Raw genomic sequence first — 119,123 nt, forward strand, 5'->3', positions numbered from 1 at the left:
GGGTAGGTCTGAGGGAAATAGGCTGGCCTCAGTTTATCTTTCCCACCCGACAGCCTGGCACTCCACCAAACTCACTTGAGGAGAGGCTGTTCTGGCCAGCGACACAATCTGGCCAAGGAAGGCCACCAGCAGTAAGCTTCTCTGTGGGAGTGGGGCCTAGTGAGGGTCCCCCAAGAACCTTGGGGGTACCTGCAAGACTCTGAGGAGACCCCAGCCAGGGTGTCCACAGCCCCACCTGGCGTGGATTTCACGGTTCAGTCGGAACTCGAGTGCGTGTTCCCATGTGTCCTGGCCACCACAACCCTTTTAGCTGTTACCCAGGCCCAGCAGGCTGTTTTAGGGAGGTAGGATGGACCATAACGTGCTACATCCTGGCTTATTTCTGTTCTGTGCTCAGGGATCACTCCTGGAGGGGCTGAGGACCATATGAGATGCCAGGGATCTAAACCAGGTCAATTGTGCAGACAACTGCCCTGCCCACTGTACTATCCAGTGCCCCAGCCAACACTTTTGTCGTCATTGTTAGGTGTTTCTGTGGGGGGTTTTGTTGCTTCTTTTTTTTTGTCTGGGTGGCAGCAGAAGGAGGTCTACAAGCAGAGGCCAGGGGATGCCATTTCTGGCAATTCTTGGCTCACCCGAGGGCCACCCAGGCTGATTTCCAAGATCGTACCCAGCCCAGGGGACTGTGGAATGCTGGGCTTGAGACTGCTGGAGGCATGCCCACCTGTTCTTCCTTTGTTAATGGACCTGTGTAGAACAAGTCCTTTAACTTTTTTTTTTCCTGTTTTGGATCACATCCAATGATGCTCAGGGGTTAAGGGGTTACTCCTGGCTCTATACTCAGGAATTACTCCTGGCATTGCTTGGGGTACCATATGGGGATGCTGGGATTGAACCTTGTCGGCCACATGCAAGGCAAATGCCCTACCCTCTGTACTATCGCTCCTGCCCCAGGGCCTTTAACCTTTACCTGTGGATACACACTGGTCTGTGAACTGGTTGTTGAAGATCACTGTATAGGCTGTGGACGCCATGTGAATGCAGCATACCCTTCAAGGGTAACTTCTGGTCTCATTTAGTTTTCATTACAGTTTTTTCATCTCCAGGGGCCTCCCAAGCCTCCACTCTTGGGCCAGCTCCCCGTAGTAGTCACCTCAGGCCTGGGCAGCACCCCTACCACTTCCCAGAGCTACCCCTTCCTCCAGCCCATGTCAGTACACTGACTGGGGGTACAGAGGGGAGGGCACTTGCCTTGAATGCAGCCCGGCACCACATACGACACACACCCCCCCCAGCCCCACCAGGAGTGATCCCTGAGCACAGAGCCAAGAGTAAGCTCTGAGCACTGCTGGGTATGTCTGTCCCCCCCCCCCCCCCAAAAAAAAAGAAACCTGAAGGTCACAGATTTTGGAAGCCATTTGTCAATTACCCAGACTTATGTGAACTTCACTTAGCTGGGTATGGGGGGTGGTTCAGGAAAAAAGCCCTGTGAGAGCTGACCCCCTCGGTGGCTGCCACAGCAGTCGGAATAGAAAGCTTGAAGCTCCTAGGTCTCCACAGGATATTCTGGAAGCACCTGTTTGCACTGGGCATGGGGCAAGGTGGGTCCAGAGGCCATTTTGCTACCTTTATTATTTATTTATTTTTAAGAAGCAAATGGGCTGGAGCGATAGCACAGTGGACGGGGCATTTGCCTTGCATGCAGCCGACCTAGCTGGCCCAAGTTCGATTCCTCCGCCCCTCTCGGAGAGCCTGGCAAGCTACCAAGAGTATCTCGCCTGCACGGCAAAGCCTGGCAAGCTCCCCGTGACATATCAATATGCCAAACACAATTAACAACAAAGGCTCACAATGGAGAGAGACGTTACTGGGCCCGCTCGAGCAAATCGATGAACAACGGGAGGACAGTGCTAAGAATCAAATAGGAGCTATTAGGGTGTTGCAAGCCCTACTCACGCAGGGATGTTAATCACAAATCATGCAACTCCAGTCATCGTGCTCTCTCTGCCATCTGGTTAGAGGAAGAGCCATGGATTATCCTACCTGACGATCACCCCCTTTATTCTTACTCAGCCTGTTCTCACCCACCCCAGCTGAGCTAACCCCAGAAGGGTTATTTAAGGATCTTGCATTACACACAGCCAACCCAGTTCTATCCTCAGCACCACCAGGGGTCAGTCCTGAGTACAGAGCCTAGAGTAATACTGGATGTGGCCCAACCCCACCCTCAAAAAAGGGAGGTGGGGAGAGAATATTTGGGATTTCGGTGAACAAGAGCTTCACATTTGATCCAACCTGTTCAATCCCATCTGTATTACCATAGTGGAAACAGCATTGCCAAATACTCTGCACCGCCACAGCTGCCCACACCTGTGTTCCAAACCCTGACACAACCCCCAGTGCTTCCAGCTGAGTTGGCCCCTGGCCTGATGAATCTGGCCACAAAGCACATGGATTTTCTCTCTAATCCAGTCTTCGCTGAAAGGCTGGTGTGTCTGGCTATCAGCTCTGCGAACGCGGCAGCGGAGGTCCACCAGATCATCTTCGTAAACGCAATCCCACTTGGCAGGGAGAGATCGTACAGCTGGGAGGGCGCTTGCCTTCCACGCTGCCGAACTGGGTTCAACCAGAGCCCTTCCAGGAGTGATCCCTGAGCACAGAGCCAGGAGTCAGCTCTGAACACAATGAGGGTTGCTCCCCAAATACAAAAAAAAAAAAATCAGCTGGTACCAGGACTTGAGCTCTTTAGAATCCTGAACTTCCTACATTTCTCAGATGCCCTCTGTGTATTCATTCATTTATCAGGACTCTGCCTGCTGGCCTCTTAGTGGACGGCCCTGGCAATAGAGTGAGACATGGCCTGGAGCGTTCATGGCAGCTTCCGCATCACGGCCAGTGTTTGCTCTGATTGCCCTCACTCCTAGTAAGTTCGAACTCAATGCACTCTTTGCCAGTAGCAGAGATTAGGTTTCTGAAAAGTGCAATGGGTAGTATTTGTTCGGTACCCTTGGATCTGGAGGTGGACAGGAAAGGAGTTGGGGCCACACCTAGTGGTACTCAGGACCTATTCCTGGCTCTGTGCTTGGAAGTGACCCCTGGCGGGGCTGCAGCAATAATAGAGGGTGGTGTATTTGCCTAGCCAGGAAGCGGGCACAGGTTCAATCCCCGGTACCCCATGGGATCCCCCAAGCCCTCTAGTAGTGATGCCTGAGTGTAGAGCCAGGAGTCAGCCCTGAGCACCGGCCAGCTGTGGCCAAAAACAAAAAATAAAGAAGCGACTCCCGATAGGACCATTGGTACCTCTGGTCACCTGTGTGCAAAGCAAGCACCCTCATTACCATCTCTGCCCTGTCCCCTGTACTGTCATCCAGATCCTAGACAGGTTTCTTTATCAGAGCCTTGTCTAGTTGGACATAGCACCCCTTCCTTACAAGGCTTTTTCAATTTCTTTGATTTTAGTGTGTGGAGGCCACACCCAGCCGTATGCTAATGCTGCTTCTGGCTTGGTGGGTGCTGGGGGTTCTCAGTGAGTGATGCTGGGAGCACCACACCATGCTGGGGGTTGAACCCGGGCCTCCCATAGCATGCAAGGCCTACACTGAGACCTCTATGAGTCACCTCCCTGGGCTGGAATGGGTGCTGTGCGTGGGCAAGGCCCAGGTTCAATCCCTGGCATCCCACAGTCCCCTGAGCCTTTGCCAGCATGACCTCCGTAGGCACTGAGCCCAGAATAGCTCTGAGCATTGCCAGGTAGGGCCTCCAAAAATAAACAAACACATGAAAAGAGAACAGATAAGTACCCAACACATCAGAGGCATTTCAGTGCCTATAAGCATAATTGCTAATGCCATCTAATAAATCCTGGTTCCACTTCTATGCACGCAAGGAAGGGGATCAGGAGGGGCAGGATGGCGAGGGAAGCAAAGTCCAACTGAAGCGAAACGATCATTCTATCTGGGGATTTCCCAGGTAAATTTCTCCTAGACAGGCCATTTCCCTACCTGGGTGGCTCCTAAGACTGCCCTAGGGGCGTGGGGGGCAGCAGTGGAAACCCTCGTGCGGGCATCAAGGAGGGACCTGGAGAAGCTAAGCCTGGCAGGAGAGGAAATAAGATTAAAGGTCTGAGAGAAGGCAGGAAGCGGAGCAGGGAGGGAGGCGGGAGGGCACTCTTGGCACTGCCATTCATTCCCTCTCATCTCGGCCTGCAGAGCCTCACTCCAAGCAGCAGTTCCTTCTGAGGCCCAGCCCCAGGCCCAAAGGGTTCTGGGAGCTCATGAGGGTTCACGCCACGCTGTGTCCTGAGGAGCACTCAAAGCCACCATCATTTTTGTGTTTCTCTAGGAGTCTGTCTCTGACCCACAGCCCTCACTGGAAACGCTCAGGGGCAGCCTTGCAGCAAAACCGTCAGTCTCAGGACCATGCTCGGCAGACTCAGAAGTGCTGCAAGCTTGGGGAGGCCAAGTAAGACCCTCCCGCACCCAGCACGCTCTTAGCACCCCGACCTCCACAGCCAGTTGCACACCCCAAGGACCAGGAGAAAAGTCCAGTTCCCTCTCCTGGCAAAGGGAATGGAGGAAGATAGTCCCAGGGGCCACGGGGTCTCAGATTGGAGGCAAGGGTGCATCCTCAAAGCATCATCTGAGGACGGCCGGCCCCAGAGCCCCGGGAACCCGGGCAGCAGGGGGTGCGCTGGGGGGTGAGGGCTGGCAGAGCCATGAGAGGGTCCAACAAGCAGCCACAGGGCCTAGTCGGGGACAGAGTCCAGGCTTCTGGGCTCCTGCTGGAGTTGTCACCCCCCAACATACTGTTTAGACAGAGCGGCAGAGAAGACGCAGACATCCTGCAGGAGGAGGCCTGTTTATTTCTGGCAGCCCCAGGCCCCACACACCACACCCCAACTCTGCACAGCATGAGGGCTGAACTCTCCCAGAGCCTCTGACTCCAGCCGGACTGGCCAGCGGCGGGGGTGGAAGGACACAGGAGGGGGGCCTGCGGGATCCTTGCCCCCCCCCCTCCCCGCCAGCTCCCTGGAGGATGGGGGAGAAGTTGCAGGCCACTCCCTGCCTTCCCAAGTCTGGTCCTCAAAGAAGCCCTGCCTGCCTCTTGAGGCCTGCTGACCGCTGGGCAAGGCAGGGAACCAGGAGACACCTCGGGGCCGCCACCTCCTTTAGCACACAGTTCCCCAAGCCCCACAGCTCCTGAGCTCTCCCATTGCCCGACCCGCACCCCAGTTTTCTAACCTCCCTCTAGACCCTGCTACCCGCAGCAGCCATGCTAACAAACCTGAGTTTTCAGTCCAGGAGGCGGCTCAGCGGGCACTTCCTTGCCGTGATCTTGCCCTTCCTCTCACTGGATGCAGTTTCCTGTTTTCCTCCTGGAGCAAGTGTCTCTCTTGCTTTTCCAGAGCTCGGCCTTTCTGAGCAGAATTCCTTTTTTTTTTTTTCTTTATGGGAGAGTTTTATAAAGAACGGTGCACGGAGGACCTCGCATGGTGCCAGAGACCAAAAGTGGCTGGCTGCAGGCAGAGCCATGATCCCCTGTCCTATCTTTCCATCCCTCAGACCCCTCTTTTTAGAGGGGTCAGTTGGCTGGAGGTAAGCCTCAGGAGTTTATCAGCGAGCTATTCAGCAAGAGCACAAGAGTTGCTTGAAACACAGAAGTTCATTTGGTCCCTTCATACGGGGTTGAGATAGCCCATCACACAGACGAGGAAACCAAGGCAAGACCACTTTATCAATTTGCCCAAGTTCACATAGCTTTAAAAAAAGGGGGGGGGGCTGGAGCGATAGCACAGCAGGTAGGGCATTTGCCTTGCATGTGGCCGACCTGGGTTTGATTCCCAGCATGCCATATGGTCCCTCGAGCACCGCCAGGAGTAATTTCTGAATGCAGAGCCAGGAGTAACCCCTGAGCATCGCCGGGTGTGACCCAAAAAGCAAAGACAAAAAAAAAAAAAGAAAAAAAGAAAAAACGGGCTGGAGTGATAGCATAGTGGGTAGGGCGTTTGCCTTGCATGTGGCCGACCTGGGTTCGATCCCCAGCATCCCATATGGTTCCCCAAGCACCGCCAGGAGTAATTCCTTAATTCCTGTAATTCCGCCAGGGAGGCAGGAATAACCCCTGAGCATCACTGGGTGTAACCCCAAAAGCAAAAAAAAAAAAAAAAAAACAGGGGCTGGAGACATAGAACAGCAGGAAGCACTCTTGCCTTGCATGTGGTCGGCCCAGGTTCGATCCCCAGCATCTCATAGAGTCCCCTGAGCCTGCCAGGAGTGGCCCCTGAGTGCAGAGCCAGGAGTAAGCCCTGAGCACCACCAGCTGTGGCCCAAAATAAAAAATAAAATAAAATAGAAACCAAAGGTCAGGGTAATGAGGGCTCAAGGAGTTGAGCACAGACTTGGTATGTGGGAACCCCAAGGTCTGATCCCCAGCACTGACTGCATGTGACCCCCAAAACAAGACAACAAACAGAAATAAAGGAGCCAAAGTGAAAGTACAGCAGGTAGGGAATAAGGTAAGACCATGTACATGACAGACCCGGGTTTGAGTGCCGGCATCCCACACGGTCCCCCGAGCCCCACCAGGAGTAACTTCTGCACATTGCTGGGTGTTGCCCCCCAAAAGACGAAGAGCACTGCCTTGGTTCTCAGAGTCAGACACCAGTTCTTCATCCTTCTTCATCCTCATGGAGGAGGGTGGAGGAGAATGTGTGCAGATGCCCGCCTTTCAGGGTAGTCCTGGGGTAGACCCCGGTAGCCCATAAATGGCTCCCCTGAGAGGTGGGTTCGCTGCTTCCCATTTTTCAGGCTGGAAAGTTGAGGCCGGGCGGTAACTTCCCCAAAGTCCCACACCCCGCTAGGGCCATCTGTAGCATCTCAACCAGAATATTGGCAATGGCATTAAGTGGAGAATGACTCGTCTTCCCAGATTCTGGGTTCCCGGAGAGCAACCCGGGCCTGCCCAGCCGTCATGTGATAGGATGGGGGTACGATGAAGATTCCCAGAGCATCCCTGGCCATGCAAGCCAACATCCCACGCACACACACACACAGAGCCGCTAGAGCAGGCTCTCAGGTGCTGGCCAGCCACCACTCTGGGGGATAAGGCGCCTAAACAGATTAGCCAGGCAGGCGGGGAGACCCGGGGAGGGGAGCTCATTACTATTCATGAGCTGCCTCCCCGCGGAGCCCAGGTCAGAGGGCTCCATCCTGGAGTGACCTCGGCTGGGAGCGCCCCCACCCCCGCCCCCATCCACTGGGCAAGGGGGCACGTGGGGAGAGAGTGTGGGCACAGGACTGTGGGGACCGAGCCCCCACCACCTCCAGGCTACCGCTCTGCCGGGGCCAGGTCCCACCCCCGGAGGCGGGGCTGGCCGGGAGGCTCCCAGCCTCATCCCTCCGGAACCGGCGGGCGGGCGAGCCGCCCCACGGCCGCCCCGCTGCGCTCACACCATGCCCTCAGCCGCCAGCACCCCAGGCATCATCACCCCACGGCCCTTGGGGGCGGCGGGGGCAACTCCCTGACACTCGGGAAGGCCCAGGCTGGGCACACCACACCTGTTCCTGACTGCCATGTGAGTTGCACCCCTGGGGCACCCTGCTCACTGCACTCTGCAATCTGACAGCACCCGTTGCTGGGGGTATCTCGGGGGGGGGGGGGGAGGAGGAGGAGGAGGAGGAGGAGGAGGAGGAGGAGGAGGAGGAAGAAGAGGAGGAGGAAGAGGAGGAGGTGAAGGAGGAGGGCAACCCTGGAATTAGAAGGGGAAGGGGCTGAACCTCACTTCAGAGGAGGGAGGGAGGGAGGGCAGGCAGCTGCCCAGGGATGCTGAGGTCCCTGTCTAAACTGGGGGCCCGGGAGTGTTCGGCTGGAGATGCAGCAGGTGGGGGCTGGACACAGGAATTGAAACAAGGACGGCTGCAGAGGACAAGACTTGGGGAGTAGAAGACACGGAGGGCGATTGAGGAAGAGGAAATGGTCGGAGGGGCGGAGAAAGAGGGTTAGCAGCTCAGGAGGGGTGGGGGAGGGCGTGGGTATTGAGGGGGCGACATCCTTACACTCAGGGCAGTGGGGAGGACTGCCGGACCCTCTAAAGGACTCCCTCATTCACGCCTCAGAGTCACACAGATGATCCCTGGGCTGGCTCCGCCCTGCACCCCCACCCCAGGGCCCTGTCCCCTCTGGTGTGTGTGTGTGTGTGTGTGTGTGTGTGTGTGTAGGGCAGGGGGACTGGAGAGCTGAGGACAGGGAAGGACAGTGACAGATCAGATGGCCACAGGCCCTGCCAGCATCTTCCCCCTTGCTCTCTGCTGCAGCCCCCAGGGTTGGGGTGCCCTTTCCTCCCCTCCAGGGCACACCCTGTCCCCCGCCCTCCCCCCCAGCTCCCAGGAAGGGCGCTGTTGCTAGGGGGTGTGCACGGCTGGAGTTTATGGGCTGGAAGTCCTACCCGGAGGTGGCTTACTGGGCGGAACTGGCCTCAAGGGCGGATGGAGCAGGGGATGTGGAGAGAGAGCACCCCACTTGCTCCAGTGCCGGACCAGGACTCTTCCACACCCCCACAAACCCCCCCCCACACACACACATACACACCTCCAATTCCGAGCAGCCGTCTGGCTCTAACCACTGGGCTAACCTGGGGCCCCTCACCTCGCGCCGGGCCCGGCATAGACTCACCAGCCCGCCCTCGCCTCCCTCCTGGCTAATTTCAAGGCTTGGCCAGATGGAGGCAGGGATGGCCAAAGGCTTGGGCGCTGGGTGGGTCTCCGCCTGCTGTCCAAACAGAGGCTTAAACACAGCTGCCCGGGCCAGCCCGGCAGATAAGGGAAAGGGGCGAAGGGGCCGCCATCCCCGCTGCAGCTGCCCCAATAATGCGTGTGCGCTGCCATTGTGAGGGACAGTTCATGAAAGGAAACCTGGGCATGAACGGAAAGACAGGGCAGAGGGGGATGGGACTCGCGCACACACACCCACACTCACACCAAACACACACAAACACACACACACACACACACACACACACACACACACCTCGTACCTGGGCCTGAAAGGAAACGCAGGGGGACGGGGGACGGGACCCCAGTGCGTGCACACACACACAGACACACAAACACAGACACACACACACACACACACCTCCTACCTGGGCATGAATGGAAACGCAGGGCAGAGGGGGATGGGACCCCCCCCCCACACACACACACACACCTCTCGTATGCAGGGCAGAGGGAGATAGGGGACGGGACCCCCGCGTGTGCGCGCGCGCACACACACACACACCCTCGTGCTCAGCAACCTGCAGGTGGGGGGCAAGGCCCCACCAGGACCCCCACTCTCACCCTGGCCACCCTGTTTCTCTCCCCAGGCCAGCCAGCAGCTGCTCCATCCCTCCCCCGGCCCAAGGCCCACGATGACGACACCCAACGGCACCCGGGAGATCCCCGGCCCCATTCCCGCAGGGGTCTTGGGGCTCTCCCTCGCCCTGGCCATCCTCATCGTCTCTGCCAACCTGCTGCTGGCCCTGGGCATCGCCAGGGACCGCCACCTGCGCAGCCCGCCTGCCGGCTGCTTCTTCCTGAGTCTGCTGCTGGCCGGGCTGCTCACGGGGCTGGCGCTGCCCACGCTGCCGGGCCTGTGGAGCCAGAGCCCGCGCGGCTACTGGTCCTGCCTCCTGCTCTACCTGGCTCCCAACTTCTCCTTCCTGTCCCTGCTGGCCAACCTCCTGCTGGTGCATGGCGAGCGCTACGTGGCGGTGTTGTGGCCCCTGCGGCCGAGGGGCAGCACGCGGTTGGCCTTGCTCCTGGCCTGGGCCAGTCCCCTGCTCTTCGCCAGCCTGCCCGCCCTGGGCTGGAACCGCTGGGCCCCCGGGGCCAACTGCAGCTCCCAGGCCGTCTTCCCCGCGCCCTACCTCTACCTGGAGGTCTACGGGCTGCTGCTGCCCGCCGTGGGGGCCGCCGCCCTGCTCTCGGCCCGCGTGCTGGCCACCGCCCGCCGCCAGCTGCGGGACATCCGGCGGCTGGAGCAGGCCGTGTGCCGCGGGACACCCTCGGCCCTGGCCAGGGCCCTGACCTGGCGCCAGGCGCGGGCGCAGGCCGGGGCCACGCTGCTCTTTGGGCTCTGCTGGGGCCCCTACGTGGCCGCCCTGCTGCTGTCCATCCAGGCCTACGAGCAGCGGCCCCCGCTGGGCCCGGGCACCCTGCTGGCCTTCGTCTCGCTGGGCAGTGCCAGTGCGGCCGTGGTGCCCGTGGCCATGGGGCTGGGCGATCACCGCTATACGGCTCCCTGGAGGGCGGCCGCCGGCCGCTGTATCCGGGGTCTGCGGGGAAGGGCCCCCCGGGCCAGCCCCGAGCCCGGTCCAGCTGACCACACGGGCAGCCTGAGTAGCGCCGACCTGACGTGAGCCGTGAGACAGGGCAGGGCCCCCCTCATCCCCCCCCCGCTCTTCCCAGGAGTCTCCAGGGACCAGCCTCCCCCTCTGCCTGCTGGACACCCCTCCCCCACCCCTACACTCCCAGAATAAAGCACCTCTGGCCGCTGGGTCCTTTTTGGTTCCTTATCTCAGACATGGGAAGTGGCGGGGCAAGGCCTCCCCCCGCCCAGGAACCAAGCTGGCACAGAGCTGGAGAACGGGTACGTGTCTAGGCGGGGAGCCCGGCCCACCACGAGCCCCACACCCGTCTGCTCCTCCCCGTGTTCCCAGCCACCACCACACAAGTCACACGGCCGTCTCTCTGGGAAGTATATTTTATTTACATCTTTTAAAATCTGTCACTAGTATTTCTTCCTCCTTTCCGCGCCCCCCAGATCTGGGAAGGGAAAGGAAGGTAACCACCAAGAACTACTCCCCACATACAAATTGCCCCCCACCCCCCCATGGCTCACACCAGCAAAGAAAAGCGAAAGAGAAAGAGGCCTCGGAGGGCCCCGCTGGGCTGGGTCAGGGGCCAGGGAAGGGGGACAGGCCCGAACAGGGTCTCTGGGTGGGGATGGGAGTGGGGGGGGGGGGGGGCGGGAGGGACCGAGAGGGGCCAGGCATCTGAAGGGGGGAGAGTAGTCCGAGCCCCGCCCTCCGCTTCCCTTCTGCGGGCACAGGCGGGGTGCCCCCCGCCCCAGGCACAGAGCCCAGGCGCAGCCCTTAGCGGTCAGGCCTCTGGACACAGAAGACTTTTGCTTTGTGGTCCCCCGACGTGGTCACCACCAGTGAGGCATCTCTGCGGGCAGAATGGCACGGGTGGGCGGGGCTGGGGACCCGGGGACCCAAAGAGGCCACCTCCACTGCACCCCAGGACCCCCGAAGCCTGGCAAGCCAGTGAAGGGAGCCTGGGGCTCGTAGGAGCCCCCCTCCGCCCCCGTCCCCGCGCCTTACTTGCTGAGGGCAAAGTCCAGGATCTCGGCAGTGTGGCCGCGGTAGTCGGTGAGCAGGCGGCCAGCACGCGTGTCCCAGAGGCGCACCACACCGTCCAGGCTGCACGTGTACACCACGGCTGTGCCCGCCTCCCACAACAGCTGCACGATGCCCGACTGCACAGGCAGAGAGGCGGCCATCAGGAGGGGCTCCCCGCGCTCCGGGAGGGTGGGGGCGGGAGGGAATAAGGCCGGGAGTTGCGCTCAGGTACCTGGTGCTGGCACTGATGCCGGAGCGTCTGTGTGGACAGGTCATAGATGGCCAAGGTCCCGTCCAGGTAGCCAACAGCGGCCAGAGGCATCCTGGACAGAGGAGGGGGGGCGCAGATTAGAGGAGAGATGGTGGGGGTGGGGGCAGGGCCTCCTGCCCCCTCCCCCCCCGCCCCCCGCCACTGCCCTGCAGCACTCACACGCTGCAGAAGCCCAGGGACTCCACCGAGTTCGACTCGCTCTCCTCGCCTTCACCCAGGCTGGGCTGGGGGGCCACCGTCTCAGGCCTGAAGACGCCCACCACCTAGGGGGCAGGAGCCTCAGAGGAGGGGTCTAGGGGGTGAAGAGGAAGGGAGGGAAGGAGAGAGGGAGGGAGGGGCCGAGGGGCCTCACCTTGCCAGTGGTGGCACTGACTAGCTTGGCCTGGCAGTCCACGGAGCCGGTCAGGACCAGGCTGCCATCCTGGTTGGTGGCCACGCAGGTTAGTGGGCCCTGGTGACCCTCGGTCCCTGGGAGGCGAGGGAGCGGGGATTCTTCCATCAGGCTCTTCCTCCTGCCTGAGGGCATCCCTCCCGCCCCCCCCCCCCCATGCTGTACCTTTCAGGACATGGATGGGGCTTCCCTGCTTCAGGTCCCAGATCCTGATGGTGCCGTCTTCATAGCCCACCACAGCACGCTTCCCTAAGGGACCAGAGGCTGCAGGTGACTCGGGAGGCGATGGGCATGAGCCCAGCGGGGGGGGGGAGGGGGGGGGTGCGGCAGAGGCGTGGTTCCGGGCAGGGGTGCGGGCTGTGCTGCCAGCTCCTGGCCCAGCCCAGAAGGAGCGGTGGGCACTGCACTCACCGTCAGGGAGGACGCGGCCACAAGTGGCGGGGCAGCTGGGGCCCTGGAAGGTCTTGCAGTCGCCATTTGGGACCTTCCACATCCAGGTGTTCCCGTCAGCCGTGCCCGCCAGCAGCACAGGGGCCCGGGGATGCCACTCCATCCACTGGGCAGAGGAAGGGGGGAGTGTAAACCCTGGCAGGGGCCTCTCTCTGTGCCACACCAGCACCCACCTGGGGCTGTGTGGCCCAGGGTCACCTGTTACCTTCCGGGAGGGCAAAGCTCCCGCTCACACCCCCCGGGAGCCAGGGGGCTCTTTCCTCTCCTTCTCCTCTTCTTCCTTTCTCGTCCTGAGCTGCCGCTCTCTCAGCATCCCCACTCCAAGCCGAAATGATTTTTTTTGGGGGGGGGGGGGGGTTCTCTTGGTGCTGGGATCAAACCCAGGGTCTTGTAAATGCCAAGTACACGCTCCACCACCAAGCTACACTCTGGTCCCCGAGCCTGACACATATACGTGTTTTCTTTTTCTCTTTTTGGCTTTTTTGGGTCACACCTGGCGATGCTCACAGCATATTCCTGGCAGTGCTCGGGGAACCACATGGGATGCCGGGGATCCAACCCAGATCGGCCATGTGCCAGGCAGAAGCTCTCCCCACTGTACTATCGCTCCGGCCCCGACATGTGTATCATAAACCCACCAGCAACGAGCCCTCCCCGGGTCAGAAGCAGGACACCAGGCCTTCTGTGTGTGCATGTCAGTTCATGCTCTCCTACCTTCATCCCCACATTCCACCCCGGAGGTCCCAGATGTGTGGTAATTCCCAGATGTTTTAAGTAATAGATCTTTTTGTTTTGTTCGGGTGCCACACCTGGCAGCGCTCAGGGATCACTCTTGGAAGGGCTCCGGGGACTATATAGGGTGCCAGAGATTGAACCCAGGGAAGTCGCGTGCCAGGCAAGTGCCTTGTCCTCTGTTGTACAGTAACAAAGCCATTTTCTCCCAAGCCTCCTGACGTGTGTTTCAAGGGCATCTGGCCACCAGTGAGGACTCCGGGGGCTGCACCTTGGTTAACTGACAGGCCGGAGCCAGCCCAGCACAGGGTTTGCAGGTGGCCTGTGTCCCATTCCCCTCCCCTACGGCAGGAGCTGCTCCCCTGAGCCCTGCCCAAGCTCTCCCTGCTTCTGAGGTCAGAGGCGATTCCAGGGAACAGACATCCTAGCCATTCCCTGGGGCTGCGCTGGTCGGGGTGGAAGCAGAACCCCCACACCATGCTGACCGCCCCCCCCCAACCCCCTTCCGATGAGCTCACCTCCAGGTCTCCAGCTTCAAAGGACCAGACCTCCTCCTTGGTGTCCACCTGCCACACTTTCAGGAGGCCACTCATGTCCCCCGTGGCCACTAAGGTCGAATCATGGCTGAACCCGGCACAGGTCACAGAGTCTTTGTGGCCTGCAAAGACATGCACCCGGAGGAGCCTCAGATCCCAGTGCTGGGAGCGTAAGACACCGGGAGAAGTAAGACACTGAGAGACGTAGGACACTGGGAAACATAGGACACCGGGAGACACAGCCACAGCCGGGCAAGAGCAGCCAGAGAGGAGGAAGCAGGGTGAGAGCCAGCAGGCAGGGTGGCAACTGCATTGCTGCTCCAAGCTGGGGGGTGGGGATGCCCCCAGCCGCCTCCTCTCAGGCACACAGGCAGCTGCTTCTCTGCCCCCCATGCCACCCCCCGAGGCTGGCCGCCCCCTCACCTGCACACTCAAAGAGCAGCTCCCCATCGCTGAGCCTCCACACAAAGGCCTTGTCGTCCTCACCGCCCGTCACGGCCATCGTGTTGGTCTTGGGGTCCAGGCTCACACAGAACACAGATGCTGTCCCAGGAGACATGACAGGCGTCAGGGACTTCTAGCCGCACCACCCCCCTTGCCCCCCACAGCATGGCTGGAACAGGGCAGACCCCCACCAGACGGTTCCCTGGCTAGCCCCCAAACGAGGGTGAAACAGGAGGGTCTTGTTGCAGGGCTAGGAGGGGTCTCCAGAGTGGGGGGGGGGGGCAAAGAACAACCCAAAGTCTGACCTTTCACCTATTAAGAGCTAAGTGTCGGGGCCGGAGCGATAGCAAGGAGGGTAGGGAGTTTGCTTTGCACCCGGGTTCCCAGCATCCCGCATGGTCCCTCCAGCACCACCAGGAGTAATTCCTGAGTGCAGAGCCAGGAGTAACCCCTGAGCATCACTGGGTGTGATCCAAAAAGAAAACAAACAAACAACCAGGGGCTGGAGAGATAGCACAGTAGGTAGGGCGTTTGCCTTGCATGAGGCCAGAGGTCAACCTCGGTTCGATTCCCAGCATCCCATTTGGTCCTCTGAGCGCCACTAGGAGTAACACCTGTGCATCACTGGATGTCAAAAAGCAAAAAAAAAAAAAAAAAAACCCAAAAAAACAAAACAAAAAAAAACAACCACCAAAGAGCTGGATGTCAAAGACTTCTCCCAAACATGCTCAAAAGGGAACACTCCTCTCTAACTTCCAACCATCCCATATCATTTACTAACTGTTCTTGGGGCTGGAGAGAGAGTACGGTAGGTAGGGGGGTCTGCCTTGCATGCTGCTTGCTTGAGTTTGATACCCATCACCCTAGATGGTCCCCTAAGCCCACTAGGTGTGATGATCCCTCAGGGTAGAGCCAGGAGTAGGCCCTGAGCAGGGCATGCACCCCCTCCCCCCCAAAAAAAGAACCAGTTTTGCCAAAGGCAGTCCCTGGAACAAATCTAAGCTGCTGGGGCTTCGGGGCTGGCTCAAAGGGACGGAGCATATGCGCTGCTTACAGGGGGGCTGGGTATGTGCCCTGCCAGGTGAGGCTCCCCCAAAACAAATAACCGAAATCATGAGAGATGATAAAAGCTCAAAAACTCCGAAACTGGAAAGTGCCAGCCAGGGAGATATGACTTAAGAGGCTGGAGCGCAGGCTTTGCAGGCAGCGGGACTGGGTGTCAGGTCCAGCACCACTGGGGTCTCTGGAGAGCCATAAGGAGCACCTCCCCCCAGCCCTCAACCCCCCCCCCAAAAAAAACACGGGAGCCTGGAGTAGCCCCTGGGCAACCCTAGGTGTGGACTCAAAACAAACAACCCCCAATGAGCCAGGGAAGTTGGAGGAGGAGGAGCCGATGGGGGGGGGACCAACCCTGCCACCAGCCCATCCCACCGGGGGCGGGGCTCTGCACCCCCCCCCCCCCTTCACACCAGCCCCTGTCCCGGCTCGCAGCGCAAACAGCTCAGCCCCCGGACGGACGGGAAGAGAGCAGCCCCTCGCAGCTCCTGCAAACACCCACCTGAGTGCAGAGCAAAGGTGACCTCGCTGTCATCCGGGCCCTCCATGCTGCCCACCACCCCCTCCTGGGGTTCCAGCACCCAGCCCTCCTCGTGTCCCTCCTCCTCCTCCTCCTCCTCCTCCTCTTCCTCTTCCTCGAAGTCGACATCTTCCATCTCCTGGGCCAGATCATCTGCTTGGGAAGAGGCGGGGGGTAGCGGGCAGAGTCTGCAACCGGACGGGGGCTCCGCTGGGCAGCGGGGCAGGGGAGGGGGGTGGGCGCGGGGCAGGGCGAGGTCAGAGAGCCGTGGGGGCGTTGGCGGCAGGCAGGCAGGCGGGGCGCCGGGAGGGGGGTGTGGGGGGCGCGGGGCCGGAGGGGTGCGAGCAGGAGCCGGGCCGGGGCCGGGGCCGGGGTGGGGGTATGGGGGGAGGGCCGAGGGGATGACGGGAAGGGGGTGTGTGAGGGGAAGGGCCAGCGGCGGCCGCGGGGGAGCCCCCACCGGGCCCGGGCCCGAGAACTAAGTGGGGCGGGGGATGCGGAGGGCGAGGGAGGTCGGCAGGAATGCCCGGTGGGGGGCGAGGGGGGAGCGGGGGTCAGAGGCCAGGGGCTGAGAGCGCCTTCCCGTCCCCCGGCCCGAGGAACGGCGGTTCTCACCCGGGTCCGGCGGGCCGGGATCCAGTTCTACCACCTCGATGATCTCTTCATCGCCGTGGAAACTTAGGGTCTCCAGTGGGGGGGTGTCAGCGGCGGCCCCGCTCTCCGATTCGGACTCCATGCGGCACCGGCGGCCGAGACACTTCTCTGGGCCCAAACGCCTCCCAGAGTCAGCCCTGCGCGACGACGCGGAACTCGAGCCCCGCCTCCCGGGAGGAAGTGGGCGGAGGCGACTCTGCCGGGGCGGGAAGAGCGACGGCCGCGGGACCAATGGGCAAAGAGGGCGACGGGCGGCCCCGCCAATCACCGGGCGGGACGGGGAGACGGGGCTTGGGGAGGGCGTGGTTTCGAGCACCCTTAACTCCGCCCCATCTGGCTCCACCCCCTCCCCCCCCAACCAGAGGGAAACAAGCGAGCGTGCGCGCCTGCTGGGTCTCCTGGGAAGAGTAGTTCTCCCGGGGTTTTCCGCTCGCCCGTGGGCTTCTGGGAGTTGTAGTTTCTGGCCGGTAGGCAGGCGGGGGAGGCCCCTTACGCAAACTACAATTCCCGGCGGGGAGCGCGGCGAAGCGGGGGGTGGGATCTGAACATGGCGGCGGTGGTAGCTGCTACGGCGCTCAAGGGCCGGGGGGCCAGAAATGCCCGCGTCCTCCGGGGTAAGGAGAGGGGACCGAGGGGTGGGCAAAGGCTGCCGAAACGCGCCCCCTCTGCGTTCCGTCCCCGCGGAACGGTCTTAGCGAGCGCAGGTCAGGGCTGCCGATGGCTGCGTGCACCCCCTGCAGGATGGTGAAGAAGGTGGGGGGCTCTGGGATGCTCTCTAGAGGTCACCGCCTCCCTGCCTTAAGGGCTCCGAGGAGGTTTGCCTGAGGGGGGTCTGGCTGCAAGAGGGAGCTCCGAGAAGGGTTTTTTATTTTTATTTATTTTTTATTATTATTATTAATTTTGGACTCCTGCGCTCCAGGTGGTTCCCACGCACCGCAGTGCAGAGGGACAGCCCCGGGCTGCTGGAGGCGCGGGATCCAGCCCGGGTAATTAGCAGTTTGACCTTGGGCGAAGCTCGGGCTTCAGGCTCCCGCTTTCTCTCCGAGACGGGAGGCGGGTGGCCAGGTGGAGAAGTGCAACGCGCTGCAGTTGGGAAACCTTGGCTCGGGTGTGCCTGCGTCTCCTTGTGGGTCCGTTCCCACTGCAGCCCTTCCCGCCCAGCTGTCCGGGGAGAGGACTAGGCGCCCCCCGCGAGCTCGCCCCCCCCCTCCGCGGCCCCAGGGTGCTGAGCCCGCAGTGACGTGGAAGTGGCTTCCCAATGTGCCACCTCGCCTGGCGATTTTCCCATTTGCTTTGGATTCTCCCTGGCACTTGTTACTCCCAACGGCTGTCGTCACTCTCCTCCCGCAGAATCCGACTCTCCTAGTCCTCCTCCTCCTCCTGGTTTTCCTCCTCCTCCTCCTCCGGGCTTTGTGCTCGTCCTTTCTTCCTGACCTTGCCTCCCTCCATCCACAGGGATTCTCTCCGGAGCCACCACGAACAAGGCTTCCCAGAACCGGACCCGCGGGCTGCAAAGCCACAGCAACCCGGAATGCAAGGAGGAGGAGCCGGAGCCCCTGTCCCCTGAGCTGGAATACATTCCCAGAAAGAGGGGCAAGAACCCCATGAAAGCCGTGGGACTCGCCTGGTGAGTTTTGACCGACCTTTGCCCACCGCTGTAGGGGGGGGTCAGGGTGGTAGTGGTGGTGTGGGGGGGGGGCTGGTAGCATCCATCAGGGGCCGGTGCGAGCAGGAAACACAGAAGCTGTAGGTGGTAAAATTCAGTCAAGGTGTTGGGGATGGGGATTGCTTGCGGAGCGCCAAGGACAGGCTGGGAGGTTGTGGGGGGTGTGGAGTGGCTTAGCTGTGGAGCGAGCTCTGCTCGTCTGATTGAAATTGAACTTATCTTCTTTGGGGGAGCAAGTCCCAAGGGAGCGCGCTCATAGAAACTGAGACTGGGAGGGGTCAGTTAGCGGCACAGGGGCTCCTAGGATTGCACTGACATAAGGAACTATCATTGAGGGGTGTTTAAAGGGAAATTTAGGGGCCGATCGACATGTGTTCTCTGTATTTGGGGCGTGTCTGTACCTCTCAGTGTCTCGTTTCGGTCTTTCGGAGAGGAATGTCACCTCTCCACCTTACAGAATAGGGATCCGAGGCTCAAGGCTCGGACCTGAGTTTTGTGTCTTTGGTTTTTTTTTTTTTTTTCTGTTTGGGGTGTGTGCGGGGGGTGGGGTGGGGGGGTCACGGTCACACCCGGCAGTGCTCAGGACTTACTTCTGGCTCTGCGCTCAGGGATCACTCCAAGGCAGGACTCAGGGGACCATAGCAGGTGCTGGGGGTTGAACCTGGGTCAGCTGCATGCAGGGCACGTTCCCTACTTGCCGTCCTATTATTCTGGCCCCAGACCTGGGAGTTTTGACCAAGTCTTAAACCCCCCCATGTGCTCCCCCACCCTCAAAGTGTCCTCCAAGGAGCAGATAAGAAGATTGAAAGGAGAGGGATTTGGGGAGGAGGGTAGGTTTAGGCGAGAGGAACCGGGTTGGGCTGTCTGGAGAATCCTGGGTCTGGCAATGGTGCAGGAATGTGTGTGTGTGTGTGTGTATGTATGTTTGTGTCTGTGTGTGTGTGTTGTGTGTGTGTGTGTGTGTGTGTGTAGGAGAGGGAATTCAGGCTATAGGGAAAAAGGAAGAGAAAAAGCGCGCAGAGACCTCCCCACATGGGGCCTTTTGTGCCATGCTTAGGAGCTGGGACTTGGCCGGGAAATGATGGCTCTTAGCTGCAGCAGGATCTGATGTGAGCAGCCAGCACAGGGGCCGACTCTACCCACGAGGTACCGCTCGGGTTGAGAGGGGGTGAAGCTAGCATGAGCTCCTCGCCGCCCCACCCTGCTGCCCCCAGCTCCTCCCAGCCCCGGCCAGGCCCCCAGCCCCATGCACGTTTCCCCACCCCTAGGGCCATCGGCTTCCCCTGTGGGATCCTCCTCTTCATCCTCACCAAGCGGGAAGTGGACAAGGACCGTGTGAAGCAGATGAAGGCTCGGCACAACATGCGGGCATCCAATACGGGCGAGTATGAGAGACAGAGGTTCAGGGCCTCCCTGCAGCCAGCCCGGGCGCCCGAAGGCGACTCGAGGGTGCAGACTTGAGACCCCCGCCCCGCCAGGTCAGCCGGACTGTGGCCTCCGCATCACCACCGCCCCCACCTCTGCCCGCCACCTCCTCCTCCCGCTTGCTTGGCCTCTTGCGGTCCTTGCCCCCCCAAAGGCCACCAGAGGGCGCGTGAAGCACAGCGGCCACTGCTGCCCGCCCCTGCCCTGCCCGGCCCCGCCCCACCATCAAGGCCACCCAAGGCAAATAAAAGCCCAGTGTGTGAGTGGAAAGAACCCGGCCTGGCTCTGTGCGTCCCCGGGAGCGGAGCGGGGCAGGGCCGAGTCTCACGAGGGCACACCCTGGCACAGAAACTCCCCGCGCAGGCGACTTGGAGGGACCCCAGAGAGACTTGAGGCCCTGGGACCAAGCCCACAAGCTACAGGCCAGGAGGGTGGGGTCCCACGCAGGCTTGATGGAGAATGAAGTGATACAGAGAGGGCCTTTCGGGGTGTGGAGGTGCACAGGCGCTCCCCATGGCGGGGCCCATGAATCAGCCCTGCTGGGTTCCTTTCCGTTTGTAGTAGAGGCGGCGATGATTGGCCTCTGGTGCCCGTGACATTGCCCATGCGTGGCTTTATCCTACGCCACTGAGCCGTGTCCCCCTCCCCTCCCCCCCCCAGCAGAACTGTGTGTGAACCTGCTCTCACTCGGGGGCTCTGGCCTCTGCCTGAGCCACCGTCCCGGACCACCAGCAGCCCCCGAGTGGCACTCGCCTCCCACCTCCGTGTGGCTGGCCCCTGGTGCTGAGAGCTGGCTTAGGAAAGCCAGACAGTGTGGCCCAACAGGTGGAACCGGGTGTTCAGGCCTTGCTTATGGCTGACCCAGGTGTGATCCACAGAGGGTCTCCCCGAGCCCCGTTGGGTCACACCCCGGAGCACAGAGCCAAGGGTAAGCCGAGACACCCCCCTCCCCCAAAACGAAAGGAAAAATGGGAGCTAAAAGCCAGAGTATAGAGGTTGGTGTGAGAGCACGCAGGAACCCCCCCCCCTCCCCCAAGCACTACTGGGTGTCACCCCAGCCCTGAATGCAGGGGTCAGAAGCCGATGTTCCAGGCAGAGCGAGGCCTTGTCTTCCCAGAGCCGCATCTTCCGATAAAGAAAATCGGAGGCAAGGAGCTGGGGACAGGTTCGATCCCCGGGTTTGATTCCCCAGCGCTTCCCCGGGGCGGGCCCCCCCAAAACCCAGAGCCGTCCAAAGTTGAATTCTAACACAAAACTTTATTATACTTCTAGATAGGTCCTGGTACGGGATGACCTTAGAACCAAGCACTTAATAGAGAAGCCCCAGTCACACGGCAGGCCGCTCTGCTTCCACCTGCCGTGCCCGGCATCGGCGGCAGGCCCCGCGTCTCATCCCCGAGGCACTTGGTGTCACAGAGAAAGCAGTGGCTGGCTGGGGGGGCAGGCGAGGCGGGGTGCTCCTGAAACTGAAAGGACCCTTCCCGGGCCAGCAGAAACTCCCATGGCCCCTCAGGAGCTCAGCCCAGAGGGGGCACCCCGATCCCCGCCCCCCAGTCCTCTTCCCTGCCGCCTCCCCTGTCTCTTGCTCTGCATCACTTCCTGTCCCTACCTGGGAGCCAGCCTGTGGCCCCTGAGCACAGGAAGTCAGCGGGTTTCTTGCACCAGAGACCCCAGGGGCGCCCAGGGAGGCCCCAGGCAGCTCGGGATCACGGGGACCACCGGGGAAAGTGCCGCTGTGCTCTTGCCCCCCCCCCCCCCCCCCCCCCCCGCCCAGAGTAGAAAGGACTGAAGCAGGGAGCAGGGGAGACCGGGCTATGGCCAGGGTCCATCCAAGTGCTCCAGCCCTGGCCTCAGCGGGAGTGTGTGTGGAGGGGGGGGGGGGTTGTGGCACCACCCCAAGTCACTTCTCCACCCTTTCGACTCCAGCACAATAGGCGCCCCCCATCACCTCAGCCGTGCCCGCGTGCCCCAGAGGCTATATAGCCCACAGTGAGCTGGAGAGCAGGGGGAGGGGGAGGGGCAGAGTCACTGTGGGGCGGGACAGAGAGGTCAAGGGTGGCAGGTCCCCCTCTCCCCATCCAAGAAGAGCCCGAGCAGGGGATGCGGCAGCCCAGGTCGCGGGGTGCTGGCTAGTTCCGGTCCCCCACCAGCTGCAGCACGAAGGTGAAGATGTAGATGATGTCGGTGTAGATCTGCAGGGCGCCCGTGATGTAGTCCTCGGGGCTGATGGTGTGCTTCCGGTTGCCCAGCACCAGCTGCGTGTCGTACGCCAGGAACTGGGAGCACAGGGTGGGTGGGTAGAGGGGGTGTGTGAGGGGAACGTGGGGCTCGGTGGAGCTGGAGACTCCCCACCCACCCACCCACTTCCCCACAGCACCCAGAGGGCCCCACTCACCAGCGTGAAACAGATGGCGCCCAGAGCCGCGTAGAGCATGTGCAGCCAGTAAACCTGGGGTGGGGTGGGACAGACAGCAGGCCTGGGTGACCCCGCCAAGCAGGGGGACCCCCTCTGGCGCCTCAGAAACAGACAGGCCACATCTGGCCAGTCGCGCCGGCGAAGGAGCAGAGCAGAGCAGGGCGCCTACACGCGGTCCTTACCTCTTCTGGGAACGGACCCAGCCCCGCCCCCTCCCAACCCAGGTGTTTCAACTCAGGCGTCCCCCCGGGTCCTGCCCTAGGGCAGGGCCAGCCCAAGGCCCAGGGGTTTCCTGGTCCTCCGGTCCACTTCTCCCTCCCTGCTTCAAGGCTGCCCGCAGCCCTGGGGCCTCCTGGCGATGGGAATGAAAGGGGCGTTGGGGGCCCGAGAGATCAGGACTGCAAGTCTTGCGTGTGGCCAGCCCTTGGTTTGACCCCTCCCCCACCTCATGGTCTCCCAGGTGGCCCGGAGAGCAACCCCTGAGCACTTCTGGGCACAGACCAAACTGACCCCTGAGCACTGCTGGGCACAAACCAAACTCCTCCACCACCACCACCACCTCATGGTCTCCCAGGTGGCCCAGAGAGTGACCCCTGAGCACTGCTGGGCACATACCAAACTCCCCCTGCCCACCAGCGCAAAGGGGAAATGAGACACTGATCCCCAGCGTAGCCCAAACCCCGCCTAGCAGAGGGCGGTGGGACTCAGTGACCCCCAGAGTGCCTGCCACCCCAGCCCATCTATCTTGCTGGTCCTCTCACTGGCCTGGGGCTCCAGCTGTCGGGGTGCCCGGCTCCCTCCCCAGGGAATGCCACGGAGTGACAGGCCCAGCTTTCAGCCCCCAGCACCCCTGGGCACGGGCTAGAGTGGCAGGGACCCTGGGGGGGGGCACCAACCCCCTTTTCAGCACCCCAGGGAACACTCACATATTTGAAGGCCAGGACAATGGCAGTGACGATGCCCGTCACCATCATCACAATGCCCAGGACACAGAAAAGACCTGTGCACGAGGTGAAGTCCACCTGCAAGAAGGGAGGGACAGGTCAGGGGCCCAGCCCTGGAAGTTAGCCCTGAGGTGGCACCAGAGGGTCAGGCCGGGAAAGCCCTCCCAGCGGAGAGGGAGGGACAGACAGACAGAGTGTGTGTGTGTGTGTGTGTGTGTGTGTGTATACCTATGTGTGTGGTTTGTGTGTATGTAGTAAGTGTGTGTCTTTGTCTCTGACTCTGTGTGTATGTCTTGTGTGTGCTTGTCTGTATGTGTGTGGTGTTTATGACTGTACACACCTATGTGTGTGTCTTTGTGTGTGGTGTGTGTCTATGTGCTTGTCAGTGTATGTGTGTGTGTGTGTATGCGCCTGTCTGTGTAGGTGTGTGTGTGGTATCTGGGGGGGGATCTGTGCATTGTGTGTATGTGTCTGGTGTGTGTCTGTGTGCTTGTTGGGGTGTGTGTGTGTGTGCGTGTATGTGCCTCTCTGTGTAGGTGTGTCTGTGTGGTGGGTGTCTAAGTTTGGTGTGTGCTGTGTCTTTCTGTCTCTTTTTTTTTTTTACTGACTCACCGTGAGATACAGTTACAAGCTTTCATGTTTGAATTTCAGTCATACAGTGATCAGTCTCTGTGTCTCTATGCTTGTCATATGTGGTGTCTGTTTCTGTGCTTTTCTGTGTGTGTGTGTGCATGCCTGTCTCTGTGTGTGCTCGTATGTGGTGTTTCTGTGTCTCCGTGCTTATCTGTGTGTGTGTGTGTGTGTGTGCCTGTCTGTGTGTGTCTGTGTGTTCTTATATGTGGTATTTCTGTGTCTCCCTGCTTCTGTGTGTCGTCTATGTAGATGTGTCTATGGTGTGTCCATGTCTCGCCGCTTGTGTGTGCTTTGTGTGTGTGTGCGCGCATGCGCCTATCTGTGTAGGTGTGTCTGTGTATGCTTGTGTGTGGTGTGTCCATGGGGGTCTGGGGGGGTCCGGGGAGGGGCGCCCTCACCTTGGTCTGGAAGCAGAAGATGGTGACTGAAATGGACACGACGGCAGTGATGATCATGGCGATGATGACAGCCTTGGTGTTGTGCATGCTGGGGGTGGGGGATGCAGGCAGAGGCATTAGTGCCCTGAGACCTCCCCAGGCCCCCCCTACCCCCCCACCCCCGCCTCTCCACACAGGCTGGTACCTGGATATGGTGCCCGTCATGAAGCCCATGGCAAGCGTCTGCAGGGGGGACAGACTCGAGTGAGCCGTGGGACAGGGTGGGGCCACACCCAGCTGTGGGGGTTCCCCCCCCTAGGGCCCCCAGCCCCCCACCCCCATGCCTCGGCTCCCCAGGACTCACAAAGATTGCCAGCAGGATGATGTTCCAGGGGAAACGGCGTCTGAGGAGAGAGACGGCACTCAGGGCAGAAGCTCTGGCCCTGGGCCTGGACCCAGTGGCAGGGGAGAGGGCAGCCTCTGCTGTCCCCCTCCAGGGTTCAGTGCAGGCTGTGGGCAGCTCCGCCCTGGGCTCCTGTGTGACCCCCAGGAGGCCACTCACCCTCTCTGAACCTCGACCAGGCCCTTTGCTCAGTGCTGCAGGAACTGCATCTGTCTTGGGCCAGAGCATCACTCCAGCGGGGTTGGGGTGGGGGGGGAAACCTGCCTTGCACACAGTGAGCTGGGGCTCGATCCCCGTATCCCAGAGGACCCCTGAACCCCCCTGAGTGCAGAGCCAGGAGTAACACCCCTGAGCACTGTCGGGGTGGCCCAAAAGCAAAACGAAAAAGCACTGCCGAACCCAAGTGCAGGGTACTTGTGTGGGGGGCCTTGCCTGCCTTGTCCCCATCTCCTTCTGGGCAGCTGCCCCTGGGAATCCCGTGGGGTGTCACGCGCCCCACACCCACCCCTGCCACTGTCGCGAAGACTCACCTGGGCCCCTGGCAGCAGGCGAGGGTCAGGTAGGTGGCCATGAAGACAGCGCTGGGGGGGAGGGGGAGAGAGAGAGAAAAAGGGGCTGTGGGGAGGTGGGAAAGGACAGTGCCCTGCAGACACACTGACCACCGGAGCATGGAGCCATTGTTCCCCACCCGCCCCCGCCCCTCTCACGGGATCACAGCAGCTCAGGACCTGGGGCCTGTGGGGCTGCACCCCCTCCCGCCAGCCAGGTGCACTCACTAGGACGCGTAGTACACGGCCACGTTGCGTCTCACGAACTCGCTGACCGGCCTCCTGGGGAGGGACGGGGGGACAGGAGAGGGGTCACACCAGGGCCTGCACCCCAGCTGTCCCGTCTCCCTTAGAGGACAAGCTCCCCCCACAACCCCCTACCCCCCAGCCGGGGACTCACACAAAGGTGAAGATGGCAATGATGCCCACGGTCACCAGGAGCTGCACCGAGATGATGGTGTAGACCTGGAACACAGGCGCAGGGACGCGGGTCACACCCGCTGCCTCCCCCACCCCAGTTAGCCCCCCACCCCCACCTCAAGGCCTGGGCTCACCTTGCGGATGAAGGTGTGTCTGACCTTCCGGTCGTCCCACTCGCCAGGCCCGAAGCTGTCACTCACGGCTCGCTCCCCATCATAGCCAGGGCCTGGGGACACACAGCAGGGGGCCCTGCTCAGGGCTGCAGCTGGCTCCCTCCGGCCACCAGCTGGCTCCCTCCGGCCACCCTGGGCCTCACGCTGCCTCCGCAGGAAGTGGGGGCCCAGCCCTGTTCCGAGTGTGAGTTGCCAATGCTGGCCCCCTGCCGGGGGTCCCAGCCAGAGAGGAAGCCGTAAGCCAGGTAATCAGAGTAGGCCCCCCCCAAGCAGTCTCAGTCTCAGGCCTCGGGCTGGGTGGGGGGGGAGGTGACCAGTGACCAGTGTCCACATGGCAGGACTCAGGGTTCCCCAAAGCTGCCTAAACCCACATGTATCCCCTCCCCTCCATCTCATCTTTTTCTTCTTCTTTTTTTTTTTTTTTTTTTTTTGCTTTTTGGGTCACACCGGGCAGTGCTCAGGGGTTCCTCCTGGCTCTGCACTCAGGAATCACTCCTGGTGGTGTTCAGGGGGACCATATGGGATGCTGGGAATCGAACCCGGGTCAGCCACGTGCAAGGCAAACGCCCTCCCCGCTGTGCTATGCTATAGCCCTCTCTCTGTTTGCTTTTGTTTGGGGCCATACCCAGTGGTGCTCAGGGGACCCTAAGGGGGGGCTGTCCTGTGGCTCAGACCCCCCATCCCCTTTCTTGACGCCCAGGGCCAGCGTCTGGCTCAGGTAAGGCTTCTCTCTGCCACGTAGACCCAGGCCCTCACAGCCACACCGAGGACCACGGGGCACTTGCGGAAAGCAGCGACCCCACCCCCAGAGGAGCTGCCCTGCACCCACTTCTCAGTGCTCGCTGTCCAAGGCCACGCTAAGGGGGCGGGAGAGGGGGGGTGCAGCAGCTCCTGAGTTAGGTCAGAGGCATCTGAGCTGGCTTAGTCACCCTCTCATCTGCCCGATGGGGGGAAGGGAGCTTGGGGGGCGGGGAGACAGGAGGGGGCGTGGCCTTGCCGGATACAGGAAGGCTGGCACATGATTTGGCGGTGGGCAGCAGGAAGGAAGGGAGCCAGAGAGACACGACAGGGGTGAAGGCACTGACCACTGGCCGTGCATGCGGCCAACCCCTGGCTCAATCCCCAGCACCACGAGGGGCCACTCCGAGGAACAGAGCCCGGCGGAGGAGGTCAGAGAGACAGGACAGTGGGTGGAGCATAAGTGCCTTGCGGGCGGCCAGCCCGGCTTCAGGCCCCGGCGTCCCCTGGGCACCGCCAGCGCTGATTCTTGAGCCGCAGAGCCAGGAGTCAGCCCTGAACGCCGCCAGGTGTGGCCCAAAAGCAAAACCCACAGAGCCAGGAAGTCCCTGGCCCTGCCCCACCCCCAAAGGTGTGGTTCAAACTCCCCACCCCCCCCCCCAAAAAAAAGGAAGGTAATAAAGATAAGGAACTAGAAGGTGAGATTCAGAGAGATGACAAGGACCGTGAGAAGGGAAGAGAGAGAGAGAAGCCCAGGGGTCAACCTTGGTTCCCCCACCCACCCCACCTCGCCCCTCCCCTCCCTCTCCCTTCCCACCCCGGACTCACCGAAGTTCATGGGCATCGGGTGGATGGGGGGCATCGGCTGCGGGTAGCCCGCGGGGTGGCCATAGCCAGGCTGTGGGTAGGCGGGGTAAGCCGGGTAGCCGGCTGGGGGCGCCGACGGCTGCCCGTAGCCCCCCGGGGGTGGGGCGCCGGGGTACAGGGGGTTCCGGTCCTCATACGGAGGCGGGGCGCTGGGCTTGGACATGGTCGCTCAGGAGTCGAGGGACGTCCCCAGCTGCTGGGACCTGGAACGGGAGTCGAGAAGAGAGGGTGAGAGTGGCCGGTGCTGTGTGGAGAGGGGACCCCGCCCTTCTCTGCCCATCCCCGCCCCCAGGACCCCAGGCCCTGCAGCGTCACACTGCAGGCTATTGGAAGATCACCTGGGGGGACTTCCCCTGCCCACTTGGGCCCTGGCACAGACCAAAGCACTCCTTGGTACTCGCCCCCACCCTACGAAAGTCAGCGCCTCCAGCGAGCCAGGGGAAGGCCCGGTGACCTCACAGACGCCCCCGTGACTCATGGGGCCACACGGGGCCAGCCCTGCCCTGACCCAACGGCAGCCACGGCAGCCACGGGCCCAGGCAGGCAGCACCGCGGAGGCTGGGGCAGGGCGTGCCTAGAGGCCGGGCCAGTGGGTGACAGCCACCGACACAGGCCGGCTGGAGACAGGACTTTCCGGTTCCTTCCACAGAGCCCAGCCAGAGAGGCGGGTGACTGCGAGTGGCCAAGACTGCTCGCTCACTCCTTGGAAGGGAGGCCTGTCAGGACAGGAGCAGCCCCTGGGAGGGGCGAGGCAAGCCTCAGGCCCCAGGTATCTGCTCTGCCGCTCCTCAGCGGCAGGGGAGTCCCCCCCGCCCCACAGGATCTGGGCAGTAAGGAGGGCTGAGGGGCCGGAGGAAACCCAGTGAGAGCTGGAGGGGACCTCGGGGTGATAGGGCCCGATTGAGATGTTGGGAGGAACCAGGAGGCATGAGCCCCGGGTGGCAGGAGGCCTGGGGCGCCGGCTGGGCTGGTGCCCACCCTACCAGGTCACGTCCCTTTATTTTTTATTAATTTAATTATTATTATTATTTGCTTTTTGGGTCACACCCAACAATGCACAGGGTTCCTCCTGGCTCTGCACTCAGGAATTACCCCTGGCAGTGCTCGGGGACCATATGGGATGCTGGGAATCAAACCCGGGTCAGCCGCGTGCAAGGCAAACGTTCTACACACTGTGCTATCTCTCCAGCCCCAGTTTTCTTTTTTTTTTTTTTTTTTGCTTTTTGGGTCATACCCGGCAATGCACAGGGTTCCTCCTGGCTCTGCATTCAGGAATTACCCCTGGCGGTGCTCAGGGAACCATATGGGATGCTGGGAATCGAACCTGGGTCAGCCGTGTGCAAAGCAAAAACGCCCTCCCCCCTGTACTACTGCTCCAGCCCTCAGGTCACAACCCTTTAGCCCTTTCCGCCAAACCAGTGTCCTCTGGGCCTGTTGTACCCCCTAGCCCCAAGTGGCCAGAGCCAAGTTCCCCAAGGGGCCCTGATCAGACGAGGCCTTGAGGGGCCAGAGCCATAGCACGTGCGGTTCCACAGCACTGACTGCGGTTCCATCCCTGAGCACTGCCCGGTGTACCCCCCCCCAAACCAAAAAGATGAAATTGAAAAACCCCGAGAGTCCGGGTCCCCCCCCTCTAATCCAGGTCAGTGGACACCTCGAGCCTTTGCTGGGAGAGACGCGGGCAGCAGAGGGATCAGATACAAGCTGGCCGCGGTCCTGCTGGCTGGGTCGGAGGGGACGCGGGCGGGCTCAGGTGACCCACAGGCTCCAGGCAGGGCGGTCCGACAAAGCCCATCCCCCTCCCCCCTTGTCCGTGTGGGCCAGGACATGAGCAAAGACTTGGCCGTGGGCAGCCAGCGCTGGGGAAGGGGGCGGTGATGGTCCCCCACAGGACACCCCTCCACCCCCGCGAGGTGAGAGGGAGACGGTTTGGGACTTGGGGCCTGGACCACAGTTCAGGGGTCGAGCATTTGCCTCAGGCGTGTGGGGGTCGCAGGCTCACAGCCCCACATTCGAGCCCCCGTGTCTCCACCCCAAAAATAAAAGTTTTGGGCTGATGTCATGAAAAACTGGGGCTGGAGTGATAGTACAGTGGGTAGGGCGCTAGCCTTGCACACGGCCAACCCAGTTTGATCTCCCGCATCCTATAGGGTCCCCTGAGCCACATCAGGAGTGATCCCTGAGTGCCGAGTTTGGAGTAACCCCCAAGCATCGCTGGGTGTGCCCCCCCCCCCACCAAATTAACATAATATGAGACCAGAGAGATAGTACAGAAGATAGGGCTCTTGCCTGGCACGTGACTGACCCAAATTCCATCCCTGAGGCCCCATGTGTTCCCCAAAGTAAAATAAAATGGGTGCATATCCTTAGGAGACTGTGAGAAGAGGCCAGAGAGAAAACACAGTGGTTAGGTGCCTGTCTGCATGTGGCTGGCTCTGGCTCAATCCCCCAGCCCTGCAGAGGGTCTATAAGCACTTTCAGAGTAATAACCCTGAGCACTGCTGGGTGTGCCCCCCTCCAAACACACAACACACACACACACACACACACACACACGTGAGAAAAACACATCAGAAGCTGCTGTTTTTCTCTCTAGGACCCAAGTCCCCTCCCAACAGCCCTCTTTTAGGTCTCTTAGGGAGTGACTCTGGCTTTCAGGAAAGGGCACATGGCCCCTTTAAGGGTTCCTGGCAGAGGACTGGCCCACAGCCTGCCTGTAGGAGCCCCAGGTTTCTAGCACCCCAAAGAGAAATTCAGGGGATGCTCACGGATGCCATCTCAGCCACCCGCTGGGGGCCTCCCTCCCCCCCCCCAGGCCCACGCCAGGCCACCGAACAGGAGTGTCCTGCGGGCGGCTCCAGGGTGGAGCGGTCAGCTGAGCTCTGAGCTCATGTCCGGCTGGAGGTGGCCGGCCCGCCCTCCTTCCAACAGGTCCTTCCAACAGGTCCCCCGCAGACCCCCGCTGCAGACAGGGTGCTGACTCACAGGCGCCCTCTGCCCCTCTTTGGCTGGGTTTCCTCAGGAGTCAGCCCAGCACAACGCCGGGTCACAGTCCAGTTCCGGGGACTGTGCTAGTCTCAGTGCTGGGCACTGGGGTGCTGGGTCCCCAGGGGCGTGGTATTCATGTCATCCCTGTGGCATATGGAGAAATCCCGGGGCTGGCAGGAGAGTACGGGGATCTGGGGCCTTGGCACTGAACCCTCAGCCCTGCTGGGTGGAGTGCCTCCCCCCAGAGTCCCCTGAGTATGGCTTGGAGAACAACCGCCCCCCCCAAAAAAAATTTTTTTAAAGAAGAAGCAGAGACAGATATCACTGTCACTATCCTCCCGTTGTTCATCGATTTGCTCGTGTGGGCCCAGTAACGTCTCCATCGTAAGACTTGTTGTTACTGTGTTTGGCATATTGAATATGTCACGGGTAGCTTGCCGGGGTCTCCGAGAGGGGCAGAGGAATCGAACCCGGCTCGGCCGGGCCAGCTGTGCGCAAGGCAAACACCCTACCACTGTGCTATCGCTCCAGCCCAGAGACAGATATAAAGATGCTTAATTATCCCGAGTGCAGCGGGGTCAGGCCAGCCTGCAAACCTGCTTCCTCTAGTCTCCGCTGACCCCTCGTCAGGACACTCCCACCGCTCAGCTTCTCATCACCCCGACTTCCCTCCTAAGGTCCTCTGGCAAAGGAAGGACCCGTGAACAAAGGCTGGGGGGTCATCAGGCACCCCATTCTCCAGCCCAGGGTCACGCCCAGGAGGAGAGGGCAGTAGGCACAGCTGTCAGGACCAAGAGAGAGCACAGAGGGAAGGGCACTTGCCTGGCATGGAGCCAACCTGTGTTCGATCCCCGACACCCGCTATGGTCCCCTGAGCCCCGCCAGGAGCTAGCCCTGAGAACTTATCCGGTACGCCCCCCCCCAAAAAAAATTTTTTTTTAAATCAGGTGAAGGGGGCTGGAGTGATAGTACAGTGGGTAGGGCATTTGCGGCCAACCCCGGTTCAATCCCGGGCACCCCCATATGGTCCCCCAAGCCCCGCCAAGGAGTGATTCCTGAGTTGAGTGCAGAGCCAGGAGGAACCCCATGAGCATCGCCAGGTAGACCCAAAAAAAGCAAATAAGTAAAAATCAGTTGAGGGCTTCCCGGGGGATGCGGAGGCTGTCGCGCAGGGAGGAGGGGTGGCTGTCCTGGGGCTGGGGGCCAGGGACCCTGCCCCAACTGTCAGTGCAGAGGTTGAGGGGAGCCACGGCTGGGCTCAGCCGCTGTCTGGGAGCCTGGGGGAAGGCCGTGCGCCCTGGCAGTTCAGAGCTGCTCTCTGGCCACTGCCCAGGCCACAGGAGTGCCCTGGCCAGGCGCAGCGGGGATGGATAAAAGGTGGGAGTGGAGAGAGCAGAGCAGGACAGGAAGGAGGGGAGCCGGCGCGAGTGGACCAGGAACTGGGGCATCGGGCTTCACTGGGAGCTCTGGGGGCTGACCATCGCCAGGGGACCCAAGGGCCTCCAAGCCTCACTGCCGGAAACTGGGAGGTCAGGGGACACTGGAGGCATTCATGAGGCGTTCATTCAGAGACAAGCCGTCCCCTGCAGACAGCCCCAAGCTTTTCTGTTTCGGTTTGGTTTTGGTTTGGAGGCCACACCCAGAGATGCTCAGGGGTTACTCAGCCTGGCTCTACACGCATGAATTAGTCCTGGCGATGCTCTGTGTGGGGGAACCCTGGCCTTACCTGCTGCGTTACCGCTGCAGCCCCCAGGCAGCCCAGATCTGGACAGCCAGCTTGGCTTCTCCCTGCTGCCGACATGTGCCTCGGAGCACTGGAGCACAGGCTTTGCATGTGGGGGCCCCAGGTCTGGTCCCCGGCACCGCCTGGTTCCCCTAAACCCTCCCCGAATGATGCCCCCAGATGCACCACTTGGAGATTAGCCACTCAACCACACCTGGGTGTGGCCAAAAGAAAATCCATTAAAAAAAAAAAACACCGCAAGCCCCACCCGAGTTTGATCCCAAGCAGCCCTTATGGTTTCCCAAGCCCTGCCAGGGATAATCCCCCTGCTCAGAGCCAGGAATATAGCGAGCACTGCCAGGTGTGGCCTCAAAACAAAAACGCCTCCAGGGCCTGAGAGATAGTGCAGCACAGAGAGGCACTTGCCTGGTACAAATCCACCACACTGAGTTTCCCTAAGCCGCGCCCACCAGGAGGGACCCCTGATCCCTCCCAGTGGGGCGTCCTGGCCCTGCCAGGGACTGAAGTTCACTTCTCCCCCCTCCCCGTGCCCCCCTCCTTCAATAAGGGCCCCAGCCCATCACGGTCATGGCGTGGGGTTTCCAGAGGCAGTGTGGGGGAAGCCCCGTGGGGGGCACGCGAGGGTTAAGGCTCTGGAATCCGCCCTTCAGCGGGGGCGGGGCGGGAAGGAGCCACTGCTGACTGGCCGGGCGGGCGCAGCCTGTCCTCCTGCCTGCCCTCCTCCCTGCCAGGAACCCGTGCCCAGATACGCAGGGCCAGAATGGAAAGAATCGCTCAGAGGGCGCATCCAGGAAACCCCACCCCGCCAGCCAGACGCAAGAGGCTCCTCCCTGCACCCTCCACCCCCACCCTGCTTCCGCACACCCTCAAAAACACTTAAGCAGTCCGCCCGCCCCCCCACCCTTTTCTCCCTCCCCACTCTCTGAGACAGCAGACAGAGCGGCAGAGATCTGCCGCCCGACAGCGCCTGGGCAAGGGCCCCGTCCACTGTGGCACCCACAGCAGCACCCAGGGGCACTTCCCCACACACACACATACACAACACACACAACACACACCCTTCTCCAGTCCCAGCCTCAAGGCTCAGAGCACTTTGCTATGGGCCCAAAATGCTGGACACATCCTCTGGCCACCCACAGATAAGAAACCCAGAGCAGGGCCACACACACACACACACACACACACACACACACACACACACACCCTTCAGATAAAACCCGGAGCAGGGCAACACACACACACACACACACACATCCTTCTCCAGTCCCTGCCTCAAGGCTCAGAGCACTTCTTTGCTATGGACCCTACATGCCGGACACATCCTCTGGCCACCCACAGATAAGAAACTGGGAGCAGGGCGAGAGTTCCGGCCCAGGCTGGGCCAGCCCTGGGGTCACTCAGCTCAGGCCCTGCCAACAGTTCAGGGCCTGCGGCTCCCTGCAGCCTGCTCAGGAAGAGAAGCTTCTGGCAACCCCTAGAAACGCCCCTTCTCCCCCCCCCGCCCCCGCTCCCCACTCTTCCTCAGACCCTTGGGTCCCCCAGGGCAGCACAGCCACAGCACCCCTGCACCCTCCTCTGTGGGCCCATCCCCCGCTCCTCCCTCCTGCCTCTCCAGCAGAGCTCAGGGTGGAGACCTTGGAACAGGGGCCAGAGAGATAGCACGGCAGGTGGCACGCTGGCCCTGGCATGGGGCCCAGATGGTGCCCCTGTGCCATGCCGGGAGTGATCCCTGAGCACTGCTGGGTGTGCCTCCCCCCCCAAACAAACAAAAGATTAAAAAACTGGTGGAGGGGCCAGAGGGATAGTACAGTGGGTAGGGCGCCTTCCCAGGTTTGATCTCCGGCATCCGATATGGTCCCCCAAAATGTGAAAAACTGCTGGACAAGGCCCCTGGCCGTCCCCGCAGTGGACAGGAGGCCAGGAAGGGCCTGTGGATAGAGCAGTGAGGACCGTCCCGACCACCGGCCATCAGGGCCCCTCTGACCCTCCCAGCCCCACCACCCAGGTGCCGGTACTCCCCACCCTACTGACCAGAAACCCAGACCTAGCCCCCGCCCCAGCAGGAGCTGTGGCTGGAACACGTGGTTATGGGAGAAACCCCTGAGCGCTGCCCCCACCCCCAGGTCAGCCACCCTGCAGAGCGGTCCACACCACCCCACGCTCGGGCCAGAGCCCAAGGTCAGCAGGCAGGAGGGTAGGCTCGGCCCCCCACCTCGCTTCTCTAGATGGATTCAGTTCTCTCATCTGTGAAATGGGTACCCAGGACCAAGCGGTCCGAACCCACTCCAGCTGGCCCGGGAGTGGAGCAACCGCCGACTAGAAGTCTCCAGTGACCTGCCTCCGCCAGGAACTGACGCAGCCCCAGGACTGTTGTGAAACTGGTCAGAGGACGTGGGCAGGGCCACGGGCAAGACGGCCTGTGACTCCGCTCTCCCCACACAGCCAAGTTCTGTCACTAGGAGGAAGGACTGTTCCCAGAAACCGGGGGAGACAGCTGGAACCAGGCAGCCTGGCATCCCCAGGACAAAGCACACAGCCTCGGGCGGGGGAGTCCGTCCCCCAGCTCGTCCTGAGCTCCGCCAGGAGTGGCCCAAAGCAGCAGCAACAATTTTTTTTTTAACCTAAATTTGAGGGCTGGCACGATAGCACAGCGGGTAGGGTGTTAGTCTTGCACACGGCCGACCTGGGTTCGATTCTTCCACCCCTCTTGGAGAGCCCGGCAAGCTACCAAAAGTATCTGGCCCGCACAGCAAAGCCTGGCAAGCTCCCCGTGACGTATTCAATATGCCAAACACAGTAACAACAAGTCTCACAATTTGTTGGGAGATGTTACTGGTGCCTGTTCGAGCGAATCGAACGACGGGAGGACAGTGCTACAGTGCTACCTATATTTGAGCTGGAGGGCTGGAGCCATAGAGCAGCAGGAAAAGAGCCTTTTCGCCTTGCACACGGCCAACCTGAATTCGATCCCCGGCATCCCATATGGTCCCCCGAGCAGTGCCAGGAGTAATTCCTGAGTGCAGAGTCAGGAGTAACTCCTGAGCATCGCCGGATGTGACCCAAAAAGCAACCAATCAATCAGTTTGGGCTGGAGAGATAGTACAGCTAGTATTTGCCTTGCACGACCCAGGGTCTATCCCCGGCATCCCACGTGGTCCCCCAGGCCCACCAAGAGTGACTCCTGAAGGAAGAACCAGAGGTAACTCCTGAGCATTGCCAGGTGTGGCCCCAAAACTTTAAAAATAAAATTATTTGGGGGCTGGAGCGATAACACAGCGGGTAGGGCATTTGCCTTGCACGCGGCCGACCCGGGTTCGATTCCCAGCATCCCATATGGTCCCCCGAGCACCGCCAGGAATAATTCCTGAGTGCAGAGCCAGGTGTAACCCCTGTGCATCGCCGGGTGTGACCCAAAAAGCAAAAAAGTAAATAAAAGTTAAATTCAAAACCAATCTTGGGGCCAGGGGGGATGGCTCTAAGGGCCAGAATGCACACTTTGCATGTAGAAAGTTCCACATGCCCCTCCCCACTCAAGAAACTCCGGGATAACCCTGGGGACCTCCAGGCACCTTTGGGGTGTCTCTGGTGAGCCCCAGCACCCCTGGGGTATGCGGTGTGGATCTGAGCACAGCCCTCCAGCTGAGTGGCTGCATAGGACAAGACGGGCGCCCTGGCCCCCTAAGCATTGCCTGGAAGATGCCCCCAAAAGAACAGCTCCAGGGGCCAGAGAGAAAGCACAGAGGTGCGTCGCTCACCTTACACACAGCAGACCCAGCACCCCATATGGTCCCCAGCACCGCGGATGGTCCCCTGAACCCGCAGGACTGATCCCTGAGTGCAGAGCCAGGAGCAAGCCCTGGGCACCACTGGGTGTGGCCCAGACACAAACAAACAAAAGCACTAACACCAAATCACAGAGCACAGCTTCAGGAAGTGTTGAAAGAGAAACTCTGGACATGGGTAGATCTGGAGAAGAATCCATCCCCCCTTTCTCTGGGTAAGTCTAGAGAACAACAATCCCTCGCCCCTTTCTCTAACTCGAGAACAATCCATGCCCCCTTTCGGAAATCCACGAGGCACAGAGTCCCGCAGCGAGCAAACACGCCCAAGACTTGAATCCGGGTATCCCGTCATCGTCACACTTCCTTAACCTGAAACATTTTTATCAGGACACACCTCATAAATATCAAGGCTGGGCATTAAAACTAATCCAGGCCACAGTGCCTCAGCCAGACCCAACCCTGGGAGTGACTCATGGCCTCAGCGCCCCGTATCCGAAACCCCTCACCTGGCCCCCAGAGCATGGTGGGACAGACCGACGTCGGCCACTAACCAAGCTGAATCCCTGCCCCGTGCCCCCGCCCCCCCCCCCACCGTGAGGGTCCTTTCTCGCCTCAGCCAGCCTCAGTTATATCCTCTCCCTTGGGACTTCTGGCCAAGGGCTAGGGGACGGCTCCGGCTAGCACAGGACCCGGAAGCCGGCATGCCCTGACATCATCATCTCTCGTGGGAGAAACACGAAGCATGATTGATGCTGGGAGGAAAGGTCTGTCCCTTCTTCCTCTCAGAGAAGGGGTGGCCAGCACCCTCCAGGCTCCTGCTGGGCAGTGCCAGGATCACTGGGGGGTGGGGGTGGGGGGCTGGTTTCTACTTCAAAACGAAACACAGATGTTTTGTTGGCAATGGGAGGCTGGCTACTCTTAGCTCTGTGCTCTGTTTTGGTTCTGGTTTATTTTGTTTTTTTGGGGGGGCCACACCCAGCAGTGCTGGGGGGTTACTCCTGGCTCTGTGCCCACTCTCCAGGCAGTGCCCAGGATCCTACAGGGGTGCAAGGCCAGCCCTGGACCCCTGTACTATCCCTCGGACCCCTCTTGGGTTCCTGTGTTTGACTTCCTAAGCAGAGCCGGGGGTCCTTCCTCGTGGACTCAGGCAGCTGGGCTGGGGTGTTCAGCGTAAGTTCCAAGGATGCTCAGGGCTCACCTGGGATACCCCAACAGTGCTCTGGGTGGGAGGGAGGCTCCAGGGTCATACCCGGCAGTGCTCAGGGCTACCCCCAGCAGTGCTCCAGGAACCAGGCAGTGTCCGGGGCAGAACTGGGGTTGGCATACCCTAAACCCCTGTACTATCTCTTGCCATCCCCACCCCACAGGTTTTGATCTAGCATCCTGCGGCCAGGGCCCGGAGGCTTTCTGTCAAGGTCACCCACTGCATAGTGTCGCCTACAGAATATTCCAGAAAGCCCACTTCAGAGTTAGTTGGCTGTGCTGGCCATCCACCCAGTTTGCTGGACACGCGTCCCCCGCTGCCTGAGGGACGGCAGGGAGAGGTGGGGGGTGTGCATAGAGCTGAGAGGGCCGGTTTCAGGTGAAGGCCAGGGGAAGCAGGCTGGTCAGAGGCGGCTATTATCCCCGCGGCGGCCTGCCCACAACGCAGGTGGACCCCATCATTACCCCCCTCCCCCCACTCTCTGTATCTCAGTCTTTTACAAGCGAAGCGCTGAGCTCACAGCCTGGCCCCAGACAGTGAGAACAGTCTCGGCCCCCCCCCCCCCCCATCCCTGGACACACTTCTGAGCTGGCACACGAGGGAGAGGTGGGGAGGAGGCCCCTGGCCCTGAGTTGATGGGGGGTGGGGGGGGTCTCCCTCCCCACTGGCCACCGGACAAACCAGCCAGGCCAAAGGCGCGGCCGCCGGCAGCTCTGAAACCAAAGCTCACTCGCGGGGCAGATGAATATTTCAGAGCCGCCGAGAACTGGACACCCCGGGACCTTCCGTGACATCTGGTGCGGCCCAGGCCCCAGGCCGGCCCGGGAGAGCGTCAGGGAACCCCCCCCCCAGCCCCCGCGGTGGGGCGTGGGCCCACCCCCACCAAGTGGAGGCAGGAGGGGGTTCCTCCAATCCCATGCACCTGTCTACACCCGCCCGGGACACCCTCCCCGCCCCCACCCCCGCCCCCGGCGCCCGCGCCCCGGGCACCGCCGCGCCGAGCCTGGCACCGGGGACACGCCCGGCGCCGATCCCCGAGACCCCCCCAGCCCCACTCCGGGGGTGTTAAGGGGTGGGTTGGGGAGGGGGAGTCGGCTCCCGAGGCCCAGCCGGGCGCCGCTCGCTCGCCCCGTCCGGGAAAGGCCGACAGAAGGACACCAGGTCCCCGCGCTGGGACACGGCCCCCCCCCCCCCAGCCGCGCGCCCCCCGCTGCCCCCCGCGGGCCGCGCTGTCCCGTCCCCCTCCACCCCCCCACCCCCCACCCCGTGGCTTGCCTGGCCGCTGCGAGGTCGCGCGCGCGCTCCGGGGTCGGGGCTGGGCGAGTCCGCACGCCGCGCCTGGCCAGTCTGAGCTGAGCGTCCGCGCCCCGCCCCGGCCCGGCCCGGCCGCCGCCTGCCGGGGGCGGGGCCTCGGACGGCCGCCAGGGGGCGCTGCGGGGAGGGAGGGCGCCCGGCCGGGCCCACCCAGGTTCGATCCCCGGCCCCGCCGGCCGGGTGTGGCTCCTACCCCTCCACACCCCACCTTCCCCCACGAAAGAAAAACGAAAAAGAGAGAGAGAAGCACCAAAATGCCGAAATCACTGCTTTCTAAACCCCACCACCACCACCAGGCGCCAGGAAGGAATCGCTTCCTTTGGGTGTGTCCTGGGAGGGTGATGTTGGAAGAGGATTTTTTTTTTTAAGCTGGTTTTTGTTGGGGGCCACAGGAGGCAATGCTCAGGGCTCTGTGCTCCTGAGCACAGATCGCCCTGGCGGTGGTGTTGGGGATGTGGGGGGGGGGGGGCAGGGGACCCTGTCGGATGCAGGGCGCAAGGCAAACGCCCTACCTGCTGTACTGTCCATCCCTGGAAGATGATTTTGGCTTGCAGCTTTTTTGTTTAGCATTTTACCAGGAACTTTTTTTTTCCCTTATCACCAAATATTCCTCAAAAGCATATTTATTTTCCTTTGAGGCTTTCTAGGATTTTATGTGTGTGTGTGTAATGTATGTATAGATGTGTGTATATAAAAATACATTTTCAAATGTAAATATCACAAATCCACAAATCATCCTGTTAATCGTCGATTGCCTCGAGCAGGCCCCAGTAACGTCTCCTTCATCCTAGCCCTGAGATTATATTCAAGGCTCTATAGAAGAATGAAACCCATCATTGTTACTGGTATTTGGCATATTGGGTATGCCACGGGGAGTTTGCCAGACTCTGCCGTGTGGGCAGGCTACATTCGGTAGCCTGCCAGTTTGTCCAAAGTAGGAATGAGATATATATAAATGTAAATATATATTAATATATTTATGAGAGATATATAAATGTAAACATATATTAATATAATTATTATACATTGAAATAATTATAGAGTTAATAAAAAGTTAATAAGTTTCAGGCAGAGGCCCAACAGATAGGACAATGGGGAGGGTGTTTGCCTTGCACAAAGCCCACCTGGGTTAGATCCCGGCATCCCATCTGGCCCCCAACCCAGCACTGCCAGGAGTGGTTTCTGAGCCCAGAACCAGGAGTCAGTCCTGACACTGCCCCAGGTGTGGCCTCAAAGCCTAAATAAATAAAAACAAGTTTCAGGCATACAGTGTTCCAACACCAGTCCCTTCACCACTTCCACCAATATCCCCAGGTCCCCTCTGTCCCCCAGCCGGCCTCTGTGGCAAGCATTTCTCCCCTCTCAGATTGTCCAACTGAGCCTGAGCTATGGTCCAGCAGGGAGGATGTTTGCCTTGCATGCTTCGGACCCAGGTTCGATTCCCGGCATCCCATATGGTCCCCCAGCACTGCCAGGAGTGATTCCTGAGTGCATGAGCCAGGAGGAACCCCTGAGCATCGCCGGGTGTGACCCAGAAAGCAAAAAAAAAAAAAAAAAGAAGACGAAGAAGAAGTACACAGGAGCTTTCTAGGTTTTATTCTGTGGCTTGGCTGGTCTTTGGGTTTGGTTTCCTTGGAAGGAACCCACCCCCACCCCCTGGTCTTCTCCTCCCTGCTAAGCCCTCAGCTCCCCTCCCCTCTTCCCTCCCTCCTCCCCCTTCCCTCCCTCCTCCCCCTTCCCTCCCTCCTCCCCCTTCCCTCCCTCCTCCCCTCTTCCCAGAGCTTTGTTCCGACTCTGTGGCCTTAAAAGGTCATCTCCAGACCTTAAATCACTATCACATAACTAGGCTGATTAATTCAATCAGTTTCCTACCAGAGGAATTTTAGATTGTTTCCCTTGTGTGACTTAGACAGAAACCTGGGCCAGAGCGATAGTGCCAGTGGGTGGGGAACGTGCCCTGCAGACCTAGGGTCTGTCGCGGACACCCACGTGGTTCCCCTGCCCCCCAAGCCCTGCCACAGTTGATCCCCCTTCTGGCACAGAGCCAGAAGGAAGCCCTAAGTATCACTGGGTATGGCTTCAAAGGAAAAAACAAAAAAAAATTTTTTTTTTAATTTTAATTAGACATATTAGGGCCACAGCACAGCAAGGAAGGTGCTTGCTTTGCACCTAGGTTCAATTCCTAGAACCCCATATGGTCGGTCCCCTAAGTCCCGCCAGACTTGATCCCTGAGCATAGAGCCTGGAGTTAAGTTCTGAGCACCTCCAGGTGTGGCCCAAAAATAAAATTAGAAAAAAAAAAGAGAGGGGGATCAGAGAGATAGTACAACGGGTAGGGCTTGCACACAGCCCAGGCATCTTATAGTCCCCCGTGCACTGCCAGGCGTAATTCCTGAGTGCAGAGCCAGGAATCCCCGAGCACAGCCAGGAGTAATTCCTGAGCATTGCTAGGTGTGCCCCCAAAAACAATAAATAAAAATTTTAAATGAGCAAATAAAATTAGACCTAAACCCATGGAGCATCCTCGTGCACTTGATGTCTCTTTGTTCAAGGACCCAGGAGCTACTCCCAGCCTGGTGCTCACAGGCAATCACTCTGCCCCAGGGGCTCAAACCTGGGGCTGGAGCAACAGCACAGCAGGTAGGACGTTTGCCTTGCACGTGGCCAACCCGGGTTTGATTCCCAGCATCCCACATGGTCCCCTGAGCACCGCCAGAGGTAATTCCTGAGTGCAGAGCCAGGAGTGGCATCCTGTGCATCACTGGGTGTGACCCAAAAAGCAAAAAAAAAAAAAAATTCCTGAGTGCAGAACCAGAAGTAACTCCTGTGTATCGCCAGGTGTGACCCCCCCCCCCAAAAAAAAAGCAAAAAAAAAAAAACAAACAAACCCTGGGCCTTCCAGCTTTCAAAGCACGCTCCAGGTCCCCAGCACCGCAGAGGGTCCCTTGAGCCCTGGCAGGAAGGAGCAAGCCCTGAGCACCACACTCCTCCTCCAGGTGTAGACATGGAATCTAGATCTTGTGTCTTCAGGAGCAAAGGCCTTCATTCTATCTGAAGTCAAGTCAACCAGAAAGGCAGGAGAAGATGCTTGGCACTGGGAGAGATGCTCACTGTTTCAGCGCACCTTTGGGGCTCCGCCCACCGGGACCCTCACACTCGGCGCGCACACCTCCCCGGCTCTTCCTCTGCGCAGGCTCACGGAGAAGCGTTCTCCAAGCCCGGTTCACCAACCAGGAAGTGGGCATCCTGGCCAGAGCTCGCAAAGTCGCTGTTCTTTCTGTCCCTCACACCAGGAGGGGAGGGAAGAGGTGTGTGTCAGGGCCTGGATGAATGGTTGCTGGCTGGCGGTGCTTATCTTGTGTTAATAGCTCTGACCCTGCACCAGCTTTCACCACGGCCTGTTGACTTTCCCGGTCCCAGTTTGAAGGGAGAGGTGGGAGGAGGGGGCGGTGGACTTGACAAAACACAGCTCAAAAGGAATGCAGCCTGACCGGCCTGCTTCACTCTTACACCTGCACACCCACACATGTCCTGCTTGCATGGATGGACAGTTACAACCGAGGTCTATCGGTGCTTTTTTTTTTTCTTTTTGGGTCACACCTGGCGATGCTCAGGGGTTACTCCTGGCTCTGCACTCAGGAGAGTTACTCCTCGCGGTGCTCAGGGGACCATATGGGATGCTGGGAATTGAACCCGGGTCGGTCGCGTGCAAGGCAAACGCCCTACCCGCTGTGCTATCTCTCCAGCCCCTATCGTTGCTTTTTTTTTTCTTTTTGGGGTCACACCCAGCGATGCTCAGGGGTTTCTCCTGGCTCTGCACTCAGGAATCACTTGGCGGTGCTTGGGGGACCACATGGGATGCCGGGGATCGAACCCAGGTCGGCACGTGCAAGGCAAGTGCCCTACCCGCGGTGCTATCACTCCGGCCCTATTGGTGCTTTTTGACCTTTCCAGCCCTGGGGACTGGCACCAATGGGGGAAGAAACCCCGGGCTAGACAACAAAGCCGGCCAGAACGCAGCCTTGCCCCGACTCAGCACTTTCCATTGCTGTCTCCAGGGCCCATCTAGATCTTTCCCTGAGCAAGACTGGAAAGAGAGTTCCCCGACGGAGCCAGAAGCTTCTTGGCACGTGGGGTATAAGTGAAAGCAGAGTGCCAGCCAGGGAGACTGGGGTGCCACTTAGCCTAGTGTGTATTTCAGGCCTGTTAAAATTAGGTGGTGTCTGTGTGTTTGTTTGGATGTTAACCCAGCAGCGCGAGGTGGCTAGTTCTAACCCCAGATGCACGGGGATCAAACTCTGGATCTCTCTCTCTCTCTGTGACCCATAAATAAAAATGCTTTTTACATTGCTTCCTCCCCACAACCCCCCCCCCACGCCACCGAGCTGGAGAAGCAGGACAGGGGGTAGGGTCCTTGTGGTCCACCTGGGTTCGATTCCCAGCACCACATTTGACCACCCACCAGGAGGGATCCCTAAGCACAGCCAGGTGGGTCCCAAGAAATGAAAACCATTTTCTAAATAAAATCCCTCGGACTTCACACTATGGATGTTGATTTGCATAGATAACACAGTATTTATGGGTTTATGGGTTGGTGGTCGGTCACACCCAGCTGTACCCAGGGCTTCCTTTTGGCTCCTTGCTCAAGGGTCACTTCTAGTGGGGCTCAGGGGACAGACTGTGCATGCTGCCAGGAATTGAACCCGAGTCGGCCGTGTGCAAGGCAAGTGCCTTCCCTTCTGTCCTGTCTCTCCTGTCCCAAGACAGATTGCACTTATTGATTTATGGATTTATGTTGGCTTTTTGGGTCACTCCCGGAGATGCTCAGGGGTTATTCCTGGTTCTCCACTCAGGAGTCACTCCTGGAGGTGGTGGGGAGACCATATGAGATCAAATGGCTTTTTTTTTCTCTTTTTGGATCACACCGGGCAATGCACAGGGATTACTCCTGGCTCTTGCACTCAGGAATTACTCCTGGCGGTGCTCAGGGGACCATATGGGATGCTGGGAATTGAACCGGGTCAGCCGCGTGCAAGGCAAATGCCCTACCCGCTGTGCTATGGCTCCAGCCCCATAGTTCAGTTCTTAAGGACCCCGACAGACCTCACTGCAGTGAGCTGCCCCCTTTCCCCTCCCAGGAGAGCTTGCTGGAGAATGAATTGCTCTACCCAAGGCATGGAATGGTTCTCAGAGGTTGAGCATGGACCTCGCCTGTATGGGACCCTGGATTCTATCCCAGCGGTTCAAAGGGCTGGAGCATAGACAAAGCAAGGTGCAAGGGGGAGCCCTAGGTTTGACCTGGCTCCACAGGGTCCCCTGAGCCCCTTCCCCCAAACAAAGCTCCTCTCAGTGCCAGCCACGGCCCAGCCAGAAGACAAACTGCCGAGCCCTGCCAGGGCTTTTCATGCTTGTGATGGTTCTTCCCCAAGTGTCCTGCATGTTCTAGAAGTGACCGAAGGGTGCGGTTCATGCCTAATTCAATCAGCTTAATTAATGACTGGATAAAGAGCAGGACTCCTATATTATAGTCACTGTCACTGTCACTGTCCTCCCGTTCATTATTCATCGATTTGCTCGAGCGGGCCCAGTAACATTGTGAGATTTGTTACTGTGTTTGGCTTATCAAATACATCACGGGGAGCTTGCCAGGCTTTGCCGTGTGGGCGAGATACTCTCAGGAGCTTGCCGGGCTCTCTGAGAGGGGCAGAGGAAAAAAAAAATAGAAGTGACAGAAAGGTGTCCACAAAGGTTGGTTGGTTGGTTGGTTTGGGGGCCACACACCCACTTATGCTCAGGGATTACTTCTGATTCTATGCTCACAGGTCCTTTTGGTGGGGCTCAGGGTACCAGGAATTGAACTCAAGTCATCTACGTGCAAGGCAAGCGCCCTACCTGTGGTACTATCTCTCCAGCCCCTCTGCAGAGATGGTTTTTTGCCACCAGCCATTCCCGAGGCTTCACATCTGCTCCCCAGTGACTGGGGGATGTGGGGGGCCCCCACATTCAAACCCCCCCCCCCCCCCGTTCAGACTCACTTCTGATGGCAGAGGTGTGGCATGGGAAGAGACTTTATCCCTGTCAGTCTGTCCTAATCTCCACCCTTCACCCACTGGGTTTCAGGCCCTTGTCTTCAAGGCACAGAATAAACAGAATTTCCGGAGAAGACAGATAATGAAACCAAAGGGTACTTCTTCAGGAACTAGGAGAGGGTGGGGCCAGAGCGCTCACTTAGCCTGGGGGTGCTCTGACACTGGAGAACCCCACAAAATTAAAGGAAGGAGTGTCACGAACACAGTTGAGATGGGGGGGGGGGGGCGTCCCAGGTTGGAGCACTCTTTGGGAGCTGCTTTGGGAGGCTGGTTTTATACTTGGGTTGTGTTTTACCCAAGCTGCCTGAACTTGGGCTGAGGAGTCATTGCTAGGGAAATGTCCCCGGAGGACTGTTAGTGGAGGAGGGGTGGTGTCCCCTCAGTGTTTATTTCTCCTGGTGGGGTTTGGGGGACCATGAGGTGAACTGGGATCAAATCTGGGCCCCTGGGGCCCGAGTAGTAGTAGGTAGTGTGCTTGATTTGCGCACAGCTGACCTGGGTTTGATTCCCAGCATACCATATGGTCCCCTGAGCACTGCCAGGAGTACTTTCTGAGCACAGAGCCAGGAGTAATCCTTAAACATTGCTGAATGCCTCAAAACAGGCAAACACACCAGATAAAACGTGAGCTTCTGGGGCTGGAGCCATAGTACAGCGGGTAGGGTGTTTGCCTTGCACGTGGTGAACCCCAGCATCCCATATGGTCCCCTGAGTAATGCCAGGAGTAATTCCTGAGTGTAAAACCAGTGTGACCCCGCCCCCCGCCCCCCCCCCCCAAAAACCGTGGGCTTCTACATGCAAAGCCTATGTCCATCCCATCGAACCATCTCCCTGGCCTCCCTTTGTCTTACCCAGGCATCTGTCATTCCTGCCACCAAGGATCCCCACCCAGGGGCGGATTCAGTCCTGAGCCAGAGGCAGAGCAACCCTTTCCACACTAGAGCCCTATCACGCTAGATACTATAATCAAATCAGTGTACACTTGAAGCAGATGGGCCCGTCGCCAGTGTCTGGGCCGCGCCTTGGACCCTTGTACATCATTCGTCATATCACCCCAGTGCCCGGTCCAGACTGACGTCCTGGTCCTGTGCCGGTGACGCGCTGTGTCCGGCAGAAGTGCTTCTAGCCCTAGAGCTGCGGCTGGAACCATCCTCCGAGTCCCCCAGCAGGGTCTGCAGGGCTCTGTGGCCTGGCACCCTCTGAGGTGCAGTGTCCCAGCAGCTTCCTGCCCCCCTCAGCTTCTGTTAATCTCAGGCCAGTGCACCAGGCAACATCCCAGCTGTCCTTGCCATCTCTCCGGGCCTTGTTGAGAGGGCGGAGAGACTGTCCAGCTGGGGGCTTCCTCTTATCTCTCCCATCCCCAGCCGTCCCATTTACCTATTTTTTGTTTGTTTGGGGGCCCCTGGCTCTGCACTCAAGAATCACTCCGGGTGGTGCTGGGAGATTATAGGATGCTTTTAGAGATCGAACCTGGGGCAGCCGTGTGCAAGTCATGCGCCCTAGCCACTGTACTATCCCTCCAGTCCCCATTCCCTATTTTGATTGGCTGGCTTTTCGATGGGCGAGATCTGAGTAACCAATGAATGAACAAGCTCACCAGGTGCCCCGCCCCTCTCCTCCCCTCTGTCATTGGGATAAAAAAAAAGGTTCTTTGTATCTGTGGGGTCCTAGCTGAGGGGTGTGAGGTCAGGAAGACTGTTCTGAGGACCCTGATTTGGTTGAGGGGACAGAAGGAAGGTGATCTGGGTGGAGGAAAGTGCCCCCGGCCCTCTGTCCAGTCCCCTCAAACAGCAGGTATGAGGGGGAGGGTAGGAAGTGGGGTGAGCAGGGCCAGGAGTGGAGCCTTCACCCCCCGGGTGATGGGGGGGCCCACACAGAGCCCACGGGATGGAGCAGAAGGGGTGAGAGGCTTGGCCGGGCCCAGGGCAAAGGCTGAGAGTTTCAGCCAAAAAGCCTGCTTCAAAATTCCAATTTGAACTTGAGACAAACAAACAAATAGTATGGGTGTGTTTTGTTTTGTTTTGTTGTTTTGATTTTAGAGGGCCACACCAGCAGTGCTCAGAGGTCACTTCTGCTAGGATTCGAGGCATCCTGCAAGGTGCCAGGGGGTCAGACCAGAGTCGTCCTGGAGCAAGGCAAGCGCCTTCTCTGCTGGGGGGTGGGGGAGGCGGGTCACCCCACCCAAAGGTGAGAGGAGAGGGGGCTGACTCCTGGCTCTGCACTCAGTAATTACTCCTAGAGTTGCTCGGGGGACCCTCTGGGATGCTGGCGATCGAACCCAGGTCTCCGGGGACAAGGCAGAAGCCCTACCGGATGTACTGGCACTTCAGCCCGTCCTTTGCATTAATAATCCTTGTTGTCCCATTCCATGTTTGGAAACACACAGACTAAAAAAAGCACCCCTGGCTTATCAGAGGCTGGAATTTCAGGAGCATTGTGTTTTTCCCACAGCCCAGCCTGGGAGGAAGTGGGTGGGGGAATGAAAGGCATCAGGCTGGGCTATTTTAGGAATGAAGTAGGAGAGGGCGCCTGGGAGGGCATTCGGGGTCTCCAGGTAGAGTGTGAAGGGAGAGGGGGAGGAGGGGTTGCAGAACTGGAATGGAGAACTTTAATTTTTTTCTTTTTTTTTTTGTCTGTAATTTGGGGCGCCCCACCCAGAGGTGCTCAGGGCTGACTCCTGGCTCTATACTCAGGAATCACACCAGACAGTGCTCGGGGAACCCTGAGCACTGGGATGCCGGGCATCCAACCTGGGCATCGAACACGGGCATCGAACATAGGTGGCTGCGGGCTCCAGCGCTCTACCTGTTGTACTATGGCTCTGTTCCCTGGCATGGAGAATTTTCTTTACTGCCCAGGGGACCTGCCCAGGGCCTGAGAGTTTCCAATCTTTGCTTTTCTCCCCGCCTCACCCCTCCTCCCCTCCCTTCCTCTCCTCCTCTCTCCCCTCCTCTCCTCCCCACCCCTGCTTCTCTCTCCTCCTCCTTTCGGCTCCCTCCCTTGCCCTCCTCCCCACGCGTCCCTTCTCCCCACCCCGCCCCCGCCACACCCACCAGCTCTCAGTGACTACTCCCAGCTTGGTGCTCTGTCTCGTAGTGCCCCCAGGTGCTGGGAAACGGGCGGTGCTGGGGACCGAACCTGTTTCCTGCCTGCAGACGTGCTCAGCTGAGCACTCTCCCGCCTGAGCAGTCTTGGCTTCTAACATTCGCCTTCCCCTGAGGGCTTTGTTTTCACTGAATTGAGGCATTTTCCCCAGCCCTGGAGGGGAGGGCGAGGACAGAGTCTCCTTCCTAGAGGCTCAGCATCAGCTGAATAAGCGTTCCCCTCTCGGGTCCTCCCAGAGAGATGTGGCTCCCGCTACAAAGTATCTTATTATCCCAAACCAGGATAATAAAAGTGCAAGCACTTTCCCAAAGACCTGGGTACTACTGGCAGTGGTGGTGGGAGAGTGCTGGGTGCCCCAGCCTTACCCTTGCAACCTCTGACCCTGTGAACAGCTGGTAAACCTCCCCCCACTTCCCCCCTCCCCGCCCCAGGGCTTCATTTGTTTATGGCTTTGGGGGCTTTTGGGGGCTACTTCTCCATGCTGTGATGCACCCAGTGCCCCAGGGTGGGTCGAAGGACCGCAACATCCCAGGGCTTCCTGCATGCAAAGCTCAAGCCCTTTGAACTCTGGTTCCCAGCAAACTTTATTTTTATATATTAATTTATTTTACTGTAGGAGTACTGCTATTTATTCAGCCACTGATTAAGCCAGACTTTTTTTTTTTTTTTTTTTTTTGCTTTTTTTGGTCACACCCGGCGATGCTCAGGGGTTACTCCTGGCTCTGCACTCAGGAATTACTCCAGGTGGTGCTCGGGGGTCTATATGGGATGCTGGGAATGGAACCCAGATCGGCTGCATGCAAGGCAAATGCCCTACCCGCTGTGTTATTGCTCCAGCCCTCAGGCTTTATTTTATTTTTATTTATTTATTCTTTTTGCTTTTTAGGTCACATCTGGCAATGCACAGGAGTTACTCCTGGCTCATGCACTCAGGAATTACTCCTGGCGGTGCTCGGGGGACTGTATGGGATGCTGGGAATCGAACCTGGGTCAGCCGTGTGCAAGGCAAACGTCCTACCTGCTGTGCTTTCGCTCCAGCCCCCCTGACTTTATTTTAAATTTCCCTTTTGCTACTGTTATTACAGTATGTGTGTGGGTGGGTGGTGGTGGTGGTGGTTAGCGGGTATAACATTTCCTCGGCTGTGGTGCTTTAAGTGCCATGGCTAACCACGCGGCTGTCTGACGTGTCACCCTTGGTTGTGGCACCCAGGGCCCCACTCAGCTATATGTGGGTGTGGTGGGGGCAGAAGGTCAACTCAAGGTCTCACTTTGAAGGCAGGTGTTTTGCCCGAGTCATTTCCTGGGCACCCCATCCCCACCCCCTGATATCTAAAGGCTGTAGAGATAGTACAGGGGACTTACCTTGCATGTTGGCAGGCCGGGGTTCAATCCCTGACACCATCTGTTGTCCCCCCCACCGAAGCCGAGCCAGGTATAGCCCAACAACCCCCCCGCCCCCAAAGATAGTGTCTGATGAAATCACCTATGTGGAAGGGATTGATTTGGGGGTGTGGTTAGGTTGGAGGGATGTTTCTCCATGTGCCCTCCTAAGCTGGAACAGCGTGTAGTAGCCTCTGGTGCATTCCGGAGGCAGGGGGGAGGGGGCTACTTTCTGTTCGTTCCCTTAGAGAAGGTAGATTTCCAGGGGAGTCTGGTAATTTTTCTTTTTCCTGTAAAGGGAATAGCATCCAAAAGTACCCGGGGATGACTGACTGGAAAAGACGGGCTTTATTAGCATTTAAGGCAGCCGAGGGACCAGAGCAATAGAACAGCAGGATGGGAGGCTTGCCAGGTAGGAGACCAATCTGGGTTCGATCCCCGGAACCCCATAGGGTTCCGCGAGCACCGCCAAGAATAATTCCTGAGTTGCAGAGCCACGAGTCAGCCCTGAGTATCACTTGGTGTGACCCATTCTCCCCACCACCAAAAATAGAAAAAAGAAAGCAGACTAATTTGGGAAGGATGACCCCCGCCTCCACCCAAGGGCCAGAGACCAACCTGGAATAGGGGGCCAGTTTTAAGCCCAGATGAGACAATGACGTCATAGCGCCTATCTAGTGGCTTTCCAGGAAACTCATACATATTCATGAGGGAGAGCAGGGAGCATGCGCACTGGTCCACCTAAGGTGGCAGGTCAGAAAAGGGCAAGAACCGTCACGTGGTGTGATTTCTAGGTGGGTGAGGACCGCGTTTGGGGCCACACTCGGTGGTGCTCAGGGTTTATTCCTGGCCGGGCAGGGGCACAGGGCCCTATGCCTGCTGGGATTGAAACTGGGTCAACTGCATGCAAGTGCCTTACCCCTTTGGAGGGGCTCCTTCCCTGACTGGTGGGAACTGTGCCAACTGATTTATTTATTATTTTTGGCTTTGGGGTCACACCCGGCGATGCTCAGGGGTGACTCCTGGCTCTGCACTCAGGAATCACTCCTGGAGGTGTTCAGGAGACCATATGGGATAATGGGGATCGAACCCTGGTCGACTGCATGCAAGACAAACGCCCTCCCTGCTGTCCTATCGCTCTGCCCCGCCAGCTAATCTTACCCAGCCTCAGTTTGTCCCCAAAGGGGCTTCAGCTGTCTTGCCTCTGGGCGGCTTTAGGGCTCTAGGACTTCCCGGGAACCCACTTCAGTGACCGAGTGAAGGAGGGGACCACTGCGCCTTAGCATCATCCAAGAATGACAGTGTTTCACCGAGGAAGGGGAAGAAAGAAAAAAGAGGGATGGGGAAGGTTTGTTTGCTTTGGTTTTGAGGCCACCCCCCCCCACCCCCCAGTGCTGGGAACTAGATCAGTCCTGGGTGCAGGAATCCTGAGGTGTGGGAGATCAAACCCAGACTCCATGCATGCAGGACGGGTGCTCCATCACCGGTCCCCGTCTGCACCTGGTGCCTCCCTTCCCTCCCCACCGGCCTCACTGCCCGCCATGCCCATGGTGAGAATCGCCCTTCAGTTCCTTCCTCCAACTCCTTTCCCTTCCTCTGCCGCCAGCCTTCTCCAAGCAGGGGAGCGAAAGGGCCCAGATGCCCACCGCTGGCCTCCAAGCTCTTGACCAGCCGGACTTGAGCTTCATTCATGGCCACCTTCCCAGCCTAGGGACAATGCGTTCTCCAGTCTCACCTACAGCTGTGCCCCGCACCTCATTTCCATGCCACTGAGCTGCACACATTGGCCACCCGTTTCTTCCCCTGGCAAAGAGGGGCCTGCCACCATTGCTATCTCAGGGACCAGGAGATGGTCAGCGGAGAGAGTGCCTGCCTTGCACAAGGCGGACTCGGGTTCAATCCCTGGCACCCTGATCCCGACTAGGAATGATCCCAATGCACAGACCTAGGAGTAAGCCCTGAGCACCCCTGGGTGTGGTTTCACACCCTAACACACACACACACACACACACACACACACACACACACACACACACAGGCTCGGGCCAGGGAATTGGCTGTAAGGGCTGAATTGTCTCAATTAGTCTTATCTGCTTTGTTGCTACACTTCCAAAAGGATTGGCTTCTATGCCTTGAGGCTACTTTATTTATTGATTTATGTTTGCTTTTTGTAAAACCCACACACAGTGATGCACAGGGGTTACTTCTGGCTCATGCATTCAGGAATTACTCCTGGTGGTGCTCAGGGGACCATATGGGATACTGGGAATCGAACCCGGGTCAGCCGTGTGCAAGGCAAACGCCCTACCTGCTGTGCTGTTGCTCCAGGCCCCTTGAGGCTACTTTAGAGCTAGTGACTAGGAAGGTCTTTATTTGTGTGTGTGTGGGTGTGTGTGAGTGGGGCGGGGGGGGGGGGGGGGGGGGGGGGGGGGGGAGTTAGAGCCATACCTAGAGGTACTCAGGGCTTACTCCTGACTGCACTCCAGGATCACTCCTGGAGGGCTCAGGGGACCAGCTGGGGTGCGCCAGGCTTCAAGCCAGGCTTTAGCGGCTTACAGAGTGTCCCACCCTGTGTACTATCTCTCCAGTCTGCCAAGAAAGCTTCTTTAAATAAATGGTTTCATCCCCTCCCAAACCTCCTGGCCTCTCTGCCTGCCAGCAATACAGGCAAGGTTGCATTTCCCCTTCTTTCGTTTAAGGCGCCACTCAGCAGTGTTTAGGATTGAACCTGGAACTCCTGTGCATTAAACCAATGCTCTAGCCTCTAGACCTCCAACCCCAGGACAGGCGTTTTTAGTTAAGTCGGTGGGCGCCTACAGGTGACGGGGAGGAGAGAGACGGTCACTTTCTCCAGATCTGCCTCTGCCACCCAAGATCCAGGGTTACCCGGGGTTTTTTCTGGGGGGGAGGGGTCACACCCCACACTGCACAGGGGTTACTCCTGGCTCTGCACTCAGGAATTCCCCCTGGCGGTGCTCAGGGGATCATATGGGATGCTGGGAATCGAACCCGGGTCAGCCGTGTGCAAGGCAAACACCCTCCCCGCTGTACTATCACTCCAGCCCTGTTACCTACCTGGCTCTTATCTCGCCTTGCAGAAAAGAATTTTGTAGATGAGCAGTGAAGTACAACAGATTTTATTTGAAGTTTTTTAGGAAGGGGAAGGAGGGAAGAGAAAAGGAGAGGAACAGGCTCAAGAGAGAACATGAGCTTCTCCAAAGGCGGAGAGAGCCCCCACACACACCCCAGCATGAGATTGGAAGCACAAAAGTACAGTTCTCAAGAGGGGAGATGCATGGGCCACACATGTGCTGAGGTACCACATGTGCTCGGCCATGTGGGTACAAGCAGCACATGGGCTCAGGCAGTATATGCGCGCTTCCTTTGTTCAAGGTGGCTTTTATAGGGTTTTCCCAAGACTCTTTCTAGCTAAGAGTCTGTTGCTAGGGTTGTTTCCAAGGGGTTAAGCTGGGAGAGGTCTTCTTTGAAATGTCTTTTATTTTTTTCCTTTTGTTTATTCATTATTATTATTATTATTATTATTATTGCTTTTTGGGTCACACCCAGCGATGCTCAGGGGTTACTCCTGGCTCTGCACTCAGGAATTAGTCCTGGCAGTGCTTAGGAGACCCTATGGGATGTTGGGATTGAACCCAGATCAGCCGTGTGCAAGGTAAATGCCCTACCTGCTGTACTGTCACTCAGGCCCCCAAACTCATTTTTTTTTTTGGTCTTTTGGGTCACACCCGAAGGCTGGAGCCATAGCACAGCGGGTAGGGCGTTTGCCTTGCACACAGCCAACATGGCCGACCCATGTTCAATTCCTCCTCTCGGAGAGCCCGGCAAGCTACCAAGAGTATCTCGCCCGCACGGCAAAGCCTGGCAAGCTACCCGTGAAATATTCGATAAGCCAAACACAGTAACAAGTCTCAAAAAAAGAAAAAATGGAGACGTTACTGGGGCCCCTCGAGCAAAATTGATGACAATGGGAGGACAGTGTTTGTTTGTTTGGGTCACACCCAGCAATGCTCAGGGGTTACTCCTGGCTCTGCACTCAGGTGCACTCAGGAATTAGTCCTAGCAGTGCTTAGGGGACCCTATGGGATGTCGGGATTGAATCCAGATCAGCAGTGTGCAAGGTAAATGACCGACCTGCTGTACTATCACTCAGGCCCCCAAACTCATATTTTATTTTTTGGCTTTTTGGGTCACACCCAGCGGTGCTCAGGGGTTACTCCTGGCTCAGCACTCAGCAATTAGCCCTGGCGGTGCTCAGGGGACCCTATCGGATACTGGGGATGGAACCCAGATCGACAGCATGCAAGGCAAACAAACGCCCTACCCTCTGTGCCGAAACTCATTTTCTTGACCTTTGTTCCTGCTGAATCTTTCTCTCAGAGGGTGGGTCCAGGCTTCTCTGCTCTGGGCTAGCTGAGGGTTAGTCATGATTAAAGGATTAATGATTAAAGGATAAATGATTAAAGGAAGGAATTGAGGGGTTTCCAGTAATTTCCTTCAGGCCTTTTCTGTGGGGAGGGGTCCAGTCTCCTCAGGGTCTGCTGCTGGAGAAGGTCTTATCAGGTCTCACTTTCTGTATCCACAAGATGGATCAATTTTAGAACTGGTGGCTTTATTACTTCCCAGGAATTTCTTGGCCATGATGTGCGTGGGGGGGGGGGCACTTCCCTAATCTACCTGCCTACATAATCATGATTGGGGAGTTGCTGGGGGCCTTCCCCACCCAAGTCTGGATTCTAGCTGCTTTCTCCAGCTGCTTCTGGGAAGCATGCACAGGAGAGAAGGAAAATCCCTGGGCTTGTAAGCACTGTCCCGTAGAAATTCCATGTGAGTCCCTGCTGTCCTTTTAGGTTCTCCTGTGACTGCATTTATTTATTTATTTATTTTAAATAAACTTTATTGCTTTTATTTATTTATTTTTAAATTTTTATTAGTGAAACACCATGAGGTACAGTTGTGGCCTTACAAGTTTTTGTGCTTGGGTTTCAGTTATACAATGATCGAGTACCCAGCCCTCCACCAGTGCCCATTCTCCACCTCCAATGCTCCCAGTATCCCTCCCACCCCCTAATCCCCCATCCCATCCCGCCTCTGTGGCAGGGCATTCCCTTTTGTTCTCTCTCTCATTTTGGGTGCTGTGGTTTGCAAAAGAGTCACTGAGTGGCAATCATGTTTGGTCTGTAGTCTACTTTCAGCACGCATCTCCCATCCTGGGAGGATCCTCCCAACACCCTTTACTTGGTGCTCTCTTCTCTATCTGGGCTACCTTTTCCCCTAGCATGTGGGCCTGGCCTCCAAGCCATGGAGTGAATCTCCTGTTATAACCTGGTATAACCTCTCGGCTATTCTTGGGTTTTAGTCTCCCATTCCGTTACTTTATACTCCCCAGATGAATGCAGTCTTTCTATGTTTGTCCCTCTCTTTATGAGTCATTTCACTTAGCATGATACTTTCTATGTAGTATGTGGCTGCATTTAAAAGGCGAGCAGGGCCATTGCTCAGACCGAAACCCAAACCCAGCAAACAAGTGAAAGGGAATTTTAAAAAAGTAATACGAGGGGCTGGAATGATAGCACAGAGGGTAGGGCATTTGCCTTGCACGCGGCCAACCCGGGTTCGATTCCCAGCATCCCATATGGTCCCCTGAGCAACACCAGGAGTAATTCCTGAGTGCATGAGCCAGGAGTAACCCCTGTGCATTGCCGGGTGTGACCCAAAAAGAAAACAAAAAAAAAAGTAATATGATGATCGGGGTGGCTATTGTGTATGCTTTCACGCCAACACTGCCTGGTCCTCCTCTGCCACCTGGAGCCACCAGCCAGCAACTCAGATCCTGAGCATCACTGGGTGTGACCCCAAACCAAAACCAAATCCAGGAGGTCAGAGAGTTAGTACAGCTGGCAGTGCGCTTGTCTTGCATGGTGGTGCTGACCTGGGTTCAATTCCCAGCATCCCATATGGTTCCCTGAGCACTGCCAGGAGTGATCCCTGAGCACTACTCTCGCCCCCCCCAATTTTTAAAATTTTGTTCCCTGCTATACCTGGTGATGCTAGATCCTCTTCCTGGCTCTGGGCTCAGGGCTCACTCCTGAGCAGCACTCTCAGGGATCTTAAAAAAAAACAAAACCTTTTATTTGGGGTGGGGCGGGGGTGGGGGCATTCCAGAGATGGAAGTCATGACTCCACATGCAAGGCTGGTGCTCTTTTTCTGAGCTAGTCAACATTTCCGGCCCCTGCACAGGCCATATTTCAAGGACTCTCAGTTATCGTGCTGGACCACAGGTAGCAACACAGGACCACAACGGTTCTGCTTTGCGTCATTCATTTTCGTTCATTTCCCTTCCCCTCCCCTCCCTGTAGAAACCTCAGCCCTTTAACTGAAACGTACCTCTAGAAAGATGCAGTCATTTCCCAACTATGACCACTAGAGGGCAGGCACTGACCGCCTGACTCGGCAAGAAAGCGGGCACGTAACAATTTTCTACATCACGCAAAGACCGTTCTACAGTGCTTGGACATGATCCTCTAGGGAACTCGATCAAATGGACCATTCAAGCTTAAAAAAAAAAAAAGAAAATTATAAAGCATGAGACTATATGCACTATTATTAGGTAACTTTGTTTTATTTAGTTTTTTTGTTTTTGATTTTGTTTTGATTTTTGTTTTGGGGGGCGAGAGTAGTGCTCAGCACCCAGAGGTGCTCAGGACTTATTCCTGGCTCTGCAAACAGGGGGCACTTCCAGTGGGCTCAGGGAACCCTAGGGGGTGCTGGGGATCAAGCCCAGGTTGGCCATGTTCAAGGCAAATGCCCTACCTGCTATACTATTGCTCTAGTTCTTAGTTGTGTGTGTGTGTGTGTGTGTGTGTGTGTGTTTGATCTTTTGTTTTGTTTTGGTTTGGTTTGGTTTGGGAGCCCACACCCAGCAATGCTCAGGGATTACTCCTGACTATCTGTTCAAAAATTACTCCTGGCGGGGTGATAGCACAGTGGGTAGAACACTTGCCTTGCACGCAGCTGAGCTGGGTTCAATCCCCAGCATCCCATATGGTCCCCCGAGCACTGCGAGGAGTGATTCCTGAGTGTAAAGCCAGGAGTAACCCCTGAGCATCACCAGGTGTAATCCAAAAAGCAAAAAAAAAAAAAAAATACTCCTGGTGGGCTCCATAGACCATACAGCGTGCTGGCAATCGAATCCGGGTTAACCACAAGCAAGGCAAGTGCCCTACCCACTGTACTACCTCTCTGGCCCTCATTCTTCACTTAGTCACATTTGCCCCTTTCCTGCACCCATCCCTTCCTGGATGGTGTTGCTGCTGCTGCTGAACAGAATTGTGGCCTCCTTGGCACACGCGTGCAGGGTGGCCCACGCTTGGTCGTAGTGTCCCTCGTGGTGATGGTGGGGACTCGGCACACAGGTTGTGAGGTCTGGGATTGAACTCACGGCTTCACCAGCCTCACGCAAGGTAGACTTGGCTCCACCGCTGCGTGCTGCGGGCGCCTTTTTGGGGTAAAGTAGTGAGGGGAGCCGCTCTGAGAAGGTGGCACGCAGCCATGCCCGAGCCAATGTGTGTGCGCCGTGTGTAATGCGTACAAGACGTGCATGTCCGTGTGTTGACTGGATGTGGGAGGTGTGCATGGGTGGGGTGTACATCTGCATCTATAACATGAGCTGCATGGGCTTCGTATGAATGCAGTATGTGTAGATAGCTGTGCATGGTGTGTGTGTGTGTGTGTGTGTGTGTTGTGTGCATGTGACTTGTGGAGGGGGTTTATGTGTGCGTACATGGTACCTGTGCCTGGTATGTTTCTGTGTGTGGCATACGGCATGCTAACTTGTGGCGTGCATATGTCTAGTGTGTGGGGGGGTCTGTGTGTAAATGTGGAGTATGTGGCACATACTTGTTCTAGAAACTTCCAGGAGGTGACTGGGGAGTGAGCAAGGAGGGAGGCTGAGAGGCAGGGGAGGGGAGGGAACAGACACCAGATCTGCAGAAGCTCTTGGGCCTTGTTCAGGATTTCTGCATTTGGAGGCCAGTGGGCTCAAAAGGACTTCCTGCGGGCTTAGATCCTGGTGCCAGTGGCCCCCTATGGACCCCAGGAATAGCCCCCCAAGCACCATCAAGTGTGACCCAAATCCCTTCCCCTGCAAAAAAATGTAATAAAGAAATTTTGGATTTTACCCTGAAGAGAAGCAGCAGCCTGGCTGAGCTGGGAAGGGCCATAGTCTGGGCTGTATTTGGAGGAATCCCCAGTGTGATGGAGAATGGGGTGGGAGGGACCATAATCTGGGGGACACTTGGAGGAGTCAGCAGGTGCGATGGAGAATGGGTTGAGGTGGAGGACCATCATCTAGGCTGTATTTGGAGGTATCCTCTTATCCTCTTCGTGGTGGAGAACAGGGCAGATGGGTGGGGGAGGGGAGGCATAATCTGGGTTGTATTTATGGGTTTGTTTGTTTGTTTGCTTGCTTGCTTTTTTGGTCACACCCAGCGATGCACAGGGATTACTCCTGCCTCATGCACTCAGGAATTATTCCTGGTGGTGCTCGGGGGACCATATGGGACACTGGGAATCGAACCCGGATCAACCGCGTGCAAGGCAAATGCCGTACCCGCTGTGCTATCGCTCCAGCCCCTGACTTGTATTTAGAGGAATCCCGGAGTGTAATAGAGAACAGGGTGGATGGAAGGACCCTAATCCGGGGTGTATGGAGGGAATCTGTGGGTGTGATGGAGAATGGCGTGAGGAGGCCATAATCTGGGCCGTATTGGGAGGAGTCGGCAGGTGTGCCGGAGAATGGGCGGGACTGTGGAGGCCAGCACCAGCTCTGTGAACCTCTCTGTCTCTGTCTATGAACTTCCTCCACCGTCTCAGCAACCTTGTCTTCGTCAGCCCTTTTCCTTCTTTATTTGGGGGGTTGGGGTGTGCCGCACAGTGCTCAGGAGCCCAGGGACCCCTCCAGTGATACCCAAGCCTGGCGGGGCGAGCTGATGATGTTCCAGTGGGCAGTACTCAGGGTCCACAAGGGCCACACCTGGTGATGCTTGGGCGGAGGCAGGGCGCACCTCGCTGGGGATCAAACTCTGGTTCTCCCGTTCCAGGCATGCATCCCTGAGCTGTTCCCCAGCCCTATTCATTCACCAGACCTGGCAGGAAGTCTCGGAGTTTTCCCAGCCTGAGCTCCAGCTGGTTGCCTCCCACAGAGCCAGCCCTAGAGAATCCTGCCCTTAATTAGCTTCAGTGACTCCCAGGAGCACACACGGGTGTGCTGAGGGGACTGTAAGAAGTGTGTCCCTTAGGATTTTTCCAGAAGTGTGTGTGGGGGGGGGGGAGGGGAGTGATTTGGGAGTGGGGGGGTGGTCACCCAGGTCAGAGTTCAGGGCAGCAACAAGGCACGTGGGGGTACAGGGGTTACAAACAGTAGGAAAGTGGGTTGATGGCCAGGGAACCTGTTTGTGTCGGTTTTGGTTTTGGTTTTGGCTTGGGGGCCACGCCCAGCAGTGCTCAGGCTAACTCCTGGCTCTGTGCTCAGGGTTACTCCCGGTGTGGATTGGGGGGGTCATACGGGGTGCCGGGGATAGAATCCAGGTCAGCCGTGCACAAGACAAGTACCCTAGCTCCTGTACTATCCCTTCAGCCCAATAAGGACAGAGAGAGAGTGAGAGAGTGAGTGTGTGTGTGCCTTCAACCCATTAAGGACAAAGTATGTGTGTGTGTGTGTGTGTGTGTGTGTGTGTGTGTCCAGGACCCAAGTAGGTCAGACTGCCTCATTCAGAGACTCAGCCATTGTCTCCAGGACTCTGGTTCCAGCTCACTTTCATGCTGCTGGAATATCCTCCTAGTCCTAAACTGGCTGCAGTGGTTCCAGCCCTCATAGGCGGGTGACAGGCAAGGAACTGAGACCTTCCAGCATCTCCTTTTATGACTAGGAAAACCTTTCTCACCCTCCCTCACTGCCCTGTCACCTGACAGCCCCACTGTTCCTCAGGATTCCTGTCTGTGCAGGGGGTTCTAACCACATTCAATTCACTGAGCGGTTCGGAGTTGTCAGGGTGAGACACTCCCCCAAAGTACCTGGCACCTGATTGCAGCCGTGTCAATATTTGCTGCTGTTATCTGAGGGCAAGAATGACCTTCATTGCCGGGGTCTAGGCAGGCTCTCCCTTGGGACAGAGTGTACCACCAGTTGGTTGGGGCCAGCCTGGATCCACCCAGCAAGGCTGGGGTGAGGCTCAGTTAGCAGCTAGTGCCACAGGAGAGTGTGGGCGGTGAAGGGCAGTTAGGATAGAGAAGGGACCGACATGACAACGGCAGTTGGAAATAATCATTCGGGACAGGAACTGAATGTTCAAAGTAGATACAAAGTAGATAAAGGGATAGATCAGATGATCTTTCAGTATCTGTATTGCAAACCATAAGGCCCCAGAGGGGGAGGGGAGTGGAGAGAGGGAGGGAGGGGGAGAGAGAGAGAGAGAGAGAGAGAGAGAGAGAGAGAGAGAAGAATGAAGGGTGCTGGTGGTGGCAGAAGGGAAATTGGGGATATTGGGACATTGGTCATTGGTGATGGGAAATGTCCACTGGTGAATAGATGATGATATGACTGAAGTAAAAGTAAAGTAAAGGCCCTCCCGTTGATCATCGATTTGCTCGAGCAGGCCCAATAACGTCTCCATTGGAGACTTTGTTGTTACTGTGTCTGGCATATCGAATACTCTCGGTAGCTTGCCGGGCTCAGGAATCGAACTCGGGTCGGCCATGTTGGCCGCATGCAAGGCAAACACCCTACCCGCTGTGCTATCGCTCCAGCCCCCATCCTGGGAGGATCCTCGAAACACGCTTTATTTGGTGCTCCCTTCTCTATCTGAGCTGCTTGTGTGGCTGGCCTCCAAGCCATGGATATGACTGAAATCCAATCATAAACAACTTTGTAAATGTGTATATCACTGTGATTCAACTGAAAAAATAAAAGAAGAAGCCAGTGATAGGAAAGCTGGAAAATAATGGTGAACCAGGCAAAATTGAGCTCAGAGGCTGGATTTTGGTTGGCTACCAGGATTGGCCTGGTATGGCATTGTTGTATTGGCCTGTATGGCATCGTTGGTCAAAGCCAGCCTTAACAGCACTTGAAAACACAGTTGTACTAGTGTGTGTGTAATCTTTTTCTTTTCTTTAAAAAAAAAATTGATTTGAGGGATGGAACGACAGTGTAGCACATAGGGTGCTGGCCTTGCATGCGGCCAATCCAGGTTTGATCCCCAGCATCCCATGTGGTCCTCTCAGCGCAGTGGGGTGATCCCTGAGGGCAGAGCCAGGAGTAAGCCCTGAGCATCGCAGGGTGGGGCCCCCAAATAAACAAAAAATTGTTTTGATTAAAAAATAAAACTTTTGGGGGGGGGCTGGAGTGATAGCACACTGAGTAGGGCATTTGCCTTGCATGCAGCCTGACCCGGGTTCAATTCCCAGCATCCCATATGGTCCCCTGAGCATAGCCAGGAGTAATTCCTGAGTGCATGAACTAGGAGTAACCCCTGTGCATCACTAGGTGTGACCCAAAAAGCAAAAAAATAAAATTAAAAAATAAAACTTTTTTGTTTGTTTTTGGGATACATCCAGAAGTACTCATAACTTATTTCTGGCCGGACTTGGGGGGACCTATGGAGTGTTGGGAATCAGCCCTAGGTCCGTGAGATGCAAGGCAAGAGCTTGAACCCTGTATTATCTCTTTGACCCCTAGTTTTGTTTTGTTTTTTTTTAACCACATCCAGCTGAGCTCAGGAACTGCTCCCAGTTCTGTTTGGGGGGTGTGGGGTCCCTCCTCGTGGTGCCTGGAGACCCTTACTCTCACCTGCCTCCCTCTGCCTTTGGTCGTCCAGCCTTCCCATCCTCCCCTCCCTCCTCCCCCTCCCAACCTTCCTCATTCTTTCTGTTTCAATCAACAGTGCTCAGGGCTCACACTTGCTTCTGCACAAGGGACCATCTGCAGTGCTGGGAATGACCAGATGGGGGCCAATCTCTTAACCCCTGTACTATCTTTCTAGTTCCGTACCCTTTTCTTTTGACATTCATATTTATAAAATATTTATTTACTGAAAAAAAAAAGCACAAAAATGGTAGATGAGGCTGGCCACTCTAGTTACTCCAAATGCCCACCTCTCTCTTAACTACACCCTCGATATCAGGTCCAGGAAATTAATATGAATCCAATTGTTTGTTTGTCCTTTGGGGCCACACCCGGCGGTGCCCAGGGCTTCCTCCTGCCTCTGTGCTCAGGATCACTCCTGGCGGGGCTCTGGAACCATAAAGGGGTCCCAGGGATGGAACCCGGGTCAGTCACACACAGGACTAGAGCCTTCCTCGCTGTGACATCTCTCCAGGCCCATAGTTCTACTAACCTCTCCACAGTCTCCGTGCCCACATTGTCCTTGTCTTCCTCGTGTCCTTTTTCTGGTCAGGGGGATCAGCTAGGATTAGCTGTTGCAGGTGATTCTAATTATAAGCCCGGTTTGAAAACAGCCCAGAGCGTCATGGAACCCAGCTGGGCTTTTACTGCAGGAGCTCAGGGCCATTCGGTCTCACCATCATGTGTATTTCAAAGGGTTTCTTCCAGGGCCTGGGAGCTGGTTCCAAGGGCCCTGTGTGTGCAGGGGATGGCCGGGATCCGATCCCAGGCACTGCATGGTCTCCAAGCTGTAGCAGGAGCCGCCCTGAGCACCAGCATCCCCGGCAAGCGGGTGACTCGAAAACAAAAACTAGAGGCCGGAGTGATAGTACAGCAAGGAGGGCACTTGCCTTGCACATGGATTTGATTGGATTTTTCAGGATTTGATCCCCAGGATCCCATATGGTCCCCGAAGCACTGCCAGGTGTAATCACTGAGTGCAGAGCCAGGAGTAACCCCTGAGCATCGCCAGGTGTGACCCAAAACCAAACCAAACAAAAACAAAAACTAGGGGCTGGAGTGATAGCACAGAGGGTAGGGCTTTTGCCTTGCATGCAGCCGACCCTGGTTTGATTCCCAGCATCCCATATGGTCCCCTGAGCACCGCCAGGAGTAATTCCTGAGTGCAGAACCAGGAGTAATCCCTGAGCATCACCGGGTGTGATCCAAAAAGCAAAATAAATAAATAAATAAATAAATAAAAAACACTAAGTCCAATTAAAATCAAAGAGAATCAAAGGATTTCTTTCAGGAGGTTATTTTTTTTTTTTTACCCTTTCTTCAGGGAGTGGGGGAGGCACATCTTAAAGCAAACGTATTATTGACTCAAAGTATACGAACATTTTGGGGGGTGGAGGGGGCATTCCTTGGTGCTTAGGGAACCACGTGGTGCCAGTGACCACACCCTGGACCCCAAGGGCCTCAGTGATGGTACGGGGAGGGCGTTTGCCTTGTCCACAGCCTTGCTGGGTTCGATCCCCAGCATCCCATATGGTCCCCTGAGCACCACCAGGAGTGATTCCTAAGCCAGAGCCTGGAGTAACCCCTGAGCACTGCTGGTTTTGTGGCCCCCAAAACAAAAACTACAACAGAACAACACCCACCCACCGCCCGCCCCGGGTCTCCGGGTATGCAGAGTATGTACTCAGTTCTTCAAGCCATCGTTTTGGTACCTGGGAGCACCCCCAGTTTTGGTGGTGGTTGTTGTTGTCGTCATTTTCTGTTTCTGTTTTGGACCTAAGCCTGACTCTGTACTCAGGACTCACTCCTGGAGCTGCTCAGGGGACCGTATGGGGGACCAGAAATCCAGCCCAGACTGTCCCCCCGCAGAGGAAGAGCCCTCCCCAGGGGACTCTCGCTCCGGCCCCTCTGCGAACGTGTCGAAGGCCTTGAAGCACACGGGGAATTGCTTTCTAACAAACCACACCAGTTGCACCACCGCGAGGCAATACACGAGCACCCGTCACCCATCTTCCCGTGCTGAGACGCCGTCAGGATTTTATGGCTGTGCTTCAAAGTGCCATTCCCACCGCGCTATCTCTCTGACTGCTGTTACTGATCTTGTCTGTTTGTTTTGGGGCCACACCTGGCAATACTTAGAGTTTACACCTGGTTCTGCACTCAGGATTTACTCCTTGGCCATGCCTGGGGAGCCCTAGGGGGTGCCGGGGTTTGAACCCAGGTCAGCTGCATCTGTACTATTGCTCTGCCCCCCCTTATTATGATTTTTTTCTTAAATGAATCATCGTGAGGTACAGTTACAGACTTACAAACTTTTGTGTTTGAGTACCCATCCCTCCACTAGTGCCCATTCTCCCCCCACCAATGTTCCCAGTATCCCTCCCACCACCATCCCCATCCCCCCCACCCCACCCCCGCCTTTGTGGCAGGGCATTCCCTTTTGCTCTCTCTCTCTCTCTCTCCTTATGGGTGTTGTGGTTTGCAATTCAAGTATTGAGTGGCCATCATTCGGTCTATAGTCTACTTTCAGCACTCCGGCCCCCTTTTATGTGCTTTATTTAAAAAGCTCGTGGTAGGGCTGGAGTGATAGCACAGCGGGTAGGGCGTCTGCTTTGCACACAGCCGACCCAGGTTCGATCCCCGACATTCCATATGGTCCCCCGAGCACCGCCAGGAGTAATTCCTGAGTGCAGAGCCAGGAGGAACCCCTGAGCATCGCCAGGTGTGACCCAGAAAGCAAAATAAATAAAAATAAAAAGTTTGTGGTGGTGGAGGCAGACCCAGCAGTGTTCAGGAGCTAATCCTCATTGGTTACTCGGGGGTCTTCCCAGCAGTGATTGGGGGACCATCAGGTCCAAGAACTGACCTTCGTCTCCCACATGCAAACGTGCCCTCCAGTCCTTTGGGCCAGCTCCCCAGGACACACTTTAATTTTAATTAATTAACATTTTGGGTTGGGGGGGGGTCATACCTGGCAGTGGTCAGGGCTTACTCCTGACTCTGTGCTCAGGGATCACTCCTGGTGAGACTTAGAAGGCCATATGGTTTCCCCAACCCCTACAATTTCTTTTCTTTCCCCTTTATAGGTTCTGTTATTTATTTTGGATTTGGGGGCCAGACCTACCAATGCTCAGGGACCATTCCTGGCTCTCTGCAATAGAGGTCACTCCCGGTAGTGCTCGGAGACCAAACTGGAGTCAGCACGTGCAAGGCCAGTGCCTTACTCCCTGAATTATCTCTCCAGCCCCTGTTTTATTTATTTATTTATTTATTTATTTATTTTTGTGACAGCTACTAGAAGGTGTAGACCTTTTTAAGCAGCCAGAAGAGTAACAATCCTCTTCTGCCAGGCCCTGAAGGGCTTTTATCTGGGAGTAATTCATGCCCATTAAAGAAAATGAGAAAAAACTCTTTCACTGCTATTAGCCTCTGAACAGTTTCCACTCTCCAGAGATTGGACGTCGTTTCATTTTCCTCGAATTCGGTCTGAATTTTAAGTTTTAAGGCTGACACATTAATTCACTTAGAATTTTGTCTTGTTTTGTTTTGGGGTTACACCCAGTGGTGCTCAGGACTTACTCCTGTCTCTGTGCTCAGGGATCACTCCGGGCAGGGCTCTGGGGAACCCTATGGGGAGTCGGGGATAGAACTCGGGTTGGCTGCGTGCAAGGTGGCCTCTCAGGCTCTCACTTGGAATTATTTTTGGTGTTCTCTGCAAGGCACAGACTTCCATACTCTGTCCTCAGATTGCCTAGGAGCTAAGCCCTGTGTCTTCCCAGGACCACTAACACTGAATTGAACTTTCTGCTTCCTGCCATCGCTGTCAGCCCCACAGCAACAAAGCAGCAATGACGAGCAAACCCCAAAGAGAGGCAGACAGCGGGGGGTCCTGTGTTCAGTGGAGCTGGCTGGGAATAGGTCACACCCAGCGATGCTCAGGAATTACCCCTGGTGGTGCTTGGGGGACCATATGGGATGCCAGGGATTGAACCCGGGTCGGACACGTGCAAGGCAAATGCCCTACCGGCTGTACTATCGCTCTGGCCGCTATATATATTTTTTGGGGGGGCCACACCCAGCTATGTTCAGGGGTAACTCCTGACTGCATTTAGGAATCTCTGCTGGTGGTGCTTGGAGGACCATATGGGATGCCAGAGATTGAACCCTGGTTAGTCACGTGCAAGGCAATTCATGATCATGATCATCCTGTTGTTCGTTGATTGCCTCGAGCAGGCACCAGTAACGTCTCCTTCGTCCTACCCCTGAGATTTTAAAAAGTGCCATATTCAAGGCTCTTTCAGGGTTAGGAGAATGAGACCCATCATTGTTACTGGTATTTGACATATTGGGTACACCACAGGGAGTTTGCCAGACTCTGCCTTGTGGGCAGGTTACATTTGGTAGCCTGCCAGGTTGTCCAAAGTAAGAATGAAATAATAAGATGTTGCATTGCTGCGGATGCGGCCACGTGCTTCCAGGAGCTGGATTTTATAGTCTCTGGGTCTTGGCCTTTGATGGGATTACACAGCGCCAGGGGGCCAGTTGGTGGGTGTGACCCCTGCATACTGGAAGATGGAGGATCTGGGTGGAGGATGCTCAGCCCCATCCGAGCAGTCTTGGAGATCTCAGCCCCAGGACCCACATGCCTTTGTTCCTCTGCTGGTACCTTCATGCGTGTGGACGGTGGTCTCAGCATGGTTGTGGCTGGTTCTGGAGGTCTTCGGCTGTCAGGGCTCTGCTCGGGGCAGGGAGGGAAACTCAGCCTCCTCCTCCTCCTCCTTCTCTTCCTCCTCCTCCTCCCCTACACCTCCATCCCCTCCCCCTTCTCTCCTCCCTCCTCCTTCTCCTTCCCCCTCCTCCTCCTCCTCCTCCTTGCTGAGGGAGGTTCCCATGGCCAGACATGAATACCGAGATCAAGTTCACCCACTAGCGCCTTCCAACTCCTGCCTGGATCACCTCTGCTACCTCCCATTGGCCAAAGCAAGTTCTAAGCCCAAGCTCCAGTCAGGGGCTCTGGGAAATAGATGTGGCCTCTTGTCAGGTGCCAGGTTGCATGCTAAAGGGCATGTTGACTGGGAGAGAGGAAGAGCTTTGAAAACTGAGACGCAATCTATTCCACACCCACACACACAGCCTTTCAGGAAACTGGGCTGTGGAGAGATAAAGGGCTCCCCAGAATCCAGACCAGAAAGGGAGTTATGGTTTTTCTTTCCTTTTTTTCTTTTTTTCTTTTAGGGCCACGCCCAGCAGTGCTCTGGGCGTCCTCCTGACTCTGTGCTCAGGGATCACTCCTGGTGGTGCTCAGCGGACCATATGGGGTCCCAAACCCAAGTCTCAAACCTGGGTCAGCTGTGCAAATACCCCACATACTGTCTTATCTTTGCAGCAAAGGCATTTTTTTTTCTAAGGCAGGGAAAGACTCAAGTTTGCTCTTAAGGGTGAGGACAAGTTGTGGCCAGAAAAAAAATACCTTTTTGTTTGTTTGTGGGCTACATCCAGCAGTGCTTGGGGCTATCTCCTGGCCCCTGCATACCTGACAGGCTCAGGGCACCATATGTGGTGCTCGGGGAATCAAACCCAGGTTGGCTTCATGCAAGGCCAGTCCTTGACCCACTATACTATTTCTCTGGCCCCCAAATACTTCTTGGCGTTGGGAGCAAGAGAGCCTGAAATTAATCCCTCTGAAAATCCATGTGTGGGGGACAGAACTTGAGTAGTGGGGTAGGTCCCCAAGCAATGGTCTGGGCTGAAAGTACAGGCGTCAGAGGTTACCAGGAACAACTGCAGGTGCCGAGAGGAAACCTCAGTAATACGGGGCAGCGATCTGGGGGGCCCGTGAGGGGGCCTGCAGACCCTCACTTTCTCCCCCGCTGGCCCTGAGGATCGAACCACAGATTTGGGGGGCGGAGCAATAGTACAGCGGGGAAGGCATTTGCCTTGCATGGCTGGCCTGGGTTTGATCTTCGGCATCCCGTGTGGTCCCCCAAGCACCACCAGGAGGAATTTCTGAATGCAGAGCCAGGAGTAAACCCTGAAAGGAAAAAAAAAAAAAGGGAACATCTTGCGAGGTGGACTGGCAGGCAGGCCAGTGTGGTAGTTGGTTGGCTCAAGTAGGAAAACCAAGGAGCAGAAGAAGTTGGAACAATCGAACCCTGACTGGGAGGGAGGGACGGAGGGGCAGGCCAGAGGAGCTGAAGGGCTGGAAGCTCAGTGTTTGAGGGGCTGAAGAGGGGGCTTGTGGGTGGTAGGATGAGGGGGTCAAAGCAATGGATGTGGGAACCCACAGTAGCCAAGGAGCATCTTTGGGGAAGCAAAGGTGTGGCGTTGTGAGTGGGTTGGGGAACTGCACTCAAGGTTTTGGAATTGAGGTCAGGAGCTAAGGCTGGGGCAGACTCATCTCTGTACAATGCAGGGCCCTGGGCTCCCGCAGGAACTGCCCAGTCTGGATGAGGAGGGCACCAATAGGCCTCTATTTTATTTTATGCTTTTCCATTTGTTTGGTTGGTTGGTTTTTGCCTTTGTTTTTTTGCATTTACCAGTGGGGCTGGAGCCATAGCACAGTGGTAGGGCGTTTGCCTTGCACGCAGCCAACATGGCCGACCCGAGTTTGATTCCTCTGCCCCTCTCGGAGAGCCTGGCAAGCTACCGAGAGTATCTCGCCCGCACGGCAGAGCCTGGCAAGCTCCCCGTGACGTATTCGATATGCCAAACACAGTAACAACAAAGTCTCCAATGGAGACGTTACTGGGCCCACTCGAGCAAATCGATGAACAATGGGAGGGCCTTTACCTTTACAGTGGTACTTGGGCTGGAGCGATAGCACAGTGAGTAGGGTGTTTGCCTTGCACGCAGCCAACCCTGGTTTGATTCCTCCGTCCCTCTCAGAGAGCCCGGCAAGCTACTGAGAGTATTCTGCCTGCATGGCAGAGCCTGGCAGGCTCCCTATGGCGTATTTGATCTGCCTAAAACAGTAGAAACAAGTCTCACAATGGAGACGTTACTGGTGCCCGCTCGAGCAAATTGATGGACAACAGGAGGACAGTGCTACAGTGCTACAGCACTCAGGGCTTATTCCTGGCTCTACGTTCATGGGTCACTCCTGCTGGTGCTCCTGGGATGCCCAGGATGGAACCTGGGTTGCCCACACGCAAGGCAAGCACCCCCCCCCCCACTGTCTTATCAGGGTTCTCTGTTTCAACAAGTTCCCTCAAGGCTTCTTAGGCTCCCAGGAGTTAAGAATGATGGAACTACCATGCTGTATGGGCCATGCATATGGTCCCAAAGTCAGCAGTGGGGCAGGAAAACTAAAGACGTGTGTCCCTGGTTGGGGCAGTCGCCAATGGTTTGGGGCGTGGGGGGTGGGGTAGAAAATTTCCTCTTGGCAGTGCTCCGGGGAGTTATGCAGCCCTCCTGCATACAAAGTTCATTGTCCAGTGAGATAGCCAACTGTGGAGATAAGTTGTTTAACGAGAGCCAAGGAGCAGTGAAGGGCCAGAGAGAGAGTACAGAGAAGTTAAGGCGCTTGCCTTGCCCAGGGCCAATCCTCGTTTTACCCCAGCACCGCCTATGGTCCCTCTGAGCCCTTCCAGGGCTCCCTCCTGAGCACAAAGCCAGGAATAGCCCCTGAGCACTGCCGGGTGGAGCCCCCAAAGAAAATTAAACTAAACAAAAAAAAAAAAAAACAGCAGTGAGTGGGCCTGGCCTAGAAGAGCTGCTGACAAGGTAAGTAAGAGGCAGAAGGCAGAAGGCGGGAGGTTATTTCTTTCCAAGGCTCCAGGGTTCAAGGACGCCCTGGGAAGGGGAGAAAAGGATGGAGAGCTTGGGGGCGGGACGACGGGAGGCGTGGGCTGCTGTGATTGGGCCGGGCCGGGCAGGTGGGCGGAACCGCCACATCTGGGCGGGGCTGTCTTCTCCAGACTGGTCCAACACCATCTCTTCTGTTCTTTGCCATTCAAACAGCTCCAACCATCCGAGCTCCTTCCTGCGCGGGTCATCGCCATCGTGGTCGCCACCATCCTCATCCTCACCACCACCATCACCAATGCGCGCGACCACCGCTGGCAGCGAGCCGAGCTGTGCTGCGAAGACCGAGGCAGAACCCTCCCTCCAAGGGCGGATCCCAGACACCAGGGACAGACAGACACCAGAGGGCGGGGTGGGGGTAGGGGTGGGGAGAGGCCTGGGAACGGACACCTGAGAGCCCCCAGCCGGGCCAGGGACCCCCAAACCACCCCAGCCTGGACCGTCCACGTCCTGACCTGTTAGGAACGGGGCACTCACCCCCAGCCGGGCCCCAGGCGCAAGCTAGACCGTCCGCAGCAGCACCGGGGTGAAGACATCACGGGCAAAGCTCCCAGCAGCCTTCTCCCCTATGATGAAACTCGGGGCACACCTCGCTTGCTCGCCCTCCCGGCTCACCAGCTGCCTTCCTGGAGGCGCGGGGATCCCATACCATGTTCCCACCGGCTCCCTGGACCCAAGAGGCAGATGCCCTCTGACAGCTGCAGTGCTTAGCGGCTGTAGGAGGCACACCGTCATTCATTCATTCATTTAATCATTCTTCGTTTCTCATGCCCTCCCTCCCTCATGGGTCCCTCCCTGGATGCCTGTTCTGGGTCAGGCGGGGCACACCACCTTCCTCCCCGTGCCCGCCCCCATTCCCGTGGCCCAGATGCAGGCCCCTCCCTGTCTGCCCGCTGGCTGACTGTCCGGTAGGACCAGGGCCAGAATTACAGAATGGCCTCGGACTCTGCAAAGTGTGCCCAGGGAGGTAACACCCGTGGAACAGCAATGGGGCCAGAGGATGCCCGACAGACTAGGCTTAGGCTTTGCCAGTGGGAGTCCTGGGTTCGATCTCTGCATGGTCCCCTGAGCACCAGTCCAGGAGTAGCCCTCAAGCACTAAGGGATAAAAAAAAAAAGCACTAAGGGATGTTTGTGCTCAAAGAAAGGGGCCAGAGAGATAGTACAGTGGGTAAGCGTTTGCCTTGCCCGTGGCTGACACCATATATGGCCCCCGGCCTGCCAGGTGTGACCCCTGAGCACGGAGCTAGGAATTAAACCTGAGCACAGTAGTGATAATAATAGGAGTAGCAGCACCGAGGTGCTCCACAAAGGCCTTCCAAAAGCCCTTTGCTTTCATTTGTTGTAGAACTTCCACATGGTGAGCCCGCAGATTTTTTTGTTTTGTTTTGTTTGGGTCACAGCCAGCAATGCTCAGGGGTTACTCCTGACCCCGCATTCTGCAGTTACTCCTGGTGGTGCTTGGGGGACCAGATGGGATGCCGAGGATCAAACTCAGGTTGGCTGCATGCAAGGCAAATGCCTATCCCGCTGTACTGTCACTCTGGCCCCGCTCACAGACTTATAGGGTGTGCTTGGTGAGTTCCTCCATTGGCACATGCCAGGACTCAGCCTCTGTGTTTCTGGCATTTGAGACTGGATAATTCCTTGGCGGTGGTCGTAGGGGGGATCTGGGCATTATGGGGTGCTTCCCAGCATCCCTGCTCTCTCCCTTTTGGGTGCATGTGGTACCCAAGCCTCCTCCCCACTGCCTGCCAAGACATACACATCCCTGGTTATGATGGGAAAAGTCTCTGGATGTGGCCACCTGTGTCCCAGCAGGAAGAATCACCCCGGCTGAGAACCGCTGGGAACCTGGTATCGGCCCTGTACCACCATTGGTCCAGGCTCCACCCAGCACAGTGAAGCAGAAGCTGGAGCTGACAGCCAACCATGAGAAGCTGCCATGAGTTGGAGGAATGAGCCCGAGGTGGAAGGCAGTGTGGCATCTCCAAGGGGCAGTGTGGCTGGGCACAGGAGAGAGTGGGCATGGTGGGGCCCGGGAGACGGTGCCAGGGGCTGGCGTGTAGGCTCTGGGTTTCATCGTTGGCCTGGTCACCACCACGTAGTCGCCCCTACGGCCCCAAGTGCCTCCGTGAGGCCCCCAACAAACGAGAGAGAAATGTGGCCCCATCACATGGAGGCCTTGGGTTTGGACCTGTCCGAGGACACTTGCGAGTCTTTAGCCTGTTCCTGGACTTCTACCGGACCCTGGAGACCCAAAGATGAAGGAATAAAATCAGACTTTTCCTATTAGGAAGACAGTGATAAAGCCTGGAAGGAGCCTTTGAGACACACACATAAACAGCCTCAAGCAAAAATGTCTGTAGGGGGGCCAGAGCAACAGGACAGCTGGTAGGGTGCTTGCCTTGCATGCAGGGGACCTGGGTTCAATCCTGGCATTGTGTACTGTCCCCCAAGTCCCCCAGGAGTAATCCCCGAGTGCAGAGCCAGGAGTCAGCCCTTTAACACAGCCAGCTGTAGCCCCAAGCCAAAAAAGCAAAAATAAAATGTTTATAGGAGTCGGGGATGTGGACAGCATTGAAGGAAGCAGGCACCGACTTAGAGTTGGCATAAGTGAGCCGAAGCGAGGGACACTCGGAGGATATAAACAGGCTGTAGGGATTAAAGTGCAGACGAGGGACAGGAGGACTGGTGCAGGGGTAAGGCCTTGCATGCAAATAATCTGACTTTGAGCCCTGAGCCAGGACTGATTCCCAAGCATGGTCAAGTGTGACCCCACCCATCCTCCCAAAGGAAAAATAAATAAATAAAAAGTATAGGAGAGCCTGCAGGATGGGGTCACCTGTTCCCCGGCCCAGAACATTCTCGTGTGAGGAGGGGAAAGGAAAGCAGATATGGAGCAGCTGTTGGAAATCTCCCAGAGCAGCCCACGGGAAGGGAGGATGGATTTCTTGAGCCGGCTGGAGTCTCCGAAATACCACCCCAGCCCTCCTGCATTTCACAAACGGCATCTTGGGTCATTAGCAGTAACCTTTCCAGCCCGTGACCTGACACTTAGGATTCAGTCTCCCTCTTAATGCTCTGCAGGCCTCTGCCTGAGCCTGCATTTCTTGTTTGCGATGATGACAGTGGCGGCGTCTGAATTTCCCAATACAGTGCCTGGCACAGCCTTCCCTGGGAGAAAGACGTGTTTGCAGACGCTCAGAGGATGGCCCACAATTGCTCACATGGAGAGACACAGACATAGAGAGGGAACGACACTCTCCCTCTGGAACGGCTTCCTGCAAACAAGCTTGCTTGGCTCCCCGTTCCTTGGCCTCCACCATAGTGTGTGGATGTAGATTCTTGGATTGGGGGATGAGGGGCATTGTGTGTGGTGATTGGGAGGGGGTGGGGAGGCTTTTTTTTTCACTTTAAAAAAATTATTGTATCGAATCAGAATCATCAGGAGATACACAGTTACAAAGTTGTTCCTGATCGGGTTTCAGTCAACCAATGATCCAACACCTGTCCCTTCACCAGTGCACATTTCCCAACACCAGTGTCCCAGTTTTTATCCTGCCATTCCCCCGGCCTCCAGCCTACCTCTATGCAGACACTTTTCCTCTCTCTTCTCTCTCTCTCTCTCTCTCTCTCTCTCTCTCTCTCTCTCTCTCTCTTTCTCTCTCTCTCTCTCTTCCCCCCCCCCCATTTGGGAACGATGGTTTGCAGTACAGCTACTGAGAGATTATCATGTTTGTTCCTGTACCTCCTTTCAGCACACAGTTCTTGTCCAGAGTGATCATTTCCAATTATCCTTGTCATAGTGGTCCCTTCTCTGTCTACCATGCAATGAGACAGGGCAGGAACAGGGTAGGCTTCAGGTGCTAGCCTTTTTTTTTTGTTTGTTTGAATGTTTCAACTTTTTTTTATTAGTAGTATTTTTTTTCCTTAAATTTTTATTAGTGAAGCACCATGAGGTACAGTTGTAGACTTACAAATCTTTGTGCTTGGGTTTCAGTTATACAATGATCGAATACCCATCCCTCCACCAGTGCCCATTTTCCACCACCAAGGGTCCCAGTATCCCTCCCACCCCCCCATCCCTCCCAATCCCACCCTGTCTCTGTGGCAGGGCATTCCCATTTGTTATCTCTCTCCTTTTGAGTGCTGTGGTTTGCAAAAGAGACATTGAGTAGCAATCATGTTTGGTCTCTAGCCTACTCTCATCGCACATCTCCCATCCTGAGAGAAACCTCCCAACACCCTTTATTTGGTGCTCCCTTCTCTATCTGAGCCGCCTTTTCCCCTAGCGTGTGCGGCTGGCCTCAAAGCCATGGAGTAATCTTCCTGGTACTTATCTCAGCTATTCTTGGGTGTTAGTCTCCTCAGGTGCTAGCTCTTAAGTTGTGCCCACAAAGGGACCTGGGAAGGAGTGTGTCCAGCAGAGCTTGATCTCTGGCACTTCAGGGGCCCAATAAGAGTGAGTGGCCCTTAGCAAACTAAATTAAGGGCTAAGCTGGGAAAGTGTTTCATGGTAGTGCACTTGCCCTGTAGGTAGAAGGTCCTGGCTTTGATCTTCAGCACAACTGGGAGGAAAAAAAGGAAAAAAAGATGGGGCGGGAGAGAGAGTAAGCAGATAAGGTGGTTGCTTTGCATGCGGCCCACCCAGTTTAATCAGGGGCACCTCATGGTCCTCTGAGCACACCAGGAATGATCCCTGGGTACTGAGCCAGGAGTGAGCTCCCATGGGGGGTGAGGATGGGGGAAGAAGGAAGGAAGGAAAGAAGTTAAGGGTTGAGGAACTGGGTCAAAGGGCTGGAGTATGTGCCTAGAACACTGAAGGACCTCCCTACTATCACACCCCCTGTTACCATATACTTCAACAGCTCTGTCGTGTGCCCCATCCTCACCTCCCCACACACACAAAAAAAATTGTTGGTGTACTCAAACAGGAAATTCTATGTCTGTCTGTGGTCTCTGAATCAAGCTTAGGCTTAGGAGTTGGATTAAGAGTCTCGGGGGCAGAGGTGATGGTGGGGGATAGTACAGGTGTTTTCGGGGGCTAGAAGTGCTTGCAGCTGGCATCACATGCCCTCTCCACACCACTGGGCACAGCCTGGCAGGCCCCAAGCACTGTAGGGTGCAGCCTTGAAGACCCTCTGAGCCCCCTTGGCCTGGCACGTCAGCCTTGAGGCCTAGCACCAAGGTGGGTCAAGAACAGCCAAGACTGACCCCAGGGCCCTTGAGCTCCAGATTAGGAGACACCCCCTCCCCCCCAGAATATAGCCCATTGGGGGAATCATTTAAAATTTATTTATTGGGGCTGGAGCAATAGCACAGCGGGTAGGGCACTTGCCTTGCACGCAGCCAACACGGGTTCGATTCCCAGCATCCCATATGGTCCCCTGAGCACCGCCAGGGATAATTCCTGAGTGCAGAGCCAGGAGTAACCCCTGTGCATCACCAGGTGTGACCCCCCCCCAAAAAAAAAGCAAAAAAACAATTATTTATTTGTGTAGGAATACTGCTATTCAGCAACTGATTAGGCTAATTGAATTGTGCATGAACTCCACCTTTATTTTTTTCCCCAGTTTTTATAATTTTATTTATTGAATCACCGTGAGAGCAGTTACAAAGCCTTCGAGTTTAAGTCTTGGTCATACAATGAAACACCCGTACCTTCACCAGTGCCCATTCTCCACCACCAAAATCCCCAGTATACCCCCATCCCACACCCTCCCCCTACCTGTGGGGCAGATGATTTCCAAATTACTCTCTCTATACTTTGATTATATTCAGCATTTCGACACCACACCCACCATTATTATTTTTTTCTTTTTGGGTCACACCCGGCGAGGCACAGGAGTTACTCCTGGTTCATGCACTCAGGAATTACTCCTGGCGGTGCTCAGGGGACCATATGGGATGCTGGGAATCGAACCTGGGTCGGCCGCGTGCCCCTACCCGCTGTGCTATTGCTCCAGGCTCCACCATTATTATTTGGGATTTTACCCCAACACTCAGGGAATCATTTAAAATTTAACCCATTCCTTGACTTGGAGATTTATGCCTTTAATCTTTTTTTTTTAAGTAAGTAAAGTAAAAGTAAAGGCCCTCCCGTTGATGGTCGATTTGCTCGAGCGGGCCCAGTAACGTGTCCATTGGAGACTTTGTTGTTACTGTGTCTGGCATATCGAATACTCTCAGTAGCTTGCCGGGCTCTCCAAGAGGGGCGGAGGAATCGAACTCGGGTCGGCCATGTTGGCCGCTTGTAAGGCGAACGCCCTACCCGCTGTGCTAGTCTTTAATTTTTGCCCTTTTTTTTGGGGGGGTCACACCCAGCAATGCTCAAGGGTTACTCCTGGCTTTGCACTCAGGAATTACTTCTGGTGGTGCTTGAGGGACCCTATGGGATGCCAAGGATTGAACCGGGTCCGCCGTATGCAAGGCAAACGCCCTGCCCCGTGTACTATCACTCGGGCCCCCAAGCCTTTAATCTTTTCACACGTGGCCTGGTACCTGTGCAAATCCCACACCCAAGGCTCAGTCTTTATTTTTCACGCAGTGAAACCATGATGTCAAACACGTGTGAATGAATGGCTATCCCAGGGTCTCAGGCCTAAAGATGGGCAACAGAAGGAGAGAAAGGAGTGACCTGGGGGTTGGTTCTGCAGCTCGACCATCCGGCCAGGGGGCACTGCAGCTCCGGTCAGGCTGTGACTTGGCGGGAGAGTGTCTGGGCAGCATGTGAGAAGCCCCGGGTTCAACCCTCCAGGGAGCAGCAGAGGCTGGACGGCTCCACGCTATTTGCAGCATTTCCTTCCCGTCCTGCAGGGCCCAAGATGCCCAGCCCCCGCTCCCACGGTCGCCACGCCTGCCCCCAGTGACTCCATCCCCTAGCATGGACAGTGCTAGGACCCTCAGGCAGGGAGTGAGAAGCAGGGAATGTCCCAAATAGTGAACGGGGTGTGTGGTGGGAAAGGTAAAGGTAAAGGCCCTCCCGTTGATCATCGATTTGCTCGAGCGGGCCCAGTAACGTCTCCATTGGAGACTTTGTTGTTACTGTGTTTGGCATATCGAATACTCTCGGTAGCTTGCCGGGCTCTCCGAGAGGGGCGGAGGAATCGAACTCGGGTCGGCCATGTTGGCCGCTTGTAAGGCGAACGCCCTACCGCTGTGTGGTGGTGGGGGGGGGAAAATCACTGAGCTTGGGGGTCTACCAAACTTGGTCCTGGTCCCTAGCCTGACTCCCATCATGCTTTGCTTTAATCAAGCTACTCCCTCTGGGGCACCAGTAACATCTCCGTTGTGAGACTTGTTACTGTTTTGGGGGCTGGAGCGATAGCACAACGGTAGGGCATTTGCCTTGCGCGTGGTCGGCCTGGCTGAGCCAGGTTCAATCCCTCTGCCCTCCTTGGAGAACCGGCAAGCTATGATATTCGATACGCCAAAAACAGTAACAAGTCTCACAATGGAGATGTTTCTGGGCCCGTTAGAGCAAAATCGATGAACAACGGGGGGACAGTGGACAGTCCTCCACTGCCCCTCTGGGGCTGGAGCGATAGTATAAGAGGGAGGGCATTTGCCTTCCATGCATGCTCTCTGGGTTTGATCCCCAGCATCCCATATGGTCTCCCAAGCCTGCCAGGAGTAATTCTTGAGCAGAGAGCTTGGAGAAAGCCCTGAGCATTGCCAGGTGTGTCACAAAAATAAAACAACAACAACAACAACTTGAGCCTTTACACATTTTTTTGAGAGGGGAAGGTAATTTGAGGTCACATCTGCAGTGATCATCATTCCTGGTCGTGCTCAGGGAAGCATGCAAGGTCAGGGGTTGAATTCAGATCTCTCATACAAGCACTTGGGCTGGAGATATTACACAGCAGGTAAGGCGTTTGTCTTCCATATGGCTGAACCCAGCCTGATCCCCTGAACCACACAAGGTCAAAGTGTCCCCTAAGCCCCACCAGGAGTGATCCCTGGGTACAGAACCAACAGTGATTCCTGAAATCCTGCTTCCCACCCACCTCCTGTCCTGTCCTGTCCTATTCTGTATTGTGAGACTTGTTGTTACTGTGTTTGGCATATCAAATACATCACAGGTAGCTTGCCAGGCTTTGCCATGCAAGTGAAATACTCTTGGTAGCTTGCCGGGCTCTCTGAGAGGGGCAGAGAAATTGAACCCGGGTCGGTTGGGTTGGCCACATGCAAGGCAAATACTCTACCGCTGTGCTATTGCTCCAGCCCACACCTCTGAAAAAACAAAAATCTACAAACTAGCCTTTGAATATCTCAGCAGCCCTGCATGGTGTTTCGTTTCTGGTTTTGAGCTACACCCAGTGGTGCTCAGGGCTTACTCCTGGCTCCGCACACAGGGATCCCTCCTGGCAGGCTCAGGGGTCCAGAGGGTTCCAGGGATCAAACCCAGGTCTGCCACACACACAGCCCCACATGCTGTACATTCGCTCCAGCCTTAGTACCTGAGGCCTCTGAGCCTCAGATCCTCGGGGCGACCTTTACCCCGCTCCGTTCAGCCAAGTTCTCCCCTGTCTGACAAGTTGGTTTTCTCTGCCCTCCAAGTCTCGTGGTCTCTCAGGCCTATTCTTCCCTTCCTGGATAACACCAGAATTTGCAATCCTCTGTGTATGTGTGTGTGTGTGTGTGTGTGTGTGTGTGTGTGTGTGTAGTTATAAGTTCGTCATTATATATTCACTATATTTCCTCATTCTTTAGGTTTATTTTTCTGTTAGATTCTATGCTGTAGGCTCCAGGAGTGCAGACACTGTCCCTGTGTCTCTGACTTTTCTGTCCTCAGAGTCTAGAACAGCACCTGGCACACGGGGAAGGAACCGCATGAGTAGCAGCTGACTCATGGGTCAGTTTAGACTCTGCCCAGCTGAAAAAGTCTAGGTCTAAAGTGTCTTACCTGGATTTGTGGCTCAGCAGGAGAGCACTGGGAAGGGAAGGGAAGGGAAGGGAAGGGAAGGGAAGGGAAGGGAAGGGAAGGGAAGGGAAGGGAAGGTGAAATATATATCATCTAAATTCTGGTGGGCAGGGCTCAGCATATAAACTTCATATAAGTGAGCCCTTGGGTTTGATTCCTGGTCATACACACACACACACACAGAGTCTCCATCAAGAAGATCGTTCTAGGTGCCTCCAGTGATAACGGGTAAGGTGTTTCCCTTGCACGCGGCAGACCTGGGTCCGATACCCAGCATCCAGTACGGTCCCCTGATTCCTGAGCACCACCGAATCAGGAATCAGCCCTGAGCTCCCCCTGAGCGCAAACTCTCCCGAAGTAGTAGTAGCCTGGATGGGGACGGAGTGGCGGAGGCCCGCGGTCCCTGGACCACTCCGAGGACTCAGCCCTGGGACCAGGACGGGTCAGCGCGCGGAGGCAGGTGGAGGCGTTGAGGACGGGGGATGGTCGGCGCGCGAGCCGTTGACCTGGCGGTGGGCCGCCCCCCTCCCGGTCCCCGAACACCCTCCCCTCCCATCCCCCTCAACCCCCTCCCGGGCCGCGGCCGGCGCGGGGGGGCGGAGCCGAGCCCCGCAGGTCTCCCGCGTGGGGGCGGGGCCGGGCCGTCGCCTGGCAACGCAGGCCCCGCCCCCGGCCGGCCGGCCGCCCGCCGGCCCGCCCGCGCCTGCCCCCAGCATGGCCTGGCCGAGCTGGCCCGCGCCGGGGCTGTGGGTGGCCGGCTGCGGGCTGCTGCTGCTCGGCCTCGTGCTGCTGGCGAGCCCCCGCAGCCGCCGAGCGCGGAGGACCCTGCGCGGCCTGTTCATGGCGCGCAGCAAGCGGCTGCTCTTCCGAATCGGGTGCGTGCCGGGGCGCGGGCAGCGGGCAGCGGGCAGCGTGGGGGTCGCGGGAGGGACGCGGCCGGCCCGCACCGGGGAAGGAGAGGGAGCCGGGAGCCGGGAGCGTGGAGCCGGCCGCCCCGAGGAAGGAGGCGGGATGCGGGGTGCAGAGCGGAGCAGGACGGCTCGGGAAGCGGCCGAGTGGACAGTCGGTGCCCGCTGAGTCGGCCGGGAACCCCCCCTCCCCCTTCCCGGGCGCAGGTGCCCTCCCGAGAGCCGGCCGGCCCCCGGCGTCCAGTGTCACCCGAAGTCCCCGGCGCCCGTTCACGTGGCCCGGCCCCGCGCGGTGCGCGCTCTGCCCGTGCTTGTCCGCTCGCCTCGGCCCGCGGGAAACGCGACCCATTGGGCTGGAGGAGTTTCCCCGAACCTCCAGTGGTTTCTGCTGCTGCTTTGTCCGTTTGAGGTTCTGGGGGCCACACCGGACAGTGCCTGGGGCTGACTCCTGGCTCTGCGTGCGCTCAGGGATCGATCAGCTCCTGGCGGGGCTCCGGGGACCCTCCTGGGTGCTGGGGATGGAACCCAGGTCACCTGCGAGCAAGGCAAACTCCCTACCAGCATGCTGTCCTGTCGCTCTGACCACCCCCCCTCCCCACTCACGCCTACTTTCAATGACTTTTTCTTGTGGGAGCCCCCATTTCCCCCCAGATAGCCCCTCTCTCCCCTTTCCCCTACTTCTGCCGCATCCCGGGCAAGCACCGCCCCAGCTGCCGCTTGAGACTCCCAAGGAATTCCAAGAAGGAAGGGGTCGGTGGACCCCCTAACCCCTTCCTGCTCCCCAGGGGCTCAGGGGGCAGGACCTGAATCTCTGCCCTAACGGGGAGTTGCACACAGGCCTGGACGGGCAGGGCTGGCCTCCAGCCAGGTTGGGGGGAGGCCGCAGCCTGGGAATTTCCTGCATTTCAGACAAGACATTGTCCGATTCACCCCTCCTCCCTAGAGCACCCCAAATGTCCCCTTCACATGTTTGCTAAGAAATAGAGACTTACAGGTCGCCTGGGGGGGTGGGGGTGGGGGGCAAAAACCATGAAGGGGGTCCTTAGGTGAGCGAGCGAGTTCCCAAGGGGTCATTCCCAGCTCATGATAAAGCCCCAGCCAAACACAGGAGGAAAAATGAGGACATTCATACAGTTCCAGATCGTTTGGTATTTAAAAAAGAAATTCCTACCCCCTCCGCAACACACCATTTTGGGGATTTCTTTTTTGCAACTCTCTTCAGGAGGAATTTTTAAATCCACTTCTCTACTTTCAAAATTGGTTACGTGTGAGTCCTACAGATGGACTTAGCAAGTGCAACAAGTTTCTCCTAGGAACTGGTTTCAGAAGGGCGCCCCCTGGGGAGTTCTCCTGGGGGATTCTTGGGACCCTCAGTTCCCCATGGATCTATCTGGATATTCCTTCAGCTTGGCATCTGGGACATGCCAAATCTTGTTTGTTTGTTTGTTTGTTTGTTTGTTTTAGGGGTCACACTGATGACGCTCAGGTTTTACACCTGCCTCTGTACTCAGGGATCACTCCTGGTACGTGTGAGGGGGGGAGGGGGGACAGATGTGGTGCTGGGAATCGAACCCAGGTCAGCCCCAGGCAAGACAAGCGTCCTACCCGCAGTATTATGACTCCAGACCAACATGCTAGATCTTAAAATTTCTCTGAGATCTTCTTGGGGATCCAAGGGAGCTTTCTAGATTAGAATTTCAAAGTTGCCTTGGAATCAACACCCCAAATTTGCAGCATGCCAAAGACTCCAAATTCTAGCTCCTGGCAGCCCAGAGAATCTGGAAACAATCAGCCCCGTCCCTAGGGGGTCTGGGGGGTGGGGGGCAGGTGGCTGAGAGGCTAGGGGGTTGTGAGCAGGAAACAGTGTGGGGGGGGGCGGGAAGGTGGGGTAAGGGGGAGCCTCCTGGAAGGATGGAGAAGGAGAGGCAGGACTGGCCTCACTCCCCCCTAGAGGTGTGGCTGGGTGTGTGACAAATAGCAGCTGTCTGGAAAGCAGATGGTGAAAATGTCAGGCAGGGGCTGGGAGGAGCAGCTGCTGTGTTATTCTGCCTCGCTAAGGGGCCCTGGAGCGGGCAGGTGTTGAAGCACTGTCCTCTGGAGTTTGCTGTGGGGGATGGGGCTGGCCTGCCACTGTGGAGACAGGATCCTGGCCAGCTGGTTCCATGAGGAGGCAGAGACACACTTGGGGGTGCCCGCGAGACCCTGCGCCTATTAGGGGGGCACATGACCCAGGGTAGGGTGATTGACAGGAGACCTACCTTTGTTGCTTTGCTGCTGGCAGCCACGTGACCTTGGGGTCTGGAGCCCACTGAGTTGATTTCAGAGGGTCACAGAGCCCTGGATTGAGAGTCCTTAAAGACATGAGGGTTTCTGTTGTATGGGGATTCTTCCCCACCACAGCGCTGAAGGTTGAACCCAGGGCCTCATATACGTGCACGGCAAGTGCTTTATTGCTGAACTACATCCCCAGCGCCTTTTCCTGTTGGGTTTTCTTGCTTTTGCTCTTATTTGGGAGAGGGGGCTACACCTGCCAGTGCTCAGGGGACACGCCTGGCTTGGGAGACCATAGGTGGTGCCGGGGATCAAACCCTGATTGGCTGCAGGCCAGGCGAGCATCTTTCTTGAACCCTGTGCCGTCTCTTTGGTCCCTGTTTATTTTATTTATTTATATTTTGCTTTTGGGGTCATACCTGGCGATGCACGGGGGTTCCTCCTGGCTCTGCACTCAGGAATCACTCCTAGCGGTGCTCGGGGGACCATATGGGATGCTGGGGATCGAACCCGGGTCGGCTGCATGCAAGGCAAACACCCTACCCACTGTGCTATCACTCCAGCCCCCTCTTTGGTCCCTTTCTAGAGTTGGGTTTGTTCCGTATGACCCCAGTAGTGTTTGGGGACCCAAGTCAGGGCCCTGAGGAAGTTGGGGTGCACCCCAGCCCCCTTAGCCATCTCCTGGACACAGCCATCTGCTCATGCCCAGCAGAAGCAGTTAGGCAGCGGCCACCCATACGCCAGTACTGTCTACAGGAGAACCCCTCCTCTCTCTGGGCCTCTGGAGGCCTTGGGTCACTGCAGCCCACCCCCACCTCTGGCAGCCCTGAGCCGCTTTGGCTCCCTGCAGTTCCTGCCCCAGCTTCTCTTCCCTTGCTCAGTTCCCTTCCCAGCTTGGCTCTGAGCCAGCCATGCCTGCTGAGTGCCCCGCCTGGCCCCCTGGGGCTTCTGAGGCCCTTCCGCCTCAGAGAGAACTCCAGGAACACCCAGTGCAATCTTGCCCAGGCCGCAGGTCTCTTTGGATTTGTGACTGGGGGGGGGGCTGTCAATCAGCCCTCCTCCCTCACTCTTTCCATTCATCAAACTGTGGGGCCAGGGCCCGAGCGATAGCACAGCGGGTAGGGTGTTTGCCTTGTATGCGGCCGACCTGGGTTCAATCCCCGGCATCCCATATGGTCCCCCAAGCACTGCCAGGAGTAACCCCTGAACATTGCTGCGTGTGACCCAAAAAGCAAAAAAAAAAAAAAAATAACAACTGTGGGGCCAGAGCAATAGCACAGCGGGGAGGGCGTTTGCCTTGCATGCCGCCAATCTGGGTTCGATCTCTGGCATCCCATAGGGTCCCCCAGCACCCGAGCACCGCCAGGAGTAATTCTTGAGTGCAGAGCCAGGAGCAACCCTTGTGCATCACCGGGTGTGACCCAAAAAGCCAAAACAACAACAACAACAACAAAAAAAACTGTGCCCACCTGCTGGGAGCCAAAGGGATAGGACAGCAGGGAGGGTGTTTCCCCTGAAAATGGCCAAACTGGGTTCAATCCCTGGTTTCCCATGTGGTCCCCCCAAGCACCTCCGGGAGAGATCCGTGAGTGCAGAGCCAGGAGCAACCCCCGAGTGTGACCCCAAAAGAAAAAACAAACAAAACTCTGGCCATTTCCTGAAAGCTTATTGCAAAATCTAACCAAGGGCCCCAAGAGGCTCGAAGGATTGACGTGCATAAAGTCCTGGGTTTGATTCCCCAGCCCCGCCCTACCACCCCACCTGATGTAGCCCCGGAAGGCTTCAGCATGTGGCTGTACCCTTGCGCACACATAAAAAGGGCAAAGTAGATCTTTACCCACTTGAACACCCCCCCCACCCTCACCCCCACTGTTCTTCCCTTGTTATCTCTGCGGGGCCTCCCAAGCTGACTGCTCCTTTCACCTTTGCACCCCCTCGCCCCCCCCTAAAGTAGTCTCAGCACCGACACCAGACTGGAAAGGAAGACTTAAGTCAGAAAGTTGTCACTTCTCTGCTCAGCTCTTCACACCTGCCTGTCTTGTTTTGCTTTTGTTTTTGGGCACACTCGGCAGTGCTCAGGGTTAACATCTGTTTTTTTTTTTTTTTTTGGTTTGTTTGTTTGTTTGTTTTTTCTTTTCCATTTTTTTTTTCTTTTTGGGTTGCACCCGGTGATGCTCAGGGGTTACTCCCGGCTCTACACTCAGGAATCACTCCTGGCGGTGCTCAGGGGACCATATGGGATGCTGGGAATCGAACCCGGGTTGGCTGCATGCAAGGCAAACGCCCTACCCGCTGTGCCATCACTCCAGCCCTCTTTTCCAAATTTTAAATAAAATCATAAAGCCATCGACTCCAAACAATGGAATAGAATTAAACAGAGTCTGCATGTTTCTTACCTCCGATGAGGTCTGAGACCCCCATGATCAGACATATTAACATTCTTTAACACCTGGTTTTGAACTCGGGAGTTACTCCTGGCAGGCTTTGGGGGCCAGATGGGATGCTGGGGATTGAACCCGAATCAGCTGTGTGTGAGGCATACTCCCCACTCCCTGTACTATTGCTACACCCCTGCCACCCCCTTCATTGTCTTTTTTTTTTTTTTTTTTTTGGCTATTTGGGTCACACCTGGCAATGCACAGGGGTTACTCCTGGCTCTGCACTCAGGAATTACTCCTGGCGGTGCTCAGGGGACCATATGGGATGCTGGGAATCGAACCCATGACGGCCGCGTGCAAGGTAAATACGCCCTACCTGCTGTGCTATCGCTCCAGCCACTTCATTGTCTTTAAAAGACCTCGACAAGCTGGTCCAGGTGCCCTCTCTCCTGAGAAGCCTGCCCAGTGTCCCCAGAGCGGGCCCTGGGTCAGGTCCCCATGAATTGCTGCCACCCTGTGTACCTGCTGCTCCCCATCTCCACAGGCCTCACCCAGGGGGCAGGATGGAGTCCAGAGCAGAATTGAGGCATGCCAGAGCCAGGCGAAGCTCCAGGAAACCAAGCCACACCCTGGCTTGATGGCACGGGTCGCAGGCCACAGACACCGAGTCCCAGGCCACAGACACCGAGTCCCCACAAAGACAGAGGCTGTGCGGCCGCAGGTGCAGGGGTCTGCAGGTTCTCCCACTGTAGTTGCCGTGGGCAAAGACTCAGAGTCTCTGGCAAACCCGGACCAGGTGAATTCCGGCCATGAAATGGGTTTTCATTTTGTTTTGTTTTGTTTTGTTTTGTGTGTGGGGGGGGGATGTAGGAAAGGTTGGGCCACACCCAGCAGTGCTCAGGGCCTGGCCGTATGCTCGGGGATCACTTATGATGGCGCTCAGGGGGTGCTCCGGGCAGTGCTGGGGGTCTGCTCCGGGTTAGCCGCCCGCAAGTGCCTTACCCACTGGATTATCCTTCTGGCCACTGGCCACAGTGGTGGTCAGTGCTTTGGTCACCTACAGGCAGAGACATGGAGAAGCATTTCTGTCCCGGCAGGCTGGCAGCTTCCGGGAGGACCCACGCTCCTCTGCCGGCCACCCCTTCCCGAGCTGTGGGCTCTCTCAGTAGCTCTGCGGCTTTAACCGCACCCCCCCTTTTTTTTTTTTAATGGTCACACCCAGCAGTGCACGCTTCTGTCTCCATGCTTAGGGAACACTCTTAGCAGACTCGGGGACAGTGGGGTGGCCTGCGTGCATGGCCAGCGCCTTGCCCATGGTGCTAGCAGGGGTACTGTCTCCTGGGCCCCGCCTTCCCTCCCTCTTTTTTTTTTTTTTTTTTTTGTTGCTTTTTGGGTCACACCTGATGACAGGAGTTCCTCCTGGCTCTCCCGGGATGGTTGTGTGCAAGGCAAACACCCTCCCTGCTGTGCTATTGCTCTGATCCCTTCCCTCCCTCTTGAGAAAACCCAAAAGCGTGTCTCAAAGGGCCTGGAGCCAGCCCCACGGCCTGTGGGACTCTCACTGGAACTCTCCCTTGCCCCAGAGAACACCCGGTCACCACACAGGCCCGGATGAGGGGTCATTGGAGGCCAGGCCAGCAGCACCTGCTGGTCTGTGGGCTTGCCTTCCAGTGGAGTCTGGGACCCTACTAGGAACCAGGGTCACTTAGGGAGTCCCAGGAGGGACTTTCCAGGCCCTTCAGCGGGAGGCTGGACCCCTTCCCTGCTGCTGAGGGGCCTTGGGCCACCCCCCACTCCCAGGAACCTATGCCTGGGGCCCCTCAGGCCTTCTTGGGGCTCCCACGTGGTGGGGGAGGGGAGAGGAAGAAGAAGCTGTTCATTGTGTGTTCCCAGCTGGACGCCAGCAAGGAGGGGGAGGGGGTGATGTGGCTGTCTCACTGTGTCCCCAGTTGTCCCCTGAGGCCTCCTGGAGTGGGGCCCAGACACCAGAGAAGCTGCTCTGTGGGGAGGGCAGCCCCAGGCCTGCTCCCGCTCTCTGCAACCCCCCCCCCCCACCCATACACACACCCGCCCCTGCATTGGGGTTTTCTGCCTCCCGCTGGGCCCCCGAGGACCAATTAAGGGAGCACTTTTCTATCTTTCTGATGAGGGGGTTGTGGGTAGCCCCTGAGAAGACTGATTCAGCCCAGGAAGGGGAGCAGCCCCACCGAAAGGCTCAGGTCTGCCTGTGTTACCAGCACCCCAGGGCACGGTGAGACACCCCCAGGCCTGGACCCCAACTCTCTGACTGTACCCTGGACCCCTGGCCAGGCCCTGGGGGCAGGGGGTGGCACAGGGTCATCCCGAAGGTCACAGGAGCTTTCTAGCTCTCCTGCTCTTTCAGAGAACTGGGCTGGGGGCAAAAGCACAGCAGGAAGGGTGTTTGCCTTGCACGTGGCCGGTCCAGATTCGATTCGATCCCCGGCATCCAATATGGTTCCCGAAGAACCACCACTAGGTGCAGAGCCAGAAGTAAGCTCTGAGCAATGTCAGGTGTGGCAAAAAAAAAAAAAGAAGAAAAGAAATCAGAGAGCAATGCTTTGTTGCACAGAGGGAAACTGAGGCAGGGTAAGGGCCTGCCAGCAGCAGCCATGCCTGGTGATGGTTCAGATACCAGGGTTGGGGGCGTGGGGGCAGTGACACCCCAGCCAGCCTCTTTGTTGTTCTCAATGCCCAGATTCTCTCCGTCTGGATTGCAAACCTGCCCAGCCCAGGGCCTGGTGAAGGGCGGCTCACCCCAGGGGATGGGAGAGAGTACAGAGGGCAGAACACGTGTCTTGCATGTGGCAGACCCAGGTTTCGTCTCCATACCATACCCTGAGTCCCATCAGGAGCGACTTCTGAGTGTGAGTGAGGCGTCAGCCCTGAGCACCACCGGGTGTGGCCCAGAAACAAACCAACCAGCCCAAAAGTGGGGAGTCTCAATCCTCCGATCTCGGTGGTACCCACAGAGCAAGGGGGGCCAGGGAGAGCGTTGCCAGGATGTTTAAAGGCCCCGTCAAGCCGCGAGAAGGGTTCTAGGCAAGTCAGGTGGCCCCCCTGGCCCCCAGAGAGCTCCGGCCAAATAGCGAACTGCCCCAGCGCCCGCGAGGTAGGACAGTGGGCATATGGCTGACGTGTTCCCACCCGGGTTCACTCCCGCCAACCCGGGCTGCCCCAGCACCACCCTGGATCCTGTTGGCCCGGAGCCCCCTGAGCACTGTAACTGCTCCTTCCCCGCAAAGACGAGTGGGAGCTGGTCGGGAGTCCCTGGGCAGTGCTCGTGCCTATGGGGGTTGCACCCCTTCCGTGTGCCCCCCTGCAGACTCCAACCCAGTGCTCCCCCATCTCTCCCTGCAAAAAAGAGAGCCACGGATGGGGAGGAGCCTGAGTAGAAAGGCCTCCACCACCCTGCCCAGGCAGGGGCCATGTTGCTGGTAATGGGAGTGAGGGCAGCGTGGACCTGACCAGTCCAGTCTGCACCAGCCCCTTCCTGCCATGGACCCCAGCCACCTCCTGCCCACCTCCCGCAGGCAGTCAACAAACTGTTTCTGGGGAGGCTGGTGTGATAGTACAGCAGGCAGGCCACTTGCCTGGCGTGCAGCCGACCCGGGTTCAGTTCCCAGCACTGCCTATGGCCTCCTGAGCCCCACCAGGAGTGAGCCTGAATGCTAGAGTGCAGAGATTAGCCCTGAGCCCCGCCGAGTGGGACCCCACAAACAGGGCCCAGGAGGTAGTACGGTGGATGGAATGCTCACCTTGCTCGAGGCTGACTTGGGTTCTATCCCTAGCATCCTATATGGTACCCCACCACTGCCAGCACCACTAGCCACCAGGAGTCATTCCTGAGCACCGGGCCAGGAGTTACCCATGAGCATTGCATTATCCATGAACCTCCTCCCCCTTCCACTCAAGAGAAGCCCTCCAAAATGAATAATAATAATAATAATAATAATAAGGGCTGGAGCGATAGCACAGCGGGTAAGGCGTTTGCCTTGCACGCGGCCACGGCCGATCAGGGTTCGATTCCCAGCGTCCCATATGGTCCCCCGAGCACCGCCAGGAATAATTTCTGAGTGCATGAGCCAGAAGTAACCCTTGTGCATCGCCGGGTGTGACCCAAAAAGCAAAAAAAAAAATTAAATAAATAAAATAATAATAATAATGGGGGGGAAGACAGACAAAAACAAAAACCCAAAAACAAGCCAAATACTACTTCTGGGGGCCCTGAGAGCTGGTTGGAAGGGTGAAGGCACTTGCCTAGCATGTGGTTACGGCTGTCGCCCTGGTTCAAATCCTGGCACCACCAGAAGTGACTCCTGAGCACAGAACCGGGTTGGGGGGGGGTGCCTGGCACTATGGGTGGCCCGTAGAAACCCCTCCTGAGACTCCCTGATCTGCCCAGTGAGGGTCCCTGCCAGCCCGCTATTCAGGGCGATGGAGCTCGCGGGCAGAAGGGAACTGATGGTTCTTCCGGGAAGAAAAGAGGTGACCCCTTCCTCACTCTCATCTTCAACCCAGTTTTCTTTTTATCTTTTTTTATTATTGATTTATTTGTATTGTTGGGGTCCTGGAAGTGCTCACGACCATAGTGTTTTTCTTGTTTTTCTTGTTTTTCTCCCGTCTTTATTTACAGACCATGGCTTACAGAGTTGTTCATGATGATTTGTTCCTGGAATTCAATATCCCAAACTCAATCCCACCACCACGGTCACCTTCCCTCCACCATTAACCCCACTTTCCCAACCACCCCTCAAACCTGCCCCCCTTAGCAGGTCCATAATAATTTATTTTATTTTATTTATTTTATTTTTTTTATTTTTGGGTCACACCCGGCAATGCTCGGGGGTCACTCCTAGCTCTGCACTCAGGAATTACTCCTGGTGGTACTCGGGGGACCATGTGGGATGCTGAACCCCAGTCAGCCGCATGCAAGGCAAATGCTCTACCCGCTGTGCTATCGCTCCAGCCCCTATAATTTATTTTATGTTGCTTGTTAACACTAAATGGCTAACAGGATGATTCAAAACTATTTCCACAAGAGAAAGTGTGTGAAAATTGTTGTATCTCACCCTGGGGACATTAAGTCCTTGTCTGAGGACTTCCTAAGCTGTTGTTCCAAGTTCAAGCTTCTGTGTCAATGTTTCCATTCGTCCAGAGATAAGTTGGCTTCTGTGTTACATCCCATCCAATCTGGCGTGCTACTGGGACGTTGGCGTTGGAGCGTTTGGAGAATTTGCTCCAGAAAATCCACAATATTTGACTGGACAGTCCTGCCGGAGGCATGGCGGCAGCTTTGGGGTGTGGGAGCGGCTTCCCCCACCTTCTGAGATCTCAGCCAAAACCCAAATCTCGATTTTCTAGGCCCATTGTCTGTCTCACGGAAATTTCAGGATTTCAGGAGTAGAGGAGTAGAAAAGTCGCAGAGTTTTATGAAGGCAGAAGGCGACAGTCCCTAAGGGACAGAGATTTATACCCCCACTCAGGTCAGCAGGTACTGGAGACCCCAAGGTGGGCCTCCAGTTGCCTGGGGAAACTGATTCCTTGGGCTGATTCCTTGAGTCTGGGGCTTTCAGTGTCTAGGGGTGTCAGAGAGGAGACTTTGGACTCTGGTGGTCTTCATTCAGCCGTGTGTATGTGTGTGGGGGTCCCTTCATCCAGAGTCTGGGGGGCAGCCCTTCCCCAAGCAGCGCTTAGAGAGTTCTGGGGCCATACTGGCCATTCTCTGTCAACAGGGACAGTTTTACTTATTTATTTATTTTTATTTTTTTTGCTTTTTGGGTCACACCCGGCGATGCACAGGGGTTACTCCTGGCTCTTCACTCAGGAATTACCACCTGGCGTGGCTCGAGGGACCATATGGGATGCTGGGAATCGAACCCAGGTTGGCTGTGTGCAAGGCAAAAGCCATACCTGCTGTGCTATGGCTCCAGTCCCCAGAGTTTTATTTATTTATTTATTTATTATTTGGCTTTTTGCGTCACACTCGATGAGGCTCAGGGGTTACTCCTGACTGCACTCAGGAATTATTTCTGGAAGTCCACTGGGGACCATATGGGAATGAATGTTAGGGATCCAACCTGGGTCAGCCGTATGCAAGGCAAACACCCTTCCCACAGTACTATCACTCTGGCGCCTCAGGGCCAGAGGTTTAATGCAAGAGCCCCAGAGCCTGGTACTCCCTACCCCAGCCCTACAGTGCTGCAGATCTCCTGGACTAGCTGGGGGGTTCTAGGGACCCCCCAGGGCCACACCCAGTGGTGCTCCGGGGGAGGTGGGGGCCTCCAGGGCTGTACTGCGCAGTGCTGGGGACCTTGTGGTGCCAGGAACTGCCCCTGGGTGGGCACAAAGTAGGCAGGCATCCATCCCATCTGCTGTCCTATCCTCTGAATCCACAGTGAAAAATCTGTGTATTTGGGGAGGGGGAAGGCACACCCAGCTATGCTGAGGGCTTACTCCTAGCTCTGCACTCAGAGATCATTCCTACATGGCTTGGGGGACCCTATGGGGTGCTGGGGATCGAACCTTGGTCAGCTGCGTGCAAAGCAAGCACCTTACCCGCTGCATCCTCTCTCAGGCCCCAGGCCAGTCTACCAGGGCCAGGGCTGGAGAGACTTCAGCAGGTTGAGCTCTTGCCTTGCACGCAGCCGACACTGGGTGTGGCCCCCTCCCACAAAGAAACCAAAAAGTCTCTCTCTCTCTCTCTCTCTCTCTCTCTTTTTTAAATTTTTATTAGTGAAACACCATGAGGTACAGTTGTAGACTTACAAATTTTTGTGCTTGGGTTTCAATTATACAATGATCAAATACCCACCCCTCCACCAGTGCCCATCTTCCACCACCACGGATCCCAGTATCTCTCTCTCTCTCCTCTCTTTCTCTCTCTCTCTCTCTCTCTCTCTCTCTCTCTCTCTCTCTCTCTCTCTCTTTAATGTAGGAGTACTGCTATTTATTCAGCCATTGATTAAGCTGATTGAATTAGGCATGAACTCCATAATACTTTTTTTAAAATTGGATATCCGTGAGACAGGCCATTACAAAGCTGTTCATAATTGGGTTTCAGTCATACAATGATCCAGCACCCATCCCTCCACCAGTGTGCATTTCCCACCACCAATGTCCCCCATTTCCCCACCACCATCCCCCAACACCCCCATCCCCTACCCCAGCCTCCCTCTATGGGAGGTACTTTCCTTCTTGCCTCTCTCCTCTTTTCCCTTTATGCATTATGGTTTTTGCAATACAGGTGCTAAGACGTCATGGTGTTTGTTCAGGGTATTCAGTATTTTTATCGGGACAGTAAGGCTAGAGTAGCTTTTCAATTGGGTGGCAGCTTTGAGGTGTGAATGTGACTGCGGAGGCTTCCGGAAGTACAGGGAGGTGGGGGAAAGGTAGCCCGACCCGAGAAAGCCTGCAGATTTCAGTCACAAAACCCGCACACCAGAATTTTCAGCAGATTATATCTTGAAACCAAAAGGTCTTTTTTTTTTCTTTCGCTTTTTTGGGTCACACCTGGTGATTCACAGGAGTTACTCCTGGTTCATGCACTCAGGAATCACTCCTGGCGGTGCTCAGGGGACCATATGGGATGCTGGGAATCGAACCTGGATTGGCCGCATGCAAGGCAAACTCCCTACCCGCTGTGCTATTGCTCCAGCCCCGAAACCAAAAGGTCTGACCAAGGCTATCTTTCCCATGGAGTTGGCCCTCTGTCCTGAGGGGACTCTGTGGGCTTAAGGTCTGGTGAGCTTGAAGCTCCAGTGCCAGCCCTGGGATCTGCTCCCTGTGCCTCCTCTGACCCAGGCGAACCCCTGGGAGAACCGGGAAGGAGACTTGTTCCTGGGGTTCGAGCCCAGCACGCGACACTCCCTTCCCACAAAGCTGAGTCCTGAAGACTTCCTGTGAGAGCCCGGAGGGAAAATTTTGAAATTTTTATTCTACTTATTGTTTTGTTGTGGGGCCACACCTGGCGGGGCTCAGGGCTTACTCCCGGCTCTGTGTGCTCAGGAATCACTCCTGGTGGGGCTGGCGGGGGAGGGGTGGTCTTGTGTGGTGCCAGACACCCTGGTCAGCAGCCAAAGCCAGCACCCTACCTGCTGTGCTATGCTCAGACCCTGTGTTTTGAAACGTTAATGGGCTGCTTTCTGGGAAAGAGGATAGATAATAACATCCTCCCCCTCTGCGCTCTCCACAGGAGGGATGATGGTTGTGGTTTTGTCGAGGTGGTGGTTTTGGAGTGAAGCCACACCCAGGGGTGCTCAGGGCCCGGAGCCAGCTCTGTGCTGAGAGGTGACTCCCAGCGGTGCCGTGGGTGGGGGCGTTGGTCAGACCTGCGCCTCCTGCATGCAGGGCAGGTGCTCAGCCCCGTGAGCTGAATCTCTAGCCCAGCCCTGGAGTTCTGTTGTTAAACTTGTGTGTGGCAGGGCAGGGGACCCAGGGCCTCCTGCACGCAAGGACACTGATCTACCTCTGAGTCACATTCCTGATCCCTGTTTTGGTGTTTGTAGCCACGGTTGTCACAGTGCCTGTTTCCTCTGCCATTAAATGACTATCTGGGCACATTATGAGGTGGCTCTCTGGGTGTTGAGACCTGGTACCTGAGACGGTTCTTTTTTTCCTGGCTGCATAGTTTTCCATGAGTCAGCCTGTGGTTTCGTCTTCTTGGGGTGTACCGAGGGGTTTCTGCTGGTGGATTCTCATGAGGCAGCATCACGATGTGCTTTTGGACTCGGTTTTCAGAGGGCCTGACTTGCAGATGCTCCCATCATGGATGATACTTTAGTAACTTGATGGTTTTTTTTTTCAAATTCTTTTCCTTTCCTTACTTATTCTTTCCCTCCTTCCTTTATTCTAGTTAGGATAAGTGGTGTGGTGTGGGGGTGGGGGGGGGCATTGGGGCTGCATTTGTGTTGCACCACTCAGGGTTGTGGTCCGCCAAACGTGGCTTACCTGTTGTTTGTTTTGTTTGGGGGCCCCCCTCGGCAAGGCTCAGGGGTTCCTCCTGACTCTGTATTCAGGAATCACTCCTGGAGGTGATCTGGGGACCACATGGGAACGCCAGGCTGGCCGTGTGCAAGGCAAGCACCCTCCCCACTGGACTCTCTGGCCCCAGAGACTTGTGCTGCTGGGAGTACCCTGAGCATATGGGGCAGTGCCAGGGATCTAATTCAGGGCCTTAGGCCTGCAACCCAGCCCAGGCTCCAGGAATGTGCTTTGCTGCCGTGGGTTGAGGGCTGGAGCGATAGCACGGCGGGTAGGGTGTTTGACTTGCACGTGGCCAACCTGGGTTCGATTCCCAGCATCCTATATGGTCCCCTGAGCACCGCCAGGGATAATTCCTGAGTGCAGAGCCAGGAGTAATCCCTATGCATCACCAGGTGTGACACCAAAAAAATGCAACAGAAAAAAAAAATTTGAGCAGAGGAAGGCTTGGAAAGGTCAGGGTTGGACCTTCTAAGGCTTTTTTGTGTGTGTGACTGAACCCGGATGGCAGGGGCTAAAGTTGGGTGCCTTGGTCAAGGAGAGGGTTAAGTGGGTGCCCAGGTGGCTTCCCAGAGGATGACAGCCTTTCCCAGAAAGAGGCAGCAGGGGGAGGAGCTGCTGAGCAGTTGGGGACCCTGGCGATTGTGACAAGGCCAGCCAGCCGGAGGGAGGAGCTGGATGGAGGCCGGCGTTGTCATTAACCCAGGAGGGACAGAGCCACAGGGCGCCAGCCCTCTCCCCAGGCCCTGGGCCTGTCCGCCTGGCCCTCCCTATCTGCTCTTGGTGCAGCCAGACTGCACCCCCGATGCCCACGCCTGGCCTCACTCCCACCCCGCTCCCGCGCCCTCTCCTGTCCAGGCCCTGTCCCAGGCCACCGTCCACGTGGCAGGCAGCTGAGCTGGCACTGAGAACAGGAAGTCCTGCGTGTGCTTCCGCCTGGGTTGCCTGGAGCCCGCCCGCTGCAGTGCTCACCCCTCCTGCCCCGTGCCCAGACTTCTCTTCTGGTGCCCTGGAGCCCTCCGCGCTGCCCACTCTCTCCTGAGAACACTGAAATTCTTTTTTTTTTTTTTTGGCATTTTTTTGGGTCACACTCAGCAATGCATAGGGGTTACTCCTGGATCATGCGCTCAGGAATTACTCCTGGATTGCTCCTGGCAGTGCTCGGGGGACCATATGGGATGCTGGGGATCGATCCTGGCTTGGTCGCGTGCAAGGCAAACGCCCTACCCACTGTGCTACCACTCCAGCCCCTCTCCTGGAGACTCCCAGCACCCACCCCATGCCTACCTGCCACCCACACGGCAGCCTCTTTGCCTCTCTGCTGGGATGTTCCTGTGACCCTTAGGCCCCCCCTCCAACCCCCCACCCCACCCCTCAACCCATGGCCCCTTTGCACATCACCTGATTTGCGGCTTGCTTGTGATTTGCTGCTTGCCTGTGATAGATTTTTCTGGACTGGCCTGTGGTGGACCCTGATGCCACGGGCAGGGTTCCTGGGCCCATTCGTTGCCTGCCCCAGCACTAGCCCTGGCACCACATGCACCAACAGCATCCCCTGAGCCCCGCTGGGTGTGAACCAGAAACCACCCCCACCCCTGGGGCCCCCGAAAAAGGTTTTCCCCCAGGGAGCCTGGCCTTGCTTGATGGGGCGGGGGGAATGGGGAACAGTCCACACTGAATATTATGACTCTCAAAGGCAGGCAGGGACCTTGCCAGTCAGTGCCAAGGTGGAGAGCATTGTGTTTGAACAGCCGCGGGGGGTCCCCTGGGTCCAGGAAAGAGCGCATCGCATCGTTACCAGACCCCTTCCCCGCTCCAGGGTCTGGGCTGGATGCTAGATCTCTTCTCTGTCACTCCTCAGCGGCCGCTCGGTCCATGAGTCCTAGAGGTGGGACGCCCAGGCCTTGTCCTCAGTCACAGGGTGAGGAGGGGCTGGGGGCTGGGACCCTGCGTGTTCCCCAGCAGGTGCTCCAGCTTCCTGATGAGTGCTCTGAGCATGGCTGCAGAGACTGTCCAGGCCCGGGAGTCACACCCTGAAGTGCTCAGGGGTCTCTCCTGGCAGGGTTTGGGGGACCAGAGGAGGTACCAAGGATCAAGCTAGCAAGAGCGATAACAGCTGAACTATCCCTCTAACCCCCGATATTATTTTATCGTTTGGTTCTGGGTTATGCCCAGTAAGTGGTTAGGACTTACTCCAATCTCTGTACTCAGGGGTCACCACTGGGAATCCAGGTTGTCCATATACAAGGCAAGCACCTTGCCTGCTGTACTGTCCCCCGAGTCCGTGTGTGTATACTTTTTCTTTCTTTTGGCGGGGGTAGAGCTTCCAAGTGGTGCCCAGGAGGCCAGGGGGTCCTGCTAGAAGCCAACAGGCTGGTAGTTCAGTGTGAGGGTCCGAGGGTATGGTGCTGATCAGGAGACCACATGGTGCTGGACACCCACCCAGGGCAGCCGAATGCAGACATACCTTAACCCTCCAACTATCATTTCTCTTTCTAGTTTTATAGATCTTTTTAGTTAATTTTTTTTTTAATTTTAAAAAACATTCAGTCACCATGAAATGACAAAGTTACTCGTGATAGGGTTCTCGGCGTACAGTGCCTCCACATTCGTCCTTTCACCAGTGTCCACTTCCCTCCACTAATGTCCTCCCCCACACACCATCTTTTTTAAAAATTGAATTTATAGGGGCTGGAGTGATAGCAGAGCAGGTAGGACGTTTGCCTTGCACGCGGCCAACCCGGGTTTGATTCCCAGCATCCCATATGGTCCCCTGAGCACCGCCAGGAATAACTCCTGAGTGCAGAGCCAGGAGTAACCCCTGTGCATCGCCAGGTGTGACCCAAAAAGCAAAAAAAAAAAAAAAATCTTGGGACGGGGACATACCCCGCTGTGCCCGGGGCTTATTTCTGGCTCTGCACTGAGGAATCACTCCTGGCAGGATGCTGTGGAGTGCTGGAGGGCCAGCCCGGGTCAGCCACACACAAGCAAGCCTCCTTCTCACTATCCTATCACTCCAGCCCCACAAGACTTTTTATTTCGTTTCATGAGTCAGACCTGGTGATTATCAGGGGTTACTTGGCTCTGTGTTCAGGGATCACACCTGGTGGGCTTGGGGTACCCTATGGGATGCCTGGAAATCGAACCCAGGTTGGCAGCGTACAAGGCAAGCCCCCCTACCCACAATACTGTTTCTCTCGCCTCTTTTTTGGGGGGGTGGGGCACACCCAGCTGTGTCAAGGGCTTAATCCTGTCTCTGCACTCGGACTGTGTGGGGTGCTGGGGATTGAACCCGGGTCGGCTGCTTTTAAGACCAGCTGCTTTTAAGGCCAGCACCTTATCCGGTGTATAATTGCTCCAGCCCCACAAGACAACTTTTTATTTGGCTTACAAGAGTGTTTTAGGAATACAGCTCCATGCCTTTTCAGATGTATGTCACCACACCAGGCCAGACCCAAACCCAGGACCAATATCCCTTTCCTCAGTCCTTTGGGACCCTGTTCCTGCCTCCTGCTCTGGTAATCTAAGTCCTCGGGTTTGTTGTTTTTGTTTGACTTGGCCCCCTGCTTTTTTCCATCCCATGTATAAATGGGGTCACGCTTTATTTGTCTTCCTCCTTCACACTTATTCACTAATCTGACCCCCTCCTGTTCCTTCAGAGGTGCCAAATAGAGGCCTCTTTTGTCCCTGGACCACACCCAGTGGTTATCAGGGGTTCTGGCTCTGCACTCAGGGATCACTCCTGGCAGTGCTCAGGGGACCATATGGGATGCCGGGGATTGAACCCAGCTCTGCCACGCGTGGAGGCAAATACCCTACCCGCTGTGCTATCACTCGGGGCCATGTGCCCCATCTTCTTCATCCGCGTGTCCATCAGTGAGCCCTGGCTTGTTTCCAAGGCTTGGCTATTATACACAACACCGCAGCGACCTGCTAGGGCTGTGGATGGTCTCTGTGAGTCAGGGATTTTGTATCCTTCCGATAAATATCACCAAGTGGAATGGCCAGGTCCTAAGGTTATTTCTAGTCTTGGTATTTTTCACCATACTGTTTTCTGTGCTGACTGCTCCCACTCACTCCCACCAACCAACGTGCTGTGACCTTTCTTCCACATCCTCACCCGCCCTTGCTGGTTCTTGTTTTCACAATAGCCGTTCTCATGGGCTTGAGGCAGTCAAGCTCTCTCTCGGTGGCTGTGACTGGCTGTTTGCCTCAACCTCCTGTCAGGTGCTATCTGTGTGTTTTCTTTGGAGAAATATCTTGGGCCAGAGAGATAGTCCGGGGATTTAGATTTTTTTTTTTTTTTTTTTTTTTTTTAGTCATACCCGGTGATGCTCCGGGGTTATTCCTGGCTCTGCACTCAGGAATCACTGCTGGTGGTGCTTAGGAAACTATATGGGATGTTGGCTGCGTGCAAGGCAAATGTCTTATCCGCTGTATTATGGCTCTGGCCCCTAGTCTGGGGATTTTGGCATTTACCTTGCACATAGCTGACCCTGGGCACTAAATGGTCTCCTGAGACCTGTCAAGAGTGATCTCTGAGCACAGAGCCATGAGTCAGCCCTGAACACCCTAGATATGCCCCCCCCCAAACAAACAAACTAAAGATCCTCTGCCCTTTTGGTGGGGTTGGAATGTTATTGGTTCATACTAGGATTTGTTCAGGGGTTGTTACGAGGCTTGGGTACCACTGGGTCCCAGAATTTAAACCAGACCTCCTGTGTACAAGGCAAGTGCTCAGTCCTGCTGACAGTGGTCTCAGCACTCTATTATTTTTTTTCTTAAACTTTTATTAGTGAAACACCATGAGGTACAGTTGTGGCCTTACAAATTTTTGTGCTTGGGTTTCAGTTATGCAATGATCGAGTACCCATCCCTCCACCAGTGCCCGTTCTCCACCACCAATGATCCCGGTATCCCTCCCACCCCCTATCCCCCCATCCCACCCCACCCCTGTGGCAGGGCATTCCCTTTTGTTCTCTCTCTCCTTTTGGGTGCTGTGGTTTGCAAAAGAGGCATTGAGTGGCAATTATGTTCGGTCTATAGTCTACTCTCATCACGCATTTCCCATCCCAAAAGGAACCTCCCAACACCCTTTATTTGGTCAGCACTCTATTTTTAAAAACAGATTTTATTCTACTTTTTAATATCCTTATTGAATCATCAAGCATTGCAAAGCTGTTTATGATTGGGTTTCAGTCGTGCAGTTCCAACACCTATTGCTCCACCGGTGTTACTTCCTGGCACCAGTGTCCCCAGGTTCCCTCCCACCCATGCTCAACTCCCCTAGCCAGCCAGGAGTTATTCCGGAATCCAGAGGCAGAATTCCTGAGCACTGCTGGGTGTGGCCCCCAAACAAAAACAAAGCAACAACAACAACAAACAAGATAACACATCCAAATCTCTAATGGATACAGGCCCCCCAGGCTTGCAGTGATGAGTCTTGAACCCCAGCATTGTTCCCACCAGGTTCCCACAGAAACCAGCTTGTTCCCGTTCAGATGTTCGCACACCAGGGGCCTGCTCACCCCCGCTCCACCAACACGGGCACAGTAAATCCCAGCAGAGATCAAGGAGCTGAGGGCCGGGGACGTGGTCCGGCAAGTCGTGAGCCCCTGGGTTCGATCCCCAACCCTGCATATGGTCCCCCCAGCACCACCAATTGGATGTGGCCCCTTCTCCCAGCCGTCTCAAAAATGTTGATTCTAGGGAGCAATAGTACAGCGGGTATTTGCCTTGCATGCAGCTGACCCGGGTTTGATCTCCTGTACCTCATATGGTCCTCCCACCCCCCCCCTCCCCCCCCCAGCCCACCAGGAGTGATCTCTGAGTGCAGAGCCAGGAGTAAGCCCTGAATACCACCACCAGATGTGGCCTACAACAAAAACCAAAACAAATCAACAATCACAATTGTTGATTCTTTCAAGCCCTGGGATTGGGATGTCTGAAACCCTGTGGGTTATCCCCTTCTCTCATATGAGTTTTCGTGCTCATCAGAACAAAACTAACTCTATTTCACTTCATTCTGTGAGAGAGAGAGAGAGAGAGGAGAGACAGAAAGAGAAGAGAGAAACAGAGACCGAGAGAGACAGAGAGACAGAGAAAGAGAGAGAGCGAGACGGGGAGGAAGGGTGGGGGCCAGGTATGGAACCCGTATCTACATCCGTTGCCTCTGAGCTAATCCCTGGCCCACATCTCCCACCTTGGCCCCAGCTCGTCCTGCGTGCTCTCTGCCTTCCACTCGCTGATGAATGGGAGGGGACAGACAGAAAGGACAGGGTGGTCCCTCGTTCCCTTTCCTCCTGCGTGTTTGTTTTGTTATTGTTTGTTCTGGGCTCACATCCTCGGCTGTCCTCAGGGATGACTCCTGGTGGGGCTGGAGGGAAGGGAAGAGGGATGAGGGACCCTATGCTGGGATCCAAAGGAGGTGGGTGGTGTGCAGACAAGTGCCTTAACCTTCCCTTTAACCACCCCCACCCCACCCCAGCCCCACCTCCCACTATCTCCGAGGCTCCCCTATTGGTCTCTTTTGTTTTCAGTGAAAAAAATGTCAGTTGTGCCAAACTAACTTAGCACCCCCCCCCCCCCCCCCCGCTTCCCTTCCCTGTTGTTGCCACAACCGGGGTTGTTAGCTGCTGTGCTTTCCCCACTGACTCCCCAAGATCTGCACCCCTTTATTTGCAGGACTTGGCCCTCAGCCCTGGTGGCCTAGGCTGGCACTCTTAGAAGGGGCTCACAGGTTTTTTTGTGTGTTGTTTGGTTTGGGTTACCCAAACCAAACTTACCCTGAGCATCTTACCCAGCAGATGCTCAGGGTAAGTTAACACCTGGCTTTTCACTCAGGATCCACTCGGCAAATGTTGGGGCCCTATTTGGGATGCCCGGGCTCTAACCCAGGTCAGCCGCGTGGAAAGCAAGCGCTGTATCCTACACGCTTGCCCACACACGTGCGCACCAGGGGGTCCCACTTCCCAGCAATCACATTGGCATGTCTTTTTAAATTGCTGGTGTCCTCCCAGCCCTGCTCCCCTGCAGTGCTCTGCCAGAAATAGCTTTCACAAGGGCAGTGGAAGCCGACTCCACCTACAAGGCACCTGTTCAAAGATAAGGCCAGAGGCATTTCTAGAGGATGAGCACAGATCCTGGAGGGCAGGCCCTCCCCCCACCCCCTACGACAGTTGGGGGGCTGCCCCAGTAATGCCTGTGCACTGGTGTTCTGGTTGGAGGGCGGTGCCTTGCAAACTCCCCCCACATCCCCCCACCCCTGTTCTGGGTGCTGCCCCAGGGCCTGGCGTGGTGGCAGGAGGCAGCGGGAAGGAATGTGGTTCACAGATCCAAATAGAATTTGCCAATCACATACACACACACACACACACACACACACACACACAAAACCAGCCCTATGCACTGGTAGTCTCTGCAGCTTGACCTCTTGTTTCCTGGGTCCTGGGCAGCAGCATCCTGTCCCCTGGGGCTTGTCAGAAATGTCAGTTTCCTGCCAGACCCATAGTTCAGTGGGTAGGGTGTTCGCCTTGCATGCGGCCCACCCACACGTTCGATTCCCTGCATCCCATATGGTTCCCTGGGCACCGCCAGGAGTAATTCCTGAGCGCAGTCAAGAGTCTGAGCATGCCTGGTGTGGCCCCAAAGCAAAATAACAACAAGTTCCACAGGAGCCCAGATTTATTCTGGTAAGGTGGCTGCTTTGCACGCAGCTCACCGGGGTTTGGTCCACAGTATCCCATTCCATCCCATCCCTGAGCACAGAGCCAGGAGTAACCCCTGAGCATCGCCAGCTGTGACCCAAAAGCCAAAAAGTCAGTTCCCAGGCCCAGAACGGCTGAGAGGCAAACACCGGGGCTGGGTCCCGGCACCCCTGTCGAAGTCCTCGTCGCCACCAGGCTTTGAGTTCTGTGTCCCCTCCCTCCGACCCCTGACCCCCGCGGGCTGACAGCTCAGGGGGTGCATTCGTCTGAGCAAACCGGTTTGTAGGAACACAGGAGCACGCACTGTAAGGGCTAGGGAAGGTGGGGACGCGGGGGCGTGGCAGCCGGGACTGAACGGAGAACCCCCCCTCACTTCCCCCCTCGCAGGTACAGTCTGTACACGCGCACCTGGCTCGGGTACCTCTTCTACCGCCAGCAGCTGCGCCGAGCACGGAACCGCTACCCCAAGGGCCACTCCAGGACCCAGCCCCGCCTCTTCAACGGTGAGCCCCGCCCCCGCCCCGCCTCTTCAACGATCAGCCACGCCCCAGTCCCACCTCCTCAATGGTCAGTCCCTCCCCGGCCCCGCCTCTTCCACTGCAAGCCCCGCCTTCCCGCCTCTTCATTGGTCGGCTGTGCCCCGCCTCTTTAACGATCAGCCACGCCCCAGTCCCACCTCCTCAATGGTCAGCCCCTCCCTGGCCCCGCCTCTTCCATGGCAAGCCCCACCCTCCAGCCTCTTTATTGGTCAGCCACGCCCCACCTTTAGCACCGCCTCTTTAATGATCAGCCACGCCCCAATCCCACCTCTCCAATGGTCATCCCCACCCCAACCCCGCCTCTTTGGTGGTAAGACCTGCCCTCCCCGCATCGTCATTGGTCAGCCCTGCCCCATCCATCCCCGGTTCTTCGGGGATTAGCCCCGCCCCACTCTTGTCCCCTTTCCTCCACTGGGCACTCTGGACCCCTCCACCCTGTCTCTGTCCCCCAGGAGTGAAGGTGCTTCCCATCCCCGTCCTCTCGGACAACTACAGCTACCTCATCATCGACACCCAGGCCCGGCTGGCTGTGGCTGTGGACCCCTCCGACCCTCAAGCCGTGCAGGTGAGGGCGCCGACGACGATGGGGTCAGGTCTCCCTGATTCAGGGTCACCTTGGGTACTGGCAGCTTCTGCTGGCAAGGGTGGGCTAACCCTGATCCCGCCATCTATGGGAGGTGCCCCTTTCACCTGCACTGGATCATAGCCCCCCCTCTCAATCCAGCAAGGTCAGGGAGAGTGAGGGTCAGGGCATGACTGGAGAGAGGGGAGAACGGGTGTGGGGTGTGACTTTCCTCTGAGTCCCCTCTTTATCCTCAGTCCATCGGACTTCCCCCTACTTTCTCCCATCTTATTTCTCTGTGTGGGAGGGCAGCCTCCCTCTGCCCTGGGGCATATGGGGTCAGCCCATGGGGGCTCCTTTCTTTCCTCGCTGCTCCCAGTTCTCCCCTCAGACCCCCCCTCGCTGTCCCCTCCCTCTCCGTCTCTCAGGGAGGGCTCCCATTCTCTGCTTCCTCCTCCCACTGCATCCTGCCCCCCCTCCCCACTCACTACCTCCTCTCTCCTCAGGCTTCCATTGAAAAGGAGGGCGTTAACCTGGTTGCCATTCTCTGCACCCACAAGCACTGGTAAGGGGGTGCAGTGGGGAAATCTGAGTGGAGAAGGTTTCCCCTAGCTGACCCGGGCCCTGACTGCTTTGCCAGGGATTCACTGGGAGACCAGCGGGCCTGGGGGTCAGGAGGTCTAGGCGGAGGGCTGTCCCCTGCCTCCTGAGGTACCTGGGGAGGAGATGGAGGGAGGGGGCTGGTCTCAGAGGCAGCACAGGTTAGACTGTGTGTGCCCCAAAAGACCTGGCAAATCTGGACTTGATGGGCAGGAAGTGCCCATGGTGGTGGTGTTTGGGCCAGAGTGAGCGGCTGGAGGAAAGGGGGCTCATGGGATCGGGGTGGGGGCAGGTAGGGGTCACAGGATCAGGATGACGTGGTAGATGGCGGGGTGTCAGGATTAGGGTGAAGTGGCAGGCAGGGATTCACGGGATTAGGGTGAGGTGGCAGGTGGGGGTTCACAGGATCAGAGGGAGGTGGTGGGTGGGTATCACGGGAGGGACTAGAGGTTGGCAGCCCTGGCGTTCAGAATTGGGGAACATCATTTGTCCTGGTGAAAAGGTGGGGAGAGGAAGGTGAGGATCAGTGACCCAGGAGAACCACTTGAACAAAGGCTTAGAGCCTGGCCCCCTCTAGAAGGTGGACCCAGCCCAAGGTCTGGAGGCCCCCTAGGACAGCAGCTGAGCTCAACCCTGCCTGTCTCTGTTACCCTCCAGGGACCACAGTGGCGGGAACCGTGACCTCAGTCGGAGGCACCAGGACTGTCGTGTGTACGGGAGCCCCCAGGACGGCATTCCCTACCTCACCCAGTGAGTGTCCGGCCCACCGGCGGGGTCTCTGCCCACCTGCAGTCCAGCCTGCCAGGGCTGTCGGCGCGGGGAGCTTTGTGGACGCCCTTCCTGCTCCCAGATCACAGCCTAGCCACGGACTCCGGACACTCACCGCTGCCCACCCGCAGCTGACTCAGCCTGGCTCCCCAGAGAGGGAGAGGGAGTGTTTGGATCTGAACCGTGGGCCTGGGGCTGGGGAGGGGGAAGGTGTCCTCTCGCTCTCTCCTTTCTCCCTCCTTCCATCTCCTGCCAGTCACCCAGTCCCTGGCCTGGGGTGGGGTGGGGGTGGGGGACACAAGGCTCAGCCTGGCAGGAGTCTAGAACCTTCTCTTCCCTCTTGCTGCCTTGCCCCTCAGTCCCTTGTGTCATCAAGATGTGGTCAGCGTGGGACGACTCCAGATCCGGGCTCTGGCCACCCCCGGCCACACGCAAGGCCATCTGGTCTACCTGCTGGATGGGGAGCCCTACAAGGGGCCCTCCTGCCTCTTCTCAGGCGACCTGCTCTTCCTCTCTGGCTGTGGTGAGTTTCCTTTAAGGGGAAGAAGGGGTGCCAGGACCGCCTCTCTCCCGCCAGCGCATTAATCCATCCTCAGCACAGATGTTTCTGAGCAGTTACCCCTCGGTTACCCCTGTTTTTCCCAGTCTCACGCCTTCCCACAGGATGCCTGTGACCAACAGCCAGGGGCACACAGCTGGGACACATGTTTCTTTCCACTCGGTGGGAACCTGCTTTTCTGATCTAGTGACTGGCAGGGTCCAGTTACAAAAGGGGGAGAATCTTGGGCCAGAGAGATAGGACCGCAGGTCAGATGCTTTTGCCTTGTGTGTGGCTGACCCTGCTTCAGTCCCTGGAACCGTATATGATTCCCCTGGACCCCTCCCAGGCGAGATCCCCGAGCACAGAGCCAGGAGTAAGCCCTGGAGTCAGGAGCACCACCGACTGTGGCTCACAAATTTGCTCACAGCCAAAGAGAGTGTGGAGAATGTGGAGGAGATACGACTCAGTGGGTGGGGTGCAGACTCCAGGGGCCAGGCTTCATAGCTGGCTCCCCCAAACAGAACAGAACAAAGGCCGAAGACCTCTGACTGAGAAGGGAGAGACCAAGTCCTAAAGTGCATGGATCACACACAAGCACACACACACACACACACACACACTCATGCACACACACGCGCATACTCACATGCACATGCACACATGCACACACACGCACACTCACACACGCACACTCATACATGCACGCACACACACAGACTCACATACACATTCACACACACACACACACACATACATACACACACAGCAACAGCAGCACAGGGAGAGAGGAGGTGCCATGTGGGAAATACCAAGAACTGAGGTGCTCAGAGGCTGCCTGCAGGCTTGACTTCTGCCTTCCCGCGTCCGTGTGTCCAGTGGAGGCCTTGCAAGGGTCAGCGGGCTTGGTGGATGGACCCAGATCCCTAGGGAAGTAAGACGACTGGGAGGCGCCCTGCCAGGGCCAGGTGTGGGGTCCGGTGACCAGCCAGCGCCCACCAGGTGTTCTTCCACCCATCCCTCTGACTTTGCGCTTTGTATCACTCCCTGCAGGACGGACCTTTGAGGGCACGGCGGAGACCATGCTGAGCTCGCTGGACACTGTGCTGGGACTAGGGGATGACACGCTCCTGTGGCCTGGTAAGGGCTCTTCCTTCCCCCAAGCCCCGCCCCTCCAAAGCCCCGCCCCTCTTCTTGCCCGCCAACACGTGGGTGATAAATCTTCGCCTTTGGTGTCCCAGGATCCCTCTGCAAGAGCACATTGTCACCCAGGGGCCGCGGGTCAGAGCTTCCCTCCTCGTTGGGCACCCTCTAAGCCCTCACTTAATGCCGTGATACCTAAGGAGCACAGCAGCATTATTTTTTTTAATTTTTATTTATTTTTATTTTTTGCTTTTTGGGTCATACCCGGCGATGCACAGGGGTTACTCCTGGCTCTGCACTCAGGAGTTACTCCTGGCGGTGCTCAGGGGACCATATGGGATGCTGGAAATCGAACCCGGGTCGGCTGCGTGCAAGGCAAACGCCCTACCCGCTGTGCTATCTCTCCAGCCCCACACAGCAGCTTTAAACCGGAGCCACGTCTCACAAGACGCATTGGATCACAGGCTGACCCAAACAGGAACAAAGCACACTTGGCATATTGCTGGTCACAAACGCATCGCCAGACATCTAGATCAACAGCTAGAAACACTTCTTTTTTTTCTTTTTTCTTTTTCTTTCTTTTTTGGGCCACACCCAGCGAGGCACAGGACTTACTCCTGGCTCTGCACTCAGGAATCACTCCTGGTGGTGCTCGGGGGACCATATGGGATGCCGGAGATCGAACCCTCCTTGGCCGAGTGCAAAGCAAATGCCCTCCCCACAGTACTATTGCTGCTGCCCCCAGAAACACTTCTAATGTTGGACCGACATTCGTATTCATTCATTCATTCATTCATTCATTCATTCAATTTTCAGCCTGCTTACTTCTAACTCGAAGCTGCAGGTGAACAAAATCAATTCTGGGGACTCAGAGGGTGAGGTGGGGCCAACCCTGAGCAGGAAGGGGCTGTTGAGGATGGCTCAGACTGGGACCACCCTCCCTGCCTCCCAAGGGAGCCTGGCCTGCCTGCTTTGGGGGGTGGGAGGGAAGCTACCGGGAGAAAACCCTCATTCTGACACTACCAGCTGCTCAGAGCGTGGACCCTTCTGGGCCTCCTAGGACAGTGACAGGCAGCAGATGATGTTGTCTGAGGCTGTATGCGGGCTCCTTCTCTACTGTACGTCTCACTTGCAGTCCTGATCAGCCCGCACCCGAGGGACGCTGGCCCTTTCTTAGTCAGACCCCCGGGCAGGATGCTGCATGCACGGCCTGGGTGGGTCGCCCACACAGCCCCTGTCCATGCAGTGTAGCCGTCAGCTCAGGGCTCTGACCTCTTCCAACCCGGGGCATGGATGGTGCCGGTGCAAACACAGACACACACCACACACAGGCCGGTATGCACACCCACGCACAGATCCACCCACACGTGCACACATCCACCGACACACCCGTCCACAAGGGGTGCGGTACTTTACTGTGCTCTTAGCAGGCTCTGTGTTCAGGTGGTCATTGCTTCTCTACTTGCCAGGTGAGCTCGCCAGTGGCCACAGGTGCTAGGTAGAGCCCGCCCACGCCACGCCCATCCACCAGCACCCCTGGATCACTCCGAGTGCCTCCTCCCTCTGGGTGCCCAGTTTCCAGAAGCAGCTCTGAGCTGGAGCGGGGGCGTTTGGGAAGCTCTGCCCTTCTCCCTGGTGGTCAGGACCCCCCCAGAGCCCTGGAAGGAGGATGGTGTGTGTGTGTGTGGGTGTGTGGGTGTGGGAGTGGGGAGGTTCCGACCGCCCCGCCCCTTTCCCCCTGCCCTTAGGTCACGAGTACGCAGAGGAGAACCTGGGCTTTGCGGGCGTGGTGGAGCCCGAGAATCTGGCCCGGGAGCGGAAGATGCAGTGGGTGCAGCGGCAGCGGATGGAGCGCAGGAGCACGGTGCGTGTGGGGAGGGGGCCCTGTGGGAAGCGGGGTGGGTGTCCCCGGGCTTCCAGTGGCGGGGGAGGACGCCCCCACCAAGTCCGGCCCCCGTCTCGTCCACCCTCAGTGCCCGTCCACGCTGGGCGAGGAGCGCTCCTACAACCCGTTCCTGCGGACGCACTGCCTGGTGCTGCAGGAGGCGTTGGGCCCCGGCGGCCCCGGGGACGATGGCTACTCTCGGGCCGAGCTCCTGGAGAAGCTGCGCCGGCTGAAGGACCTGCACAAGAGCAAGTGACGCCCCCCTGCGCCCAGCGCGCCCACCGCCCCTCCCCCGCCCCCACCCACACCCCTCATCTCTCTCATTGCGCCCACCGCCACCTCCACGGGTGACCCTTCCCGACACTGCGCAGGGGCTGAGAGGGTCCAAGGTGATGGGGACCTGTTAGCCTGGGTCCTCGGGACCCCCCCCCAACAGAAAGCGACACTCCACCCCCCACCAGCAGCACCACCACCACCTCCCTTCCCCATCCCGGCCGAGAGGACCCAGGCGCTGGAGCCTTGGGGACAGCCAGAAGGTCCCTCTCCACCTGCTTCTCCCCTCCAGGGTAGGAAAAGAAATGCAGCCCCCCCCACCCCCCAGAGTGACCCGGAATGTGCATTGGTCAGAGGGGGGGTCCTCCTTGGGGAGACCCTGTTGGACAGGGGCATCTGAGAAAGCCCAAGTCTGCTGGCTCGGTGGCTGCCTTACAGCCCCGAAGATGGGGTAGGGGGTCTTGCTCCCGAGGAAACCCAGACCTCATCGTGAGGAGACCCTGGAAGCCAGGAAGCCCCTCCATGCCACGGGTCCCACGCAGCCCCTCACAGCGGGCCCAGGCCTGCCCGTGGCCTCTGCCCCTGCCCTGGGCCCAGAAGGCCCATCCCCTCCCAGGGGAGAGAGTGCCACCGCCGGCCTCAGCCCGCTGCCTCCTCCTTTGCCCCTCGGTCTTGGCGCTGCTAACGCCTGCTCCTGCCTCAGCCCCTTGCCCCTCTCACTTAAGTAAAGACTGTTCATCTGGCCCTTAGCAGTTTGCCAAGAACGTTTCCCACACGGCCCTCACCCAGTCCTTGGTCCCGTCCAAGCCAGGGAAGCTTGGGGAAGGTGGCGGTCGTCCTGGGTCCTTAAGTGAGTGGAAGATTCCCAGGATACCAGGCTCAGCCCTCCTTTCAGCTCATTTTCTCCCCCAGATGCCCCAGGTTCTGGAGGGTTCCAGAGGGTTCCAGAGGGTTCTAGAAGGTTCCAGAGCCTTCCATCAAAAAGGAACCCTTTGGACCCCGTCCATCATTACCTGGGGCCAACCAGGAGCTCTCTCTCTCTCTCTTTCTCTCTCTCTCTCTCTCTCTCTCTCCCTCTCCCTGGACCCCCACCATCCCACAAAGCTCTGATCACCTCTGGCGAGGCTCCAAGATGATCCCTGGCCTGCCCACCCTCATCTTCCTCTCCTGCCTCTGCCTCCCCCCACCCTTCTTGAGCACAGCCTCTGGCACCAACTCTAGCAATACCGTCAGACTAGTTAGATCCCAGCCTTCCCCAGACCTGCCATCCTGCCTCTGTGCCTTCGCTCCCGCTCCCTCCAGACTGGAATGCCTTTCCCTGCCCCTCCCGCCCGGTCTGCCTGGCAAAACCCCATTTCATCTCTCGACACCCCCCTCTCCAAGGCCCCTTCCTCCAGGAAGACGGCCCTCATGCCCCTCCCCCACCAGGCTACCTCCGCTCTTTGTAAATGCTTCTTCTCCCGTGACCCCCCCTTCACACTGTATTTTACTGTTTACACGTTTGTCCGTCTCTTCCCCTTCTAGACTGTGAACCCTACAGGGCATGGACTGTATCTTATGCATCTCTGTATTTCCGCGCCTAGCACGGTGCCTGGAACACAGTAGGCGCTCAATAAATGTTCAATAAATGAATGAATGATTTCACCGAAGCTTGGGTGCTCAGTGGGCCTGTGTTTTCTCACTGGTTCCGCCTCCCTGTCTGGATTTCAGGTCCCTGGGCATGGCGTTTCTGTTCTCTGCCAGCAACAGCACCAAGACAACCTCCTGCCCTCCTGGGGCCCGTGCACATTTGTCCTGGGGTCTCTGCCTGCTTCCTTCCATGTTTCTCAGAGCTTAAGGTGCTCAGGGACCTTGGACAGTTGGATCTGATTCCAGCCCAGTAGTGAATTACACTTCAGTAGCACTAGCATAGGCCTGGGCATGGTGCTCTCTCTCTCTCTCTCTCTCTCTCTCTCTCTCTCTCTCTCTGTAATGTAGCACTGTAGCACTGTCCTCCCATTGTTTATCAATTTGCTCAACTGAGCACCAGTAACCTCTCTATTGTGAGACTTCTTTTTACCCTTTTTGGCATATTGAATACATCACGGGTAGCTAGCCAGGCCTTTGACGTGTGGGCGTGAATACGCTCAGTGGCTTGCTGGGCTTTCTGAGTGGGTAGGAGGAATTGAACTGGGATCGGCCTGGGTCGGCCGCTTGCAAGGCAAGCGCCCTACCTGCTGTGCTATCACTCCAGCCCTCTCAAATGTAGGAGTGCTGCTATTTATTCAGTCACTGATAAGCTGGTTGAATCAGGCATGAACTCCACATTACTTTGTTTTTAATTTTTTTTCATCGAATCACCACGAGATAGCCCATTACAAAGCTGTTCAAAATTGGGTTTCAGTCATACAATGATCCAGCACCCCTCCCTCCACCAGTGTACATTTCCCAGCACCACTGTCCCCTGTTTCCCTCCCACCATCCCCAACACCCCACACTCCACCCCCAGCTACCCTCTATGGTAGGCATATTCCTTATTCTCTCTCCTTTTCCTTTTGTACACTATGGCTTGCAATACAGGTGCTAAAAGGTCATGGTGCTTGTTCAGGGCATTCAGTATTTTTATCGGGATAGTAAGGCTGGAGTAGTTTTTTAACTGGGTGGCAGCTTTGGGATGTGGATGTGACTGCAGAGGCTTCCAGAAGTACAGGGAGGTGGGGGGAGGTAGCCCATCCTGACCCTGAGAAAGCCTGGAGATTTCAGTCACAAAACCTGCATAGCAGAATTTTCAGGAGATTGTGTTTTGGTGAGGTCCGTCCTGAAATGGTGGAGTCAGACGGGGGTTATGGCAGCGATTTTGGACTGTGGAAGCAAGTAACTGCAGGGGTCCCTCTCTTTCCCTCCCTCTTACTCTCCCTCCCTCCCTCTCTCTCTCTCTATCCCTCTCTTTTAGTTTTTGGGTCACCCCCAGCAGTGCTCAGGGGTTACTCTTGACTGCATTCAGGAGGAATGCGTCCCGCTTGGGGTACCGTATGGAGTGCTGGGGATTGAACCTAGGTCGGGAATATGCATGGCAAGCACCCTACCTATTGTATTACCTCTCCAGCCCTTTTTGTTTTGTTTTTATTTTGTTTGGGGGGGAGGGGAACCATACCCATGGTTGCTCCTGGCTCTGCACTCTGGAATCTCTCTCAGCAGTGCTCAGGAGGCCATATGAGATGTCTGGGTTTGAACCTGGGTCAGCCACGTGCAAGATAAGTATCTTGTCCGCTGTACTCTCTCTGGACCTTGTTTTGTTTTATTCGGGGGCTTCACCCAGCAATACCAACGATTACTCCTGGCTTTGTGCTCAAGAATCACTCCTGGCAGTGCTCAGAGGACCACATGGGATACTAGGGATCAAATCCAGATCAGGTGCATGCAAAGCAAGTGTTCTACCCCCTGTATGCCTAATAAAGACAAAATTCACCCAGAAAAACAACGAAAAAAAAAAAAACAGCAGCCAGTGCCCAGAGCACTCATGCAGGGGTTAGAGTGTCTGCCTTTCAAGCATGTGGTCACAAGGTCCTTGGGGTCCCAAATGTGCCGAGCCGCATATGGTATGTGAGAGCAGCAGAAAGAAGAGTGTGACTCCTCATGAACACAATAAAAAAAGACGTTGAGTGCCAAGGCCAGGGAGAGCGAGCACGTGTGTGGGCTCTGCAGTGCTCGCCACCCCCCGGCAAGCACCACAACCATCGCTGAGTCTCAGAGAAGAGAGCAAGCCCCAGTGAGCACCGTGCAAGCACCTAGAAAAGTACAGACCCCGGGGAGCACCAAGGCCGAGTGGGCAAGTACCCCCAACCCCCAGTGAGCACCACCACTAAAACTTTGCAGGGCTGGAAGGCCAGGACAGGGGTGAGGCGCTGGCCTTGCACGCGACCGACCCTGGGATGATCCCAAATATGGACAGAGTCTCCCAGGCACCTTCGGGAGAGAGCCCTGAACACTGAGTCCAGAATAAGCCCTGACCTGAGCTTGGTGTGGCCCCTCCCACCCCCCCCCAAAAAATTCTCCTGGGCCAAGAGTTAGTACATGGCTTAAGGCACCATGCGAGGCTGTGCACCAGGCCGTGAGCTCTCTCCAGCCCCTGCTGCTCTTAGGAAGCTGGTGCTAGCCGGATGCGTTTGCCACCACGCACCACCTCCAAACTCTACAGCACTGACATCCCTGTAGGAGCACTCCACACGTGAGGGGAGCATAATGCACAAGCCAGCCGATCTCAACAACAAAAAGCATTCACCCAGAAGGCTTAACTTGCTACAACAGCTTAGTAAACCCTCATACAAGAACTGAAAGGTCCCCAGGGTGAGATACAACAATTTTCACAAATTTTCTTCGATAGGAATTTTTTTTTCTTTTTGGGTCACACCTGGCGATGCACAGGAGTTACTCCTGGCTCTGCACTCAGGAGTTACTCCTGGTGGTGCTCAGGGGACCATATGGGATGCTGGGAATTGAACCCGGGTCGACCGCGTACAAGGCAAACGCCCTACCCGCTGTGCTACAATAAAAATATTTTCTTAATCATTCCATTAGCCATTTCCTGGTAACAGGCAATGTAAAAGAAATTATGGTGGGCCTGCTATGGGGGCAGGCGTGAGGGGTGGCTGGGAAAACGGGGACAATGGTGGAGGGAAGGTGACAGTGGTGATGGGATTGGGGTTGGAATGTCGAATTCCTGGAACAAATCATCACGAAAATAAAAAAAAAAAAAGTGAAGTTGGAAGGAAAAAAATAAATGGGCCCTGACTCGCCAAGGTCATTAGATCCATGTGACTGAGCACAAGGCAAGTGACATCGGTTTCTCCTCTGTCCCTCAGGGATGATCCTAGCACACAGGCAGATAGCAGATTGCTGTAAGGACTATTTATTTATACATTCACATCTGGTCTCTCCTTTCGGTTTTGTTTTTTTGGACCACATCCAGCGATGCTCAGGGGTTACTCCTGGCTCTGCACTCAGGAATTACTCCCCACGGTCGTGGGGGACCCTATGGGGTGCTGGGAACTGAACCCGGGTCGGCTGCATGCAAAGCAAGGTCTCACCTGGTGTGCTCTCTCCGGACCCTCTTTTTTTCAATTGTGTTTTAGTGTGAGGAAGTGACCCCAGGTCCCATGCATACAAGGAGGGACTTTCCCGCAAAACCACATGCCCTAACTCCTGGCCTCTCAGTGTGACTGAGTGACCGGTAGTGGCTTGGCAGCTGCCAACCCCAGCAGCTGGGGGGACAGATTGTTCCTCTCATGGGTTCAGAGGGGCCAAGTTGCCCACTGGCACACAGCGAGCTGGTCAGCCCCTCCTGCTGGCCCTTCATGCCCACTGGCAGGGATGATAACCTGGTGTCCATCTGTGAGCCACTTGGCAAATTGCTTCTCCCCTTGCAGCTGAAGAAAAAAAAAAAGCGAAACAAAACATGTGCCCTTTGAGACAGTGGGAACCAGTCATGAGGACAGGCAGGAGGGTTTCCATTGTGAGCAAGGAGAAGGGCAGAGCTGGGGGGGGGCGGTTTCAAAGATTCCCCAGCAAATCTTCCTTCTGGTCACATCCCCCAGAGCAGCAGGTGGCAGGGACAACAGGCAGAGGAGCTGTGTGTCCCTTTAAAACGCATCCAGATTGCCCTGATCATTAAAATGATGCTGTTAGGCTTGGGCTGAGGAGACTGCAAAGGATGAGACCGTGCGGAAGCACCCCCCCCTTTTTTTTTGTTTGTTTGTTTTTTTGCTTTTTGGGTCACACCCGGTGATGCACAGGGATTACTCCTGGCTCTGCACTCAGTAATTACCCCTGGAGGTACTCCGGGGACCATATGGGATGCTGAACCCAGGTTGGCTGCGTGCAAGGCAAACTCCCTACCTGCTGTGCTATCGCTCCAGTCTTGGAAGCCCCCGGTTTGACCCCCAGCACCACATGGCCCCCACCCGGCACTGCCAGGTGTGGCTGCCCCACCCAGAGCTAAACTCTGTAATTCATATGGGAAAGGGATAGGTTTGTGGGAAGGGGTGATGGGCCAGACCTAGAGTGCTAAGGGGTACTCCTGGCAGTGCTCAGAGGACCTTTACGGGGTGCCGGAAATTGAACCCTAGTCAACTTAACTGTGTGCAAAGCTAGTGCCTTACCCTCTGTACTATCTCTCCAGCCCCTTAATCAAATCTTTTCTTAAAAAAGCAAACCTTGGGGGCTGGAGCGATAGCACAGCAGGTAGAGCATTTGCCTTGCACGTGGTCAATCTGGGTTCAGTTCCCAGCATCCCTTATGGTCCCGGAGCACTGCCAGGGGTAATTCCTGAGTGCAGAGCCAGAACTGACCCCTGTGCATCGCCAGGTGTGACCCCCCCCCAAAAAAAAAGAAAAGAAAAAGCAAACCTTGGGACCAGAACAATAATGCAGTGGGTAGGGCATTTGTTTTGCATGCAGTAGACCTGGGGCTGGAGCGATAGCACAGTGGGTAGCAGGTAGGGCGTTTGCCTTGCACGCAGCCAACATGGCCGAACCGAGTTCGATTCCTCCACCCCTCTCGGAGAGCCCGGTAAGCTACTGAGAGTATCTCGCCCGCACGGCAAAGCCTGGCAAGGTACCCGTGACGTATTCCATATGCCAAACACAGTAACAACAAAGTCTCACACTGGAGACGTTACTGGGCCTGCTCAAGAAAATCGATGAACAGCGGGAGGACAGTGACAGTGCCAGCAGTAGACCTGGGTTCGATCTCTAGCACCCTATATGGTCCTCCAAGCCCACCAGGAGTGATCCCTGAGTGCAGAGCCAAGAGTAACCACTGAGCATCACCAGGTGTGGACCAACCCTCTTCCCACCTACTCCCTCTCCCCCCCCGGAAAAAAAAATAAACCTAGGGCTGTAGCAATAGTACAGAGGGTAAGGCACTTGCCTTAAACATAACTGACCTGGGTTAGATCCCTGACACCCCAAATGTTCCCCCAGAGATTTGACAAAAGTAATCCCTGAGCACAGAGCCAGGAGCAAGCCCTGAGCACAGCCAGGTGTGGCCAAAAAAATCAAAAGGAAAAGAAAAGTTTAAAAAATAATGATAAAGGAAAAAGCAAAACTAGGGTCAGGGAGATAGTACAGCAAATAAGGTGCTTGCCTTGCCTGTGGCTGATTCTAGATTGATCCCCAGCACCTGATATAGTTCCCTGAGCACTGCCAGGAGTGATCCCTGAGTGCAGGACCAGGAAGGAATAAGCTGTGGGCACCACCAGGTTGACCCCCAAAACCAAGAAAAGTAAATAACCAAATATATGATTTAAATTTTTTTTCTTTTCTTCTTTTTTTTTTTTTTTTTTTTTTGGTTTTCTCCTGGCTCTGTACTCAGAAATTGCTCCTAGTAAGCTCGGGGGACCATAATGAGATGCTGGGGATCGAACCTGGGTTGACTGCGTGCAAGGTAAATGCCCTAGCCACTATACTATCACTCCAGTCCATAAATTCTCTCTGTTTTTTTTCTTTTTTGAGTCACACCTAGTGATGCACAGGGGTTACTCTTGACTCTACACTCAGGAGTTACCCTTGGCGGTGCTCAGGGGACCATATGGGATGCTGGGAATCGAACCCGGGTGGGCCGCGTGCAAGGCAAACGCCCTACCCGCTGTGCTATTGCTCCAGCCCATAAATTCTCTATTTTTAAAACTAACCATTTTATTGCTCTGTAGTGCATGTAACACACTTCCAGTGTAATCTCCCCTTCCACATCTACAAGTCAGTGGCTCTCAGTGTCTGCAAGTGTGCCAGTTTCAGCATAAGCTATTTCTAGAACATTTCCAGCATCCCCCAAGGCAACTCTGTGCACCCTGGTGTCACCCCTTCATGCCCCCTCCACCCTTGCTGGGCACCCTCTGCTCCACTTTCTGTCTCTAGTTGGTCTATTCTGGACTTTTCGAAAAGCAGAATCATACCGCATGTGGGTCTCTGTGACTCATCTTGACTCAGCATGTTCTTAGGGTCCCTTATGCAAGCACGTGCTGGGACTTGGTACTTTTCTCCTGCTGAGCTGGACAGTTCCCTCTGCATTTAGACACAGGACTCTTGGGGAAAAGGGCAGTCAGGGATCGAACCCAGAGCTTCACACATGCAAGGCAAGCACTCTCTTGCTCAATTATATCCAGGACCCTCCATTTTACATGTAGAACACATTTTTATTGTGTGTGTGTGTGTGTTTAAATAACTTTCCAACTTGAATTTTTTTTTCTTTTTGGGTCACACCCGGCGATGCTCAGGGGTTCCTCCGGGCTCTGCACTCAGGAATTACTCCTGGCAGTGCTCAGGAGATTATATGGGATGCTGGGAATCGAACCCAGGTTGGCCGCGTGCAGGGCAAACGCCCTACCTTCTGTGCTATCGCTCAGGCCGCCAACTTAAAATTTACGGGAAAAAAGAAACAATAAAAAGTTACAATCCGGGGCTGGAGCCATAGCACAGCGGGTAGGGCATTTGCCTTGCACGCAGCCGACCCGGGTTTGATTCCCAGCATCCCATATTGTCTCCTGAGCATGGCCAGAAGTAATTCCTGAATGCAGAGGCAGGAGTAACCCCTGTGCATCGCTGGATGTGACCCAAAAAGCAAAAAACAACAACAACAACAAGAAGGAAAAAAAACAGTTATGATCTGATCATCTACAATTACTTATAGGATAGGGCTTGGGCAGTTCTGCAGTAGAAAAACCAGTGATACAAAGTACTTATCAAGATTTTCCGAGAACTGAACAAGATTTTTCCACCCTGGGACATTTCACTTCTCTCTTGCTGCCTTGGGGCCAAACCTCCACCAAAGGCTAAACTTAGACCCCAAACTCGGAAGGGAGTGGAAAGTCTCAGGAAACGCCAGCCCTGGCTAAAAATAGTTGGCTTTTTCCCCTCTCCCTCAACAGGGACCTCTTTTGTTTTGTTTTTGTTTGGGTTTGGTTTTTGAGCCACACCCTGTGATGCTCAGGGCCTACTCCTGGCTCTGCACTCAGGAATTACTCCTGACAGTGCTCAGGGCTTACTCCTGTTCTGTGCTCAGGGATCATGCCTGGTGAGATGGGGGGACCCTAGATGGTGTCAGGGATTGAACCAGGTTTACCTGCGTGCAAGGCAAGCCCCAAATAGCTTATTTAGGAGGGGCTGCTCTCCACTCTGTGCTCCAGGGGCTGCTCCTTCCCAGCTGGGATCAAACCCAGGTTCCTGTATTTGCTTCGGTCATTGAACCATCTCCCTGGCCCTCAACCTCCAGTTGTTTTGTTATCTTTGGTGGGGGATGGAGGTATTTGGGCCCCCCAGTGGTTCTCAGGGCTTACCTGAACTCTGAACTCAGGGATCACTGCTGGTGCAGGGCATCACATCACAGGTGGTGCTGGGAATCAAACCCAGCTCAGCACTGTGCCAGGCAGGTGCTGCCCTACTGGCTATACAATCTCTGGCCCTGTTTTTTATTTTTTATTTTTAAATAAAATTGCAGGACCCGCATGCCTTTGTTCCTCTGCCGGTACCTTCATGCATGTGGAGAGTGGTCTCAGCATGGTTGTGTCTGGTTCTGGAGGTCTTCAGCTGCCGGAGCTCTGCTCGGTGCGGGGAGGGAAACTCAACCCACCCCCCTCCAAGGGGTCCCGGCAAGGACAGCCAGGCGCGGGGGCAGGAGACTCTGCCATCTTTTTATCTCATTCTTTGGACAACCTGGCAGGCTACCAAATGTAACCTGCCCACACGGCAGAGTCTGGCCAACTCCCCGTGGCGTACCCAATATGCCAAATACCAGTAACAATGATGGGTCTCATTCTCCTAACCCTGAAAGAGCCTTGAATATGGCACTTTTTAAAATCTTAGGGCTAGGATGAAGGAGACGTTACTGGTGTCTGCTCCAGGCAATTAACGAACAACAGGACGATCGTGATCATGATAAATAAAGTTGTTCACAATAATTTATTACAACCACTATTTCAATACCAATCCCACTACCATTATACCTTCCCACCAGCATGAACTGGCCCTGTTTTTATTTATTTATTTAGTTAGTTAGGGGACTGGAGCAATAGCACAGCGGGTAGGGCGTTCGCCTTACAAGCGGCCAACATGGCCGACCCGAGTTCGATTCCTCCGCCCCTCTCGGAGAGCCCGGCAAGCTACTGAGAGTATCTCGCCCACACGGCAGAGCCTGGCAAGCCACCCGTGATGTATTCGATATGCCAAACACAGTAACAACAAAGTCTCCAGTGGAGACGTTACTGGGCCTGCTCGAGCAAATCGACGATCAACGGGAGGGCCTTTACCTTTACCTTTACCTTTACCTTTAGTTAGTTTTTGGTTTTTGCACCACCTCCAGCGGAGCTCAGGGGTTCCTTCTGCCTCTGTACTCAGGAATCACTCCTGGCGGTGATCAGGGAACCATAAGGGATGCTGGGGATTGAACCTGGGTCAGCTGTGTGCAAGGCAAACACCCGACCTGCTGTACTATTGCTCTGGCCCCTGTTTTTATTATTATTATTTTTTAATCTTCACCACCCCCTTCCCTTTGTTGCTGCTGCAGGAATGAAGGGGAGGAGTGTGTACGCTTTGCAGATCGCTCACTGGGGTCCCAAACCTAGCTGTATGCTTACAAACAGTCGCGCACAAGCTTGGTTTCTGTGGACCGGAAATTGTGGGAGCAGGGAAATTGTGGTTTCCAAGTATGGGGCTGCAGGGATGAAACTCGAAATGTGGGTGGTCAGGGGAAGTTGCAGCCACAAGCCAGCAAGGCAGGCCCTCTACCCTGAGCTATTCCAAGCCCCACTTTGTTTGCTTATTTGAATTGTGATTGTCTTTGTTTGGGGGTTATACCTGGGGGTTACTAGAACCTACTCCCATCTTGGTGCTTGGGGGTCACTCCCGCTGGTCAGACCCAGGTCTCTGCTTTCAAAGCATCGCTCAGGCCCTTGAGCTATCTCCCTGGCCCAGATCTTCTGGGTGATTTTTTTTTTTCTGTTTGTTTTTAATCTGTTGATGGCAGTTGAGTTGTTTCCACTTTGGGAGATTATGGTGCTATAACATCTGTGGACAAGTGTGTGCAGACAGATATTTTCAGTTCTCTTGTGTCTACAGAGTGCAATTGCTAAGTCATTTTGTAAGTCCGAAATTAACTGTTTGAGGAACTAGCCAAGTACTTCCTTTCCAGAGCACGTGTGAGCTTGCCTAATCCACTAACAGCAGCTCACGTGTGGAGAAAAGGCTGACTCAGAACCCACACTGGCTTTTAAAAGCTATAGGGCTGGGGGACGTGGGTAGGTTGTTTGCCTTGGACATGACCGACTTGGGTTCTATTCCTGGAACCCCTTATGATTCCCTGAACACCACTAGGGGTGGTCCCAAAACTTAAATAAATAAGATTACAGGGGCTGGAGAGAGAATACAGCAGTTAGAGTGCTGACCTTACATGTTTCAACCCTCTTCCATCCCTGGCATCCCATATGGTCCCCTGAGCAACCAACACCAGAAGTAATTCCTGAGTGCAGAGCCAGGAATAACCCCTGAGCATTGCCTGGTGTGGCAGAAAGAGAGAGGAAAGAGAGAGAGAGAGAGAAAGAGGAAAGAAAGAGAGAGAGAGAGAGAGAAAGAAAGAAGGAAAGAAAGAGAGAGAAAGAAAGAAGGAAGGAAAGAAAGAAAGAAAGAAAGAAAGGAAGGAAGGAAGGAAGGAAGAAGAAAGAAAGGAGGAAGGAAGGAAGGAAGGAAGGAAGGAAGGAAGGAAGGAAGGAGGAGAGAAAGACAGAGAGAGAATAGGAAGAAAAGAAAAGAGGAAGAAAGAAAAGAAAGAAAGAAGGAAGGAAGAAGGAATGAAGGAAGGACAGAGGGAGAAAAGAAAGGAAGAAAAAGAGAGAAAGAAAAAAGAAAGAAGAAAATTACAGGAGGTATGAAATGACTAAAAAAAAACTAATATGCAAGCCATACGAACGTTTCAAAAACTGGCAAGGACCAGGGATTTGGTTCAATGGTAGAGTATATGCCTCATAGATCTAAGGGCTTTGGTTCTAGCCCTGGCATTAAAATAGTCACTTAAGCTTATCTCTAAAGCTCTATCGTTTTAATTCAATGTTAATAACAACTTTTAGGGAGCCAGAAGTCAGCTCAGTTGAGCAGCTTAGAGAAGGTCCAAAGGCAAGCTGAGCCACAAGCTCGAACCCCAGAGTCTCCCAGGTACCGAGGTGACCCTGAACACCCCTCTCTCTGAGGTCCCCAAGGGAAGGACAAAATAAATGATTTAAAAAGTAAAAAGTTATCATTTTAGTTTTAAAATGTTTTTAAACTATTCTAAAGAGTTTTGGCAAAAATCAATTGGGTTTATTCTCTTTTCTAAACTAAAAGTTCTGGGGCTGGAGGAAGAGTTCCAAGGGCAGAGAAGGGGAATTGATGTGGGTGGCCCAGGTTCAATCCTTCACAGAATGGCCCCCTGACACCGCCAGGAGCCAGTCCTGAGTGTCAACCAGGAATAACCACTGAGCACCCACCCCCACCCCCACCCCCAGTGTGACCCAAAACTTAAAAAACAACTTTAGGAGGCTTCAGCTGCATTCATTCATTCCGTAGAATCTTTTTTTTTTCTTTTATAATTTTGTCTTTGTTTTGAAGCCACACCAGGCCGTGCTTAGGACTCACTCCTGGCTCTGGGCTAAGGATCACTCCCGCGGGCTCGAAGGAGACCTTTGGGGTGCTGAGGACCAAAGCCAAGTCTGCACATAGGGCCAGCACCTTACTCCGGACCTGTCTCTCCAGTCCCAGAACCATTTCCTTTCGACCTGTTTGTTTATTTGTGGCCTAAGGGTCACATATATGCAAAGCATGTGCTCTACCACTAAGCAACAGTTCTGGCCTCTATTTCCTTTAGACTATTTGGGGGCTATTTAGACTCACACCTGGAGATGTTCAGGAGACCATATTTGGTGCTGGGGATGAAAGACTCAAGGCAAGTGCCTTAATCCCTGTACTAGCTCTGCAGCCTCTCGATTTTCTTCTGAAACCGATTAAGGGGCCCCAGGAGATAGCTTAAAGGCTCAGGGCATCCGCACGGACTTCCTGTGCCTCATAGGTGGACAGTTCCCCAGCCTCACGTGGCCCTAGCAATCCCAATGTCGTCCTGGGGGCCCCTGAGCACCCCAGCACCACTGGGGAGGCTTAAATTAATTAACGGAAGCAATGAACTGCTTTGTTTGCCCATTGCATTTTAATAAAACTTGAAAAAAAATTACATGAAATAAAAGGAATTTTATGTTCTTTTTG

At 56.3% G+C, this 119,123-nt stretch overlaps 4 protein-coding genes and 1 non-coding gene across 7 annotated transcripts; 2 read left to right on the forward strand and 3 right to left on the reverse strand.

The window, feature by feature from the left end:
* Positions 1–1,916: 1,916 nt before the first annotated feature.
* On the reverse strand, positions 1,917–2,050 carry LOC130021194 (U8 small nucleolar RNA). Its single transcript, XR_008792099.1, has one exon. It is a non-coding gene; the product is annotated as a U8 small nucleolar RNA (small nucleolar RNA).
* A 7,353-nt stretch (positions 2,051–9,403) lies between these two features.
* GPBAR1 (G protein-coupled bile acid receptor 1) lies at positions 9,404–10,393 on the forward strand. Its single transcript, XM_056111984.1, has one exon. It carries the CDS (start codon positions 9,404–9,406, stop codon positions 10,391–10,393), a length of 990 nt encoding a protein of 329 aa, XP_055967959.1.
* Positions 10,394–10,830: 437 nt separating this feature from the next.
* AAMP (angio associated migratory cell protein) lies at positions 10,831–16,594 on the reverse strand. 2 transcript variants are annotated; one of them, XM_056111622.1, is made up of 11 exons: positions 16,393–16,594; positions 15,760–15,933; positions 14,181–14,300; positions 13,740–13,879; positions 12,451–12,595; positions 12,205–12,288; positions 12,001–12,116; positions 11,808–11,911; positions 11,610–11,700; positions 11,360–11,514; positions 10,831–11,204 (listed from the first exon to the last, which is right to left on the reverse strand). In XM_056111622.1, exons 1-11 carry the CDS (start codon positions 16,511–16,513, stop codon positions 11,129–11,131), a joined length of 1,326 nt encoding a protein of 441 aa, XP_055967597.1. In that variant the 5' UTR covers positions 16,514–16,594; the 3' UTR covers positions 10,831–11,128. The 2 variants fall into 2 exon arrangements, with proteins under 2 accessions (XP_055967597.1, XP_055967599.1); XM_056111624.1 differs by having other exon boundaries at positions 15,760–15,930; positions 16,393–16,592.
* Positions 16,595–16,944: 350 nt separating this feature from the next.
* Positions 16,945–107,516, forward strand: PNKD (PNKD metallo-beta-lactamase domain containing). 2 transcript variants are annotated; one of them, XM_056111625.1, is made up of 10 exons: positions 16,945–17,045; positions 17,887–18,058; positions 99,947–100,062; positions 100,551–100,663; positions 101,167–101,225; positions 101,918–102,010; positions 102,388–102,551; positions 103,620–103,706; positions 105,458–105,573; positions 105,683–107,516. In XM_056111625.1, the coding sequence occupies exons 1-10, from the start codon at positions 16,979–16,981 to the stop codon at positions 105,848–105,850; spliced, it is 1,155 nt and encodes a 384-aa protein (XP_055967600.1). In that variant the 5' UTR covers positions 16,945–16,978; the 3' UTR covers positions 105,851–107,516. The 2 variants fall into 2 exon arrangements, with proteins under 2 accessions (XP_055967600.1, XP_055967601.1); XM_056111626.1 differs by lacking the exons at positions 16,945–17,045; positions 17,887–18,058 and adding an exon at positions 77,984–78,171.
* On the reverse strand, positions 20,760–38,099 carry TMBIM1 (transmembrane BAX inhibitor motif containing 1). Its single transcript, XM_056111629.1, has 12 exons — positions 38,035–38,099; positions 27,003–27,244; positions 25,398–25,489; positions 25,244–25,308; positions 25,072–25,125; positions 24,826–24,876; positions 24,257–24,296; positions 24,098–24,135; positions 23,914–24,001; positions 22,865–22,960; positions 21,918–21,971; positions 20,760–21,798 (listed from the first exon to the last, which is right to left on the reverse strand). Exons 2-12 carry the CDS (start codon positions 27,202–27,204, stop codon positions 21,652–21,654), a joined length of 927 nt encoding a protein of 308 aa, XP_055967604.1. The 5' UTR covers positions 27,205–27,244; positions 38,035–38,099; the 3' UTR covers positions 20,760–21,651.
* Positions 107,517–119,123: the final 11,607 nt, after the last annotated feature.

Source organism: Sorex fumeus, unplaced genomic scaffold, assembly GCF_029834395.1.
Source record: "Sorex fumeus unplaced genomic scaffold, SorFum_2.1 ptg000014l, whole genome shotgun sequence".
In the NCBI taxonomy this organism is placed as follows: domain Eukaryota; kingdom Metazoa; phylum Chordata; class Mammalia; order Eulipotyphla; family Soricidae; genus Sorex; species Sorex fumeus.

Bases quoted from the DNA above. Each gene is read 5' to 3' on its own strand.
- GPBAR1 (XM_056111984.1), top strand. From the start codon at position 9,404: ATGACGACACCCAACGGCACCCGGGAGATCCCCGGCCCCATTCCCGCA.
- PNKD (XM_056111625.1), top strand. From the start codon at position 16,979: ATGGCGGCGGTGGTAGCTGCTACGGCGCTCAAGGGCCGGGGGGCCAGA. The intron at 102,552-103,619 runs GTGAGTTTCCTT...CACTCCCTGCAG, and splicing joins GCTCTTCCTCTCTGGCTGTG to GACGGACCTTTGAGGGCACG. The intron at 105,574-105,682 runs GTGCGTGTGGGG...GTCCACCCTCAG, and splicing joins GGATGGAGCGCAGGAGCACG to TGCCCGTCCACGCTGGGCGA.
- AAMP (XM_056111622.1), bottom strand. From the start codon at position 16,513: ATGGAGTCCGAATCGGAGAGCGGGGCCGCCGCTGACACCCCCCCACTG. The intron at 13,880-14,180 runs GTGAGGGGGCGG...ATGTCTTTGCAG, and splicing joins GCTGCTCTTTGAGTGTGCAG to GCCACAAAGACTCTGTGACC. The intron at 11,701-11,807 runs GTGAGTGCTGCA...TCCTCTGTCCAG, and splicing joins TCCCTGGGCTTCTGCAGCGT to GATGCCTCTGGCCGCTGTTG.
- TMBIM1 (XM_056111629.1), bottom strand. From the start codon at position 27,204: ATGTCCAAGCCCAGCGCCCCGCCTCCGTATGAGGACCGGAACCCCCTG. The intron at 24,136-24,256 runs GTGAGTCCTGGG...TCCCCCCTGCAG, and splicing joins TCATCCTGCTGGCAATCTTT to ACGCTTGCCATGGGCTTCAT. The intron at 22,961-23,913 runs GTGAGGGCGCCC...CCCTTCTTGCAG, and splicing joins TCTTCTGCTTCCAGACCAAG to GTGGACTTCACCTCGTGCAC.